This window comes from Agelaius phoeniceus, chromosome W (assembly GCF_051311805.1).
Source record: "Agelaius phoeniceus isolate bAgePho1 chromosome W, bAgePho1.hap1, whole genome shotgun sequence".
NCBI classification, from domain to species: domain Eukaryota; kingdom Metazoa; phylum Chordata; class Aves; order Passeriformes; family Icteridae; genus Agelaius; species Agelaius phoeniceus.
Genome location: NC_135301.1, coordinates 1,921,095 through 2,042,990, shown reverse-complemented (window position 1 = coordinate 2,042,990; position 121,896 = coordinate 1,921,095). Strand labels below are relative to the sequence as shown.

General features: G+C 44.1%; 1 protein-coding gene and 3 long non-coding RNA genes across 4 annotated transcripts; 2 read left to right on the top strand and 2 right to left on the bottom strand.

Moving 5' to 3' along the window:
* Nucleotides 1-5,133: 5,133 nt before the first annotated feature.
* On the top strand, nucleotides 5,134-8,678 carry LOC129120163 (uncharacterized). Its single transcript, XR_008534201.2, has 2 exons — nucleotides 5,134-6,256; nucleotides 8,132-8,678. It is a non-coding gene; the product is annotated as an uncharacterized LOC129120163 (long non-coding RNA).
* A 7,183-nt stretch (nucleotides 8,679-15,861) lies between these two features.
* On the top strand, nucleotides 15,862-20,464 carry LOC143696604 (uncharacterized). The gene is made up of 4 exons (XR_013186003.1): nucleotides 15,862-16,555; nucleotides 17,059-17,123; nucleotides 17,744-17,807; nucleotides 19,307-20,464. It is a non-coding gene; the product is annotated as an uncharacterized LOC143696604 (long non-coding RNA).
* Nucleotides 20,465-33,151: 12,687 nt separating this feature from the next.
* On the bottom strand, nucleotides 33,152-41,908 carry LOC143696581 (uncharacterized). The gene is made up of 2 exons (XR_013185981.1): nucleotides 41,620-41,908; nucleotides 33,152-38,393 (listed from the first exon to the last, which is right to left on the bottom strand). It is a non-coding gene; the product is annotated as an uncharacterized LOC143696581 (long non-coding RNA).
* A 1,251-nt stretch (nucleotides 41,909-43,159) lies between these two features.
* Nucleotides 43,160-50,879, bottom strand: LOC129121251 (SWI/SNF-related matrix-associated actin-dependent regulator of chromatin subfamily A member 5-like). Its single transcript, XM_077193144.1, has 11 exons — nucleotides 50,870-50,879; nucleotides 50,271-50,590; nucleotides 50,030-50,182; nucleotides 48,645-48,781; nucleotides 48,042-48,186; nucleotides 47,537-47,656; nucleotides 47,193-47,303; nucleotides 46,541-46,654; nucleotides 45,800-45,922; nucleotides 44,430-44,562; nucleotides 43,160-43,470 (listed from the first exon to the last, which is right to left on the bottom strand). Exons 1-11 carry the CDS (start codon nucleotides 50,877-50,879, stop codon nucleotides 43,295-43,297), a joined length of 1,542 nt encoding a protein of 513 aa, XP_077049259.1. The 3' UTR covers nucleotides 43,160-43,294.
* Between the last annotated feature and the right edge of the window lie 71,017 nt (nucleotides 50,880-121,896).

Genomic DNA, 121,896 nt, shown 5'->3' with positions numbered 1-121,896 from the left:
ACTCTGAAGTTTGAAGCACGTTGAAGTTGGAGGCGTTGGGTTCTTAACCACTCTTGTGTACAGCAGGCTTGGAGAGTCTTTGCCTCTTATTACAATTTTTAAACTTGTGGGGAATCCTAACCTGGGAAATAGGAAATACAAACTGGTGGCTGCATTGTTGCCCTTGCAGCAGGCACATGACACCAAAGTAGAAGTGTTTTGCTCTGACTTGTGTGGAAGTAGTGGCTGCAAATGCCATAAGGAAGTGGTGAATAGCAGGACATGGGATGGATGCTGTTAGCCCACAGTCTGAAAGGACTTGGGAATATCAGTTATAGCCACATCAGAAGTCCAGTAATGTAATTAAAAATCAGTTCCTGCACCATCTGTGCTCCTCTGTTCTGTATCAGCCTGGTGACCAGGCTGATGAATCTGTTGGGGACAAAAATCCACTTAAATTGAAAGCAAAGGAGTTGCTCCATTGTAAATTATGAAGATAGACCTGTGAAGCTATCAAATAAATCTTTCTTTGGCTTCCAGTAATAATTTAAAATGGGCAACAAACACGTGCTGCATAATCTCCTTTTAATGTATTTACTTTGGAACATATGCATATCGGTGTATTACATAACTGCAATATATTCACACATGCAATTTCACCCTCAAATGGCCGCAGGAAATGTGACAGCTTTTGTTTATTAATGCTTCAAGGTGTTTCTCTGTATTTGTACACAGCTGTCATGGCATTAGAAAGAGAATGTTCTAGAAACAGGAGTAAAAACCCGGAGAGCTGCTCTTTGAGGCAGACACAGACAACAGTTGATCTGAATTGTTTGCAAAGCATCCTGATGGAGAGGCAGATATCAGGAATGCAAACTGCAGAGGGTGTGGGGCTGCTCAGTCCCGCAGGCTGGGTTCAGGAAGGGCAGAGTTAGAGAGAGGAAAGCCAAGAGCTTTAATCAGCTAAGCAGGAGCCACCCAGACAGTGAGAGTCCACGCTGCTGATCTGGGTCAGGGGAAGGCAGCAATCAGGCCCCTCTGCCAATGGAAATGCAAGTTAGAGCTTCAGCAGCCCAAGGATATGCAAATAAATGGCTTCTATGGATTGGAGAGTATTAAGCATAAAGTCTTGGTTTCATGCAGTTGTTTGCAGGCAACATGGGACTCCAGAGCTTGGTGCTGGAATTGCAACTTTAATTTCCTTATTTGCTGTTATTTAGTCTGCTCTGAAGTAGTAATGAGAAGAAAAAAATGAAAGAAAATCTTATTTGACAGGGGCTGTGGTAAGGCTTTCTTCACAGACTTGAAATGGTTTTAATTCATTAAAATCTCCATGTGAGGGAAAGATTGTATCTGTTCCTCTCTTTTTATACCAGATTTTCAAAGAAGGATCTAAAATTGCATTTGAGGGTTGTGGTGGGGTTTTTTTCTTTCTTTCATGTACAATCTAAGAACTCCAATTTTACAGGCCTTTTTAACATTTGATCCATAGAAATCAGTCCTTTGTGTTTTGGGAACTCCTTAATCTGGGGAAATTTGTAATCTTCTCAGGGCACTGAAGGTCAATGAAATGCTGCAGGTTTCCTTCTTCATTTAATATGGTTTATGTATTAGGGTTTGAATTTTAGCCAGAGATATTTTTCTTGGCAGCCTGGCAGCTCCACTGTGGAACTGTGTGCAGGTCAATTCCCTTGAGAAGGATGGGTAAATCGGCTCCTGGGAGATGGGCACTGCCTGGCCCCGATGCTGCAGCGTGCTTGGGGTCAGGCTGGCTGGCTGACTGTCTAATAATAGTGTGTAATAACATAATACTCTTTTTAATTGCTGATAAATAAGATTTTTCAAGTTAACTCTGTTTCATCAGTGACCTGCCTGACTTTAGCCTGAGCTTTCCAGTTCCTGCTTTTCTTATTTTCTCTCCTGTCCTTCTGAGAGGAAGTGATGGTGGCTGGAAGTGTGCGGCCAGGGGGGCCGGGGTACCACAGCACCCCTGCACACTCAGCCTTGGAGATCTGGTCAGGAATCTGCTGCTGGGTCTCAGCCTTCCAGTGCAGAGCCTGGCCATGCTGCCATCACTGTGCTACACCAGGGAGTTCTCATCTGTTGGGTCCAACTCAAAAGCAGCCTTCATTTTCAAGAGGAATTCTTTGTGGGTGATGCTGTGAGGAATGTGGTGTTTACACTCACCCCATACTGGCAGTAGAGTAGAACAACTCCTGACTGATTTGGCAAGGAAGACCTCGTTTTTTCTTCACTAAACCTAAAATTCTTCACTAAAGCAAAATTCACAGGCTGGTGATAGCTGTCTCTACAGTGGAAAATATTTATTGACTTTATTGACAATTTAATAGACTTTGTCAAGCTTTGTTGTTTAGTTTCTATTGATCCTGAGACACATGGGGCTGCTTTTGCTTCCTAAGGGATTAAACTGGCAAGCACTTAGAATCAGATTTGGGGAAGGTGGGTGCAGAAAACTTTCTAATTCACTTCTGAAAAGCAGAGTAATAATTAATATTTCAGATAGAAATGATAGCATTTAACAAAATATGTGAAGTTTTTATTATGTGGGGTTTTTTTAAAAATCCTGGATAAATGAAATGAGGCTTTTGGAGATAGCATGAGCTGGATTTTCTATTGAGTTTGATAACCTCTGATCTGCTCTCCTTTCTCTTTCTGGTGCAACTTGTAGCAAACTTATTAGGTCAAAGTATAATTTTGTAAGAATTATTTTTCAATTTGAGCCTTTCCCACTTGATGTTGGGGAGGGAGGGAAATGGAGAAAAAATAGCTCCTTTCACAAATAGAATTGGAATTTCATACTGCTGATCTGAGCCTTTCTAAGATTTCACTGAACACTGGGTCTGGTTGAAACTGAGGGGACTACTCATGACTGAGGTATGAAAATTACATTTCATTCCCTGGATTAGGAGTTTTCTCTTGCCCACAAGAAAGTTAAGGGGAAAGAAAGAGAAATGGGTTTAAAATTTCCTGTGCTGTTTTCAGTTTGCTCACCTTTCTGGAGATACCTTAGCAACTGTAGGACATCTGAAAAACTTTGAACTGTGTCTTTATGTTTGAGGCTCTGTTGGACATGGCTTTTGTTACGATGTTCTTGTGTCAGTACTTTGAACTTAGCCAAGCAATGTTGGTATCAGCAGTGACTCTGATTAAACCTATGCCTTTCTAATTAATAATGCATTCTTCATGAAACAAAGAATATATTTCCCCGTGTTTTTATAACCTGATGAGTCTAAGACTGAATGAAGTCAATGCCAAGCAGCTCTAAAGCAAAACACTGGGTTTTAATGTGTTTCAATGTAGGTTATGAACAAGGAAATAGACATTTATTCTTAAATTTCAGCTACCTTTAATTACTTACTCTATGCATATTCCAATTCAGATTGATGAATGTTGAACCAAAAGCAGACCTAAAAGAATTAATTTAAATTCTCCTAATTCAGAGGCAAACTGTTTCTATAGCTTTGTTTTGAGGGGTTTTTTGGTAAGGAAATGGCAAGTATTTATTTATCCAGCTCCCTCCACGTTTCCCACCATCATTATTCCCAGGGATCCCTGCAGGGATAAGTGGTCTCTGACCCTCACCAGGGTGAGCTGCAGGAGCCTTGCAGCCGTGCCTGTGATTTCTCACAGTGGCAGAACAACTGCAACAGCACAGAGACATTTTGCTAAAAGCTCCTACTGTTCCCAACAGGTTATTATACAGGCAGAATAAAATGCTTTCTTAAGGACCAACCACATTTTTTGTCTGCCTGAAAGGTCACATTTCTTTCGTTTTTTTTCTCTTGTTTAGGTGAGAGATAAACAAATGAAGATGAAACTCAGAAGAAATGTTGAAAATAGCAGCTGGCAGTACTTCTGTGTGAGTATCTCCATTTACACCTCACCTTGCTCTTAGAGACCTTTGAACTCTATTTAAAATGAATTTTGATAGGTGGTGGCTGCTGACTATCTGCATTTCTTCTTCCATTTGTTTTCTGTGCTTGTTTGGCACCACTGCTGAATGTCACCAATAAGGGAATTGATGAGGAAGAGATGAGGAACCAAAACCCATTCTTTTTTAATCCCTCTCTGTTATGCTGCCCATCCCAGGTTTTGTTGTTGTTTTTGGTTTTGGTTGTTTTTTCAACTTCATTCTGCACCCCGTTCTTACTTTTCTTCCTATGTCCTCTCTGCTGCCCCTCCCTCTTTCTGCCTCTCTCCTGTGACTGCGGGGCTGGGGAGGAACTTCTGGGGGCTGCCCCCCATTCTTGCAGCAGAGTCCCTTTTGGGAGAAATGTACTTGTGGAAAGGGCTTGAATAAAGCACCACTCTGCTGTCCAGGGCAGTTTGATTCCTTCTGTGCCTTCTTTGGGGGTGAGGAAGTAAGGCTGAGCGAGAGGGGCTGGAGACTTGGGGCCTCTAATTTCATCTGGGGCACTGCAATGTCCCTAGGAGGGAGAGCCAGGCTGTAGCCATGACATTTTCTGACAAATCCTCTCCTTAGCATTTTTTCTCCTGAGAGGCCTCAGGAACAAAATGTAAACAATGATTATCTGCTGCTGTGGAGTGCTGCAACAGGTGCATCTGTGATTGGTCTCATGTGGTTGTTTCTTATTAATGGCCAATCACATCCAGCTGGCTCGGACTCTCTGTCCAAGACACAAGCCTTTGTGAAATCATTCTTTCTTTTTCTATTGTTAGCCAGCCTTCTGATGAAATCCTTTCTTCTATTCTTTTAATAGAATATAGATCATAAAATAATAAATCGAGCCTTCTGAAACATGGAGTCAACTCCTCGTCTCTTCCCTCATCCTCAGACTCCTGTGAACACGGTCACACCAGGCTGATGGAGGAGCAGGTGAGTGGGGAATGAGGGGGGGTCATGCTGGGTTACCCTGCCCCAGAGGGACCAAAAGCTGCCAGAAAATTCACACGGAGGGGTGGGTGTAGAACACCAAAACCTGTCAAGTTTTTCGTTTTTATAGGTATGGGCAAAGAATTGGAATTGATCTCTAAAACCATTTGGAAAGAATAATTTGGAAATAATCTATCCATTCTATTGTGTACAGGAATGCAGGAAACTCTGACTAGAGATGCGTAGTCGTTTTGAAACCAGGTTATAACGTTTTTACCTAGGAATGAACCAATCAAGTGCCCTTAAACCGCAGGAACAGCTGCTGGGGCTGAAGGGAATCAATCCAAAATCAATCCCCGGCAGCTTCGGTCTCCGTTCCCTGCCTGCCCCAAGGCGCGTCCAGCCCGGCCCGGGCAGCGGGGCGGTGCTGCCACCTTGTGGGCACAGAGCGGTGCTGTGCACAGAGGGGAGCGGTGAAGCACAGTGAGGAGTGCAGAGGAGCGCGACCGGGCTTGAGCGGCCGCCGTGCGGGGCGGTGGCTGGGAAGAACGACAGCGGCGGGGCCGGTTTCGGCGGGCGGCGGAGGCGCGGAGGGGACAGAGCTCCCGTTTCAAGACGGCGAAGCGCCCGCGTACCAGGATCCTGCGTGAGCCGGGTCGGGCTCCAGCCGCACTCAAGATGGCGGCCGCGGCAGGACTCCGGCAGAGGCGTCGCCGCCGCTCCCTACCGCGGTTCGCGGGGCTCCGGTGCCGCTGACCCCGCCAACCGTTTTCTCCCGCCGGGAAAAGCAGCAGAAAATGGCGCTGAGAGCGCGGGATCGGCGTCGGGACCGGGTTGAGGCAGCCAACAAGAGAAACGCCTGTGTGAGGAGCGGGGGATGCTTAAGGGTACCACAACAAAGATGGCGGCTAAGCCGGGAGTGGCTTCTGCCAGTACCAAAGATTGCGGAGAGGAAATCCAGGAGAAACGGCTGCTGGCATCCTGGGCTTGCCAGGCAGGTTTTGTACTTGATTGCAAGGCAGTTTTCCTGCCTCTGCAAGGGGTGAAAACTGGAAAGGGGGGACAAAAAAGGGTCACTTTTACGCCACACCCAAGATGGCGGCTGAGGGCGGCACTCACTTGCCCTTCCAATGATGGCGGCAGTGTGCTCATGCGCCTTGGGTAAGGGGAAGAGAGGGCGGTACAGGAAATACCCCGCTCCGTCTGATGGGAAGAGTGCTTTCTCCTGGGTCTGGGCGGCATTGAGGTCGCAACGAGTTCCAAATTATCCTTGTGCCTCTCCTGTTGTGACTAAATCGGTGTTCCCTGAGTGTCTGCAGCTCCCTGCGTGTGGAGGGAAGAAGCCTGTGCTGGAGAATGGGAGGAAGGTCCCTGCTGGTTGCTGTGTCCTCGGTGGGCACAGAACTCTGGCCAGATGGCTTGGTGAGTATTGAAAATGTGAAAAATGCGTATTTTGTGAGTGGCTTTTCGCAAATATTAAAATGAATATGATATGCGTTGTGTTAGCAAGTAATGCTGTATTAATTCTCTTCAATAGCGTGTTAAATATAGTTTTAGGTTATAACAAAATGTTAAAATAGAAACTCTGTTATGTAGGAGACTTTTTTTAAAGAAAGGACTCGCAGCGAGATAGCAGCTACAGGACACCTAAATCTTTCAGAGAAAAAGAATTTATTGCTCTCTTATTAGAAGAAACTAACTTCTTCCTGCCTCGAAGGCGCCGTTAGGATTCAGAGGAAGAAGTTGATGATGTTGACAGAATCCTGTGTCTGAATGGAATTTATTCCTCATGTATGAGATGTATGAATATGCAACGGGCTGTTGTTTTTAAGGGTTAATCCTTTGTTAACGGGGGTCCTTTTTCGGGCTTATGCTGCCCAGAAAAAGGTACCCGGACTGTCTGTAACTCTTTGTCTCTATTGTCTCATATTGTCCTAATTTAATTTGTCCAAATTATTAGTACTCTGATTGTATTACTGTTTTTATAAGCATGTAATTACTGGTAGACTTTTAAAATTTTAAAAACAAGTGATTGGCGTTTTTCATAGGATCACTCCTGCTTCCTTTTCACTGAATTGTTGTAATGAGTCGTCAGCTTTTAGCCAGCCTCAGTTCCGTTTCTTTTTCATGAATCTTTTTGGTTGTTTCCATCCTGAACTTGCCAAACCCTTAATTTGCTAAATTAACCCTGAGAAGGTTCCACAAGCCAATGCTGAGGGGATTGGGGATTGGATAGTTAGGATCCTATGGCCTTTCAAGGGTTGGGTTCACCCGCTGATTTTGGTGCCAAGGGAAACTCCAAGTTAACACAGATCAAAATAGGAAACAGTTCCCTCATCAAAGTCAGCTTTCCAAACCTCTGTTCAGGATCCAAAAGAAATGGGAATGCCCTTGGCAAAAAAGGGCATTTTGAGACAAAGCAAGCTTAAAATGCCTGTAAGCAGGAAATCCAGGAGGAATGGCTGCTGGCATTCTGGGCTTGCCAGGCAGGTTTTGTCCTTGATTGGAAGGCAGTTTTCCTGCCTCTGCATGGGGTGGCACCTGCATCCCACTGGAAAGGGGAGAGAAATAATTCCCCTCCTTCCCTGGCCCAGCCCTGGAGTGGGAGCAACTTGCCCTTATCCTGGAGTTCTGCTCCTGCCCAGCATCCCTCTAGTACCCTCATGTGCTTCCCAAGCTCTCAGCACTGATGGATCTAAACAAGGAGAACAATCCCTGTTCCTTCTCTTCTCCATCCTTGATGTTCCTGGGCCCTGCATCTCCCTGGTTATTCCCTGTCTGACTCCTCATCTCCATCCCACCTTCTCCCTGGTCACATCTGAGCCTGAGATGTGTTTAGCAGCAAATCCATTCCTTTAAAGGAAGCCCAGTGCAAAGAGCATCCAGCTGCAGGTAAGTCTTCCTGCATTTCATTTTTCTCTGTCTGCAGGCTCTGTCTTCCTGCATTTCATTTTTCTCTGGCCAGTTTTGGAGGGTTTCCCTCTGTGCTTTCCTATGACCCAGATGTGTCCCTTCCTTTGTCCAGATCCAGTGCCAAAAGATTGAACAACTGCTGAGTGGGGTCTGGGGTGAGAATGGTTCTGCTAAAATGAGGGAAAGAATGCTAGAAGAAAAATGAGCTTCCTTTGAATGTCTGGAATAAAAGCACTGGGAAAGGGCACTTTTTAGTTCAATTTGGTGCCACCTCCCCTTTTTTTATGGCTCATACTCCATGGTGAGCAATCTAAGCCAAAAGATGAAATGCAGGAGGCTTTGATTCTGCAGTGAGCTTAACTTCCCTTTTCTCCTCTCTTTCAGGACAAGGAGAACCACTGAAGTTGTCCTGGCCTTGCCAAGGTGTTTGAGCTGCCAAACCCAAACTGGTCCTGATGATGGAGGACTTAAGAAATTACTCAATCCAGCTAAATGCTTTAAAAAGGGAGATGGTTTGGTTATAGAAATATTTCTGCCTGAGACTGGGAAGAGATTGGGAAAAGTTAAACCCCCCAATTCTGCATAACAGCACAAGGATTTTTTAATTCTTTGCCTTTTTTTCCCTTCCTTTGAATGGGTTTGTTTGTTTCCCCTTGGAGACTGCACACATAATAGGCAGATTTTTCAATTAAGCCATTTTTTCCCACTTTTAGTCTTCAATGGAGCCCAGGTGCCAATTGTTTGCTGCTTGGTTTCTGCCTTCCCTTTCCTGCCTACAGCTTAAGCCCTTTCTCTCCTTCCTGCTTTTTGGCCATCACTGGTCATGCAGATGATGCTGATGCAGATGGCTGATAAATAATTATCAAACAGCTTGGCAATGGTCTGTATCAGCTATCAGTGACATTAAAAAATGCAGTATATGGACCATCAAGCAATGAATTTAGCAACAGTTGGATAGTAACTAATCATCTTTCCTTTGAAGCCCTCTTCATAGCATATTTCCTTATAAAGGGAAAGCATTTGGTTTTTATTTTATAAAATACTACAAATCACCAGCAGCCAGCTTAAGCGAGCATGGCAGACTGACAAAGACATGGTAATGTTTTTTCTTTTAAATCCCTCACAAGCCCATCCCCTACTGGGGAGGCAGCTCAGCGAGTTTCAGCCCACAGCTGCCATCCTGTGCTCATGGAGAGCAACCTCTCCAGCTGTCCCAGCCTCAGGAAAGCACAGAAGAGGGCTTTACACAGATCAGGGATTAAGCTAGACCCAGGTTGGGCTCAGCTCAGTCACCATGGCGCTGTCAGAGGCCTTAAACCCTTTTTCTATCGGATTGATTGATGGTGGTTGTGGTGCAGCCACTGTGTTGCTGTCAATGTGCTCCCCTGCAGCCTAGCCTGACACGGTGAGCAGGGGCTTGGGGTTCTGTCTCATGTGTGAAACATCAAACCAGAAGATAAAACAACAGCTAAAAGCCCTGCCCTGATATGTGCCTCACTCTGCACCACTGCTATGAGAGGAGGGTGAAAGACCCAGTCAGTTTTAGCTCTGTAAAGCAGCTGCAGAGCAGTGATGAGTGCCTGAATCACATCCCCTGCAGCCATCAGGGGAGTGAGGGCAGGGAAAAGGGCAGAGAAAGGGAAATAAAAAACCAACAGAGCCACCAAGACTGGAGGATGTGAGGATGAATCCAAAACTATGCTCTCCAAGAACTGAAAGAACACATTTCTTAAAACAAGACATCCAAACTGGAATGAGGGACTTGCACTCTTTCCAGATCTTCCCAGCACCATAACCCATTAAAAAAAAAAAAAAAAAAAAAAAAAAAAAAAAAAGCCATCTGTGGAAATGGGATGCTCCTTTAAGCCTGGCAGAGACTTTCTCCAGCACCGCAAACCACCCTTCCTGTTGCTCTTCCTTTACCACTCAGGGCTGAGCCATGGAGACATGCTTCTTTAGTGTGTGTGTGTGTGTATTTCAGGTTTTTTTTAAACCAAGAAAAAAAATCAATATCATATTTTAAAAAGAACCCCCAAAACTTTGGGGAAACTGGGCATAAATGTCAAACAAAACACAAAGAAAGACTGAGCTACTAATGGATCTTAGAGCAGCAGTGGTGAGGTGGGAGGGAAGAAATATAGCAGACAAATTTAACACCATTTAGGAGGGTTTATGCACAGTGTTTTCATTGCAAGCAGCATTTAGAAGTGATTTATCATATCCCAGCACCCTCCTTCCCTGTCAAAGTGATAGGCAGAACCAGCAGAGCAGCTCTGAACACACTGTTCACTACAAGGCACCACCAACAAATCCAGAACAGCTCCACCCTTGGCCAACCCTGTCCCCTTGGGCCTTCTGAGAAGCTGGGATTTAGGAAAAGGCCTTGCAGGGGAACAGTGTTTCAAATGTCAAAGGCTTTAAAAATCTACAAGGCTATGAAAGAACATTTCAGGGTTTTTTTCAGCTAATTGTTTAGGAATTTACTTGGAATAAGCTTCTTCCCCAAGAGGGATTTCAATTCTACACATGCACAAAGAGGAGAAAACATGAATGCAGCGTTGAGACAGCTGCGTGCTGAGAGCAGTGGTTTTAAGGTAAGGCCCTTGTATATCCGGGAGGGTGAAACCTCTGTGTTCAACCCTCTGGGATCATCACCTGGGCTTCCTGTGCTTCTCAAGCTCTCAAAGTAAAATTGACCTAGCAAACTCATCTTTGTCTCAATCCTAATCCCTGCATCATCCTTCAGGTGTGTTTCCTCACAATGAAATTGGAGTAGAAAATGCTTTAGGAGATGCTTTGCAGCCCCTTCTTCCCCAAAGGCCCAATCTGCTTTAATTTTTAGGAATGCTCTTCAAGCACAAGGTTTAGATGCGGCCAGTGAGACTCACATTTCAGAAGGACCATCAATGGTCTGATAAAGACACAGCACTTTGAAGCAGGCTGCTGGGACTGAGGAGGATATTTAAAAGCTGTTGACATGCAGTTCTAGCAGAAGTGCAAAATGAAATGTAATGTAGTAGAAGTGGAAAATGAAATGCTGTTAGACAAGGCTGCTGCCCAAATTGGCTCTGCCTGGATCCACCTGGCCTGCAGCACAGCCTTCTCCCTTTCTCCTCACTGCCTTCTGCTCAGCACCGACCCAAACCTGGGCTATTTCAATTCCTGTCAGACACAGAGCAGCTGATGGGCAGCAAATGCAGCCTTCCCAAAGTGGCTGCCCATGGCCCGGCCTGCAGGGCAGAGCTCAGGGAGGAGGTGGCAGCTTCCTCGGTGGCTTTTCATGTCCTTTCTCTGCCATGCAGACACTGGCATGCATGGCACGGCTCTGTTTTGGCAGCCGGTCCCTTGGCAGGGCTGGGTGAGCACAGGGTGAGTACAGGGTGAGCTCTCTGCTCCTTGCTGTGACACCTGGGCTGGCAGGGATGACACAGTGACCTCGGCCGGCCCATGCTGCCTGTGCCATCACCTGGCGCTGACGTGTTTGATGACAATCCTTTTGCTGGGATTTTTCTCCTGAGAAGCCTCAGAACAGCAATGGAACCAATAACGATCTGCTGGCTGTGGAGTGTGGGCTGGAGATGGTTTAGCAACAGGGGCATCTTGGATTGGTCTCCTGTGCAGTGTTTCTACTTCTGGACCAATCATGGTCCAGCGGTGTCGGGGCTGTGAGCAGTCCTGGGTTTTTATTATTCATTCCTTTCCAGCTTTCTGATGTCTCCTTGCTCTTTTAGTATAGTTCTACTATCTCATTTTCTTTTAATATAATAGAGATCATAAAATAATATTTCAGCCTTCTGAAAGGTGGAGTCAAGATTCCTGTCTCTTCCCTCGTCCTGGGGACCCTCAAACACCGCCGCAATCAGCGGCCGAGCGGGTTTGTGCGAGCCTCTCAGTAACCCTCGGCCGGTCCCGAGTCGGCAGACACCGGGGGGCAGCCCTGACACGGCCGAGAGCGGGGAGACACTGTCTGTGCCCCGAGGGTGCTGAGGGCACCTGGGCTGGGGGGAGACACTGTGTGTGCCCCGAGGGAACTGAGGGCACCTGGGCTGGGCCCCTGTGTAGCACAAGAGACACCAGAGACAGCGGTAGAAGAGAAAGGGCCGACTCTTAGCAGGGGTTAATCCAAGGTTTTATTAGGAGTCCCAAAGGAGCTCCTGCACCTCAGGGGCCTCCTGCCAAGAGCCCCAGGGAGATGTGCCAAGGTTACATTTAAAGGGAGGTGGAAACCCAAAGTAGATAACATCTTACCAACCATTAAGTGACCCTAAGGGATGGATGCTGGGGCATAGACATACAGGACAGCGTATGGGGCAAGGCTCGGGGGGCTGACCCCTGGCCTCTGGCTGATCACTGGACGACTTGGACCGAAACTTCTGCATGGAGGGGATGGGAGGCTGAGTGATTGACAGAGAGCCAGGGTCGGGGTTTGGGGATGATCTCATCCCGGGAGAGGGATAACACAGGGAGAAGGAGGGGGGTACAGTTTGGGATAAACCATTTGGGAAAAATATGGGGATACAAAACAAAATGACTTCAAAGTATTATAAAGTATAAAAATGCACTACAGCAGGTTTGGGCAGCACCAAATGAAATGTAATAAAATGCTTTAAAAATAGAAAAATTAAAAATAAAAATTAAATAAAAGTAAAAAAACAAAATTAATTTAAAATAAATGGAAAACAAAATAAAAACTGTGAAGTGCTGTAAGAGTTCCATAAAAGGTAGTGCCGTAATGCAAGACCCTCAAACACCACCACAATCACCAGCTTGAGTTGGTCTGGGCAGCACTACATAAAAAAAAAAATAAAAACTTTAAAAATAGAAAAAAATATAAATTTAATCAAAAATAAAATAAAAAAATAAAATAAATTCCTTATAAATATAAAAATTAAAAATAAAAATTAAATAAAAAATATAACTAGAAAAATAAAATAAGTGTTTTAAAAATTGAAAAATAAAATTAAAAAATAAAATTAAAGCCCTAAAAATAGAAAAACTTTTAAAGAATTAAATTAAAAAAAAAAGCTTTAGAAATAGAAAAAATTAAAATTAAATAAAAAATAAAATTAAAAAAAAAAAGCTTTAGAAATAGAAAAATGAAAAATAATAAGTAAATAAAAAATAGAATTAGAAAAATAAAAGCTTGAAAAATTAAAAATAAACATTAAGTAAAAAAAAAAAATTTAAAAAAAATAAAAATAGATTAAAAACAAAATAAAAACCGTAAAGTGCTGTAAAGTACCATAAAAGTTCCATAAAGGGTAATGCCATAAAGCGCGACTGTCGCAAAAGGTGCCGTAAAGCGCGACTGTCGCAAAAGGTGCCGTAAAGAGCGACTGTCGTAAAACAGCCGTAAAGCGCGACTGTCGCAAAAGGTGCCGTAAAGCGCGACTGTCGCAAAAGATGCCGTAAAGCGCGGCTGTCGCAAAAGATGCCGTAAAGCGCGACTGTCGTAAAACTGCCGCAAAGCGCGCCGTCGCAAAAGATGCCGTAAAGCGCGACTGTCGTAAATCTGCCGCAAAGCGCGGCTGTCGCAAAAGGTGCCGTAAAGCGCGACTGTCGCAAAAGGTGCCGTAAAGCGCGGCTGTCGCAAAAGGTGCCGTAAAGCGCGACTGTCGCAAAACTGCCGTAAAGCGCGACTGTCGTAAAACTGCCGCAAATCGCGACTGTCGCAAAAGGTGCCGTAAAACGCGACTGTCGCAAAAGATGCCGTAAAGCGCGGCCGTCGCAAAAGGTGCCGTAAAGCGCGACTGTCGTAAAGCTGCCGCAAAGCGCGACTGTCGCAAAAGGTGCAGTAAAGCGCGACTGTCGCAAAAGGTGCCGTAAAGCGCGACTGTCGTGAAACTGCCGTAAAGCGCGACTGTCGCAAAAGGTGCCGCAAAGCGCGACTGTCGCAAAAGGTGCCGTAAAACGCGGCTGTCGCAAAAGGTGCCGTAAAGCGCGACTGTCGCAAAAGGTGCCGTAAAGCGCGACTGCCGTAAAATTGTGCCGTACAGGCTGGCGGCGCCCTAGCCGACACGGGGTGCCGTACAAGATGGCAACGGCCGCCCGAGTGGGCGTGTCCTGGTCGGGGCGCCGTGTCGACGGGCTGACGTCATTAGGCGGCACTCTGCCTGCAGTGCGCCCATGCAGACGGCAGGGGGCGCTGTGCCTGTAGTGCGCCAAAGCAAACGGCAGGGGGCGCTGTGCCTGCAGTGCGACAAAGCAGACGGCAGGGGGCGCTCTGCCTGCAGTGCGCCCATGCAGACGGCAGGGGGCGCTGTGCCTGCAGTGCGACAAAGCAGACGGCAGGGGGCGATGTATAAATAGAGTATAAAGTATAATCTATATAGAAGAAGAAATAAAAGCTCTATGTTACCTGCAGCTGTAGAAAATTTCAGGCTCCCATGGAGGAAATAGTTTTCCTAAAATCATTGCCGTTTTGGGGTTTTTTGCACTCCCCAGTCGCCTGAACGTTTCTACTGCTGCTTTTTTTTATTCTAAAGCTAGAATGGAAAGCCAAGATTAGAAATACAGCGAAAGAAAGAGAGAAAGAATTAAAGAAAGAGAGAGAGACAGAGAGACAGAGACAGAAAGAAAGAGAGAGACAGAAAGAGAGCGAAAGAAAGAGAGAGAGAGAGAGAGAAAGAAAGAGAGAAATAGAGACAGAAAGAAAGAAAGAAAGAGAGACAGAAAGAAAAGGAAAAAGGAAAGGAAGAAAGAAAGAAAGAGAGAGAGAAAGAAATAAAGAGAGACAGAAAGAGAGCAAGAGAAAGAAATAGAGAAAGAAATAGAGAGAGAAAGAAAGAAAGAGAGAGAGAGACAGGAAGAGAAAGAGAGAGAGAAAGAAATAGAGAAAGAAATAGAGAAAGAAAGAAAGAAAGAGAGAGACAGGAAGAGAAAGAGAGAGAGAAAGAAATAGAGAAAGAAATAGAGAAAGAAAGAAAGAAAGAAAGAAAGAAAGAAAGAAAGAAAGAAAGAAAGAAAGAAAGAAAGAAAGAAAGAAAGAAAGCGAGAGAAAGAAAGAAAGAAAGAAAGAGAGAGAGAGAGAAAGAAATAGAGAAAGACAGAAAGAAAGAAAGAGAGAGACAGGAAGAGAGCGAGAGAAAGAAAGAAAGAAAGAGACAGAGAGAGAGACAGAAAGAGAGACAGAGAGAAAGAAAGAAAGAGAGAGAGAGACAGAGAGAGAGACAGAGAGAGAGACAGAGAGAGAGACAGAGAGAGAGACGGAGAGAAAGAAAGAAAGAGAGAGAGAGACAGAAAGAGAGACAGACAGAGACAGAAAGAGAGACAGAGAGAAAGAAAGAAAGAGAGAGAGAAAGAGAGAAAGAGAGAAAGAGAGAAAGAAAGAAAGAAAGAAAGAAAGAAAGAAAGAAAGAAAGAAAGAAAGAAAGAAAGAGAGACAGAGTGAAAGAGAGACAGAAAGAGAGACAGATAGAAAGAAAGAAAGAGAGACAGAGAGAGAGAGACAGAGAGAAAGAAAGAAAGAGAGAGAGAAAGAAAGAAAGAGAGACAGACGGAAAGAGAGACAGAAAGAGAGACAGAGAGACAAAGAGAGACAGAAAGAGAGACAGAGAGAAAGAAAGAGAGAGAGAAAGAAAGACAGAGAGAAAGAAAGAGAGAGAGAAAGAAAGAGAGACAAAGAGAGAGACAGAGAGAGAGACAGAGAGAGAGACAGAGAGAAAGAAAGAGAGACAGAGAGAAAGAGAGACAGAGAGAAAGAAAGAAAGAGAGAGAGAAAGAAATAGAGAAAGACAGACAGAAAGAAAGAAAGAGAGAGACAGGAAGAGAGCGAGAGAAAGAAAGAAATAGAGAAAGACAGAAAGAAAGAGCGAAAGAAAGAAAAGGAAACAGGAAAGGAAGAAAAAAAAAAGGAGGAAGAGAAAGGAAGAAAAAAAATGAAAAAGGAAAAGGGTGAGAGTGAAAAAGAAAGAGCCAAAGTGGAAAAGGGGGTGAAAAACAGAGTGAAAAAAAGAGTTGGAGTGGAAAAGAAAGGACATTCGGGAGGGGCGGTGCTGCCTAAGGTGCTTCCGCGCCCAGGAGCGAAGGAGCCGTTTGATCCCCTGGCGGGAGCGCAGCTCCCAGTGGCGGAGAACGGAGCGGTGGCTGTCAGTCCGAGACTACAACTCCCGGCAGGCCCTGCGGCCGTAAAGCGCGGCGTCTGACGCAACGGCCGACGCGCCGTAGGAGTGGCTGGCGGCCCGAGGCGGCCGCGTGCCGGGGGAGCGGGCTGGGCGCGGGGAGCTCCCGGCGCCTGTGCCGCGCGGGACGGAGCCGCGGCAGCGACGCTGGAGGGGCGAAGCCTCCGTCCGGCCGCCCGCACGGAGCCGAGCGGCGCGGAAGGGGCGTCCGCCCGGTGCCTCGGCCTCGCTCAGCGGTCCCGGTGGCGGGGGCTGAGCTCGGGCGGGGCGCGCTGCCGCCCGCCGATGGCGGAGCGCCAGGCGGTGCTTTGCTGCCGCGGGCCGGGAGCTGCAGGAGCCGCCCCGGGCGAGCGGCGCCGGGCGCTGCCGCGGTCACTGTGCGGCGGCTGCCCTCGGGCTGGCGGAGGCGCGGGAGCCGCCGAGCTGCAGCCGTCTCCCTCGGGCCGCTGCCGCTGCTGCGGGCGGGGGCGGACGAGCGGCTGCGGAGGCGGCTCCGCGGCGGGCTCAGCCTTGCGAGCAGAGAGCGCTCGACATCGCTGGCATGACACGGCTGCTGAGTGCCTCAGTGCTCGTGGCTCTTTCTTCCACGCAAACGGATGGAGCGGCATCGCTGAGCAGTAAAACACAGCGATGGCCCGGAGAATGGCGAGCGCAAGGAGCGCCGGGCAGGATCCTTCTGATGGCACAGGTGCGATCGGCAAACTCAGCCCCTTGTGGCCCTGCCCTCCCGACCCCCAGGGGAAATGCTCTCCAGCCTCGAGCTGCTGAGAGACAAAACGTGTGATTTGACACTAGGGTCCGGAAAAGGTTTCCGTTTAGATTAGCAAATGCCTCCATTGTTCTCGGTTACATCCTAGGATCGGTTTTAGGCAGTGACTTTCTACCGCTTGTCGGATTTTCTTGTGCAATGGTAAGAAAATAGGCAGGTCTGATACTGGTTTCGCTTTTTTTCTACTTCATGTTCCATGAGCTGCTTTTATCCAAGCAATTGGTTTAAAGTTCTACTGTAGGCGTTTCTGGTTCACTTTTTTTTTTTTTTTTTTTTTTTTCCCTCTAAATCGGCAGTAAATATAGCTGAGTAAAATTACCTTGGTTTTCTTCCTTCTTAAATGTTTTTATTGATAATCCTATTTGAATATGCAGAACACGTGGGTATGTCCTGTAATATATCCTAGCTTTTCTTGTTTACAGGGTACTCAGAAAATATTTTTCCCTTCGAGTCCCACTGAAACATTCTCCGTGCAATCTCCGTTAAGGTCTGTGTTTGCAAATAAGCCACCATCAGCTGAGATATTTGCCTGTGTACCTTTTCCTGTCATTCAGAGCTTGCGTTCTGTGGTTTTTATGATAAACCTATCAAACTTGCGAAACCGTTTTGCAAGTCTTAACCGTTGAAGGCAGCAAGAAGTGGTTTTAAAGCCTGTTCTTGAGCAGACAAAGGGAAAAAGTGTGAATTTGCTGCTGAACTTGTCCTTTTTCATTTGACTTGCCTTGAATTATTTAGGAAGAGAGAGAACTAGAAAAAAGAGAGAAATAGAATTGGTTCTTGAGCCCTCCTAAAATGCTCCCCGTGATTCCGTGTGGAGCCCAAGTGAAGGGTGATGGAACAGAGCCCCTGTGCTTTAGAAGGAAATCAATTTCAACCTGATCTCCACCCTGAGTCTCCCTAATTTCTGTTTTTAAAATGCAAACTCAGTTTAGGAAGTGTTGGGAGTTAGTATTTTGGGGAAGAAATGGCAGTTGCACAAACCGTTCCATTTCCCAGAGGCTCTGGGAAGGATTCATTTTGTAAGCGCTGTAACTGCCATCGGTTGGGGGTTCGGGGTTGGAATGTGCACTTGCCCTCCTATAAAGCACTCGTTCATTTGCATTTCAGTGCCAGGAGTCTGGAGAAACTGGAGAAGAGCCCAAGAGACATTTTTCATCCTGAGATACAAAAGGTAGGAAGTGACTTTTTTTGGTTTGGTTCTTTTTCTTTATGATTTCCTGGAAATAGAAGTAATTAAGTATAGATACCAATGGTTTGTTTCTTCCAGTAGCTAATAATAATAATAATAATAATAATCTAATACTACTTAAACTGTCTCTTTATCCATTGAACTGGCCATTTCAAATCCAAACTTCTAAACACCAATAAAACCATCATCCTTGTAGAATCTTTAATAGGAGGGGGCTAAAGATGCTGTTTTTGTTGACAGGATTTATTGGTTCTTGAAGGGCAAGAGGTGAGTACAAGCCTGACTACTTCTTGCTCACAGACCCGTCCGGTGAATACGGCTTTGTATTTTGATGGGCTTTTGATGACTTCTAAATCAATTGCTCGTTACAGTAAAAAGAAGTCCTGTTTTTTTGAACCTGACAGCAAAAATAACTTGAAGCACCAACTAAATAATAATAGATCACCAATTTAAGTTAATGATTTTATGCTATACTATCAAAGTTTAAAGGTAAATCATTATGTATTAGGAGATGGTATAAAATGTATGTTCTAATGTGTAGGATGTATGCAAAGATTAGAGGAAACAAATTTTTATGTCTTCTGTTTGACTGTTTACCAAATAATATTTGGTTTTATTTTCCAGGGATCGGTGAATTTTAAATTTGGAGTCCTCTATGCTAAGGATGGTCAGCTTACAGGTGATGAAATGTTCAGTCACGGTGAGTTTTCCACCTTCTCCTTAATTGTTTTGCTCATCTGAAAAAAAAAAAAAAAAGGCAAGTTAAAAAAGGTATGTTTATTATTTGTTACCCCGTTCTGTCCGTTTCCTCAGTATTTGCTGGAGCTCTGCTTACCCAAGCTTTGGGTAAAACAAGCTTTGGGTTCCTTCTGTCCCACTGGGTGTTGCCCAGTTTGGTTGCATCTGGTGAAATTCACCCTGAGCCCTTACAGAACCAGCTCAAACCAGGTGAGAGCCATTCGCAGCTCTCTCAGGACACCCGGAGGAGGATGGGTGACATTTCTGAGCATCTGGCAAGTGCACTTCTATCAAAACTCGGCCTGTGACATTGCTGGGGAAAACCCTTCTGTATCCTGAAGGGTTCCTCAAAGTCTGTTGAGGATCCGGTTAGCAGTTGCTCACCTGGATGGTTCCAGCTCCTCAAGCTAACACTTGTACTCTTGCCATGTAGTTTAGATCTATTGTAGTTTTGTTATTTTGCAAGATTTTACGTCTTTGGACAATAACGTGCATTTCACTCTTTGGAACCTCTTGGATCATTCTTTGGTGCAGCACCACCTAATGGGACACTTGGCTGCTGTGCTGAAGGGCTTGGTTACTGGAATTGTAAATCCCGGAGAGTTTGTAAGTCTTCTGTCCCCAGGGAGGTGTCACGCTTTGTTCACCGTTGCTCTGTTTGTCGGGTGCTGCTTCTCGTCGGAGGTATTAACTTCAAACTGCCCTGTTCTTTTTTTAACTTTTTTTCCTGGTTCTCTCCGTAGGGCAGGGAAGGACTCTCGTATCCCGGTCGTCAGACTCAGCGCTGCCCGAGAAGATACAGAGACTGTAAAAATCATAAGGAGCAACTAGGACTGCAAAGGAAACAAACTGGAGAGAACAAAAGGTGATATTGTTCTCCTTCCCCTGGATTAGAAACATCCACTGTGCTTTGATGCCGGTGGCTGCCAGGGGCTCGTTAGGTCTCTTTAGGCAGGTGTAGGTGTTCACTTGTAGGTTTTCTCTCTGGACAAGTCAATTCAGACTTTGCTAAGCTTATATTTGAAAATTACTCTCTAGTTCAGTCCAGCATGACATTTTTGAATGTTGTAAAAAAAAAACATGTTACTTTGAATTTGCTAATGATGCGAAGCTTTAGGGAAAAATAAGATTTTGGTGTCAGGAGATAGGGGAAGAATTTAGTGGGGACGTTAGACTGGCGTAAAGCCTGCTTTAAGCTGGACTGGCACACTGGCAGATCCCCTATCCAACAGGAGTGCTTAGATTAGCCCGGGTGCTGCCCATTGTTTCTGTAGGAATAAATGTTTCCTGGCCTTCAGAAGTAAGCTGCTTTGAAAACCTGGAAGCTGCAGTACGGTGACAATCCACGTGCTTGGGATTCAAAGGAGATTTCAGAAGGGTGATGGGCTTTTGTCTTTTCCTACAAGTCCATGTAATCCTACGGAGGAGTTTTTAATTGCATGCTGCCGAGTCATCCATCAGAGCCCTGTTGTACCGATCATCGTGCAAATACAAAACAAAAAATCAGAGCCTGTCCCAGCCCTTAGAGCCCAGCCCATTATTTCCTCAGGCTGCCTCTGTGTGCCATTGATACTCACCACGGGAGCGAGCTGAGGGTGGCTGCAGCTGTTGGGAGCAAACTCCTTCTCGGCACACAGCAATAGAACTGGGACGACGCCTGGGCCAGCGCCTCTCTGCTCTCGTCTCCCCAATCTCCAGCAGAGCAGCTCCGGCCCATCCGGGTGTGCGTGACCCAGTTCCCGATGGTCTGAACGCGCTGGGCAGCGCTCGGCTGCTGTGGGGGTTCAGGGAAGGCAGAGTGTGCATCATCATCCTCCTGAACCTAAGACAAACCCAAGGGAGAAGCCATAGGGTGGCAATCAGTCGCATCCATGCTAAATAAAACTCGCAGGTGTTTGTAAGGATTGTTTCTGCTTGTTCTTTGTTGTGCTTCTGTGCTTAGAAAGCGTCCCTTGAAAATGAGTTCAGTTCATCACTGGAAACTTTGTTTGCAGACCCTCACTGAGCAGAATTTGTTGCAGACTCGGTGCACGCTGTGCTGCCCTCCTGGGAGTGTGAGGAGCTCCAGCGTGCTACTTTGTGCTTTAGGACACTCTGAGGGATTTATTCCTTTTGGGATCCACGATGAGAATTCCCAAGAGAGGTAATAATAAGGTATGAGATTGGAAAAAAGCCTGTGTCCTTGGAATGTTGTTGTTGTTGTCAAAAGTTAATTTTTCCTTCTTCCTTAGCCAGTAGTCAGCTTTTTGCTTTATTTTTGTGGTATCAGTATTTGATTGTTTAAAAAATTGCTTCAGAAGAACTGCAGTGGCTGGCCACCAGGACCTTGTTCCGATTTGCCTATTTGCTTGTAGCTAAAACGTTTCCATATTGTTTATCATTCTATTGAAGAAACTGCTGCCCAGTCAACTAAGAACTGAACATCTCTCTGTCTGGGACATGGGGAGAGGATTTAGGTCATGTCTTTGTTTCCAGAAAAAAGTTCCAGTGTAGTTTCTAACTAGAGGAAAAGGGGGGGGGTGCAGACTCGGGGCTCTGATGCCACTGGGGGCACCCCGAGGTGCCCAGGAGAGGGAGCCCCACTGCGGTGCAGGAGCAGGTATGTTATCACGTACTAGAGAGCAAATTATAAATAGAAATATGAAAATTATAAATATAAAAATATTTTTAAGTCGTTAAAAAAGCGGGTTTTTTTACTTGTCAATAGGCAAGGTTTTGATGATAAAAATTATAAATACAAAGAATATGAAGGTAGAAATCTAAGTCTAGAAATATAAATACATACAGAAAGTTTAAAACTAGAAGAAAAAATCAGTTGCAGCAGTAGATGCAATACATAATATTAAATAGATGTCTAGAATTTTATAGATATTATAGATAATTATTAATAGATTGCATCAAAAGAAACTATAAATATAAATGTGAATATAATTATACAAAGTATGAAAATATTTCGATATCGTTTAAAAGAAGGTGTTTTCTTGTATTTATTTGGTTAGAGATGGGGTTTTTGTTTGGATTAATAGAAGTATTCTAGAAATATAAATCTAACTGTAGAGAGATCCAATCGATAGAGGAGGATATTTCTAAAACCACAACCGAACGCCGCCGCCTTCGGGGGAATCGCACGAGCTCGGCCGAAGCAAGGCGAGAGCGGCCGACCCTGACGGCCTCGAGCGAACCGAGGCGAGGCTTCCGAGGCTGCCTGAAGCGAAGCGAGCCGAGCTCAGGCGAAGCGAGCCTGCTGCTCTCGTGCGCGCTGCTTAGCGCCAGTGCGCTCCCAGCCTAATGAGCTCCTGCCCGAGCCCGCGCTCCCGGTCGTGTCCGCGCCGTGGCCGGGCCGCCCGCGGGACGCGGCAGCGGGAGAGCCCCGAGCCGGGCGAGCTGAACGGGAGGCGGCGGCGCTTGCCCGCCCGCCGTCGGGGAGCCGAGGCGAGGCGAGCGGAGCCGAGGCGCGCCGAAGGCACAGAGCGGCTGGGAGTTGGGCCGAAGCGAGGCGAGCTCGGCCGAAGAGGCGAATGCAGGCGCCAAGAGCCGAGTTGAGGCGCCAAGAGCCGACTGGAGCCGAGCGTCTCCGGAGCGAGCCGAGCTCCGCCGAGCGCCGCAGCATCCCGGGCAGGGCGAGGCGCCGGGCCGGGCTCGGGGTGCAGCCGGGGCTCTGGGAGGCTTCCCCGCCTGTCCCTCTCTCTAGCCCTCCTTCCTTCTCCCCGTCTTCGCCTTCTCTCGCTCCCTTTCCCCCATTCCCTCTCCCCCCGCAAAGCCGGCTCCTTCCTGTCCTGTCCCTAGCCCGCTACTCCCTTCTGTTCCCCCTGTCTCCTTCCTGTGCCCAGCCTCCGTGTACCCTCGTCCCGGGCTTTCCCTTCCCGTGCCGCTTTCCTGCACAGCCCGAGCTCCCTCGCCGCCCTTTGTCGTGCCCTGCTCTCGCTCCTCTCTTCCCGTGCCCCCTTTCCTTCTTTGCCCCGCAGCCGCGGGGCTCGGGCTGCCGGAGAATAAAGCCCCGAGGGCCGGAGCCCGGCGCCCCTGGGCCCTTGCGGGAGTCCCCGCGCGGGGCCGGAGGCTCTCGGCGGATCCCCCCGTGCCGCTCAAGCAGCGCGGCCGACAGCGCCGGAGCTGCGGCTTTGCCGGCATCGCGCTGAGAGCGGCCCCCGCTCCGTGCCGGGCCGTCCCCGCCGTCTGTGCCGCTCCCTCTCTCGCTGCCCCTGGCCCGTGACAGCGAGGCTGGGCAGGAACCTCAAGCCTTCTGGGGGCTGCCCCCCCTTTCTTGTTGCAGCAGAATCCCTTGCTGGGGCCATGCACGTGTGGGAAGGGCTTGGGGGAAGCGCTGCGCTGCTGTCCAGGGCAGTCGGACTCGTTCTGAGCCTTCTTTGGGGGTCAGGGAAAGGGGGGGTGAAGGCTCGGGGCTCTGATGCCGTTGGGGGCACCCCAAGGTGCCCAGGAGAGGGAGCCCCACGGCGGTGCAGGAGCAGGTGGGGGGCGGGCGAGGGGCGGGGGTCACGCTGGGTGCCGTCCCCCAGAGGGACCCAAAGCTGCCACCAAATGCACAGGGAAATTGCATTCCAATGTCTTGGAACAGAGGCTCATCGGAAGTTCTCTCAGCTATCCAAGGCACGGAGCCCTGGAGCCAAGGCAGCCTGAGCTGCTGCGTGCTTGCTGTGAGCCTTGAGGTGAGCGCGCATCATTCCGGCCTGGGATCGATTGAAATGCGCTAAGGAAACCAGCTCTGGGGAGGGAGGGAGGCAGGGAGGGAAATGCTCTCTTAACATGTGCCAATGCTTCTGTCAAACTCATCAGGGCAGGACAGCGTTCAGACTGAAAGTGTAAGAAGATGTGGAGTGAGACAGAGAATCTGACAGGAGCATCGGACTCACAAGTGCACGAATTTTGCAGAGCGCCACTTGGATTTAAACTCAGAAGTTGTAAGGAATTTGGGAGGGAGAAGGGACATTTCAGAAGGAGAAGAAGGAGAAGATGTTACAGTCCTGGCAAAACCTTTTGTTCTGGCTAATAAAAGAAGTTAGTTTAAAAAATAAAAAATAAAATTTAAAAAGTGTTTTTTTTTCCTTCACTGTTGTATTCGTTGGTGGTTCGTTATATGGTGTGTTGTTTTATTTCTTGGTCTTATTAACTCTGTGTAAATAGTTTTTTGAGTGAAGCTAACTTTCTGGACGGGTTGGTTTGTATTTGAGGTAGGATTAATTTCAAGAGGTTTCTTTCCTAGACTTCTGATAGGTATTCCTGGGATTTTGGTTTTGTTGTTTACTGCATGTATCAACAGAGAGATTTGGTAGGGCCAGCTGGGCTGCTGGAGTTTTGGGTGTTAATTTATTAGATGGCTTTTGTTCAATGCAGTTTTGAATTGTTGAATTGTTGAAAGGGTTTTTAATGTAGTGGTTTTAAGGCGGTTTTTAAGAATTGTTTGTATCGTTTCACGTTGTTTGTAGTTGGTGTATGATCAGGGATATGGTGGAACTTCTTGAACGTTCTGGTATTAGTGTTCCTAAGTTCCGATTTCTTTCTGGTTTGATTTTTTTTTTTTTAGTTTTATTTTTTGAGACAGGGGCATTTATATGGTGGGGTTTTATAGGCAATATGTTTTTAAATTTGGGTAGTGATATTTTTTAGTATTTTAATAGTATAGATTTTTTATTTTCATGCTTTTTTTAAATTTTAAAATAATTTTTAAAGATTATTGGTTATTATTTGTGGGTTAGCATAAATGTAGAGCTTTGGGGGCTTTTTTAAGTAATGTTTAGGGTCAGTTGTAGGGTTTTGAGTTTAGTGAGTTGGTTTGATTTTTTTAATTGGTGTTTGTTTTTACTAGCAGTTCTGTCATTTTCCATGTGTATCTGAGTTTTTTGGGGTTTTGAGCCATTGGTTTAGGAGGAAGTTTATGATGAGAATGTACAGAGCTTTTGGGCTAGTTATAGTGGGATTTAAAGTTTCTTTACAGTTAGGTTGGTTTGAGTTTTCCTTAGGGTTAAATGTCGTGGGGTCTTTGTTCTGTTAGTCCTAGAAATAGGTTTTGTTTGGATATGCTGCGATGGGATGAGCGTGGGCTGCGTACCGGTGCTGACGAAGGTGCGGTATTTTTGTGGTTCTGATGCGTTGGGTTAATGAATTGATATGGTCTAATATATAGATTAACGTAGAAATAAATACAAATATAAAAATAAATATAAAATGATAGTGGTAAACATAAATATAGAAAACAGATAAATATAAAAAACTATAATATATAGTATATTATTGTAACACACCATAATATATATAAATGATGGTCTATTTTATATATATATATATCTAAAGATATATAAATATAGATTGTAAATATAAAAATATTTAAATATAGTTAAAATAAATTGGGTTTTTTTGATTTGATTTGGTTATAGGCTGGGGTTTTTTATAAATAATATAAATAACATAAAAATAGAAATACAAATATACAAATATATATTATATATACTGATATCTATAAATATTTATTATAAATAAATATAAGAAATATACAATATAAAAATTATATATCTATTTTCATATTATTTATATTATTTATAGAAAACCCCCTCCTCTGTGCAGTCTGTCACAGTTGCCCACAGTCTGTCGTGCTGCTTACAGAAGTGCCAAAAGCCAAAACCTTGAGGAACAGACCTTAATGTGACTCTATAAATGGCTTTAATAATCCCCTCCTTTCTTGTTTTCTTTTTGAGGCAATCCTGATTGCCTTTGGTTTTCTCCAGCCAGAGTTAATCCAAAATCTGTCTCTTTGGGCCCCTTTCTGGCCTTGCCTAGAGCACAGCACACTTTGTTCCCCCTTGAATGTTTCTCCTGGCTGGTGAGGCCATGAAAGGAGTGGGAGATGATGTGAGAGGAGCTCAGTGCGGGGCAATTGCAGAGTTCCTCGCTCTCCCCTGTGCAATAAGGAGGGGAGCAGTGCCCAGCAGGCAGACGATGGAACGAGTGGAGATGCCTTGTGAGGAAGGCAGAAGGAATTAATGTCTGCAGGAGCCCAGGGAGCGCTGGGGCTGTAACTGGGAGATGCACAGCAGACATTCTCCCCACACAGGGCAGGGCCGGTTTCTCCTGTTTCTGGGCAATGCCGGGGTGGCTGTCACTGCTGCTGCCACTGGAACTCTCAGCCCAGGGCTCAGGCCATCAGCGCCAGCAATCATCTCTGCCAGCTCATGGGCATTGCTGAATGTCTCCTGTGCTGCTCAGTGACGCTCAGCAGCCTCAGTTCTGCTCAAAATCATTTCAGTGGGAGCTATGAGGCACAAAAATGCTGAGACCGATTTCACAGAGCCACCTGTCCCTCGTGAGTGCAGGGTGCAATCCCAGCAGAGCAGGGGCAGCTCTCCCTGGCTGTGCTTTCTCTCAGCACCTGAATGACCCTCAGTGGTTGGCAGGAAAGGGGCTCCAGTAAAGTGCCTCCTTTCTCCTCTTCCTGGAGTCCCAGCTGCAGAAAGAACTGAGCAGTGGGGTGCAATCCTTGTTTGAAATGGCTGAGAATGAACCTCGATCCCAGCCTCAGAACTGAGCCCCGATCGTTGCGTTTGCCTTCTCCTGGGTGCGCTGCAGTCGCTGCCGTGCCCCAGGGCAGGGATTTGTGTGCCAGCCTTAGCAGGCTGAAGTGTTGGAGATCTCTGGGTGGGCAGGAAATGGAATGGGCTGCCTTGGCCGCACCTGCTCCTGCCAGCTGGATCCAATATCCATGGGGGACTTTGCAGGCACCGCGTGCGTCAGTCCCGCTCCTTAGGACAGGCTCCCAGCTCTGCCCTGGCACTGATCCGGGAGCTCTGGGACACCAAGGGTTTGGAGCGGCCCCTGAGCCTCGGCAATGCCTGCAGGGCTGGAGGCTTCCCTGGGCCAGGGCAGGGAATCCCTGCTCGTTCCCAGGCGGGAATGCCCGGGCTGGAGCAGCTGGGAGGCGTGGCCCATGGAAAGCGACGCGAGCTAAAGGCCGAGAGCTCCGGGGAAAGCAGCGGCTGCCAAGGGAGCTGAGCCAGAGGCAGCCCGGGCAGGGCAGAGGATGGGAATCCTGAAAGGTGAACGCGCCCAGACCGGCAGAGGGCAGAAAGCAAAAGTCCAAGCCAGCAAAAGACAACGTAAACCGTGGAGATAAAAAGACTCTTGAATTTGCCTTTTCATAATGAAATAAATCCAGCTGGAACAACAGAAATAAAAGCAGTGGGAAGGATCATAGCAACAGGTGGGGTTTTGCTCAGCTCTGCTTTGCTTTGATTCCACTACAAAAGATCAAGGCTTCTCAGGAAGATGGAAATGAACACATAGGTTGATCCAAGAGCATTGAAAAGTGGGAATGAGGCACTTTTAGCCCCAGGAATGGCTCTTCCCTTGTGCGCTAAGAGAGCTTCAGCAGCAATTCCCGCTTTGGTGACATTTTCCAACAACGTGGATTTTCTACAGGGGCAGACTTGGAAAAGAGCAGCTCCACGTTGAGATCATGTTGAGAGCTGCTCATGAGTGTCACAGCTGCAGCTCCCCAGAAGCTGAACTGTTCACTGCAGAAAGAAGGAGAGGCAATTTGTTTTGCCATTCTCAGTGTGCTAACAATGTGTGCCATGCAAAGGTCACGAGCAGAGATGGCAGCAGGCTTTGCTCTGAGAAGCAGAACAGGTTGGATTTAGGGCATCCTAAGGAGATTGGAGTGAGACAAAAGCTCAGCTGCTAGGAGCAGAGGAGCACGTGGATCCATCCAGGGATTTCTGTCATGGAAAGCTAAATAGGCAAAGATCTGGCATCAGCTTTAATTGATGGCTGTCATCTTTCCGCTTTTGAGACCTAGTCAGTGGCACGGTATTGGCCAGAGTTTTAAACAGAAAATGGCATCAGGTGTTATGAATCTTAGCTAGGTGTGATTGCGTAAAGAAGGAAAGGAGAACAGCGCTGTTTCTCTTTGTTTTGGAGCCTGCAGCCATGGTGGCTGCTTTGCACAGTGCACGTTGGTAGCGGTCGGTGTGCGAGAGTCTGTCAAATGAATATGAAAGCTTCTGGCCATGCCTTGATCCCGCGCAAGGAGCACAGAGCGAGTTCTCCCCTCAGGAGCAGCCCTGTCGGCCGGCAGTGCCGGCTCCTCCCGGGCACTGCCATGCGCCTCCTCCTCCTGGCGGAGCCCGAGCAGAGAGCCCGCGTCCCCGAGTCCCCGGGCGGGATGCGAGTCCCGGGCTCGGGCCCGTCCCTCTGCTCCCGCTCAGTGCAAGGGGCTCGGTGCCGGCTGCTGCCGAGCCCCGGCCGCTGGGGCTCCGCTTCCTCTGCCAAAGCTGCCGCTGTCCCTGAGCGAGGCGGGGCAGCTGCCATGGCCCGGGAGCGCGGCCATCCTTGGCGAGCTGCTCCTTCCCGGCGGCGGCAGCTGGGAGCTGCCTCAGCCTGAGCTCAGGAGCCGGGCAGGAGCGCCCGGATCGTCACCCGCTGCTGCCCGCTCCGGCCCGGGCACCGGGCACCCCTTCGCTTCCCCCGGGCCGAGCGGATCCGGGGCTGTTCCCCGCGCCGCGGCAGCGCCTGGGGAGCCACGAGCGGCATCGCTCCGTGAGCCGGAGGCGGCGCAACAAACCCGGCTGGGGATAATGGGATATCGCAGTGCTGGGATAACGCGGTATTGCAGACAGGCTGCATTTGATGGCATCCTTTCAGGGCAGGCTTCCTACCTTCTAATGCCACGGGTGGGTTTTTTGCTAGCCTGCAGCAGTTCTCCCAGGAGAATCAAATGTGTGAGAGGTCCATTCCCTGTGAGCATCTGTGGGGATGGCCGCAGTCAATTCCACCACCCTGTGAACTGAGACTAATAAATTGGGCATTTTTCTGGTCTCAGAATCGGGAGTCCTGTGGGTTGTTTGCTTGTTGTTTTTTTTTTTGGTTGTTTTTGGGTTTTTTTGTTTTTGTTTTTGTTTTTTTTTTGTTTGTTTTTGGTTTTTTTTTTTTTTTTTTTTTTTTTTTTTTTTTTGTGGTGGTGAAGGTGAGGAGGGCTCAGGGACAAAGTGCTCCGCTGCTGGCACTTGGACCCAGTCGCAGCTGGCCAGGCCGAGGGCTGTGAAGCCGGGACTTGAGCCCTGTGTTTCGGGGGTGCAGAACGAGGCTCGCCCAGGCCTGGAGCACAGAGGCCGAGTCCTGCATTTTGGGGCCCGGGGCCAGAGCCCAAATGCTGCGTGCGAGTGCTCGGAAGGCGGAGCCCCGGCCCGGCGCTGTCCGGGCCCGGCCCCGGCCTGACGGGGGCGGCTTCGGGGCTGAGAGAAGCGCTCAGGCGCTCCCTCGTGGCGCTCGGCAGCGGAGGCCGAGCTCCGGCCGAGGCTCTTCCCGGAGCCGGGACACTCGTGGGGCCTCTCCCCGGTGCCGATGGGCGGGGGGTGAGGAGCCGGGAGCGCGGCGTTGCGGAGCCCGTGGGGCCGGCGTTCGGGGGCTCGGGCCCAGCCCCCGCCGCGGTCTCGGGTGCCGGAGGCCCCGGGGCCGTTGCCGGGCGGGCGGGGAGGTGCCGGGGGCAGGAGGCGGGGCGGGAGCCGCGGTGTCCCCGGGCCTGGGCGGGTCCCGGCCGGGGCTCGGCGAGCCCGGGCCCGACGGAGCGGGACGGGAAGGCGCGGCCGACGGTTGCCGCTCCCTGCCCGCCACTCCCGCCCGCGGCGCCGGGACACGGAAGGTGACACCGGGACGGGGCTCTGCGGGCTCAGGAGAGCCAGGCCCCTCCCGCCCCATAGCGATGCCAGTCCCGATGGCGACGGGGGAGAGGCGGCACCGCCCGGGGCCCCCCGGCAGAGCCAGGCAGCGCTCGGCCCCCGCAGCCCGGGCCGCGGTCACGGCCCCGCCGCAGCGGCCCAGGCTCCGAGCGGTCCCCGGCGGGAGCAGCCGTCGGGCGGGGCTCGCACAGCGCCGAGCGAGGCTCCCGAGCGATAGCCCCGGGACCGGGGGGGACAGGGGGGCGGGGCCGGCACAGGTGCGAGGGGCGGGGCCACGGAGCGCGGGCACGGGGCGATGCGACGGTGCCACCGCCACCGAGGCCGGGGGTGGCGGGCAGAGCGCCGCTGGGGTGTGCCGGGCGGTGCCGCCTCTCCCCCGTCGGGCCGATGGAAGCGTCACCGGGCCCGGGACCGGTTTGGGGCCCGGGATGGCCGCGGACACGGGGCGCTGCCGGGTGCGGGATCGCGGCCGTTCCCCGGTGCGGAGCCGCCGTGTGGGGCCGGCACCACGCAGGGCGCCCTCTGGCGGACACGGAGCGCGGTGCGAGCGCGGCGCCCCCGCCTGGCGGGGGAACGCGGTGCGGGGGGCGGAGCCTGAAAACAGGTGGCGGGGACAGGGGCGGAACCGGGCGGCACAAGGGACGGGGCCTGAGAGAACGGGGGCGGGGCCAGGCGGCACAAAGGGCGGGACCAGGGGCGGGGCCGGCTCAGGTGTGCACGGCGGGCGCGGCTCAGGTGTGCGGGGCCCCAGAGCGGCTGCGCGGGGCGGGGCCGAGGTGTTTTAGACCCCGGAAATCGCCTCGGCCGCCATTTGCTCACTCAGAGCACGGTGCGGACGGGAGCTCCGTGTGCGGGCTCCGCAGGTAAGGCGCGGAGGCTTCGGCCTCCCTTTCTGTCCCTCTCTCTAGCCCTCCTTCCTTCCCCGCGTATTCCCTTTCTTTCTCCCACTTCCCTCTCGCCCTAAAACGCTCCTTTCCTCTCCTCCCAAACCCGACTCCCCCCACTCGTTCCTGTCGTGTCCCTTCCCCACTACTCCCTTCTATTCCTCCTCTTTCCACCGTCCCTCTTGTCCCCCCTCGGCCTTTCCCTTCCTGTCCCGCTTCCGTCGTCACTCCGACCCCTCTCCCTCCCCGTCCTCACCACCCCCATCTCTCCTGTCTCCCCGTCCTCCCGTTTCCTTCTTTTCTCTCAGCCGCGGGGCTCGGGGTGCCGGGCAAGAATAAAGCCCTGAGGGCCGGAGCCCGGCGCCCCCGGCCTCGCTGGGGTCCCCACACGGGGCCGGAGCCGCTCTGCGGGTCCCCCCATTGCAGTCCAACACACCGCCCGACACCGCCGGGGCTCCGGCTTTCCCAACATCACACTGGGGGGGTCCTGGGGTGGGGGGCCCGAGTTACAGGGGCCCCCTCATTAGGAGGGGGTCCCGGGGGGAGGGGGGTTTAGGAGGGGCCCCCTCGTTAGGAGGGGGTCCCAGGGGGGAGGGGGGGGTCAGGAGGGGCCCCCTCATTAGGAGGGGGTCCCAGGGGGGAGGGGGGTTAGGAGGGGCCCCCTCCGGAGGAGGGGGTCCCTGGGGGGGGGTGGGGGAGGGCCCCCTCCGGAGGAGGGGGTCCAGGGGAGGGGGCGGGGCCTGGGGGGGCGTAATCCCCCTCCAGGCTCCGCCCCCTTCCCCGGACCCCCTCCTCCGGACGGGGTCCCGCCCCGGCCCCCTCCAGGGACCCCCTCCTCCGGACCGGGGCCCGGGGGGAGGGTGGGGCGGGCGGGGACAGCACGGCAGGGGACGGTCGTGTGTCTGGCAATTTTTTTTTTTTACGTGTGTTGACGCTGCAGAGTGACGTGCCCCCCTCTACGTCCCCCCCACCCCACCCGCCCTCCCCCCCTCCCGGGCCCCGGTCCGGAGGAGGGGGTCCCTGGAGGGGGCCGGGGTGGGACCCCGTCCGGAGGAGGGGGTCCGGGGAAGGGGGCGGAGCCTGGAGGGGGATTACGCCCCCCCAGGCCCCGCCCCCTCCCCTGGACCCCCTCCTCCGGAGGGGGCCCTCCCCCACCCCCCCCCAGGGACCCCCTCCTCCGGAGGGGGCCCCTCCTAACCCCCCTCCCCCCTGGGACCCCCTCCTAATGAGGGGGCCCCTCCTGACCCCCCCCTCCCCCCTGGGACCCCCTCCTAACGAGGGGGCCCCTCCTAAACCCCCCTCCCCCCTGGGACCCCCTCCTAATGAGGGGGCCCCTGTAACTCGGGCCCCCCACCCCAGGACCCCCCCAGTGTGATGTTGGGAAAGCCGGAGCCCCGGCGGTGTCGGGCGGTGTGTTCGACTGCAATGGGGGGACCCGCAGAGCGGCTCCGGCCCCGTGTGGGGACCCCAGCGAGGCCGGGGGCGCCGGGCTCCGGCCCTCAGGGCTTTATTCTTGCCCGGCACCCCGAGCCCCGCGGCTGCGAGAAAAGGAGGACAGTGGGGAATGGAAAACAAGAACAGGGGAACGGAGAAGAAGGTGGGGAGAGATCGGGGTGTGCAGGACAGCAGAGGACGGGGCTGGGGGGAAGGCAGGCTGGAGAAAGGAGCGGGATTGAGGGCGGGTGGGGAGCGACTGGTGGGGGGGAAGGGGGAGCTGGGAGCGGGGTCAGGGGGGAGTCCGGCTGGGGAGGGAAGGCAGAGGATGGGAAAGTAGGGTAGGGTAGGTGGGGTAGAGAACGAGAGAGGGGCGGCCGTAGGGGGGGAGGGAGGGGAGGGCTAGGGGGGAGAGGGAGGGGGGGGGTTTGGGGGGGGGGAGGGTGTAGGGGGTGGGGGAGGGGTGGAAGGAAGGGTAGAGAGGAGAAATACACAGAAATACAACACAACAGAAACGCAGGAGAAAAGAAACGCAGAGAAAAAGAAATATAGGGCCCCGGCCGGCAGCAACCTCCCTCACCCAACGCCGAGGAGCAAATGGCTCCGCCGGGCCCTCCCCGCGCCTTAAATCCCCCAAGGCCCCGCCCCGCGCAGCCGCACTGGGGTCCCGCACACCTGTGCAGGCCCCGCCCCTCGCACCTGTGTCGGCCCCGCCCCCAGGGCCCCGCCTCCCCCCCGCCCCCCGCCCGCCCATAAATCCCGGCGGATCGGCGCCTGTCCCGTTTTTTGCGTGGGATGCTCATCCCGGGAGGCGGCGGGAGCGTCGGTCGGAGCGCTATGCGGAGATCCGGATCGGGGGCTGCTGCTGGTGCTGCGCGGGGTCCACGGTGCTCGGCTGGGAGCGGGACGGGGATGGGGATTTAGGCCTGGGAATTCGTATCCTGGTCCTGCCGCTATTTCTTGTGGAAGCTGGGCCGAGCTGCTTCTTTCTCGGCGGGCAGGGTATGGGCGCTAAGGCCAGAGAATCGAGATAGCATTGGGGCTGGGATCGGGACCACTATCGCTGCGGTTGGGAAAAGCCGCTCCGGGACAGGCGCTGCCGCTCCGGTTGCGGCCAGCGCGGGGCTGGGTCTCGCCGGGGCTCCAGGCACGCTCCGGCTGCGGCGGCAGGGAGCCGGTGCCGTGCCGCTGCCATGGCCGCCAGGAGGACGACGCTTCCCCGGAGCAGCCTCTGGATCGCGGCTGGCAGCGGGAAGGACACCGAGACCGCCCGTACCGGCCCCGGGACCCCATGGGCATCGCCGCTCGCTCAGCGCCGCCGCCCGCCCCGCGGGGCGCCCCCTGGCGGACACGGCGCCGCCCCGCAGCCTCCGCGGCCCGGTAACGCCACGAGCGCCGCGCTCCCCTACGAGCCCCAGCGCCCGCAGCCCCTGCTCCGTGCCCGCAGCCCCTGCTGGGGGCTGCAGCTTCCCAGCCACGAGCAGCCGCTCTGGGACGGCAGCTGGGGCCGAGGCGTTGCTGCTCCCGCTGCCATTGTGCCTGGGGTGGGACTGGAGCCCCAGGGAAACGCTAGGAAAAACCCCATGGGTTAAAAAACCAGTGCAAACGATTTGTTCTTTATTTCCAGAGCCGTGAGAATCATCAAGTCCAATGTGAGAAGTGACTGGCCCAGCTGTGCATCAAACCCAGAATTTTGGCCTTCTCAGCACCCTGCTCCAAACACCTGAGCCAATCCCAGGGCTGTTCCAAAGGCCCTGTGTGGGATGGCAATGACTGCTGCCACTAAGAGAACTCCTCTGCAAATGCAGCTCCTTCCCTTCTGCTACTGCTGCTTTGCACAGCAGCCCCTGCAATGGCTGTGGGGCAGAACTGGCTGGCACTCAACATGGCAGCACCAAACTCTTCCCCATAGCCCTGATTGTTCTGCCCTTGCCAGGATTTCCCCAGCAGCTGTAAATGTGCTCCCACAATGTCCCTTTGTTTCCCCAGGAAGAAGCCAACAAGACAAGCCCTGAGGGTTACCTTGCTCCGTGGCCAAAGCTCTTCTGGAGAGTGCCGGGGGGCGTTGCCTGCAGGTGAGTGTTGCCAGCTCCAAACCATGCTGGCTGCTGAGGCCAGGGCTGTTTTTCTGGCCCAGGGGCCTCGGTGTCTCCTGCTGGCTGCCAGCCATGCTCCTTGGTGTTCCCTGGCTGTGTCCCAGCTGGCTGGGAGCGCAGGGCAGGAGGAGGCCAGGAGCTCCTGAAAGGCAGCAGCACCTCGTGTCTTTGGCATCTGCAGGGGAGGAGCTGTGCCTGCACTGTGGCTCCTGGGCCAGGGGCTGCTCTGAGCAGGCCCCTGGAAATGCTTCAGCCCGGACAGAGACCACCAGCAGCCCAGCAGGACCCCAAGGAGCAGCTGGCATTGCTGGGAATGGAGGCACGGGCCCTTTGCAGAGGGGCTCAGCAGCAACTCCTGGCTCAGAGCTCCCACACAGCTGCCAGCTGTGGCCCAGCCACCCCAAATCCCTTCCCTCCTCCCCAGCCTGAGGCCATCGGCCATCAGCAGCATCAAAGCCAAGGCCATCTTCCCCCACAGATGTTCAATCCCAGGCAGCAGCCCTCAGAGGTACCTGAAAATCAGTGGGATGGAGTTCGGAGTTTTTCAGGGATCCAGCTGGAAGTGCAGAAGTGATGGAAAGCTTTCCCAGGTAGGTGCCACAGGAGGTGTGCTGAAGACAAAGCTGTGCATCCCTTTCCTGAGAGAAAAGAATTTGTAGAGGCCCCTGCTGAGGCTCTGAAAGGAGCTGAGCTTCTGCAGGGAGAGATGTCCCCCCCTGGGCACAGGGGCTGCCTCAGCTCAGGCTGGGAGCACATCTGGCCACTGCCTTCTCCTGCTCTAAACCATCCACTGGATCTTCTCCATCCTGGAGCTCAGGGGGGTGAAATGGGCTCCATTCCAGGCAGCTCTGGCCAGTGAGCCCAGGGACACCACTGGGCTGAGGGTTCTCAACAGCCACTTCTATGGAATAGAACCCTGGCCTTGGCCCTGTGCTGCTGAGCTTCCTTGGAAGCTCTGCTGGCTCCTGACACAGCTGCTGTCCAAGGCAGCAGCTCTGCATGGGAATGCCCACACTCCATGGGGCACTGGGAGGTTACTGCAGCGGGAATGGAGCAGGGAATTTGGGGCTATGGGTAGAATTCATCAGAACTGGCACAGCTGACAGGGAACCCCAAATCTGGGCACCATACAGAGAACAATCTTTGTCCTGCCCTGTCAGCTCCAACCCCTGGGCTGAGAAGTTTTGGGAATTAAATGGATGGAATGATACAAACCACAGCAAGTGGCATCACCCAGAGGGACAATCCGGGTCCCAGACAATTGCTCCACAATCCACTATGGGGGAAAACACCCTGTGCCTGCCAGGAGCTCTGACTCTGCTTCTCTACCAGCTCCTGAGCAGTGTCAGGGCCACCAGGAGGGCCTTAAAATCCAAACAAACCCCCTATCCCACACAGTGAATAATCCAAATAAAGAAATGCATTCTTGTCATCAAAGCTCCAAACTGTGTCAAGAGCTCTGCCAACAAGTTAATGGGATTCCCAAGAATCTCATTAATGCTCTTGGTTTCAGTTTTATGTATTTTTAATCCCTCAGTGGGCAGCCTGTACATCTTATCCTGGGATTTAGAGGCTGAGCAGGGCTGGCTTTGGGTTGACCCCCACCTCTGGCCCCAGCCTGTGCAAACACACCTTGTGCCAGGCTGGGTGAACTCATCACCTCAGCGTTTCCCTCCTAAATATCCCCTCCTTATCTCTCTGGAGATTCACTGACATTTTGCCCAAACCATGCACTCCTCACCTCCATGTGGCCTCCAAGTGTCCATTCTGTTCCTCACAGGTGCCCTGGTGCCACCGTGTTGGTCCCTTGGCCTTTCTCCAGCCCGAGGCTGCTCCTCTGCTCGCTCTCTGCAGTCTCATCCCACAGGGATCCTCTTCTCCCTTCCCTGCTGGCTGCTGCCAAGGAAGGAGGCCACAGGGAGTCTCCAGTGCTGCCCCCTCAGCCCTGGAGAGTCCTGGCTGTGGGCCCGAGGGGCCTGGGATTTCCCAGGGAAATTGTCTGCTCGTCTCCCTTCAATGACCTCAGCAATTCCCTCCAAAATGCCACCTCACTGCCCCTGACATCCCCTCACATTCCATTGCCCTACACAAACAGTTCTTGGATCCCCTCTAGATCACACCAGGTTTTCAGCCACATGAATGGCATCACCTGTGCCCACTGCTCGTTATTCACCCAACCAAAATCAAGAGCAAATGTTGGTTGGGCTTTAATAACAACTTGAAAGAACTTTACAGCACAATAAATCACCTTTTTCTTCTGTGGGTTTTTTTTCCCTTCAGCTGCTGGGCTTCCCTGTGAGGATGTGTGCTGAGCTCTGGGTGGAGGGGACTGTCAGGCTGAAGGGCTGTGGGTTTGTGTTCTTCTCCCTGGGCATCAGCCACTGCCCCAATCCCTTTGCCCAGGCTGTTCCCTGTGCCTGTGCTCAGGCTGGGGCAGCACAGGCAGACGCAGCTCTCAGCACTCCCTGCTCCAAACACAGCTCTGGCCTCCACTGCAATCTGGCTCTGCTGGGAGGTTTGCTCCTAGAGAAATCCAAGAATTGCTCATGGCAATGTGGAGAATCAATCTCCACAAAGGGAGGTAAGGAATAAAATCCTGCTCTGGGAGCCCTTGGGATCTGCAGGGCTGCTGAGGGAAGGGGACATTCCCTGCCTGCAGTGCACACAGCCCCACCTGCAGCAGCCAGCCCAGCCTGCCAGCTGGGCTCTGCCAGCCCCTCTCTGAGCACCCTCCCTGTGCTGCTCCCTCTCGGTGCCTTTGGCAATCCCAGCCTGAGCCTGAGCAGCCCAAAGCTCTGGCTGGCAGCCCAGGGACAAAGGGACGCTCCCAGGGATGGGGCACATTCCCAGCAAACGCTCCCAGCAGGGCCCAGAGGCACCCCTGGAGCTCCTGGCTGGGGCTGGCAGGAGGGCACAGCCCCCAGCTGGGCTGGCAGTGACAGCAGTGACAGCAGCCAAGTGCCACACTCTGGTGGCACAGCACAGACACCCAGGCCAGCACTGCCCGTGGGAGGGGCACAATGAATTCTGCTCCCTGTGCTGCCCCATGCCAGCAGGAAAGCTCCAGGGGCATGGCAACTCCTGCCCCTTCCCCCCAGCCCAGATGAGCACTCCTCAGCTCCCAACACCCAGTTCTCACCTCCAGCCTGCTCCCGGGGCTGCTGCCACCTTCCTGACAAGGTGCCAAAGGCCCCTGGGCACAGGGCTCCCTCTGTGTCTCAGGGCTTGGGCACGGCAGGGACCAGGCTGCTCCAGCAAGGACAGCCTGGAAGCAGAGCAGATGTCCCAGGGCTGGCAACGGGCTGGGGACAGCAGTTCTGAAACCCAGAGTGCTGAAAACAGCCCCCAAAGTGTTCTATGGTCACACCTTGAACATGGCTCCAAAGGGCAGCAGCTCTGGTGCCAGAGCAGCACCTGCACCATTCCCTGTGCCAGCCCTGGCTCACTGAAAAACAAAACAAATCAACCACACCCAGGCCTTGTTTGCACAATTCCTGATCCAAACCCTCACCTTTCCTGCCCAGCACTGAGGCAAATCTGACACAGCATTGAGAAGTGGCCTTTGCTGAGAGCAGCCATCATCCCAGTCCTCCAGCCTTGGCAAGATTGTGCAGTGAATGGACCTCAGCTCTACTCCTAAACCTCAATTTCTGTCAGTTTTTGTTAGAAAGATACTGGACAGGAAATCATGCAGCAGAATTTGCAAATTGCACAAGGAATAACAAGGCCCAGAGCAAAGCCAACCACCCCCATCACTGCTGCAGCCCAATTCTGGGAGAAATGCTGATCTCATTTCTAAATACTGCCCTTCCCTCCCACTCAGTCCTTCCCTGCACATCCCTGCAGAGCATGGACTCCATCTTTTGCTGCCAACAGCACCTCTCCAGCCCAGAGCCCACTGCTCACAGACACAAACTGAGCAAGCCTAAGGCAATGTTCCCAGCAGCAGATGCAATTCCTGAACTCCCTTTTCCCTGGATTCTGAGCCCTTGCAGGAAACTCAGCTCAGCCCAGAGTCTGTTCTGCTTTCCCAGAGGGAAATACAGCCTGATGGGCCCCAGCTCTGGCACCACATTGCCCTTGTTCCTGCTGCCCTGGAAAGGCACAGGCAAAGCCAGTCCCTCAGAGCCCATCCCTGGACCCCAGGAGAGCTGGAGCTGCTCCCAGATGCCAGGGCCCTGCAGGGCTGTGCTGACACGAGCACAGGCTGACCCCTGTGCCCAGCACCACCCCTCACTCTGCTCCCACGGCTCCCAAATGCTGCCAGCCCTGCCCCTGCCCCTGTGCCAGGGCCGTGCCTGCCCCCAGCCCCAGCAGAGGCTGTCACCCAGCCCTGCAGCGGCTGCCAGCCCTGGCAGAGCTGGGCATGCACTGAGAGCTCCCCAAGGAAGGCCCAGAGCAGCCCTGGGCTGCACAGACAATGCCCAAGCTGCCCTCAGGGCACAGCCAGCACCACAGCTCCAGCAGCCCCAGGCAACTCTGGCACTGCCTCTGCACCTCTGCCCTTCTCCAGCAGGCACAGCTGGGGCTGGGCTGGCAGCAATGGCATTGCCATGGCAGCTCATGCCAGCAGAGAGGAAAAGGGGAGCCCTGTGTCCCTCTGACTCACCCCACAGCGTGGGCAGGACCAGAGCCCTCCAGCGCAGAGCCCTGCTGCTGAAGCCTCTTGCCTTTGGCTGCTCCAACACCAAAGCTTCGGGCAAACATGGGAGGAGTTGGATGATTTTTCCTGCCCTGAAAGAGAGGAGAAAAGAAAATTAAGTCCACTGTGGAAGTCCAAGGATCCCAGCTCTCCTAGCTCTGCTCTGCTGGCTCACTATGGGGTTTTACCCAGGAGAGGTGACACCAATTCAAACACAAACGTGTCCTTTGCCAGCACTTTTATTCCTGACTATTTCAGACAATGAAAGGATGCTCATTTTTCATCTTGCATTCTCTGCCTCATTTGAACAGAACCATTTTTATCCCAGAGCCCACGTGGCAGCCATTCCATCCTTTCCCATTGGACTTGGCACAAAGGAAGGGACACCCGGGATGCTGCACCACAAGAAATCCCAAAGAGAATCCCCTCCAAAACCTCCCAGGGAAAGGGTTTTTGCTTTTGGGACACAAGAAAGGCCTTGGGCCATTTGCACCCACATGGAAAGCCCACACTGAGCACTTGCTTTTAAAGATGTTGCACTTGAAGTTACAGACATGGAATTGCTTTGGGATTTGGCATTTCCTGCACCCACACAAACACATTCAAGGAATTAAGCACAGAGTCCTGAAGTTTGGTTATTCCAGTGCTGTTTTGGTAGTGCCACTTGACACACCAAAATCCACAGCAACACTTCAAAAAATGCAAAGCAACTTTCACCCCCACAGCCCCCTTCCTTTCCATTTTGCAGTTTTGGGCTCCTCTTAAGAACAGCTTAAAGAAAAGAAGAGAAAAGGCCAGGACCTGCTCCCAGCCAGTGCCCCAGCCACCTGTTTGCCAGAGATTCTCCTTACAGCTGATGGCTTTTCTAAGAAAGCTCCAGCTCAGCCTTATCACAATCCCCTGGCAGCCCTCACCACGAGCCCCAAAGGCCAGGGCACATCTGTGTGCTGCCTCAGGAAGCTCAGGGGCTCTCTGGGCGACAAAACCTGGTTTGGGCCCAGAGCTGACTCTGCTCCCTGCTGGCTGAACTGTGCAGCTGTGGGATGCAGCTGGGTGCTGCAGGGCAGAGTGTGTCACCCTCTGTGCCAGCCAGGCTCCAAAGGCAGCCCTTGGTGCCCCAGCAGCGCTGCTGGAAGCGCTGGCAGCGCTTGGCACAGATGGGATGGAGCCTTCCCACAGCTCTGTGCCCTGGCACCGAGGCTGGCACAGCAGAGAGGCCGATGGCAGCAGAACAAACCCAGCTGGCTTTCCATGGGCACTGATGGCACTGAGAGCCCCAGGCCAGAGCTGCTCCCTGCCCAGCCCAGGAGCTCCCAGTGCTGCTGCAGGGCACGGGCTCTGAGGGAACCCTGCAGCTGGGACAGGAACGCAGCAGCGACAATTCCCAGGCACAAAGAGATCCCCACCTGCTCCAGCAACTGAACCTCTGGGGCTCAGCCCCACGGGCTGTCCCTGCTCCAGGCAGGAGGAGCCACACAGCCCCCGAGGCTGGGCTCACCCCCTGCCCTGCCAGCAGGAAACAAGGGCTTCATGAAGCTCTGGGGACACCTTCTGTCCCCAGAGGGCTCTGACACAACATCCAGCAGTGTGGATCTTTAATAAAGACACCTCGGACCTATCCTTGCCACACACTCGCCTTTGTTATTGCCTCACAGTCTCTGCTTTAAAATGTTTTGCTATTACAAGTGTTTAAACAAGACTGACCGTGAGCCCTGCACCCTTGCCGTGCTCCAAGCCCGAAGGCAGAGCTGGATATCCTCACACTCATCCAGCCTGAGGGAGCTGCTGCAGCATTTAAAACATTTACAAACCACCCCTGCCCTGAGGCTGTGCAGCCCTGGGAGGTGCCTGGGTGCCAGCCCAGCATTAGAGATGGGACATCAGGAGAGCGAGCAGACAACGCCCACTGCAGCCTCTGCACTCTCAGCGCTGCAGCTGCACGATCCTCACTGCTCAGCGACTCTCAGCTCTGATTCCAGGACTCCCGCCAGGAAACTGAGGGCCCTTTCCAGATGCAAATCCCCACAGAGCCACTGCTCTCCTCTCCACCCACCCTCCTGCTCCACCTTTTACCCCTTTGGTAGCCACCACCCCACCCAGGACACAGAGGAGGCTCTCGGGTGCCAACTGAGACCCAAATCGATCCAGGTGCCTCAGGAAATAAATACAAACCAACTCCTCCCTTCTAGGCTAACAAAACGTCCTGGTGCCCAGTTCCTGTTTCCTAAGGCAAAACCCACGGATCAGGGGAAAATGGCAAGTCCCAAACCCAACCAAACCCGGTTTGGCATCGGTTTCCATCAGGACCGTTCAGGTTTCCCAGTGCCCCTCAGCTGCAGCCACAGGAGCAGCTTCTCTCTGGGACCCAGGGGGGTGGGCACAGGGACACCCATCCCGCTGCTTCCCGGCAAACAGAGCTCAGCCCAGCCCAGAATGGAACAGAACAAATGCAGTTCTTGCCCTTGCCATTTATGTCTGAGCTCTGGCACGCTGTTATTGAGCACAAAACTCCCAAGAGGGGACAGTCTGTAACTACTGCTCTGGATCAAGGATCATCTGTCAGTTCGTGTATGCACTGCACAGCTTTCATAAACAGCACTGTAACAGACACTAGTTTAGACTATAATACTATAATAGGCTATAATAGAGACTGTGAAATGTTCAAATGCTTTTACACGTAAGGAACTCAGAAAATGGTGTCAGATAATGAGGTGATTTCCCACAGCTGGGGACAATCTTATCTGAAACACAAGATAACAGAAACAGAAACCAGAGCACTGAAAAAAAAAAGGAAAAATTTACTGACCCTCGTTATCAAATAGCGAGGGACTGAAAATAAGACAGGATGGCACCACAGGAAGAAATAAAGTATATTGGTTTAATCCACAAGATGGCGCGAAGGTTCCAACCAAGCAAAAGAACATCTAAACTGAAAAGGACTCTTGGAATATGTATAAACTCTAATGAATATGCACACCCCACTGCAATGGAACAGAATCTAGAGAACACGGTTTAAGGGAACCGGGTGCTCCTGGCAAACAGCCAAGCACCCCAGCGCTGCCTTTTATCCCTTAACAAACGTGTAAAAATTCTAGAGAGTGAGCTCTGTTTCTCACCCAATAAAACGCTGTTCCCGCAGCTGGGACGAGCCCCACCTTCATTCCACGGCACACGATCCCAGAGAGCCGCAAGGCCCGGGACAGAGCCGTGCCACCCGCAGCGGGTCCCACGCAGCAGCGCCCAAAGCAGCCCCGGCCCCCTGTGGGTGCCCCCGGCCCCGGTGCCCCCGGCCCAGCTCCCTCCCCTCCGGCCGCTCACCTGAGGGCACCGCCCGCTGCCTCCCGGCGCTGCTGCCGAGCCGAGGGCATTGTCCCCGCTCCTGGCCCAAAGGCCGCGTTCTGCGCTGCAGGGCGCGCTCCGGGGGACGCGGGGGCGGGCAGGGACAGGGTGAGCCGGGCTGCGGCGGCTGTCCCAGCGCTCTGTCCCCTCCCGGGGCTCAGGCCGGGGAGCGGGGCCCTGCCAGCGGCCGCCATTGCAGCGCGGAGCAGAGTCAGGTAGGGCCGAAGAGCCGAGTGTGGCCGAGTGGAGCCGACAACAGCCGAGTGTGGCCGAGTGGAGCCGAGTGTGGCCGAGTGGAGCCGACAACAGCCGAGTGTGGCCGACAGCAGCCGACAACAGCCGAGTGCGGCCGAGTGAAGCCGACAACAGCCGAGTGCGGCCAAGTGGAGCCGACAACAGCCGAGTGTGGCCGACAGCAGCCGACAACAGCCGAGCCTACCCGAACGGCCGACTCTGGCCGCGATTTGCCGAATCCATCCGAGTTTAGCTGAGGTGAACTGAACGGAACGCGACGGAACCGCGTTCAGCCCAACCGAACTAGATAAGCCCGACCGAACTAGATAAGCCGAACCAACCTGAACATTACGGCGTCGCTCACTCACCCATCTCTCAGTGTGGGCAGGCACCCTCAGCTCTAAGGAGCCGTGCAGAGCGAGTGCTCCGTCCCTTGGGAAGCACGGAGTGATCAGCCCCAGGGACAGGAAAGTACAGACAAATGCCGTGGTCAGCCCTGAGGATTCAGGAGGATTCCGAGCCAGTGGCCTAGAACCTGCCACAATTCTATCTACAATTGCAATGTAATTACGGTGGGACAGTGCAAGGCTGGAGTTCAGAGAGCTCGGCCGTTCCACCGGGGCTGGGGACATGACTGAGGGGGTTTTGTGTCAGTCTGATGGGCCTGAGCAGCATCAAGAACCAAAAGGAAATTTTACAGAAATGTTTTGAGATGGACTGCCCCAAAAACTTGGGCTGCTTCTAGGGGGACAAAAGATTGAAAAAGCTTTCTGTTGAATTCCTGTCAGAAAGTCCAGACCCACTGGTTCAGCTATGGAAGGGATGGATATGATGCACCACAGAAAGAGACAAAAGCAGAAATGTTAAAAGGTCTATCTCCCATCCTTCCCCAAGACTGTTGGATCAGTCTTTTTTAAGTGCTCTCTAATCTGATGTTTCTAACTCCCTCTGTCTTCTGCCATCTCTACCTGTTTCTACTTTACTCCAATTCTCTCCACCTGTTTTCCTATGTTTCTCTCTCCCCTATTGCTCTACCCACCTACCTCTCTCCCTTCTCTTCCTCCATTTCTCTCTCTCCCTCTCTCTATCCCTCTCCATCCCTTTATCTCCCCCATTTCTCCCTCTCTCCATCCCCCTCTCTCCATTTCTCTCTCTCTCTCTTAATTTCAGTTCCACGTGTCCAGAAGGAACTGTGCTCCTCCCCAAGGCCTGTACTATGTGGAGTTACACAGCGCTCTGAACTGTGTGCTGTAATACAGAAAACTGTTACAAACACCAGGGTAGACCATAGCTAAGGGTGTCATCACAGCACTTCCATGGGATGGAAAAGCCATAGGAAGAAATTGCTGAGTGTTATGCAAAGAGACCAATGTCATGCCCAAGATGTCTTCATACATCAGCAGCACTGGTCAGACAGGGGTCATGCATCTCCCCTCACTGGCACCAGGAAAAAAAAAAAGAAACTGAGCAAACCCACCTTTGTATCGAGAGCCTTTTTTATGCTGATTCGTCTCTGAATTCTAGCTTCTCCTCTTTCAATCTGAGCCATGATCTTCTCTATGTCTTGGAGTTCATTGCATCTTTCCCAGAACACAGCTAAGAAAAGAACAACTTCTTAGTATCTTATCATGCATTGTAAAAGTCAGAGGTTTAACCTTAAAAAAAGGATGTTAGCTGTTCCTTCCTTTTACCAGAGCTTACTGCTGTGTAACAACAGACATGCCTTGAGCTGGTAAGAAACCTTCCCTTCCAGCTACCATGTGCTGCAGTAGTACAAATGCTGTTTTGAAGAGGGTAGATATAGGAATCTTCAGTTTAAGTGAGGTACAATACAGGCCAGTAAGACTTTTGTGTGTCAGTCTCCTCAAAGGAAACAAAGCTTCTTCAAATGAAAACAGATGTAACAGAATACAGTTTTATCAATAGAAGCAAGAGGGCAACTGAGTGCCTGAAGACAAGCAAGTGCCTGAAAGACCATTAGGTGTTTAAATAAGGGGTTTTTGTACAAGATTTTTGCACATTTTCAACTTGCTCTATACCTTTAGAAATGTAGTGCCAGGACTTTGCAGCTACACTACAGTGGAAAAAAATCTCTTCTAATGCGAGGTTAAGACTCAGGTTACCAGTGGTGGCTGTAGGTTCAATCGTGATGTATTTACTGAGTTCTGCTCTCGAGGAGGAGGTAAAGGTTAACTTCTCATTAATGAATACAAGGAAAAGGGAAATCTCTTCAGCTAAGCAGTGTTTCTCAGCATTTCCCTTTGCAAAAATTAACAAGAACTGAAGACAGTGCTACCCAGTTAGATTCAGGATACAGTGAAGTGGCTCAGCAGGAGTTTAGGTGTGCATTTTAGTACAGCCTTAGTTGTGCAGGCAGTAATGATGGTAAAAGACAGAGCAGCAGATCCAAAATACATCAATATAATTCTACCCCAAAAATCTTAGGACAGCAGTGTAAGAAATTCTCAGCAGTAGGATGTTACCATGTTCTTAGGCAGTTCAAATGAGCCAAGCAGAGTTAGATACTCTCAGAGCTGAGTACAGAATTAAGTTACCTGAATACTCAATGACTTCCTCTGGGGTTTTTCCTTCGACTTCTCGTGCTATATTTTCAATGTCATCACGGCCCCACTTCTCATTGGCTTTGAGGAACTGGTTGAAATCTCTCTTATTCCAGTTAGTGAAGCCCTATACAGCAATCAAGAGGAAACATTGCACAGAGGTTCAGGATTTGTCCATCTCCGAATTTGATTCAACTGGTTTCTTGAAATTGCCTGTAACACTTCCATCATTCCACAGTGTTAAACCTTTTCTTTCTCTGCAGTTTAATTTAGTAGAACTCTTTTTATACTGCAGTCACTGTAGTCTCTCTATTTAAATACTGCAAAATGACTAGCACTAGTTCTTTATTTACCTAGTAATTTCTGGTAAGTTTTCAGCTGAAAAATTAATCCCTCCTCCTAAGAGTCTCTCTGTGGGATTACTTTCTAAGAAAAAAAAATTGCTCAAGTGAAAGTAGTGTAATGGCTTTTGTTTTGTCAAAAAGGCCCCCCAAGTGCCTCACAGACACCCTCAGCCATTGCATCATTGCAGTGACCGCTGCATGGTCACTCTCCCTCAGAAGGACTAAAGCCACCTTGTGATGGTGATTTTCAGCAGAGACACAAGTAGCACTGCTGAAGTCATGAGCTAAAGTAGGTTCATTTCATATTACCAGTAGCTTTTACAAGTAGTGGGAAGTAGCAAGTTCTGCCAGCCATGTTGTGATTTAGCCACAGCTTACTGGACTGTACTGATTCCTGACCTCTGTGATTCTGGTGTCTCCACAGTGAGCTGTTCCAGCTCATTACTACGCAAGCAAGAAATCCTGTCCTGTAATTCCGATCCCCTGCCAAAATACAACGTGTAAATAAAATATCCAAATAAGGCATATCAAGCATTCACCTGGTTTTAAATTATTTAAATATACAGGCTTCCTAATTATATACTTATTCAGCTCACACCCTCTTTTAGTGAGGGGAACTATCCACTACCAGATGTGGTTTAGGAAAACTGACTGTTCAGACCCCAGGATTCACTTCCATAAGGGTGTGAAACTGAGGCAGAATATGTGCATTAAATAATGTGGAATGCAGCACACCCAGCTCTGCAGCCATTCTGCAAGGTTTCATGGAAAGACATCACAGTCTATAGTGAATGCCAGACTAGGATTCAGGAGAATCCTTGGTGCACATTCCTCAAAGATATCCTATGACATAGGCCTATGACAAACCTAATGCTGGAAACTCTTTTCAGTCTGAACCAAACTGTGCAGATGTGTTAACTACGGCACATGCCGATCAGTGACCAAGAAATGCTCCCATAATGCTGTGAAACACAAAACAAGCTTTGGCTGATTTCAGTCTCACTGAAGAACCAACAATACCTGGGTTAGAAGTTTCTCTTTTTCTTCCAGTTCTTCATCATTAAGAGGTTCAGCCTCATCAATCTTAAGCTGCTCTTCCTTTTGTGCTTGGGCTGCATTTGGGAGATCAGGATTACGAGGTACCTGAAAGGTTTTGCACTTTATAAAACTGAATTAATTTTTCACAGATAATTACTAATTGTCACCTTTTTGTTAATATAACCTAATAGCTTCGACAGCTGAACATGATTTTATTTCATTTAAATTACTGTGAAAGGCTGGAAAAGTACTTATTCTCCTACTGTTGCATTAAACTGTTCCATTGCAAGAATTTAGAGAATAACACAGAAGGGACTGGACCTTAAAGATCACCTCTTTTCCAAGCCCCTGCTATGGGCAGGGCCACCTTCTGCTTAGACAAGGATGCTCAAAGGCTCGTCCAACGTGGCCTTGAACACTTCCAAGCAAGTGGAATGTGGGTCATCCACAGCTTCTCTGGGCAAATTGTGCCAGTGCCTCACCACACTCACAGTGAAGAATTTCCTTCCAATATCCAACCCAAACCTGCCCTCTGTCAGTTTAAAGCTGCTCCCTTGTAAAAAGTCCCTTTTCAGCTTTCCTGCAAGCCCCCTCTAGGTACTGAAAGGCTGCAATTTGGTTGCTCCAGAGCCTTTGCTTCTCCAGACTGAACAATCCCAACTCTCAGCCTTTCCTCCTAAGAGAGGTGCTCCAGCCCTCTGGTCAAGGAAATTCTTCAGTTACCTTGTAACCAATTGTTTTCCTGTCGTAGAGAATCTCTTTTTCCAACAGTTCAAACAGGCGAGGAGGAAAGAACTGGAAGTCCTGTACATTTGGCTGTTTTGGAGGCCGTGGAGCCTGAAACACAAAGCTTGCATTTGCTCCCTTTCACATCCAGAATCTGCTTGCTTGTAAGAAGTAATTTAAGTTTATGAGCAAACAAAAAGCATTATTGTTACAAAAATGCACTGTCTTAACTTGGGGGGAAAAAAGTCACACCATGCAAGACACACCAACCACCACAAAGAATTCTAAAAGTAAAAGAGCAGTGAGAGAAGGGGAAGAGAGGTCTTTTGGGAGGAGGTGGCTGGTGAAAAAGTCACACGTGTTTAAAGCATTAATCTTCCACAGGAAAATTTACAGCTGCTTAAATAAGAACTAGAAAAAACTTGATCTTAGCCTCCCTAACGTCTTACAAGTTTCATACTGTTCTTATTTTTTCTCACAGAAGTTTGTCTCAAGTCTTTTGGAAATTTTTTCTAAATTTAGATAGTCCCTCCACTTTATAAAAGTGAACAGAGCAGTTTTTATGACTCAAGACCTATTTGTTGCTTAGAGCTTCAGCCATTTACCATACATATTGAAAAAATTTATTTCTTTTGATTAGTCAACTCACCTTGGGTGCTTTTGGTTCACTGACTCGAAGAGCCTCTCTGAAGTAAGCATCCACAGCATAATTGGCTTTTCTTTCTCTTTTAGGGGGTTCAATCCACTCTGTAAATGCCAACTATAAAAACAAAACCCATCACCCCCAAAACCAAAAATTAAGTCTTGCAAGATCATGAGACCAGCTACAAGTTTTATGTAAAATTAGATCTACATCTACTTCATTATAAGTGTTATAAGTGTTATTTAAACTATTTTCATAGATGACACTGTATTTTACCCAATACCTCTTAAATAAGTATGACTAAAACATGCAATTCAGGGCATTCCTCCAAAAGAAACTTAAAACATTACCTTCTGTTTTTCTCTGTAGTCTTCCCCTTCAAAATTATACACGCTAGATTCAGTATCCATAGTAAAATTCCTAAGGGAGCTTTCACCCATCTTTGAAAGTTTTTCATTCATTTCCGCAGTCTTGGACAGGGGATACAGAAAAGAATAGTAGCCATTTGGATGGTACTTCATTATTTAACATCTCATTCCCAGATAGAACGGGAGCCATTTTGGAAGGCACGTCATTATTAAACACCTCATTCCAGAAAGGAGCCACTCTGAAAGGTACTTCATTTTAAAACATCCCATTGCCAGAAAGAAGAGGAGCCATTCTAGAAGGTACTTGACTATAAAACATCTTATTGACAACATCAGAAAAAACAGACACGATTGAGTAACACAAAAACCCTCTACAGCAAAAACCCCTTTTCTCTCCAGCTTGGAACCAAGTTATCATCCAGAGACTCACTATCTTGCCATCACATTCAAATCTACAGGTGAGCTTCCCCTTTTCAAACCTTCTCACCTTCTTTGCCCCTCTTTCCAAAATGTGATCAATATCTTCATCTGTAATCTCACTATCCTTTGAAGCAAACACGTGTGTTGCTCCATGTCTGATCATTTGCAGCATTTCATCCTTTCCAAGTTTATTCAGGTTTTGATCCACCAATCTTCCTAAAGATAAAAATGCTTGAGGATAGCAACTCACTAAAGAGTTTATGTTATGGAAGGAGCAATACAGGATTTTCTCCCCCTTATATTTCCACATACAAACTACATATTACTGATTCCAAGCAAGTCAACTAAGGTTACCTTACTTTTCTCTGTCTATTAGAAAAAGGAAAGGCATTCATTTAAATTTAAAGTGAAAGAAGAAACTGAGTGCTTTAAAAAGTCAAATCTGACTATACCCCACTAGGCAGGTAAGCAAAAAGTTAGTGAGGAAATGCCTACTCCTACAGTAAAACAAATTTCCAAGTGGATGAGGCCTTTGCACATGAACTCCCTTCAGAGTTCAGATGAGGCAAAAGCAACACTCCCACTGGTTCTTACTGGCTGATTCCACCATGATTTACAATGGGAGAAGAAGGGAATTTCATCCTAGATCCGAAGTGCCTTCATATAATACTTGCCTTGCTGGATGACTATGGAATCCAGGCGCAGTTTCATTTCTGCACGCTCCACTATCCTTTCCTCCACGGTATTGTCTGTAATAAACCTGAACACACGGACAGTCTTGGTCTGCCCAATTCTGTGCGCTCGATCCTGCCCAAAACAGTAACAAAAAAGTCAGCACTTGCCTTCCAGCATGACTACATAATGAGGTTTAAGATTTTCATTATTTACAGCACACAAATTTACAAAACAGAACAGCACAGGTTACTAAAATGTTTACAGCTATCCATGGCTACCCAAGATATTACATTTTTATCTACATTGCAGGTTTGGGGTTTTTTTTTTTCAATAACACTGACAGTGAGTGTGTCTCTATGTGTCATAGCTAAAAAACAGCAGGATTTGGGGTTTTTCATTAAATCACACACAGAGGAGAAGATTTGGATGCTTCTGACCTTAAGCAACCTTCTGTAGAATCAAAGCATGAAGAAATCATCTCTCTGCTGACCAAAAGCTGCCTTTCTCAAAATCCTTCAGTAGTGCCATGAATAGTTCAAGAAAAATACAATAACCCTGCCTCTCCTGACTAGTGAAACATGAACCACTGTGAGAATCAGTATTCTCAACACACACCTGTAGTGGTAGCTGGTACTGCCTCATTTGAGCTATTAGACACCAGTTCCTTCATTCTTTTGAAGTGATTTTTGCTAGAGTACTTGAGACCCACAGGTTAACTGAAATAATTTAAGACATTTCCAAGACTTCTCTCTGAAAGGCCTCATTTGTCAAAAAAAAAAAAAACCAAAAAAAACCCCAACCAAAAATCCAAAAATCCACTGGCAGTTTTTAGATAGCTTTGCTTTCTTAGGTGGTCACTAATGTCCTTGACATGTATCCAGGATGGAGATGCATCCACATCTACTTAAAAAAACCCCTAAGGATAGTTACTAAAATGAGATCCTTTCATTACCATCACCATAAAAGCAGTTTTTGAAAACTTTAATTCAACTTTTCTTTATCTCATTTTCAAGATCGCAGGAAAAACAGTGAAAACACATTCACCTCCACTCCCCACAACAGCTTTATAGTTTTGGGATTAACAACCTAGATTTAATTCATTTTTACTTACTCAAGTAGGCTATTTGCATTAAACAATACTATGAGGTGTAGCACACACCCAGCATTTCCCACTACATAAAACACTGTATAACCCAAATGTGACTGAGGACTAATGGTTCCACACAGTGGAAGCTGCACTTGAACTGAAAATTAGTCTTACAAATCCTGCTCCTGTGCTAAAATGGGAAAATACCAATTTATTTTGGAAGTACACATTTCTAGCAAAGTACTGTGAGAAAAAGAAAAACAAAACCCCATAATTTCCATCTGGAATCTTACCATAGCCTGGAGATCTACTTGTGGATTCCAGTCTGAATCAAAGAGAATTACAACATCAGCAGTAGCCAGATTGATTCCAAGACCTCCTGCTCGTGTACTCAACATGAACACAAATTTTGAGCTGTCAGGATCATTGAATGCATTAATGGAAGCCTAAATCAATGAAAAGAATGTATCAGTTAAACAAAATGTTTTACAAGTAGTATTTTTACATAAATACAATCCCTGAAGTTGTAAATACCTGTCGCTCATTGTGAGGAGTTTGTCCATCCAGTCTGCAATATTCGTAATTTCTCCACATACAGTAATCTTCCAAAATATCTAGAACTCTTGTCATCTGCCTGAAGATTAGAACCCTTGAGCCTGTTTGGGTAAAAAGGTTTCTTATGCTTTCACCAAAATGTAAGATTAAACAAACTCTCCAAGTCTGCACTACCAGAAAAGGAAGGAGGGCAATTCCATGTACTAAGAAGAAAAGTCGTTTGAATTTCAGACCCAAACTACAATGCAGGGCTGCAGCTGCTGCTGCCACAGCACATCCATGCCATAGGACACGTTTGTCTTACCCTGATATGTCACTGTCTAATTAATGGCTGGCTTCTCCTTTTCATTTTGTGTTGTACTCCTCAAGAAAAAGTTCCCAGACATGGCAGAGTAAGATGGTAGCACAAATATAAAAACATTATCAAGTATAAATAATAAAATTTTGAAGTATTTGATTGTTTTGGATTTAAGATCTCTAGAAATAAAGTGAATTCTTCTTAAGTACTTGTCAGTTTACTGCCAAGAACAACTTAAATAAAAAAAAAAAAGAAAAGGTTCAGTACTTTATGCATATACACTCAGCCATTTCCAGTCTACTGGAGAAATTTAAGTAAAACACAGGATATAACAAAGTTTCTACTTCCTTTTGTCCTTTGGACTCAAGGGTTAATACTGAACTCTCTTGTTTAAGATGCTAATTTGATTTGAGACCAGTCCAGTATTAATTACAACACCTCATCAATAAACCTGATATCAGGAAGAAACCAAGATCAAAAAAGCACAGTAACCACTGAATTGCTTGGTTTTCAGTCTTGAGTTATACAGTCACAGCTGCTTGGATGATACCTAGATACAAAGTACAGTTTACTTCTATACTACAGAAGGTTGAGGTTTGGACGTGGTTTTGTTTTCCTGCAAAGTGTCCCCACTCACAAACCTACATCCAACTTCTTTAGCAAAGTTACTACTGTAAGCATACTCAAAAAATAGTGAGCTAAAAATTTATTCCAGTGTCAAAAACTCTGTTGCAAGTGACTTTTACAGTAATCCATTTCAAAGCTCAAATAACTTTAAAACAACTCAAGAGTTCCCCCATGTCTGAGTGTTTATAGAATACACAGAAAAACCTCAGGTACTGTTCAAAATCACATCCAGCAAGAAAGACCAACATTTCACACAGGATTTGACTTGAGCTATGTAGGAGGACTCTGAATCTGAAATGGTCCTTCATGGCAAATCAAAGGCGTGGCTAAAATACTACATAATTATATTTCAGATAGCTAAGAAAACTATGAAAGAAAATCTAAAGCCCCAATCAAATGATGTTTTTATGGTGTGAACTTAGCTGCGATGAAAAAGTGGGAAAAAAAAAGAAATCAAAACACTTCAACACAAAAAGCCATAATGGACTATTGATCCAAGCTGGTATCATACTAGAAACCAACAGTAATCCTGGCTAAAGTCCGCTGGGTTTTGCTTAGAATACACAAAAATATTACTGAACCAAAAAACTCTCAAAACCCCAGAAAGGAGATGTATACCTTGTTCTTTCAACTTAGGCAGCAATTTGTCTAGAAGTACCATTTTGCCACTGTTAGTGACCAAATGCATGTCTGTTGTGTAAGGTGGGCCAGGCTCTGCTCCATCAAAGAGGTACGGGTGATTGCAGCATTTCCGCAGCTGCATCAGGATGTTCAGCAGTCTCATCTTGTCCAGCTTCCCAGCTGAGTTCAGGATATCTATATCCTTCATCAGGATTCGGGTATACCTACAGCACGGAAAGAAAAAAACCCTTCTGTTCACTCTAAAATGAAGCTGGGGGATGACTTACAAGCTGCATCTTTTGCTGGTGCAGAGGGAGGAGGAGGAAAGGTTTGAATACATGTAAGCCAGGAAAAGCCTGTGGGAGACAGAACCTGCCCTCAGCATCATGGCAGCCATGGGACATGGTTTGGGTGTCATTCTTTTGCCTCTGGGCAAGTCAGAAATGTAGCACAGACTCACAGAATCGATTGGGTTGCAAGAGAACTCTGAGATCATCAGTTCCAACCTTAGGCTAAACACCACCATCCACTGGGTGCCACATCCAGCTGTTTCCTCAATACCTCCAGAGACGGTGAATCCACCACCTGTCTGAGCAGTCTATTCCAATGCTTGACAACCCTTTCCATTAAGAGATTCCTCCTGATGCTTGACCTGAACCTCCCTTGGTGTAGTTTGAGGCCATTTCTTCTTGTTCTGTTGCCTGGGAGAAGAGGCTGATGACCCCCTCGGCTGCACCCTCCCATCCAGGAGTCGTGCAGAGCAAAAAGGTTCCTCCTGAACCTCCTCTCCTTTAAGCAAGAAGTTAAGCAAGTTTTCATAAGTCTTTAGGCTACAAATACTGTCTAAAGCTCACCCTTCTCTTCATTTAATCAGGTAAATCTCCCTGACATGCATGGTTCTGTCATAGCAGTGTCAGAAAGAAACAGGAATAAACTGGGAGTATACCAGAGAGAATAAATTGAGTTCTACACAACCTCCAAGTCACAGACAGCACATTCCTTCTGAGCCTGAACCACAGCCCAGTCAAGCACATGCATTAATTACCATTCTCGCTGCATTTTGCTGAGGCCCACATAAATTTTAACTTCCTTCTTTGGAGGCAAGCTTTTCTCCACATCAGCCTTGATGCGACGGAGAAGGAATGGTCGTAGCACCTGAAAGAGGTTCACCATTAAATGCATTTTGGAAACTGAAACACTGATCAGGTCAATGGATGAATCAAAGAGCAGATATTCTCTATCACAGATACATGATCTAGTGTTAGACAATCTGAAAAAAAAAAAAGCAACCTCTATGGAGAAATTATTTGCTATACATAGGATATACATGTGCTTTATTTGAAAGACTCAAAGATTAGGTCAAAATGATCTTTGACATGGTTCTGTGTCCTTGGACTTAATTTTGCTTGACTGAAAAGTTGTGGAATAATCTCTCTCATCCTAATAGTCTATCATAAGAAGTATTAGAAGAACTGTTTGGGATTTAACTTAGGTAAATGTAACCCTTGTATAAAAGGCAAAAGGACTCACCATAGGAAGGCGCTCCACCAGTTTTTGATCCCCTAGACAGTTGTTGGTATCAAATCACGAATCAAAATCCTGTATCAACAAAATCATTGGTTTATAAGAGGCTTCCTTTCAAGGTACAATAGCATCACAATGGTGAACAAATACAACTCTCATATGGCCAGGAAGTAAAAGAACAAATGACCTTATTTGGCCTATTTTATGAAAAGCTTTATAACAAACATTTCCAACTCAATCTATCACTTATCAGTAACTGACACCACTAACTATACATATCCAGGTCTACTTTCAAATTGGGAAAACCAGCAAAATTAATTTGATTCAGAAACAAAAGACTTACTTCAGCTGAGTTAAAGACATCTGGCAAAAGGAAGTTGAGAAGTGCCCAGAGTTCATGTAATTTTGTATGTAAAATGTTGTATGTAAAATCATGTAAATAAAATTGTTCTGAAGTGGAGTTGCAGTTAATAGCAGTCGGTTGGTAGTCTTGAATTCCCTTACAATTTCTGATAACTGAAGGACAGTGAGACATGTCCAAATATCAAACATATATATTTAAACATTACTAGTCCCTACACCATCAACTAAATAACCCACACAGATCTCTTGCTTAGTGTAAAATAAATTACCTTTGATTTTTCATTTTTAATCCTGTGGGCCTCATCTATAACAAGGTATCTCCAGTTGAACTTTTTGAATACTGACTTCTCTTTGATAAGCATTTCATATGATGTTACACAGACATCCCATTCTCCAGGCAGCAACACATCTCTCACAAAGGCAGCCTAGGTAACAAGGTGACAGCTGGTAACTGAGGCTTTGTCAAATTTAAAGGGAGTTAAGTTCCACTTTTTCCACAGGGAAAAGTCTAAGTACATGATATGATGTCCTCTGCCCTATGCAGGTCCATGATGCTCAATAAATAAGGGGAATTTCCTCAGTCAGAGACATAAAATCAGAGTGTTGCACCTATGCAAGGAGCAAATGATGTTTTGAAAAATGGGGCTCTTACACTGTATTATGTATAACACTTCTCCCCATCGCCGTTCATCCATCCAGATAAAATGGAACCTCTTTCCTCTTCAAATGTCAAATATGTAATAGATATTTGGAAATGGAAAGGATACCTTAGGGTACATGCTAATGTACTTCCTTCAATTAGGTTTTATGATTATGACCTTTATTCCAACAATAATTTAATGTTTTAATTAAATTTGCAACCATTTTCATTGCTGCAAGATGTCCTTCATCTCCCTCTACTGTAATTCAATGGAGTGGTTTTCAATCACAATCAGCAATATCTAACAAGAAATTTTAATACCTCTTTTCAGGAATCTAAAATGGATCTTTCATGTTTTAAAACAAACTTCATACCAGTGCTATGGCAAGGAATAATTCCCACCTCTACTGTAAGCAAATAATACACATTTTCCATTTTGGCAACCAGATGTGGAATATTAAATGTTAGTTACAAAAAGAAAATGAAAAGACTTAAACTCCTTTAAGTAAGAATGAGCAAAGTTGAAAAAATTAAAAATTAAACTAATAATCGCACCTTGGTAAAGAATATCCATTGGTAATTACAATGTCTCTTGACTTATGACATGTTTCTGACTAAACATCAAAATCTGAATGCAGGTTACTGGGTTCAGTCTTCATATATCTTTAACATCTCTGATTTTCAAGAATTCATTTGCTCAGAAAATATCCATTACATTTGAAATAATAATCATATTTGAACACCTTTTGACAATATTGTGATCTGCCCAGCCACAGACATTCAAAGGAGTGACTTACACAATGCAAAAGATTTCTGGAAATAGGTTACAGCAGAATATTACTTGTGCACTTACCAAAAATGTTGAAAATAGCATTTATTCTTTTGAAAACATCAGTCTAGCATTTCTTCTTTGCAGCAATTTCTTCCCAAATCCACTCTTCTTGTTTCTGTACAGATGATTTCTTTTCAACCAGGGTTATGTTGCCTACAATAACAGCAACAAGGATGTTCAGGAAAGGGGAAAAAAACACCAGAAAAAAAAATGTACAGAATATTTAATTTGCAAGAAGAAAATAAACTACTGCTTTGCATTCTTTATGTAACAGCAGCAACTCTGCACACATTTGCACAGAAGGGGGAAGCACAGCAGCAGAAACAGGAAAACAGTTAATATTAACTCATCACCTTAGAAAAATAAAAAAATAGACAGTATTTTCCTCTTTCTTGCACATAGATTTAAAATTTCCTGGAAGGACATCCTAGACTTGCACCTCTTCTTTGGGTATTTTACTACAAGTCTACAGCTTGGACTGCTCATCTTGCCCAATGACATGAGATACATGTGCTGCTTTTGACAGAACAGCGGGACATTTTTCTGAACAAACTCAACCACTGCTCCACTGCTTTGCCTGGCCATGTGCATATTTGGATTATTTTTGTGCCAACAATGCAAAATATTTTTTCCTTAATGACAGGTTTTATTTTTTATTTCTGCTGCCTCTAGTTATGAAATTCTCCAGAGAACCATTTACATGAGACAAAACTGATTCTCAGAAAATATATCAGAAATACCAAAGTAAGGAGAATGCATAATCTAGTGGATGAAAAAGATAAAATACCTTATCTACTTTGTGTCATATTCTGGCAATCAAATTATTGCACTTGCAGTATCCATCTCTGTCAATAGGATGGGTCACTGGCTTCTGCATTAAAAGCTCAGTTTAGCAAAATCATCACTATTTCTCAAAAAAAAAAGTTATGATCTCATTGAAGTCATGTAGGACAAATGAAATCACTGTTTTTTCAGGGAATTATTTGTCTCTCCCTCTTGGCGTGGTGTTGCCCCTTTTGAAGAAATGTATCTTAAATACAGTTTATTTTCTTTCTCTTTAAACTTGCTGTTAAGGCATATGCTTGCATCCCAGACACTCTTCATTAAACATTCCTGTGCTGATGCACAAGCATCATTACTCCCAGAAGAGTGGAGAAGTTTGAACTACCTCAAACATCACAGCAATTAAGGAGATCCACAGCTAGAGGAGATCCAGAAAAGCTTTTCATTTTGAACATCAAGTCTCATTATTCATATGCAACCAGCAAACCAGGTCATTGTTGCATTTATCCAACCAAGTTCTTGTCAAAGGGTGGGAAGGAAACTTGGAAAGGCTGAACTTGGGGCTCAGGAATCTGCTCCCAGCCTGCCTTCTGCTCCAAGTCAAGCTTGAACACCAGACAGCCACCGGTTACCCTTCAAAAGGAAGGTCAAGCTAATTAGTTGAGAGGATCTATAGAAGCATTTTATAACAACCAAATTAATACTAAATGAGTTCACAATGATTCATATTATTCCTGAACAATTAAAAATGACAGGGCCATTATTTTAAGTCTTGGTCCAGTTTACAGCTACCTATCCCACACCAGGAGATGTGCTGCTGAGCTAAAAATACATTTCATCATTGGGAGCAATGAATCTTGGGAGGAGTGGTATTTAAACCATCAGATATTTATGTGCAGCAAAAAGTGAAGCTCAATAAGTTTTCTGCCCTTTGTAGTTTTCTGCCCTTTCTAACAGATAAACTTGAAAATCCTAATCCCAGTCTCTTCTGTATAAGTCTCTTACAACTGAAATTTATTTATTGATTTTTGTTGTTTCTCACCAAACTGGGAATTGTAAAAATTTCATGGTTTGCATTTAAAGTCTGAATACATTGGACTTCATCTCCTAGCCACTGAATCTGGTTTGATAACCAGAGATAATTAGTAGCTTACATATTTAAAACAGAATTAGTGAAATCAGCAATGTAAAAAACATTCACTAGAAATTGATCTATTTTTCAGACAATTTTTTTGTTTTATTTTGGGTCTGCTTGTTCATTTGTTTGTTTGTTCCATAAGGGATAATAGATTTTGTAAGAAATTGAGACCCATATCATATATTTCTCTTCAATGCAACATAACTCAGTAATTCTAAGTTATATTCTATCCATTGCTGGTTCCGACTTTGACAATTTTTTGCAGCTCTGAATAATAATTTTAAATACAATTCTGGTGTCTCTTTCTAAAGAACACCTTTATTCTTTCAGGCAGGTGGAAGGTTAGTGCAGCCTGCCTGAACAGCAGATGGCCAGCAGCAAAGCTTTTCCCTGCTGACATGATTATAAAGGGAGCACACTGCTTTGAAACTGAGTTTGCTACTGCTCATAATCATAATCTACTGATTGATTTATAAAGCTCCACCTGAACATTTGCAGAATTTTACATCAAAGACATTTTTTCTTTCATATAAAAATACAGGAATTATTCTGAAAAAAGCATGATCCTGCAACATAGACCTTCCAAAGCATCCAAAGTCAAATCTCAAATGTTCCTGGTTTCCATCAGTAAAAATTTTTATTTTTCAGTAATATCTATCACGAAGCTGCCATTAGTTTTACCAGTCCTGATACTGATTTTCACGGCATTTTAAATAAAACTGAAACATTGTCCTCTAATTTTGCTTCTCTCAAGTAGTAGGATTAAAAACCATATGATTGTACATGTGAAAAAATTATGTTCAACTCTCAGTCACCCATTGTCCTTTCTCAGGTTGCTGTTATGTGACGTGGTATTTTGCTACCATGGAATATCTCAAACTGGAAGGGACACAGAAGGATCAAGTCCAGTTCTGTGCTCCTCACAGGACCACCTAAAGTTAAGCAGCATGACTGGAGCATTGTCTGGATGCCCCTTGAATTCTGACAGGCTTGATGCCTATTATATTATAGAATATATATTTTAATGTAATTTGCATCAATGTATACTACAGGCCGATCTCTAAGTCTGACCTAATTGTCAAATATGGTATTAATAATCTTCTGACTTATTATAAGAAACATTTTGCAGATGTTTCCCACAAAAATTTAAAGGCAATGTTAGAGATTCCAATAAAGCTTATTCAAAGCAGCTATGTCTCATATTTAATTTCATATTCTTCTAAAGCACCAAGTGCCCTGGCCTATTCTGTTTTCTTAGGAATCTGTGGAACACTATATTATTTATAAAATGTAATTAATTTTCGTTCAATCTATCCATTCATGGTGGCTTAAAAGAAAAAGCTATAATCCACCTTACTGCTTTTGTTGCATGCTCACTATTTACATTTTTGTGTAAAATCTCATTATTCAGACTGCTGATTGAATAACTTTGAAGTGCTTTGTGTCTCATTAGCAATGCTGCTCATTATGCAGAGTATGATGACTAATGGAAAGCCTTTGCCTCACGGCTCCAGGTGATGGAGATTTTTTTTATCATAAGCTACTGTTCAGACATGAAATGATTATAGAAGTAACAATAAATAATTAAAAACTTAATTACAATTTCCTTTCAAGGATTGTCACCACTTTGCTGGTGTTTAGGTTTTGTTGTGATGCTGAATGCGGGTGTTCCCTTCTAAATGCACATAGTCTGGTATGACAAATATCAACTCCAAAAATGATACATTTCTATCAGTGACACAAAGTAAACAAGGGGGAGAAACCTCTGACAAAGGTTTTGAAAATGCTACAGTCCCTAATCCTTTAGATCAACACAGGCCAATTGCCTCAAAGTGGGAATCCTAATACTAATAATGCTTCCTTTAAACCAAATAATGCTCCAGATAGCCTCAAGATATGGAAAACTTGCATTCCTTACATTAAAAAACATAATATTATATTTTTTCTTTTTCTGCATGGAAAAATACATCCCAACAAGGTGATCTATGCAATAGTACCAATAAAGGGAAAACCTCAGCCCAAGCAGAAATAGATACAGTTACACACGGTCTTCATCAGAAGTCATGTGTACGATTTCTTCACACCAGATAAATAAGGAATCCAGTAGGGACATAATAAATGCTCTGGAAAAAAACATCTGATTTGCTTTCCCCGAAAGGTCAACCATGACTTTGTTATCCATCAAGTTTGTAATAGATTATGAAAACAAGAATTTCCAGTTGGGTTTCACGGCATTTAGTGCATTTTCCAGGGTTTCAGCTCTGTGATAGAGAGCATTCAATTTTGCTAAAGTATCTCTAATTTCCATCATTAGGAACAGCTCTTTTTTAAGAAAAGAGGTGAATCCAATTTTGTTTTGCTTTGTTTGTTACATATTGTAGGTTTTGATTAATAGCTACTTTACACACAAAACATTCAGTGCCGTCCCTCTACAAAAATTGCATCATTAAATGTTTTTAAAAATCATGGTCCCTGGAAGAATTTGTCTACTTGTATTTTATGAACTATTTCCTAAGTTAAAATGAAAACCAGAGTTAAGCTGTCAAAGAAAAATGAAAGACATCCTGAAAAGACACAGAACTAAAAGGAGCCTATTTTTAGTTTAAAGGAAGTACAAATGTACCACACTTGAATCATTATCCTCATCAGGATGACAGGTGATGCCAGGGTAATAAATAAAGTCTCTGATTAGAAATGAAATTGCTACGACAGAATCCAACGGCCACAAAGCCTTCAGATTCCCCTCTCTGTCGTCTGCATACATTCTTCCTCTTCCTCCACAATAAACTGTCTATTGATTCTAATTCAGGGGTACACTGCAGGGAAGAATCAGCAAAGATCAACATGAGAAAACAAAGCAAACAAAAATAAGACATACAGCTGTCAGTATAAAATTTTCTAGCCACAAAGCGAGCCTAAGGAGGAGACACCAACTGTACCAGTGAGAACACAGGAAAGCCTTTTGGCAACAGTTAGTTCTGGTTTACCAAAACACCAAAGTGAGAAGATTGCCACTCTGTGCTACAGATCTCCACTCTAAATCAGGAAATGCAATAATAACTTCAAACACACACTGCAGATTCCCTTCTCAGGAAAGGAGAGCAGCCCTGCTGCTATGCTGGTACTACAGCCACAAAAGGACCTACCCATGTAGGTCCCATTTTCAGGAAGCAAAATGCAATTGCAGGGATATTCCAATAGCAGCAAGCCCAAGCAAATGTGTCTCAAATTATTCTTCCTTGGCTGTGTTGTTTATGACTAAACTGCATCACAAGTAGCAGTAAGTGCACTTTGAACAATCATGTGACATTTAATTAATTAACCCTAACCATTGTTTACATGTAAATCAGGTACTCATTAGAGAATTAGAAAATCATTTCTTTTGAAGTGGGATTATTTTTATCCATTTGACTGATAAACTTAACTCTTCATTATATTACTCTTTGCCATCGAAATTAGTATCAGTAGGATTTGATATGACCACATACACAGATGGCTGCAGAAGCTGAGAACAGAGACCACCTTCTTATTTAAACTGAAGTAAGTGAAAATACTTCTTCCGTTTCTCAGATTTTGCCTTCAGGAAACACAAATCTGCAAGTTCCAATGGGTTAGATGAGATTGAAAGTATATTGAGCATCTTTGACCTAAGGTGTGGGCTTTTCCACCTATACTGCAGGGTGGCTTTTCTTATTAATTGCATTTACAGCCCTTTGTAAATGTGTTTGAGGATTGCTCATTTCCACAGTCTAGGGCTGGAGAAATGAAATCACAATAAACTGATCTTTTGTGCCCCACCAATCAATAATGACAAACCACAGAAGTCCTTGTACTACTGGAATGCACCAAGGACAGTCCTGAGCACTCAGCCAGGCTGCAGCATGGTTTAAATGGCTGCCCTGGTAAGATCTTTGTGCATTCCTTTATTTTCCTAATAGAGACTCCTATAATATCTGAAGCTAATTTGTCATAAAATACTTGTCTTCTGTCTCAGTGTGTCTTACAGTACCCTCTTCTCTCCTAAGTATTTACACAAGTAATGACTTGAGGGGCAGAAGGAGGCAGAGATTTTCCAATGCCTTTCTTCTTCTCCGCCTGGGTTACAGTTTCAGCCAGCAAAGCAAGGCTTGGAACAAAGAAAATTCATATGAATTCAGTTCCATTGTACTCCACGTATCAAAGCTCAGGTCCCAAAAAAATTCAACCTAATTTTTAAATATTCTCTTCAAAGCTCACAAAGCTCAGGGTGCAACTTTCTTCATTCCTCAGTTCTCAGAGTAATAAAATTCAGTGGTATTTATTGGCTCGCCTGGAGCTGCTCAACTTTTTCTGCTTTGGTTGCTGTGGGACTTGATATTTAAAAAGTTTTCATTGACTTGAGTGCAGAGTTGTTACCTTTACTGGCAATAGCAATCTACAGCCAAATTTATATAGCTATGATGGTAATTTCAATAGCTAGCCTGTTTTCTCAGTTTCATAATATTACTCTGTTATTAAACTTTTCTAGCAGAAACTCTTAAATAAGTATCTCCAGCATTTCTACACACCTTAGAAAAATGGCTCTCATAACTGGATACTCAATACTGTCACCTATCAGAAGGTGGTCTTATTATTTCTGTTTGGTTCTGTTCCATTTTGCTCTTTCTTTGTACATTTACGTATTCTACAGCTACACAAAATATTATTATTACCACCCCTCCCAATGTTGTGAATCTAGGCATTCAGTCCAATACCACATCAGGTTGCTCCTTTCATGACCTGCCCATTAGAATGTAATTTGCTGTGCAATGCTGGTAAGAACGTTAAGAGTTAATAATTTGTCCAGCCCTCTTTAACAGCCTAGAAATATGGACGGTACAGATATGACTTCTATGTGTGACTTATATGTATGGTCACAAGGGTTTTCAGGATGAAGAAGAGATGAGAATGTTGACTCCATGATCAGAAGGCTTGATTTATTATTTTATGATATACGTTACATTAAGGCTATACTAAAAAGAAATAGAAAGGAAAAGGTTTCTTCAGAAGCTAGCTAAGCTAAGAATAGAAAAGAAGGACTAACAAAGATCTGTGTCTCAGACAGAGAGCAAGAGCCAGCTCTGCCATGAGTGGTCAGTAAATCCAAACATCCACAGGAGACCAATCACGGGTCTACCTGTTGCATTGCACAGCAGCAGATAACCATTGGTTACTTTTGGTTGCTGAAACTGCAGCTTCTCACAAGGAAAAATCCTAAGAAAGGATTTTTCATGAAAGATGTCTGCGACATATACGCACTTGTTGACTGCTGAAAAAAAATGAATTATTGTCCTTAATACAATTATTAAGGACAATACAATTGGAATTAAGGGAGGAATCTGACTTGGACCTGAGGCCACTGCCCTTTGTGTTCAATGATTTGGTTTGATTTTACACTGGATGTCTAAGAGTCAGGAGCCCAATGGTGGCAGCTGAGCCAATGGCTTTTTTTTCAGCTGAGTGGGTTAACAGCATGTGTATTTTTTTTTTTATTTCAAAAAACGAGGCTAAAGCATTTCTATTTTGTAGCCAACCTGCAGAAGAAGACCTTGTCCAGGAGCAGCAGAGATTCCCAGGCAGCAAACTGAGAGCCAGTGCCTTGCCACAAAGGTGTACTTGGCACAGATGTGTCATTCTGTGCACTGCTGGCTGCGTTAATTTGCTGTGACTTTACAGCCCCGTATTACAAAGACATTTTACTTTTCACACAACATCCACTTTAAATTAGTGGAGAGCAGGTCTCTGAAACTTGGAACATTTCCCAGACAAAACACAATGCACAAAGCTGTAACTTGTTCAAGAAATGATAGCAGAAGTTAGAATATGTTCCTGATGAAGCTGTAAACTTCAGCTGGTAGACTTCTCAAAATAAGGCTCAATGCTCCTGCTTAGTGATGAGTGGGGTGAAAAGCACTTCCATCTGTTGTATTGTGCAGAAATAACATCACCTTCAGAGAGAAAGCTCTTAACCTGTTTGCTTTTGCTGGAATGAAAAAACCAATTCAGCAATTGATATTTTGGAAACAAGTCCCCAGTAATCATAATATTTTTTTGGATGCCAGATGGCCTGGCCTGCTCTCCTAGTCTGTGCATCAGAATAACTAAATGCTTGTATTTCTTGATGTGTCCTTTTAGGGGTGAAAATGAATATATAAACTCATGAAAATTAGAAGCTCTGAGATGAAACCTCCGTCCTGCTGAACTCATGGACAATTCTGCCATTGATTCAGCACTGTTACATTTTCATCACTGCTACATCCCAGAGTTGAAAATATGTCTGGTTTATTTTGACAATGGCATTTCCAGACAGATAGATTGTTTCCTCATATTATTGCTTCAACAGACAATCCTTAGGAACTGAGAGTGCTCTAAAAATCATTTTATGACAGTTGGCAAAGGCATGTCCAAAGTGGCAACATCAATCTTTTTTGGACTATTATTTTGAGTGACATATTTTATAATGCTTTCTTTGTTAAACTGTAAACATACAAACTGCATTGCTCATATTTACAGGTCAGTACCTATGCAATATACAATTGATAACCTGTAAAAAAACAGGTGCTTTAAAAGCTTCCTGAAACAAAAGTTGGATTTCAAATGTTTCTCTTCACAATTTCTTGCAAATGAGCATCATAATCAACTCATCTGAAAAAAATGTAGTGTTTTGGAGGTGTTTACAAATGTACCCAGATTTCACCTAAATTTTAAGTTCCCTAAAGACTGGGGCAATGAAAATAAATTTGAGAGTTTCATAGGCACTCAGCAGAGTAAGATAGAAATGTCTTTGAAAACTCCTTGCTGTCTGTTCACTGTAGAGTACTCTGGAAATTCCTGGGCTTGAAGAAAGTTAGCTACTACATTAGTTAAAAAGGTTCTTTCTTCAGTACCTTGAGTAAACCAGTACATCTTTCCTCTTCTTTGAATTCATGTAGCGACAGTAACCGCTAAATGGCTACCAATTTCTAGTGGTAAATTGCTGTTGGGTTTAATTTCAGCCAAGCCCACCTTTCCTCAGTGTAATTTCATTGGCCTGAATGGACGCACCTTTCCCTCACCTTGTATATGACACAAAGACTGTGTGGAAGTATTTCTAGATCAGAATGGTCTTACCCATGGTTCCTGCCTGACAGGACATGTTTGGACTCACAGCGTGTGACGCGTGCCAAAACACAAAGACCTCCACCAGACCAGTGCTCCCAGTACAGCGCTAACCATTATCCAGGGTGTGCCTGTGAAAAGCAAATGCTCTTTCCAAACAACAAGCATTTTAATGCTGATTCCAAAGGGACTGGAAACTGGACTAAGGAATTATACAATGAACTGCTGTCATTTTTGCCTATTCTTTCAGCTAATAAGACAGTGCTAGAGAAGGATTGTGCACATTTTCTTGTCGTGCTGCACTGTTACCATCTGGGTTGTGGTGCTGATGTAGCATTGAAGATGAGCTGAAGAGTGACTGTTGGATATTTATAAAGAATTCTGTGGCTAACTTTGCTCTAAATTGGGCATGTAATGAATGCATTACTGCAAAGCAGGGAAATAACACCTATTAGAGGCTAGACATGAATCATCACAATGGAAAATCATTTTTTAAGCTGCAGTATTTTCTCTGTTATTGCTTTGCTTTAAACTTTAGTGAAAAGCAATTACTTTATTCTTTCTCTTTACTTTTATTGCTGGTGATTCTTATGCTAATTTTTCCTTCTATGTTTGATTTGATTTTGAACAGGCTTTTAGAATTCAAGATTAAATTGAATTGGTGATACTGCCCTACCATCTTCACCTCCTACCTTTCTTATCCTCGACCCTCACTCTGGGTTATCAAGAATTCTTAAGAAATCAGACTGAGCAAACCAAAGCTATAACATTTCAAAATGTTTCTTGTTCTAAATAAATTAGACAAATCAGCACCCTCTAGTCATGAAAATAATAAAAGTTTGGGGGGGTTATATTTAGCTTATTCATTATTTAATAGTTAAAAGAAGCAAAAGTTCCCTGCATTTGAAGTGTTACCTATTTGAATTTTTCCCCTCAAAGAATCACACATCTCCTGCAATTAAGTGAAATATATATTCACTTGTGGTACCTTGTTTGTTCTATGCCAGTGACTTAGGTCTGTATAAAACACGTAAATTTTTCCCTTCCAGTGAATTTAGTCAACAGAATGTGCTGGTTTTCAGAGGCGTCAATAATTGCTTCAAGTAAACAAAAGAACCTGAAAATTAACAACTTACCTTTGTATCCACAAACCTAGAGGTAATTTTTTGATCATCCTTTTTTTCTTAGGCTACAGTATTTTAGAAAAAAAAGAATGTTTATTTATTATCAAAAGTCACTATCAAGACACAGAACTAGTGAAGATTCACTTTGTTGAACACTTAGAGCAGAAATTAAGGAAGGAGCTGTCCAAGGTCCCCTGTGATCAAAAGAGAGAAACTCTAAGTGCAAATCTAGAAAATCATCTGTATTTGTGATCTTTGTATTAGTTATAGTTAGGGGAGATTAAACTTCAGCTTCTTTTTAACCAAATGAATTCATCAGTAGCATTCCTGGAAGAAACCTGCGTAGTGTGCCTACAATGACTGCAAGAGTGCTTTCAATTTCCTTACCTCAGGAAGATCAAATGATGCAGAACCAGAAATGGAAATTATTCTTTCCCTAATGCTGGATCAAACATAAAGGCAATATTTTTTAGAAACCATAAAATGTTACAAGCAAGTAATGAAATTCCTTCCTGCAGGCTTGGGGGCAATCTTTGATGTAAGCAAACCTGAAAATGTATGAAAAAAAAAACTTTGAAAAAGGCTCCCTGTTTTTCTCCCCTTTCCTGAACTCTGCCCTAAGACACCATGTTCTATTTACAGCTGTAATGTCAGCAAACACTGGGCTTCCATTCAATTTATTTTGGAAAGTTTAGAACAAAAGACATATTCAGACTCCTTGCATAGGCCTCAGGCAATCGTGTCTATTTCATTATTTCAGAGCAGACATTGCAGGTTAGCTGGAAAATTGCAGTAAAAATGATTGTCCCAGTCACAAAGGCGGCAGTACCATATCTTTTCTTTCTTTCCAAACAAACCCAGGTGATTTAAAAACATTAAAAAATCCTTTAAAATTATTTATCTAACAAAGTCCAGGGACATAGGTAAGGCTTTCATTTTTTATGCCTTTGAAAGCTCAGAAAACACAGCAATACCCACATAACAGCCGTGGTGAAAAAGAGAAATATGCACTTAACATTTCAAGAACTTCTGTCGAGTAAAAATCAGACAGTATTTTTTCATTTCTATTAACAGAAATTTCTTTAAATCCTCACTGCTAGTTTTAAGATCAAAGAAAAGACATTCTGACTGCCGATGAGCCAGGAGATGAATGATTTAAAATAACTTGCTATTCTTACTGCTGATTCAATGAATTTGAGCATGGTACATGGAATAACTAATTCCCAGCTTGTCTGGCCTAACAAATGAGTCACAGTTTTAGAAAACAGCAGAGTCATTTAAAGCTGTGATTCTGACTTAATGTTTCTTAAACTGATTAAACCCTGAGCATTGAGCAGTGGTGCTCAATGCATTGTCACATGTATTGATTCCACACAGACCTACTGAAATCCTATGTTTAAAGTTACACTAAAGCAGGCATTGCAGCAGGTAAGGAGTTCATGTGCAAAACATTAAGAGCCCTAAAATTCCTTTCTGTCAACAACATATAGGCTGTCCTTTTGAAACCTTCCAGTTGTAAATAGCAGGTCTGACAGGAAGGGGAATGCAGCCCAGGCATCTCGCACTGTCTCTTCTGTGGGCTTGAAGTCTTTGAAGGCTGGAGGCTGTACAGGGAACTGGCAGAGATTACAGCACAATTTTTCAAAGGCATGAAGAGTTCTCAGGGACCCAGCTCCTCTTCCAAATCCATGAGTGCTGGACACCTAATTAGCAAGGGTACTTTGAAAATCTCCCCCTCCTTCTCTTTTATGCAAGTTCTTTGCTATAGAAACTGTACTGAAATAGAAATCTAATTGGGAAACACTGTGACCAGGAAAGAGAGGTGAGGACGTGGATTAACTGCACATATCAGTACAAAAACTTTTTCCTCAGGGATGTTTATTGCACTTTCTGGTTGAAATCACAATCAACATCTTGACCAGTGTGCAAATCCTTTTATTTTTCTCCTTCAATTTCAACATTTGGTGTGTTATTTTTCAGCAATATTACTTTGCTTTCTGTTATGTTGATATTAGTGTTGTTTTCACTAATAATAATAATTTGAAATAACACAAAGGCCCAGATCTATGATTAGAGGGCAGGACACGTTCAGCTTGTCTGTGCTAGGCCTGATGAAATCCTTCTTGGATGGGCACAAGTCCTGCCTGATTTGACATTACAAGGTAGCAGCTACAAGCAGGTGGATGATCACTGCATTCCCACCACCCTCCCTTCTCTCCCAGGTTTGTACCAAGGTCAAGGAATGATTGGCCAACCACAAAATTGCATCTCCATTACCTTTCAAAATGTAAACTCAAGTGCCAGCTAAAAGCAGTGTGAACTGGGAGCTGGAAGCTGGCAATAAGGAGAATGGAGAACCCCAAGATGGTTTGGCAAGACCTGGTGTGTGTGTCTGTCTGCATTATTGTATTACCTGCAGTGATAAACCAATCCTCTGCAGAGTTTTACATACTGCTGGCCTTGGAACAGTCATTTTTTCATTTCCATTATTATTTTCCTAACCCTTCTCCTGTGCTACTTCCTACATGACATTGCAGGTGATTACTCCAAAGCAATGCATGTTGTGTGCCACCTAAGTCAGCTTGGACCACTACAATAAATCATTTGAGTCTAACTTCTCCAAGTTTTGCTCATTTTCAGGTCAGGTACTCCCTTACTGAGGCTCTGATTTCTGAAGTGACCTACATCCTTGGTGACAGTACGTCTTTGTATAACCACTTACAAGTGCTGAAAATATTTTATTTCTATTATTTCGTGCTCTCCTGATAAATGAGGATCAGCAGGTCACCTGACAGTAATGAGGCTTGCCAAAATATTACATCCTTTTAGTGTCATATGCTTTGAGAAAGGACTCAATTTTCTCCCTTGGGGAGTGGAAATTGAATAGAAGTGAAAACAGATCAGGCACATGGACTACAGAATGGTTATTAAGAGTTTAGAAATGTTTATGCACAAATAGAATATTTCAGAAAAGAACCAGGAATGGTCATTCTCATGGAAATGATTAGAGAACTAAGGCTGTTTTGATGAGAAGGACAGAGGCCACAGCGGCACGTATGACTCCACAGCAGAAGAAGCTGTTACAGCCGCACCAGACGTGCTGGTAGCTGAGAGCAGAGATGGGCCTTCACATCTCCTTGGCAATAGCTATTTCTCTTGCCAGAAATCATTTTGATCCTTCATCCAAGAGAAACTTTACTTCTTTCCCTTCAACGTAATTCTGCTTTTTGTCATTCTGCCAGCTGATTCAAAGTCTCTGGCTTAGTGCCTCGATATGACACATTTTCAACTTGCCAAAAAGAAAACTCCTCTATAGATCCATTTTGGCAAATAGTTAGCGTCGTGAAGCAGGAAAACCAAGGTTTCACTTGACATATGTAACTGATTTTAATCAATGTATTAGACTCTAATATTGATAAATTGGCCAGGAATGGCTCCAACAGTGACTACTGCCACACTGCCTGGGTAACAATTAGCTTAATGACACGAATTACTGTGATTCAGCATGCCAATTTCCCCTTTGTCTTTGCAAAAAGAAAACGAAGTAGGCAATACCTAAACCTTTGTTAAATAACTTTAAAACTTCTGAAATGCTTTAAAACACTTTTTGTTTACATTCCATACAATTCTTCCTCTCATCACTTAAATATTGTACAACAATTAATTAGGACATCTTTCATAAGGGGAGTCATCCTGAAATTATTCCTTTCATTCAGCTAAGTTTTCCTTGTTTTACATCATTGTTTTCTCACAGAAACATTTGAAGATAGAGAAATGTCAGTAGCATAATCCAGCATGGATTTATTAATTTCTTTCACTTGGAATCTATTTTCACACCATGAGTTATGGTTCTGATGGCAATCTTGCATCTTTCAATGCATGCAACTAATTGTACCCTATGAAACAGGTAAGTATGTCAAAGTCATCTGACCGTTTCGATTATTTTTTAAAAGAATAATGGAAATTAAAAGGGTACTGGCTTGCCAAAAAAGCTTTTATCTTTAACAGAAGGATTGAATATGTGAAATTTGGAGGGAAATGCTTGCAGATCCCAGCGTTCCCAACACAAGCATAATTCTGATATGTGTAACTCTAACACTTAGGAAGGTCCCTACTACTGAGTGTGATTATCTCACCTATGCATTATCAGCACAAAGCCTTCAGGGCAGGCTTCAACCGCTCCTTTGCCTTAGACAGGCCAGCAGAATTTTGATCAGTGAATTCCATTAGGAATTACTTGTCATGGTGATATGCAGCTAGATTTCATTTACCATCCTTTTATTACAGCCTCCTGCAGCTCAGTTCCTTTTGTTATAGTTCTGTATGCTGCTACATTTTGCCTTGTAAGCTGGTGGGTAGCCGAGTGTACTCCCCACAATCCATTAATGTAGTCAAACTTCTGTTTCTCCCACTCCACATTAGTGAGGGAAAAAATGTCTGGCATGTGCACTCTCCGCAATACAATAGATGTTAATGGCTCTAATTTAAGAATACTTCTTGCCAGGAGGAAGAAAAAGGAAAAAAATTGAACTGCTTTGTATAAGTTCGGTTTCTTACAAAAATTCTGTTCAAGAACTGAACCATTAAAACAGCAGACACATGGAAAGTAGATCCAAAGGAACAGGGGGTCAGATCTGAATCCATTTTTACTTACACCAAGTGTTTATGCAGCCAAGGCACTTAAGCAGCTGCTGTTAGAGACTAACACAGGCCAAGTTCTCTGTTTCTCACATAAGATGTTTAGCTTTAGACAGAGGGAAGAGGTGGTGTCTGTCACTTCTTTATGCTGAGAAGGTTTGAGGATCTGCACTATGCTGCTATACAGGCCAATTTTTCAGAACATGTCAGATGGCAGAACTCCATCTCCTAATATTAGTGACCAATTCTGAACTGTAAAAATGCTCAGACCATCAAGAACTAAGACCTTTCAGTTGAGGCAAGCAAAAAGAATTCAAATACTTTCCTTTTCTACACTTGCAATTGGATTTTGGTGTTCCAACTACAAGAAAACGCTGTTCTCTGATGTGCTGCGCACAGAGACTACAATTTATAACTTCAATGCCTATAAATAGTTTGTCTTGTCATCCTTCCAGTTTCCCCTCTCCCTCCACTCTCATTGAAAACGGTACTTACAGGAGCTAAGCCAGGAGTCCTTCCAGGAGCCTTTTCAATCCATTAATTTACCTTTCTGATGTGAGGCTGTGGTCTTGGTCCAACATGGCACGTCAGGGTGGTACTTGAGGAAATAGAAGAGAAATACACTGAAAAGAATGATTCTCTGCAAATGGCAATCCTCAGAGGGAAGACAGTGTTTCATCTGTGAAATAATAAGCCCATTAACACATGTAGAACACGTGGAAATGTGTAGGAGTAATTTAAACAAACAAGGGAATGGTAGAGCAAACACACAGCCCCCTAAGGTGAAGGCTTTAGCTGAGATAAACCACTTAGAGTGTACTCTGCACTCCTTGCAACAAAACAAAGATAAACTCAGGCACCCTGCACTTTCCAGATCTTAATACTAAACTCAAAACCACTGAAATTCATCAGTCACTCACTTGAACCAGTTTTGAATGAGTCCCTTAAGGAGAAAAAGTGTATCCATGAGGATATTCCCCACCTTCAAGCAGTTTGAACATTTGCCTTGACAGAGAGCGTAACCCATCCAATCACCCACGCAACGCTGTACATGAATAATTATCAGTTTATGCTGATAATTAGAGTCCCAGAGAGTCCCTGCTCTGGCCTCTGGTAATGACACTGTCAGCAAGCAGAGCTCATCTGTCACTCCCCAGCCCTGTCTGCAGGTTGGGGAATAAGAGTTTTGCTTACCTCTCCTGGAGTTACTGGACAAGTACAGAGCACATCTGCAGCATTCTTTAAATTAAAACTGTTGGCTCCCAAACTCCACTTCTTAGGTAGTGAGAAAAGTTGAAGAGTTGAACAGGATGTATCTTTGGCACCCTGAATATTTCTCCTTCAAGTGTTTCTGTCATTCTCAATCATTAACACAGACCTACTTGAATACAGAGCTGTTTAAATACTTTTAAATGTTAGTTGCTGTCGTTTCTCTGTTAGCTTTTGGCAATGTAGGAAAGAACAAGAGAACAAAGGTCTGGAGAACTTTGATCCCCTCGAATACTACAGGCTTGAAACACCGCATGAACCTCCTGATACACTCACTTCAGCTAAGATTGTCTCCTCTGTTTACTTGCCAGAATATTGTGTTCAGCTTTACATTTTCTATTTCACACTGTCATAACAGAGAGTGATATTTTTATTTGTGCTTGGCCTGTAAAAGCATATAGAGATCATACTGTTTGATATTATTTTCTCCTCATATTTCACTGAAATCTCAGCTGGCAGCTTCCTGGCACTGAGTACATTACCTATGAAGCTCAGTGTACCTTCTAACAATCTCTTATTCCAAAGCTTACACTTCCAGTCATAACTCAAACTTGCTTTTTTCCCTGCGGTGCTCTCCCTCAGCAGATTATGGAAGCTGAGTTCTATTAGAGGATTAAAGCATTGATAATATTTATTTACATCTGCATTGATATAATTTCTGGGCAGCTTTACGGAGAATACAGAAAAGTACCTTTTGATTGAAAGGAACACTCAGGAATTGAACTTTGAAGGGCTGTGGAGTTATTTGGTGCCGTTATCCCTAATCTGATGTGTGATGCAGGAAGGTTTCTACTTTCATATTTCTACAAGTAAAATCACTTAAAAGTACTAGCATTTTTGGGTTTTTAGGACCTAAGTTCATCCTGATCAGCATTTGCCAGTAACAAGAACCCATCTGAGAAAATATCAAGGTCAATCACAACACACAAAGGAGGGATTTCCCACAGACAAGAATTTAAAATCACACTTCTCCTGAGAATCCCAGAAATCGTGGGTCTCCTAGAAAATATTACTTACTACTTTCCCTTGATTTTACTTTTGCTTACCACACATTCCCTGGTAAATCACTCACTGACATGTCAGATTTGATACATCAAGTCTGTCAGCACTGTTCACATGACACAGAAATCTGTAACAAGTATTCACTTGGTAACCTCAGGAATAAAGGGAAAACTTGCAGTTTAACCATCTCAGCAATACCCCATGAGCTTTTTCTGTCTTTGGTGTACTCAGTGAGCCTCAGACCACCATTGAAACAACCCTGGGTATTTCTGGGAGGCCATAGCACCTTCTTATTTCTGCTAAGGATCTAATCATGTGTATAGAAAAGGTTATTAAAAATCCCTACTGTGGTAAATGAGAATCACTTTATTAGCTTGGTAAGGCTCCATAGCCTCAATTTGGTTTTCTTAACATTCCATACTACAACACTGAATTTTATTTTTTTCCCCTAGTTCGTTTCCAACTTAGGCTATTTAAAAACTGGCATTAAAAAAATTAATAAATTTCCAGAAATTGCTCTCAGGGCTCAAAAAAGAAGCACAGACAGCATTTTCTCCCCATCACAAGCCATATTTGTCTTCCTGTCCAGGATGCTATCCAGAATAAAGGAGGGTGGTCAGAAGGGGAAGAAGGACAGCAACTCCATACTAAAGGAAAATTACAATGCAAAGTGAGGGAAAGGCAACAGATGGAGACAACTGCTGTTATAGATCTACACTGCTTCCTCTACTCTAAAAGAATATTTATTGACCATCTGCTGGCTAAAAAGGTGAGCATTTCCTTCAGAACCTAAAATGACGAGGAAAAAAAATTAAATGGGTTTTTCCCAGTGCTCCAAAACCAACATGAAGCACACATTGAAGTTTATTTCTTTTGTTCCTTCCTTTTTTTCCTACTCTTTCAGTGAGGAGCAAAAATGGACCTACCTGGCTTTGCCCATTAGAGTTATCACACACCCATCATTTTAGGGCAAATAATGCATTTCAGCCGGTATAGGAGCAAAGGAATAAATGAAAGAATCAATCTTTCTCAAAGCAACACCAACCAAGATAGTGTTGACTTAACCCTTGTTTTCAGGATGAAATTCAGCCTGAAGAAACTCGGTTTATAAAGACAAACTACTAATGAAACACAAACCCATTACTTGAATCTTGACTCCAGGAGGATGAAGCCCGGCTGAATTTGTTCCTCCTTGGATACCAGCCCAGCCTCCGGTTTTGTACTTCCAGAGCTGGGGAGGAGAAGCAAAGGTATGGAAGAAAATTGCTACCCAGTTTAATTGGATTTCATCAACTACAACTGCTTACCACCTATGCATGTTACCATTCTCCAATGTCTCACTGGCTGCTCTGGGGAGGATAAAGTATCACAGGCATTGGGAAAATGGTTTCCCTGCTCAAAACCTGGAAACATCCAACAAAAGGTATCATTCAAGTTCTCGGAATACTTTTGCCCACCTAAGTAACTTATGATCTGGAGGGAGTTCTACTCAGACTGAGCTACTGATACTCTGATACTGAGCTACAGAATATCAGAACTGCTCAATGGAACTGGAAGGAAGATCAAGAGCTTCAGAGACCTGAATCCTTGAAAGTCCTTTTTCTACTGAGAATACCATCTCAAGACTGAAAAACTGTCCAGAAGGAAATGAAGACCTAAAACCATCTGCCAATAATATTCTGATTTTTCAAGCCTCTGTGACATTTCTGCATGACTACATTTTAGGAATCTTTCTTCAAAGTCACTTTTTGGCTACAACATCTTGTAGTGGCCTCAGTTTCACACAATATTAATTATTTAAATAGAATCTCAACAAAGTGATTTACCTGCCATTAAAAGTCAAGTCCATGCAAAATGAGTTTCTCAACTGCTCATCCTGGCCTTCCAGGTGTAAAACACAAGACAAATAGAGAATATAGAACCAATTCCAGCATAACCTGAAAAACAGATTTCTTAAAACATTTTTTTATGTATAAAATGCATGCACTTCTGTAAAGTGACACAATAACATCTACAGAAAAAAATAGACACCTGCTTATGTTAATTAGATGAGAGTGACATAAAACCCAACAGGTTTGGGTTTTTCCTTTCAAATTCACCCATAGGTCTTCCACAGCTTGTAAGAAATGATTCGGGGAAATAGCAGATGTTTCAAATGGTTAGTCTGTTATTACAGTTCAAAGAGCAATAATCTTTATTAGATGATTTTCAAGACACCAGTAGAGCTGCATTAGGAATATTTCAAAATGCAATATTGGTATACTGTCAGTGATTTTAATTTTATAGAGACCATTTTCTGTATTTGCATCATCTGCATCATTTGCAATGCTAACACTGCTTGTTCACAAATTAATGCAAAATTGCCTATTTGCTTCCAGCTAACTACCCAGGTAACGCGATGAACGTGGACCATCACTGGATGTGAAAGATATTTAAAAATATTTTGATAATTTCTACTCATCCACAAAAACAGATTAACAACTCTAGAATATAATTCATTCTATCAACTTCAGAAATAATGGAAATATGTATAGCCTTACAAAATCATTCTCTGTAAATGGAATTAAAAGAATTTAATGGAATTAAAAGGATTGGAAAATTTCTCCAAACCTTTAGTAGCTTCTTCTGCAATTTTGAGAATACCTTAATACACAAGTGAGTTTTGATTTTTGCAATTCTATCAGAATAAGCAAGATAAAATTAAAACAGAATAAGCAAGATGAGATTAGAAAGATTTTTAGACTGACTATTACTTAGACTTTTTTCTATTATTGCAAAATAATGAAAAGAATAATGCACGTGCTTAGATTGATGACACAACACATTCTCTGGACAATAAACCTCAGTAAGGAATCAAAGAAAAGTTATCAAGACGAAAATTCAGATCTAAAACCTTAACACACTGGAAAGCAGAAACAGATTCCATTAAGTGGCAAATACTGTTTTGCAACTCCCTGATTTCATATTCTGATTTCAAGAAATGAAATGATCCCATTCCAAACCCAGACACTTGTGCTGGAATAAGTACTGATTCCTCAGAAAACCATAACTGTTCATGAGCACTGAACACTGGCAAGAGATTTTTTTTTAATGAGTAACATTGAAAATAAACTCAGGTGAGTGTGTGCATACTTAGATAAGGAAATATTTAAATGTTCTTTTCTTAAAGCCAAGTGGTTGCAATATATCAGCATTGTGAATTAATTTATTGATTCCTATCTCAGATGTGACATCTTGAGAAAGACTTAAGAGATAAATAAATTTTGATATCAAACTTAGTTTTCCATGACCTTAATTAAGGTGAGGGTTAACTTCAATAATTCACTAAAGAATTGATTCAGGGATCATTATAACATAGCTTGAGAATATCTGTCTACCTGAAAGTTACCATGTTAGTACACTATCTAACTTTTTAAACACTAATCTATGCCTTATTGTCTTTTGAGTTTTAGAAGAAAAGGTGAATTCATTAATGTGTGACAGACAGCTGAACCTTCTCACAACTGATGGTCCTCTTGGCAAGGGCTAATATCAGGGGAAGAGAACTGGAACATGCAGACCATGACACACAGCAGGAAACAGCACAAAGCAAGGCTCAATCACTCCAGCAATAGTTCCAGCACACTTTTTATAGTTTAGGTACCACAGAGGACAATTTCTTGTCTGTCAAGTCCTTATTGGAGAGAACAGAAAGGAAGAACAGGCTGCTCACTTATCCAAGTGATGGATCATCCAGTGCTGTCTACAATAACTGCTACACCTTTCCTTCTATCTATCTTGCGGTGCTGTAAATGGCCCTGCTAAATCCTGTGATCCACGGTTAGGGCCTACATAGGGCAAAAAGGAAGAAGGATGATGGTTTCCCTGATGGAAGCTCATCATCTACCTCCAAGCAAACTGTGATGTGAGTAGTGAAGAAATTTCTTCTTGCTCCCATGCCTTTCATAAGCAAGTAGCTTTTACTCTTGAAAATGAGAGCATGCTCCTTATTTCAGTTTACATAACCTCAAGTGTTGATTATCAGTTCTAAAATTGCCCTTTTTAAATATTACACATAACTATTTCATACTATAAACTTCTGCAGCTCTGATTTCAACAGACAGATGTTGAGTTACGCAGCATCCTATTTATTTTTAGATGTTGTAGCTTTATTTTTGAAAATTTCAGTCTTGCATTTAAGGATCAAATACGTCTATCTGTGTCTATGTCAGTATTAGTGGCATAAGAACAGCAGGTCAGCTCTTAGCTAACACAGGGATAATTTCTATAGTCCTGCCACTGCAGAAGTCTGGAAAACACAAGTGTACTGCTGCTCTGAATTGTCTCTGATTGTGTTCCCAAATCACACAACCTTACCTGAGCACCATCAGACTGCTCTACAGCTCCTTTAAGCCCTGTCTGTATACAAATATTTTCAACTGGCTGCTACCATACAGGGCAGAGCACTGGGTTCCACCGTGTGAGCTAAGTTGATAGGGCTGTTTGCACGCCAACGTGCATGGGCAGGGATGGCAGGAGCCTCCTCTCTCAAAGTCAGCAAATCCAGACTAATTTACAGCAGACAGGAGCTGCTTCTTAACATACTTAGCTGCTTATTTACCTAATTTATTTGTCAAAGACTCAATAACTCTATCTGCTGAAAATCAAAGTGCACATCTAAGCATAACAGAACAACTCATTGTTTTTACAGTTGAGATGCCAGATTCAGCAAGATCCAGAATAGGATGTTTGTTAATTAAATACCTGGGCATATGGCTAATTTATGCCTCTCAAGCAACTCCTGTAGCCCAGCTACTGTGACTGTCATGAAATATATAATTGTGCAATTTATCTGGCTAGATTAAAATCATGAGGTCATAGCACATCAAAGACAGCTTTATACTTACACTGTGGGTCTGCACAGCAGAGACAGACAATAGAATTTCACTAACTCTTATTCAATTAAATAAAGGAGAAAGAAAAACAAGTGGAGCTGCTGTAAGGCTATCAATCCCACTTGACTTAGAGAACTGTCAAGTTGAGTCAGATTCAGTGCTAAGCACATCAGAACTTGCTGAGAATCAATTTGGCTCACTGGCATCCCAACGGGCAGAACAATCTGTGTGAACTCTCCTGTTGAGGAGACACTGCCCAACCCCCTGTAAAATACTCTTTTTCATAGTGTAAGACACCTAAGCAATTTCTATAATTAGAAGTATTTTAATAATCTGTTCCTCAGCTAGAAGGACCTACAGTCAAAATGTCAACTTCAATCTTATTCCAGTAGCAGGCATCTTCTTAAAAAAGATTCTACCTACACTTCTACAGCAATCAATTTGTTTCTGAAGGGAAAGAAAGAGGTAGGGAGATTATTTTAATCACAAAAAGACTAAATGAGATTTTGTTACAGGTCTTGAGCTTACCTCTGAAATCTAATTCAGCAGACAGATACATGCCCGTAATGACCATGAGCAATCACAACCTAGAGAGGACGAACATTTACAGTGAATGAAGAAAGCCAAGTAAACCTTAGCTCAGTCTCACAGGGTCACCGGTGAAATGGGACTGTCTCACCCCAGTAACTTCCAGAATATTTACTCTGGGTGTTCCCCCAGTGCAGCTGTGTTTGTGCCATTATTGCTATCCCAGCATCCCCTTGCAAAGGCTCCTTTCAGCTGCTCTCCACAGTTTATCAGAGTTACTAAGGAGTGTCCATGATCTGTCCTACAGGGAATGGCTCATCAGGCACAGGCAGCCCAGGAGAAAAACACAGCCAGGTGAGGTGTCCTCTGTAGGCTCAGGCAGAGCTGGAGCACGGCTAAGAGCAAATGACAGCAACAGGCTGCTGGCTATTTGCAGGTGCCACTCTGTAACACCTTTGCCCTTTCTCTCGCTGGAGACAAAGGGTTCACTGCAGAGGGTGAAAATAAATGAAAATTTGCATGTTCTGATACAGAAATCTCCAGATTCTCTCAGCAGTGCTTGTATATTTTACATTATGATGACAGAAAATTTCTATCTCAGACTTCAGAGGCCATGGCAGCCCTAGGCAGAGGCAATTCATTCCATCAGTGACACTAATAACATCTGCCCGTGTCAGGAAGAGCTGTAAAAGACCTTGCTGAAACTCTGAGGGGCATTAACACTTGGTAATGGCAGAAATTTGAGCTCTGTGACAAGGGGACAGTATAATATATTCTATCCAGCCAATCCATCTGAATGCTGGTGTTTCTCAAAGCACAGTTCCCTTCCTCCAAAAAGGAAGTGAAAAGTTCATAGACCTTCGAGATGGTGGCTTCAAATAAAAGAGTGTGGATTAGACTGCGGTCATTTTGGGATAAACTGCCCAGAATTATACATTCTGGGGACAACCCACCTGCTCAGTGGCACTGGTGCTCTTGTCAGCTTCTCTGCTAATAGCAGCGGTAGCTCTGACAAGAATGGCAACGAAACAGCAGGGGCTGCTTCATTATGTGTTTTTGTGTTTTGGTGGTTTGGAAACAGAACTCTACCTGCTCTCAGTCAATAGGGAAAATTGAAATGGCAACTTTGAGCAGATCTAGACCAAAATTGAAAGGAGTAGAAATCTAAGTTTGCTGTGAAACAGTAATCCTGTTCCTTCCATTGCCTTTATTTTTCAGATCAATAAGATCGGTGGAAACAGCAAGAAAAAATTTCCATATCATCCTGTCATAGGGCTGGGTAGAGTTGCAAGTTGCCATGTCATGTTCTTGTCCCCATGCTGAACAGAACAGAGTTTACCAGTGTCAACAGGAAATCACATTGAAAAGCAAAAGCAAAGAACACACTAAGCTATACCTACTCCTGAAATTTGAGGTCTTTGCATAAATGTTTCTGTAATATGTCATATTTACAGGGCAAACAAATTGTTTGCTTGTTTTGAATCATATTATGCTTAGCTTTTGCTATTAATTAGTACAAGTAGTTGATAAATATAAAGATAACATTCACAAAGCCTCTAAGGGAAAGATTGCAGGAGAGACTCCTGCAATTATTACACACTGCTATTACAGATTACGTCCCACACACGCCTGTACAGTAGATTGGGAAACTTAATTTGCCATTCCTCTGGATCAATGGAACCCTGCTCTCTGAATGAGTATTGGCATAAGGAGAATATTACCAGTAAGTGCTACCATGCAGACACTATTTCGCCTGAGAGCCTTTGCAACTTACCCAACGTACACAGATTTTCCACCAGATCACCACAAGGTGTATGGCTTACTTCAGAAATGTCTCCTCAAAGAGACATTTCAAATTCTGCTCCCAGAATGCTGAAATGCTGAATAGCTTCAATTTAAATAATATTACCATAGCATTCTCATCCTCTATTTCCAGGTGATGGAATGGTTGAAAATTCCTAGAGCACTGACACTTCTCCCAGGCTGGGGAGACAAGGCTTTGCCACTGGGGCAGCACAAAACCTGCACTAACACCTGGAGCAGCGGGGAAAAGCTCCTCAGTCAGAGCCCATCTAATCCCGCATGGACATGTAGCCTCACTTCCAGCCAGGGCTTCAGCACAGCAAAGCACTTGAGGAAACATTAAAAAAAAAACTGCTTTGAAAACCATCATGTCAAAGGTTAAAAGAGTCTAAAATGTAGGATTTATAAACAAGTTAATTTTGTTAGGGTTCTTTTACTTATTGGAGAATAATAGTGCTCCCAGAGACAGATGGGAGCATCCCAAAGGCAGATGAATGCCTTGCAAAGGAATTCTCATGTCCTATTTGTAGCAGGTAGATTTTAATCATAAAAATAGCAATTTTTTCATGTTGCCTCAAGCCTAAATAGCCAATACCATCTCAAGGAGGTATTTAGAGATGGATAAACTATAGAACCACTGGCATTTGTAAGCTGCACAAATCTCAATCTCTAGAAATTTGTTAAGAGGCCGGTAGTGATGCAAGCACTTCAGATTGGTGTGATCAAGAAAAAAACTTAAAATCATGGTTTAGCATTACGTGCAGGTTTGGATTTTTTAAAAATATATTGTTATTTTGTTAACTTGGTTCTTTTATGGAATTATCATGCCACATAAGAAAAAACATTTATGTGGCTGTCCTTAGCTAGGAGTTACTCTCCTACTGAATTACTCAAAAGCCACCTAGATGTGGCACTTGGGGACATGGTTTAGTGGTGGGCTTGGCAGTGCAGGGTCAGCACACTTGATAACTTTAAACTGATAATCTTAAAGCTCTTTTCAAAAGTAAATGATTCCATGGGCTGGAACGTGGCTGAAATATTAACTTACTCAGCACTGGAAATGCCCCCCTAAAGATTGCGTTCATTGTGCTCCTGTACCACAGTAATGTCACTGTGAATATATAACCTACATACAATGTATGTTTGCACAACATATTTCAGAGATCAGTAGGGGATTCGACATGAAATAGAAATACATAAGCCCTAAAATTTCAAAAAGAAAAGTTATTCATTAGCTACTTGAAGGAAAAAAAAGAAAATACATTGCTGGAGCAAATTTATCATATGTGCATTTTAGGTAGGTCTTAGATCTTTTTTTAGGTCCTTTGTCTTTATTCCAGGGAAAAGAAATTCAATATACAATTGCAGTTTTATTACCTTTGTACTATTCCCATCAAATAAATCTAGCTGTGTGAAGGTCTTGCTCTGTTTTTTAGAAGATGGTTCTTGAAATGAAACTTCCTTTTCATTTCAGTGTAACATATCCTGTTTTAATAAAGAGTTTTGCTTCCTATTGAGAGCATTTTGACAAAATAATAAGGTTGCTTTTGTTTACCATTTAATTTACCAGTGGATCGATAGAGTTAGACATAACTACTTCTGGTATTAAAACTCACAAATTTCAGGGGAGCTGGAGGCTAAATTGTAAACAAAATATTTCATTGGCATTGATCTGAAAAGCAGACTGACAGCATTGCTAAAATTCATCAGCTTACAATTATAAATCTCCCCAAACTGACAAGAGATGGATTTCATTATTTTGCTTTGAAAGGGTCATTCCTTTAAAGCTGCAAGAGTTTATCAATTTATAAAAGATTCAATGAACCGCATTTTCCTTTAGTTCCTGTCACAACTCTTCCTTGTGATTACCCAGGCTAGGTCAGCTCATGAGAATGACTGATCATTTTGCTCTCTATTTTAGGCAACCTCAAATTTACAGGATTTATGACCCATACTAGATCATTTGTGATATCAAGATTACAGGTAACCTGAACTTACTTCATGTACTGTGATACCCTGCCAGAAGTACAGCCACTCATTATGCCACAAGTGTATGAAAAAGTGCCTGAATTTCATCCTCCTTTTGGGCCCCATCCACCAAAGTTACAGTGACAGCTTATTTCTTTAAATAAGCAAGAGTTTTCATGTAGGCTGTAGGTGACAGAAGTACTGCCTTCTTTAGCTAATTCCCCTCCCACACCTCTTTTCTCTCCAAGAAAAATCTGAGTAGGCCAGGTCTTTACACAACCTTAATTGTTCTATTTCCATCACTGACTGTGCACATTGTAATTGCCAGAGAAAATCGAAGATTAGCAAACTCCAAAACAAGCACCAGGCCTTATAAACCTCTGAATGGAAACTCTGGTAAAAGAGAATCCTTCTCTGAAAAGCACCTTTCAGATGTTCATTGCTGGGATTCCCACATTACCAAACAACACATCTGGGATTCTATTTTGACTGCTGGTATCCCTGTCCCTGGATCACGCTGACCCCAGCCCCAGGAGATCAGTCCCTCTGCTCTGCTGATGGCCAAGCTCCCAGCAATGACAGAATTCTCTGCCTGGTGCAAAGAACCCAGGAAGCACAAACTTCCCTCTGGAACCAACCTTCCTCCTGCAGCTCTGACAGCCAGAACAAAGGCAAGGATCTGTGCCAAGCAGGAGACAGTAAGCATGGTGGGATAAGAGCTAAACCCCAGTTCCCTGTGCAGGTGTGGGCAGCCTTCAGACAGCTGTTCATTCCATTGATGAATTCCTGCAGCGCTTTCCTGGGAGCTCACAGGGCTAGGGAATGTGTGGGGGATTTTTGGTGGTGGTGTGCAGGTAAGCATGAGTAGGAACCAAGTCTGAATACCAGTAAGTAAGAGAAAGCTAATGAAGTAAAACACAAATATTGCTTTTAAAATCATTTTCACCTGTTCCTGCACAAGACAAGTTGGCATGCCTCCAACTCCTGCAGTCTCACTACATCTTAAAAAACCAAGCAGAAAAAATTTTTTTAAGTGCTAACACTTTCACAAAAATTGTAAGGTTGTAAAGGTAACCTGTTTCTTAACCTTGTACCAATCTGCATTACCTACCAAAATGAGAGCTGTGCTCTTTTCACTCAGACTGTATGCACAGTGTGAATTAATTTCTTTTTTTGGCCAGGTTACTATATCATTTAGAATAAGGTACTGCACAATTTTCCCGGGTGTTTGTTACAGCAATAAATAAAGAAGCATAGCTATGGTATATATATATATACCATATATACAGCAATAAACAGGAATATGGAACAGAAATTATTATTATTGAAGTTATTATTATTGCAAAAAGGAACAAGAGCAACGGTAGGTTGAAAGTGAATACCTCTAAACTTGGTTTAAAGTACTAATGGTCTTTTAAACATATTTTTGTGAATTGAGATTGTTAGTGACTCTTTTTCCTGATCTGGACAAGGTCTGTCAATGAAATATTTTTTAGAAAGATCAGGACAACTTATAGCCATTTCTACCATGAACATCATCTTGCAAATGAAAATTTCAAATTATTTCTCTCACCCACTTCCTAAAAGGAAAGCACTTTTGCTACGCAGACAGTTACCAACATGTGCAGTTCATAACTTGCTAGAGCACTTCAAAGGAACCTTAGTGACTGATTCTGGTTATTTTCTTCTCTACAAGGAGGAACAAAAAATCCTGATAGCTTCAAATCAAAGATGTTCGCTTTTCTCAAAATGTTCACCACTGACATTCTAGTCTCCAAACTTGCATTAAAGCAAAACCCTTCCTCTAAAAACTCCACTTCTACTGTTCAAACTGTCCTTTACTTATACTGAAATAAAAGATGTTGTGCTACAAAATATAGTTTCAGTTACCATTTTGCTTTATTTTTATGCACTAGATGGTTTACAGGAATTCAGTCTACTAAAAGTCAGCTCAGTTAAAATGATAACTTTACCAGCACTTGAATCTGCCTCTTATTTTAAGCTTTATAGCTCCCCTTTTTTCAATCAAATGCCTTCCAGCCATTCTAAACCTTTTTGGGTCAAAGTTTCCTGTACTCTAAAAAGCTACAGATGAAGCTGGTGCTTTATAGCATTATGTTATCAACTCATCAATTTTTTATAATTACTTCCAGTAGTCTGCTCCCATCACTCCACGTCGAACTATTTGCCTGGGGCCACCACTCAGAACACTGTTATTTTAAAGCATATGTGGGCAAGACTTTGCTCTTTCTTAGCCAAATTTTTTTTCACTTGCATTTCAATTTTTTTGCTTAGTCATCCATAAACAGGACACTATTAATAGTACTTCTGAATAACAAGTAAAAATGTACAGTATTGCAATATTGCTAACGTTTCAGCTTCACATTTACAAACATGGCTCAGTGCAATAGGTGCAAGTCAGAAACAAGTAGATTCCCAAAAACAATCCATACTTTTTACTGCAAACTACCCCATACAGGTCTTGTTAAAAGGATCAAGCTTCAGTGGGAAGGCAGAAATCATGAAAAACAGAGCAGTGAAGGCATACGTACTTCAAGCAGTGAAAGTGAAGGAGACTCATGCTTAGCATCAGGAAATAGCAAATAAAAATCAGCATTGATCCAGAAGTCATTACTCACCAGCTCAGCCCTTGCTCACAGAGAAACAGGACAGCAGGTGTTCTTTGTTGACTCCTAAACAGCTAAGTTGTAATTTTTATTCCTAATGCACAGGTTACTAGAGACCTGAACAAAAATATTGCTACTCTGCACAGCCCATTACAGAAGCAAACTTTGACTTCTGCTCTCCAGCCTGACAGTTAGTCATCCCTGCTTTTGAAAATGTGTGTGAACTGGCATCCACCTTCCTACACACACTGTACTGGGATGTATAACGCCATACGCTAAAATCCAAGCGTTTTTGCACTTCTACACCCGCTTCCTGGCACAGGAATTGCAGATATCACCTACATTTTATTCAACAGTTAAATTAGCCAATATAAACCATATTTGATAACCTACGGCTCCTGAACTTCCTAAAAGAGACTGTTGCTCTTGCTCATGTCAAGGCATCCCCAGCCACAGCAATCAGTGAGCCAGCACAAAGGACACGTGGCTGTGCAGCCACCCCTCGTGGTGCCAGCAGCACTAAGGGAATGCTGCCACCATCTCATGGCCCTGTGCCACTGGGAGATTTCCCAATATCACTGAAGTTGTGATGGCCCCAAGAACTGAAATTATTTGCTTTCATTCATTAATTCTGATGCTGGCTGAGAATACCTTGGTGCATTTTTGTGCAAAATTACAGTAATCCCATGCTTGAGTTCCATCAATCCGGAAACCATATACATCTTCATTTACGTAAAATCACACTTTAATAACAACTATTAAAGGCACAAATGTGAGATTGGTTAAGGATGGCATTTTGCAGAGTCACCTTCCTTAAGATGCTTTGTTGTCATTATATTACAAAAGTTCCGTATTGCTAAAGTTTTGTACCTCCTTGATGTTTCTCGTAGGCAGCTCCTCTAAGCACTGACTCTTCCTTCTTCTCACAGCAGCCAACTGACTACAGTTCCCCTCAACCAACCAATCCACTCTTTTATAACACTCTTCTTATTATTGGCTACAGCTCTGGCCTGGTAAAGTCAGGCCTGTTGCCAATCTCTAATAATTGGCTCAGCTGCAACTCCTTAAGGGCTAAGATTACTTTCTATACTACCTTTATTTTCTTATATTCTATCTCCCTACAATGTATTTTCTGGTTAAATTATTTCATTTATATCAAGCCCTCCGAGCTTACTGTGACCCCACTTCCAGCCAGTCAGCAAAAGCAATAAACAAAGAAGTTTTGCACAGCACATCTCCCTTTTCACTTAACTAACAGAGCCCTCATCCATAGATTGTTAGCCCTTACCTGGGCTACTTCTCCCATGAAAGTTAATGAAAACCTTGAGAGGTGTGAACTGCAGTTGCTAAGGCACCATGCCTGTCTGGACATCCTGGAGTCACTCCTGCACTGAGACTGAGGCCCCTTCTCACCTGTGCCCTCCACACTCACAGCCAGACCAGGTCTCTTCACCGGCTCCATCCCGGGATCCCCACAGGAGAGCCTCAGACATCACGACCCTTAAAATACTTTATTCATGGTGCAATAAGAAAAAGAGCAGCTCCAGTCTGGTGCCTGCAATGAGGAGCCCCAAACAAAGGAACCCCTGGGTTTTTATACCCCCACAGTGCGAGTGCTTGACAGTCTGGAGTCCTCATCTCCTGCAGTGTCTGCGCTGGTCACCTGCATTACCTGACACAAGGACGTCACCACTGCGTGTCACATTCTCCAAGCAGCTCTAAAAAAGTAGTTTGCTAAACAGATCTGGGATTTCTGTGCCTGTGTCTCATTTTCCCTTGTGGTGAGTTGTTTCTTACACACATTGCTAGTGACTCTCATAATGCTGCTGCTTAGGCCCCAGACCAGCTATGGAGGATGAGCACTGTCCGCCTCCACTGGGGTTTTTATTGTGTAGAGAAGGCTCCAAAAAAAGAAAAAATGGGCCCCATTATACTTACCAAGGAAGAAAGGAAAATATATCTTTTCCAAAAGATATGGTTCAATAAAAATCAGACAAAGAACTTCTGTGCAAAAAGGAAATAGCAAAGACAACACCACCATGACACGTGGACTGTGTGTCAGAGCACACATTCAAGAATGTGTTCACCTACCTTATGCTGTGTCTCCACTAATAACTACGTGCATGAATAAGACACATACAAAATGTGCCAAAACAGTGGTAAAAGAGGCAGCACCTCAAATTAATCTTCTAAAATTTTACCCTCTGAAATGCAGTCATTTGGTGAAATTCACTTATTAATTCTAATGTTTAAATATGGAGTTAGAGTAAGGATGCTCTTGTGTAATACTGTAAATTAGGAACCTTTATAAATAGCTTCTCTTTCAGTACTCTGTGGCTTCCAGTGAGGTGCCAAGGATCAGCAAATAAGTAAATTAGCTGCAGATCATAAAAAAAGAAATAATTAGCTTTGTAATAGAAAAAAATGTCTGTAGTTAGTGTAGGATGCTAAAGCCAATTTTAGCTTCATTAATCAAAGTAGTTATTCAGCACCCATTAATTCAGTACCCAGAATTTACAAGTGCCAACTAATCAATAAAAACAAATGAATATTGATACGGCAGGACTTGTGCAATGTTGTATTCGTAGTGCCCCTGAGGCAAGCTAGATCCTACATGGACAGATCCATACACTGGTGCAAAGGCTAAGGCCCTGCATGCAGAAAGCCTCGGTGGTGGGGGATCAGGGAAGGAAGGTGAATATTGATCCCCGTGCTCCTGATGGGGTTGCACAGCTCTGCTGGGACTGAGCCCAGACGTGGATTACCTTTCCAGCAGAGCCCGGGGCTGTTCCACAGCGCTCGGCCAACGTCCGTGTGTCAGGGAAGGGCTTCCTCCTGCCAAGGGTTCCAGCACTCCCCTCTCGTGCACTGAAAGAGAAAGAGAAAACCTCCCCTTGTTATCAGCAACAACACAGCTCTGTAAGCTTGGAGTACTGCCCGACTCACTGCTCTGCTCTCAAAATGATAGGAGAATTAGAATAAAAGCAGTTTTTTACTAAATTTAAAAAACAAAAGGAACCCCCAAAATCTAATCAAAACTAATCAATGAAAACCCCAGGCCAAATAATGTCATACAGAAATTTTATGACAGCTATCAAATGAAAAAATCACAGTCAGCACCTTGATCAAATGTTAGATTTCCTCTGATACATATAAAACAATGTAAGGACATAATCAGATATTCCAAAAAACCTGTATTACTGCAAAACTGCATGAAACACTCAGGGTCTCAGAATTTAAAGCAGGAGTGTTTGTACTGAGAGACTTGGGCTGGTTTTATTTAAGGATATATGAGAAATAATTAATGGTTTTTGTCCCAAAATACACGACCAGATAATGGAATGTCAAAATAAGCATTATTTGATGAAAACCACATAATTTAAAAAACCTGCTTCACTTTGTTATTACTTTTTCCCCCACATATTTAGTTGGATTAAATTTGGCTTGAAACGGCCAAATCTGATCATTTACATGTAATACATGTATTGTACTGTTGTTCATGAAAAGAGAAGGAAAACAATACAGAAAAAAAAAAATCTGTTTTCTATAAGATGGATACCCTTCATGACTTGTTTTTCAAAATGTTTGTTTCAATGAATTTACCCTCAAGAAAACATTCTCTCTAGAGTTTAAATCAGATTATTTAAACAAAATTATTTTCAAGATTGCCTAGTAAAAAACATTTCAGCCCTGCCTACTCTACTGTTTGTCTTCACCTGGGCTTTTATTTTCTGTTCTCCTTGTTTTGGCTCAGAACCTGGATTTCCAGGCTGATTTGTCAGCAGTGAGGGTGACTCAGTGAGGTGACATTGTTCAGTTTCCTGGGCTGCCTTCCAGTCCAGACTATGAAGAGATTTTAAACTGTCTCACTCCCCTTAACTGCTGATTTAAAGGGATACACAAAGTGGAACTTCTGATAAAAAATACATTCCTGCAAAGTCTTTTATTTCTCAGATTTTATAGTACCTAAAACAGAACTACCTAAGCACAGTCATTTGGCCTTGGTCAAAATGATTGAGCTTATACAAAAGCATTGATATCAGTGAAACAAACAGAAATAAGCAAATAAAAGATTTCCTGATGCTTCAAGCTATTTTTCCTTGGGATCCTATACCCTCTCTCTCTTGCTGTTAAAATTGGCCCTTCCCTCAAATCACAATTTTTTTTCATTCTCAAAGCAATTGACCTGCCTGAAGATTTCACTGCACACCCGATGTACACACCCAACAGCTTTGATTTTCTGCACCACTGTGCTGGTTTTTAACTGGGATACAGTTTGCATGACCTCTTGTTCATTCAGGATTTTACAGTCTAAGTTAGTTTTGGCACAAGCTATTCTTCAATGGCTATTGTCAGGTCATTAACTGTGATAAGGATAAAGATATTTATGTACATATGAACTTCTCAGGCAGCCTGGTCAGCAAATCTTACTTATTAGTACTAGCTATGTATGGATTTGCCAGCACCACAGAGTTTAATCAGGATTTTTAGGTAGCTGTGATTGGAGACCAGTTCCCATGACTGGGTTCATTGGGGTTTTTTAAACAACAAGAATTGACACCTCTGACCTCAACCTCCTTAATTTGATGAGCATTGTAATCTGTCTTTAAAAAGACCACTTTTGTTTAAATAAAGGCTTTCAATTTGTGCCTGGAAATAATGCAACCAAAGGAAAAAGAACACAATCTTGACTTGAAATTCCAGTGTTTCGAGATGATATAAGAGCTGATTCTGTTGCTAAACGCTGGTATTGAAATTAAGACTGATGAGTAAGTATTAGAAGAAAATAACTTTGAGTTACATGCAATAGCATTTAATTGCATCATTTAAATTCTTCAGCATTTCAATTTTATAGTCATTCAGGGTTTTCCATAATTAATTTGCAGATTTCCAGAATGCATTAGGATGAAACTTTTAAATGGCTGGATGGTTATTAATGGATGACATAAATATATTATTCATTGTTTTTGGTTGTCATGGTAAACAGCACCGAGTACTTCTGACTGAATATTAAATTAAACATCATCCCGTGAATTCAAAAGCAAAATGCATCCCAAGTAATAATTGGTTGAAATACAGAATACTCAAGGTGTCATCTTTTATGCAAAGCCCTTTCTTTAGGATTTTTCCTCCTGAGAAGCTGAGAGGCCTCAGGAGCAAAATGTAAACAATGATTCTCTGCTGCTGTGGAATGCAACAGGTAAATCTGTGGGTGGTCTCATGTGGTTGTTTCTAATTAATGGCCAATCACAGTCAGCTGGCTCAGACTCTCTGTCCAAGACAGAAGCCTTTGTTATCATTCCTTTCTATTCTTAGCCAGCCTTCTGATGAAACCTTATCTTCTATTCTTTAAGTACAGTTTTAATGTAATATATATCATAAAACAATAAATCAAGCCTTCTGAAACATGGAGTCAGATCCTCGTCTTTTCCCTCATCCAAGAACCCCTGTGAACACAGTCACAATTTCATAATAAATACTCTGTAACAAAATGTTAAAAATGGCTAATATCACACTTTCCTTTTCCCTAGAAAATGGCAGGATCACCCAGGCAAAACTGAATTTCAAGCAGCCAACCTTTTCAAAGATGTCAACACCAGCAGATCTACTCCAGTCCAGAAATACATTCTCAAAGCTCTGATTACCTAAGCAATACTAAAACCTGCAGCCCAACTGAATGCTGCATTGGAGAATAATGGCATTTATACCAAAAAGCACCAGAGAACATGCGTGAGAAGATTGCCTCAGAGAAGCTCCACTGACTCAGGAACAAGCCATTTTTAAACCTCTTACATCACACAGTCTCTAATGAACAGACAATCACCCTCTCACCGCCAGTTTTATGCCCTCACTTTTCTCCTTTAGAGGATGGCCAAATATTTCCCCAAGCTGCCACTTCTGGCCCATCAATCGATCCAGCAGTTTGGCATTGACACAACCAAGTTCAGCAGTGCTTCGAAGTTTCCTGTGTGATGATGGCCTGGGTGCTGTGGCTGCAGGGAAAGCCTTTCCCTCACGTGTGGCTGCACTGCTCGAGCAGCCTTCAGGGACACCCACAGCTAAAGCCAGAGAGCTGTTCCTTACATTCCTCATTTCTCTTCTTCTCCTCCTTTTGGCACCACCCCCTGCACTTCCCATGTCCACACTCCTGACCTACTCCACCTACAAGTGACTGTTGTGGTTTCTGTGCACAGGAAATGGATTCAGCAGACCTAGAGTGCAATGCCACTGCCAATCTGCACAGGTAACACTGGAGGGATGAAATGGTTACACGTTAAGCTTTCACACAAAATTGTCTCACCAAGACTCTCCAAAAAGGCTTTCCTGAACTAGGGGATTCCAACATGGAATTCATGGACAGGGTTTCAAAAGGACATTACATATCTGTTAGTACATAATAAGGTTTTTGACAGAACCAATAAACCGAGGTAGACCTACTTTGCAACACATGAATTTTAACCCAAGTTTTTGTTTTTTGTGAATGAAAAGCAGAGTATTAAACCCAGTTATCAGTATAAAATTGATCTAAAGGTTTTTCAGAACCTGAGAGAGTATTACAAATCTCATAAGATCTTTCCTCTACAGTTAGATGAAACTCATACTCTAGACCAGACAATTTCTTCTCTGGAAACTTTTCAAATCTAGCAAGAACCTTTGAAAACACACTGGAATTATGTAGAATGTTAGGTCAGCAACATGCAAGCAAAGAAAAACAAACAAACAAACAACCCAAACAACCCAAACCTTCTTTCCACACACACTCATAGACCACAGTAAACTTCTTTAAGAGTGAGGAATTACCACAGACTTTTAAAAATAAGCTTTTTGCTTTAAACTAGCAGCCTTCCCCTCTGTTCTGTGCTCATTAGGAATGCAAAGAAAACACATCTCACAGTTCCATCAGCACAGAGCTAAACTGAACTGGTTAAACGGCTGGGCAGAAGCTTCCCATGTTCCTACACTGGTATTTCCAGCTGTGTTTCCCATGTTTGGGACACATACAAGGAAAACGATGCCTTGAACGACAGGGAAGCTTTAGAGTTACTAAAAGCTTCCTTGTATCTGCTGTTAGACACAACGATCTATCAGTGTAGCACTGCAGCTCATTCTCCTGAACCTGGACCAGGAGCTCAGGGCAAAAGTGAAGAGACAGCACAAAAAAGAAAAGCACACATTTATTTGGAATTAGAGCAACGCCTTGGGGTAAAATAACCTACTCCATCTATCATTAATACCTCAGCTGCTAGAAACAAGTGCCAGTTTTATATACCAAGATAGTACTTTCATTAATATCTGGGAAATCTAAGAGGTGCTGGGGAATGCTTAGGTCAGGAAATGACATCTGGCTGGGAATCATCATGAATAAAACTACCCCTTTAAAAAGTAAAGTTAGCTGGGTCTGAATGGAGAAAAATCACAAATGCAGAATATAATGGGTAAAACACTAACAGAGATGTTTGAGAAGCAATCAAAAGCAAGAGCACATTTTTAAATATGTGAAAAGCAGCCAGACTGAAGTAAAAAGGATTTGCTTGCAACACCATCAGAGAAAAATGGGACATGCAAACCAATTCCTTGTCTTTTACTAAAGATGAGAGCCTGTGAGACTGCAACAAAGCAACTCTGCCATGAAACTGCCACAGACTGCTGCAGGTTCAGACTGAAAATGGGGACAATTGGGGTTTAAGTAAGATGATTCGTAAACCATGTAGAAGAAATTTCCTAGAATCCTCCAGACTTCTAACTATAGAGCAGTCATTAAACGTGCAGGAGATGGATAATAGACAGCACGTGTCAAAATGTATTGGTTAAATTACTTAGGAAAGCAAACATTGCATAAGATAGCATTTGGTGTTGGAGATGCTACATTAGATTTAAAGCGGATTGTCAGTTTCTGCTTTTCCCCATTTCTTCAAGTTTTTAAAATAAAATTCATGCTTTATAAATATAACTTGCTTTACGAAACACCCCACAGAATAAACACCTGCACACATTCTATAAATCAACCCATTTCTTTCTTAAGTTCCACACCAATGCTGCCATGGTATTTCTCTGTTCCATTTCAACAGTTTTCTACAACAAAGAAACCCATTCACACTTGTTCTAGCAGACTTTGCACAAGCAATGCAAATCATTGTTATCACTCTCTTTATATTTTCTCAGAGCTTACTTAGACTGAGAATCTAGTGATGCCAACTTGGTTTTAAACCACTTTTTTGTGCTGATTGGCCTTCTACCATTTGAGGAACAGTTCTTATATTTGAGAAATATTGGAAAAGATTCTCCTGAAATATTCTAAGAACACCTGAAAGGCCGTTCTGTTCGTTGTGTTTAACAAGGCTTTCTGAGGGTGTTTTATTTTGGTTTGGGGTCTGAGGGAGGCACCCCACGGAAGGGTTGGTTCACCCTCACCTCCGTCAGGACGGACCCGGCTCCCCCCGCAGGGCTCTGAGGAGGCTTTGGGGGCCAAACTCAAAAACAAACCAAAACAAAAATCCAAACACACAGAAAAAAAAAAACGCACAAAAAGATAGCAAAAAAAATTAACTTGCCATGCGCAGACACCCGGAAGTCTCCGCCGGTCCGTGTCCATCTGTTCGCCGACCCGGAGGCGAGGCTGAGGGCGGAAACGCTGCCCCCTCACGGCTTCCCGCCCGTTTTCAGGCCTCTGAGGGCGGGAAGAGCCCTCCCCTCACGGGTGCCCGCCCTCAGAAATCCTCAGCAGGGTGGGGAGCTGTGCGGCGCAGCTGTTCCTCGTTCTTTTGAGGACTTCTGCGGGGGTGGGCGGCAGCTGTGAGCGGGCGGCGTTCCGTCCCTTTTAGAGGCTTTTTAGCTCCTTTGCTCAGTGCTGCTCGACTGTGAGGGTGTGGCTGGGGCCCCGTTCCTCACGCCTGCCGGAAGGTGCTGGCGGGCTCCGGCAGCTTGGTGGGTCTTTGTTCGCTGGGAACGCGTGCGGCTGGCAGGTGCTTCTTCCGTCCTGTTTCTCAGGAAAGTTATGTTTCGTGTTTTAAGAGGAGAACGTCTCTGAGGGGGTGTTTACGGCCCGCCCGTGCTGCTTCCCCTTGCGGCTCCTTTGCTTTTGGCTGTGGCGCGGGGTGAGGTGTGAGGTAATACTTTCCTTTCTGCTTGTGGTTTTATATATATGCCTATTATTTTTCAAGTACTTGTATATATATCTGTATATGCTGTACATGTGTACATACATTTATGCTTGTCAGTCTCCGAGGCTGGCAAAAATACTCTGCTGAGCACTTTCAGGGAGGTGAGGGTTAACCCTGCTTGTGAACCTGATGTGTGAGGGATAATTGTTTCACTTATCTCATATACTTAATAACAAGCAGGAAAAATGTGTTTGTGCTGTGTAAGATGATCTAGATACATTTTTATGGTTTGAGTAATCTGCTGATCTAATTACAAGGTAGTTAAATCAAATTAGAGAACTGCACATTAAAAATCTCCTCCAGTAATGTAGCCCTTTGCCCATGAGGGTGAATGTATCTTCATTAAAAAATATTATGTTTCTTTTACATTTTACAGTGTAAACCAAGAAGCGTTATTTTGGTTATTTTGGCCACTCTGCAAAAGTAAACATAACTAAAATAATGTGTTTTACCGTGTTCAGTCTGGATTTAATATCTCCCTTGCTCCTTAAGTAAAAGTGAGGTAAAATGGCAAGAGCTTCTGTCTCTAGGATAGATCTATTATTAACTCTGCTCCTGATGTCCTTGATAGTGTTGCGAGCCTGAAGTTGTCATTACTGGGTAGCAAGGGTATAAATGCTCTATGATATGCAGATACTCATTTCTTCCATCCACCAGCTCAAATCAAGGTTAACAACAGAGCCTCCTAGAGAATATGTTGCAGTGTATTATTTTGGGGCAGAAAGGGCTCTGAATGGGTAACAGCTTTAGACTTTGCTCCTTCTGAAAAATACAGCATTAGCTGCTGTATTGTTTATTTGGTGGTGGACTAAATACTCTTTAAGGGCTCCTTCCAAACCAAACTACTCCATGATTTCCATCAGTGCTATGCTTGCATTGGTGTAATCTTAACAGTGTATTTCTTTTTTTTTAGGGCTGAACCAGTGCTCACCAGGATAAAAGAAAACAGGAAAAGAGTAATTTCTCCATCATTCGATAACATTAAGTATGATAATTTTGAAATAGAGGAGTATCCCCTCTCAGCACAAGGCTTTGACTGGGAGCTGTGGTGCAGGTATCTGAACTCTCCTAAGTCCTGGTGGAAACTGGAGAACACAACTGCTCCAATAAGGTAATAAATAACTAAATTACAGTGTCTAAAAGCTCTCCTGGGTGTGACAGGGGGCAAGTGGGCTCAGCTGTGTGATAGGTTTTACTGACTGTAAACTTCAAATACTTAAATGTCCTTGATGCCTACACAGTCATCAAGAAAACTCCTGTTTTCAGTAGATGTTTTTAAAGGAAACTTTTGTTTTCAGTAGATCTTTTTAAACAGGTTTCCTGCCCAAGTGGAATGGTAGGCAGGGCTGCTCTGCAGCACTCTGTTCTCCAAATGTCTTGCCTGCTAATTTAGTGCTTACGGGCCAGAAATGGAATTTTCTTTGCAGTTACGTTGCATAAGCAGAGCTGACCTGACAGCTGTGTTCTTTATAGTGTTGTCACATAGGTGCACAGCTGTGCTGTGTCCCAGGAGTTAATGTCTGGTCAGTGACACTGTGAGCAAAGGCTGCATTGGGTCCTTGCTTTGGGACAGTCTGGGTCTGCACTTTGTTCCCATGTCCAGAGTGTTGTCAGACTGGTACAGAACAATCCCTTTGTCTCAGGGAGGGGAGTAGTACCCTCTGAACCCACTGAGCAGCTCTGCTGAGAGTACAGGCCTTGCTTGTAGACACACATTCATTCCAAGGAGGGCACTGGTACCTGTGCTCCAGCTCCCTGCAGAAAGGAAGTGTGAATGCTGTTCTTACCTCCTGAAAGCAGAACCTCAAACAGCACTGGCAGCTGTTTTTCATCCAGCAGCTATCTTGGCAGGCAGGCACTTTTCTCAGGTTCTGTCAGTTTAACACCCTCTGAACTGCACTGACCTATGAACAGAACCTAGAATTGGAAAGCAGGAGATAAAAATTAACAGGTTTGCCAAAGACAAACGTGAAAAGGGGTTAATTTCCACAGCATTAGAAATAGTTATTGCTGTTAATGAACTCTGTTGACACTATAAAAATGTTCCTGTGAAGACAGGTTGAGAGAGTTTGGGTTGTCCAGCCTGGAGAAGAAAAGGCTCCAGGGAGGTTTACAGCACCTTCCAGTACCTAAATGGTGATTCCAAGAAAACTGGTAAGGGACAGAAGTAGGTAGTGATAGGGCAAGAGGGAACAGCTCTAAACTGACAGAAGGCAGGGTTATGTTAGATATTGAGATGAAATTCTCTCTGTGAGTGTGGTGAGGCACTGGAACAGGTTGCCAGGGAGGTTATGGATGTCCATTCATGGAGGTGTTCAAAGCCAGGCTGAATGGGGCTCTGAGCAACCTCATCTGTTTGAAGATGTACCTGCTCATGGCTGGGGTTTGGAATGAGATGATCTTTCAAGTCCTTTCCAGCCCAAGCCATTCTATGATCCTGTGATTAATTATACAGAGTAACCATTATGATTTTTAAAATTAAAAGTAGTGAAACACAAAGTAATGACTTTTCCATTTTACCCCCAAACTCTGTTCCACATGAGGACTGGGCAGTGCATGTACTTTATGAATTTCAGGTTTGTTCCCTAGCTCTTTCCCTGGCACATTTTTTAATTCAGTGCAATATGCTGCATGTGTGTGTTGGATAATTAAAACAAGCACACCAACAAACAAAGCCATGTGTCTTGATGGATGGTTTCTATCTGCCTCCATTATTCTTTTAGAATTATAGCAAAGGGAAGCAGGTGCACTGAGAAACACTTAAAAACAACAACAAAGGCAAAAGTACCTATCATAAATGAAGCATAAGTTTTGTATTGATGTTAACTGCTATTTTCTTCATTAATAAATACATCAAAGATGGTCTTTCATTGTTATAAAACGGGTACTATAGCACTTGGAGGCATATATAGATTTCTGTAGAACTGTAGAATTTGTGATTAAGACAGCCTATGATCTGTTTGAAAGCAGATGTGTCCACTAGCTGTAGCTTGAGTGTTCTCCATAAAAGCAGGGTGATTTCTTCTGTACTGCTAATTAATATCTTGTCATTACCAGAGTGCCAGCATAATAATCTGAAAAGACATATTTATTTCTTGCAATTGTGGATTATAAGGTAGGAGAAAAATGAAAAGGCTAAATGACTCTGTATCCTTCTCTACTCATAAGGTGAAATTGTACCCTCTGTGGCTGAACTCTTACCTGACTAAAATTTGCTCTGTGTAGCAAAAATTGGTTGGTTCCCACCATGACATAAGTAGAGTTTACTGATCCAGTAAAGCTATGTGATTTGTTTAGGTTTGGCTCAGGGTAATGGACTAATGTTATGCTGGTAAAGGCAGGCTTTGCTTGATTCTGTATTAAAAAAATGTATCTGGATGGTCCTATTCAAGAAATAATCTCTTTCTTTAGGTAAGCTTACAGACACAAGTTTTTAGCTCTAGCTGAACCTGGCTTCTGGCTAAACACACAGAACTGCACATCATTTGCAATTGTCACAGGCAAGAGCCTTGAGGACTTAGCAAGGACAGAGGCTACACTGGCTGGTGCCCCAGAAACAAAACTGGGGCACCTGGATCTCACACTACTAGCACTGAAATCCTTACTGCTCTGGTGAATATTTATGTCCAATAATTTGACTCTAATTTCCTTCAATGGTGCTCATTTCACTTTAGAATTAGGAATGTCAGAAGGCAAGGCTCAATAAAGCTCTTTGAGAAATACTTTCTTAAGAATCTGTTTTGCTGCATCATTTTACCTAGCAATGATAAATACAGTCTGTGCCTGAAAAATAAAATTCTTCATAATTTATCTGCTAATTTTGGTTGCTGATGATTTATTCTTCCAGAAGTCCTGCACTGCTTGGATGCTTCATAGTAGACAGAGAATACTTCCAAGAGATTGGATTGCTGGATGAAGGCATGGAAGTATATGGAGGAGAGAATGTGGAGCTTGGAATCAGGGTAAGGAAGGAAAACAATTAGCCCATACTGGTGGCTTACATTTAAAATATAGCTTACTTCTTATTGCAGAGGGGGAAAGCAGTCCAAACCATGGATGATGGCATGGAAAGGAGATCCACAGCTCTGCAGACATGTACATTTATTTGAGGAGAGAGGAGGGAAAAAAGAGCAATAGCTCTTTTTACAGAACTTAATCTGGGACAAGGGTAGATGTGTAGAATTTGGGATTGTTCTTTCAACAGAGTTTTGCAGAGTTGATAGCTAAATTTCCCTGCTTACCTGTGGTCCCAGACTCAGTAAGAACAGTTTCTCACAGGTGTGATGAGAAAAACCTTTCTAGATTACTTGGTTTATTTAAATTAGGAAAATCACTGTGGAGCAAAGTAGAATATAGGGGCATTTATGCTGCCTTCCAGACAGAAGGGAATTAAGGTATTCATAATGTGAATATATTGTGAGTGCATATATTTTCTTTTTCCATTGTACACTCTTCACCTGTTTACTATAATGCAGTATTGTGTGTGATTTGTGTACTTCTTTCTGTATCTCTTCACAGTTTAACACCTTTCTGTTCTCTTTGAGAATCTCTCAGGTTTTTGATAAGAGTGGAATTCCTAGGTAGATAATGGTAGTGAAAAATGGGGTGGTGTGTTATAAAAATAAATTGTGAGCCCTGCTAGGAAAGGTAAGGGAGAGGTAACATTGTGTTTTGAGCCTTTTAGCTGCCAGAATATCAGCATACCGTTGTACAATAGCAAAAAAAGGGGAACTTACTGTAAGAATAGATAATTATCTCCTGAGACAGCAAGATAGAACACAAAATACTCATTTTTATTTCTGGCTTCTTGAAATTCTTTTTCTTCCGCCTGTTAGAGATAAAGAGGTTTTTCAGCCAGAGTGAAGCACAGACCCTCTTTCAGCTTTCTCTCTCCCTCTTTCACTTGTTTAAGGAAAGGGAGAGAGAAATGCAAGGCTGCTTCTTTTAATAACATTGTTCTTCTCACTGTAAGGGCCAGAGAGCTGCCTTCTGCTCCCAAAAACTTATTTTGCAGCTCAGTGTTGCAATGAGTTGAAAATTACCATCACTTTGATTTTTCTGTTCTTTTTCCAACTGACAAAACATTATTGTTTCCTCATGAGTGCAAGGAGTTGTCTCTGGGTTTGCATCATGAGATGTCTCCTGTCTGGGCTGCAGCACTTAGCCTTGGAGGAGTTGATGTTGGTATGTTGGTAGACAAGGCCAGAGAGACACAATCTCTGCATAATTGAAATTTTGGAGTATGCTGGATCACTGAAATAAGGCCTGACACTGCTCTGATTTCCTTATGGCTTTTTCTCTGTCTCCAGGGAAGCAGTGCCTGACCTACATAAAATACTCTCATCTGTAACAGAGTGTAGTGTGCAAGGTAACATAATACATGCTTCCTTATCTGAATTTATGCTGGCTTGGATCTGCCTGTATGAAAACAAATTCCAGAGCTGTAATAAATTACAGATTGTTTAACAGTTTATTAATGCTCTTCTGACAATCCTCAGTGTGTCTGAGATCATACAAGGGTGAGACTCAGTGAGGGGAGACCTCAGTGTGGTCTTCAATATCCTCACCAGGGGAGGTGGAGGTGCAGGCACTGATCTCTTCACTCGCGTGGCCAGGGGCAGGACCCAAGGGAATGGCCTCCAGCTGTGTCACAGAAGGTTTAGGTTGGATATCAGGAAAAGGTTTTTCACTCACAGGGGTGGTTGGGCACTGGAACATCTCTACATTACTTGTGGTGCTTTCAGCTGTGGGGCTGCTGATGAGTGCCTTAATCAAAATAGTCATTGTTCTACAAAAACGACATTGTAATTACAGTATTAGTGCAATAAATAATGTTTCCCTTTTAAAATGCTGCTCTCCAATCTGTGACTATGTAGGCTCACTGCACCTCCTCTTTCATTGTCGTTTTCCTTTTTTTAAAGAAGTGTCTAGATTTTTTTAGTATTCTGCTGTGTGAAAAGCATTCTCATTCAGGATAATGGACAAGCAGACACTGTCTGTCCAAAATGGCCTGCTAGGGAAATTTTATGCAAATGCTTGTAAGAGCAAACATCTAGAGGAAGAACTGGAGAGTTTATTTTTGACTGCAGAAATAGCACATGTTAGAATCATTTGAGCTACCTGTTTATCTGAAACACAGTGGGTAGAACATGGTCCCATGTCCATCTATCACTGATTTTGTTCCAGAGGATGTAAAACTTCTGTGAGGAATTAGACCCTGACAAATGGAGACTTTTCCCACTATCCTCACCCAGGAGTTATGTTTGTCACCTCATCATCTGCACAAATATCTAGTTATTTATGTTATAGGAGTGCAAGAAAATCACCAACTATTGGAAACTGTATTTGAAGGATCCATTGCTGGCAAACCATTACAAGCCACAGAGAGCAGGACTTTGGAGGATTGTTCTCTTGATTCTGAATTTGCTTCAGAGCTGCTACTCAGCTCTGTTGGTCTCTGATTTGGAATACTGTTTTAACTTCTAAGATTTTTACCCTTGTCTATGGATTTGCAACAGCATTTGTAAAATACTAAACATGTATTATTAAATAAATATTAATAGAAATCTTTTGCCTTGAGCTAGAAGCTGGCAGATGAGTTCAAAACATGAATGGATTTGATTCTTAGAAGAAACTCTTTACTTTTCAACCAAATGTTTTCTTGTAAATCTGTTTATTTGCCTCATAAGACAAAAAAGGCAGGCTGGTTGATGCAGGACTTAATAGAATCCTCTTTGAGCAGTTCAATCATTTTAACTGGGGTTTAGAAAGATTCATTTACTGTCAAGAAGCATCATATTTATAAAATCAAGTTAGAATGAGTGGTGCTTCTTTTTTGTTCAATCATTCCCAATTGAATGGACTTAAGTGTGCTTTTAAATTACCAGGTTGCATTTGGAGGGCAGATTGGAATCACATTTTCATCCATGTGCCCAAGCAGGAACTGTGTTGGTAACTGCCTTAAAAGAATGTGAGTGTAAGGCTGGTGTTTCTCAGTGTCATTTGGGCTCAGCTTCTGGCTTGGGCCTGCACAAGCAGTTCTTGTGGCCGTGGAAGACCCTACAAATCCTCTGCCATCAGTTGCATTCATTCAGCCAGGTTCTGCTTTGCATGGTTCATGTCTGGTTTGCAGTAGGCTTCTTAAAGGCCTCTTCCAATTCCTACTGAAGTCAGAAGAAGATTTTCTATCAAAAGCAACCCTGTAGCAATTCTTTTGTCTTTTAAAGCAGCCTACATACTTGATAAAGCTCTGGAATATCTGTTACAAGAAGTTATTTGTGCCACTTTTAGGGATGCCCTAACAAATACTCCGTGATTTGCCTCAGGTCCCAGACTAAGTCATCATCAGAGTCCTGGGAATGCCAGCCCAGGCTTTGACTTAGAGTAATTCTGTGTGTCACAAAGACTTTGTGCTTGCAGATGAATTCGTGTTCACTAGGATATAATGGCCCTCTTAAGTGGGTAAGAGGAAAATTTATTAGAAGCTAAAAGCTCTTTAAGGGATTGGGTCTTGTTCCAACTAAATGCTATATCAGGACTTTACATCAGGTGACCCAGGAGGAAAATTGCATTTATAGTTAGACTGAGTGTGGCACACTACTTTTGTGTAGTATATTTCTGTAGTGAAATTAATTGCTTCATTTCTTGCTAGTCGGGTGGTTTGTCTGCAGACCTTTTGTGAATCTCGTGCTGTTTCTGATGGTGGAGAACTGGAGGAATGCAGTTAATGAATAGAGATGGAGAAATTAGTTACTTGAGCAAAAAATAGTCCTAGGGTTCTTTGGGGTATTTTCCATACATGAGGGTCCCTCTGTGGCAAAGCAAGCAGATGTGAAGTCTGTCATGGCTCTCTCTGATCTATTGTTTTGGAATTCCAGAAGTTAATATTTGTTTGTTAGTTTCGGGCTGGGTCTTTGGGTCTTACCTATCTTGTCTTTTCTTTAACCTCCTCCCCACAACATGCTTCTGGGATCGTGATTTTTCATTGCTTTTTTCATTGCTTCTTAGTTAAGTGAGTCTCTCCCATTTGGTGCCTAGAAACTGATGGCTGCTTACATGTTCCAGCCATTTCCAGTCCACAGTGTGTGTGTATCCTGATTGTTTCTCACCTGAGATCTTTCTTACAATATTGCCCTTGGGATAGTGTTCTTTTTGTTAATCACAGGCAAGTGAAGGTACTTACACTTGGCCCCAAATCTCCATATTTATGGGGAAACATTTCACCCTTTTTCCTCTTTACCTGGAAGTTTCCAGCAATTTTACCTGTCAGTGTTCCTAACACAGGCCATAAATGACACGAAACTGTGACTATATTGCATGTAAATAGATGTCTGACTTTATTAAGGAAAGCCTTTGCACAGCTGTCCTGGCCATGGCTGGGGTGGAGATAATTTTGTTCCTAGAAGCTGGTACAGTGCTGTGTTTTGGGTTTAGGATGAGGATAATGTTAAACTGCACCAACAGTGTTCAAGCTCAAGTGAAGTTTCACAGCACATAGGCTACACTGGGTTACATTTTCTCCTTCTCCTTGCCATGCTCTTGTTCTAGCTCCTGCAGCAGCTCACCAGTGCTTTGGCCCTGCCAGCACAGTGGTCTGCCCCACACTGCTGCCTCTGAACACCTCTGCTTCAGTAAACTTTTATTTTCTTTCAGATACAGGGTTAATTGTAATGCTAATCAGCTCGTGATTTGCCCTGCTGCCTCACAAACTGTTTTGTTAGGCAGATTGACGGGCTGGCGTGCCAGTGTGATAAATATGGCCAGGAGACTCCTTTAAAAAGGCCTTTATTACCCGAGGGGTTGCGCACAGCGCCGCTGCTCCCACAGCACGGTGCTGAGGAGGAGGAGGAGGAGGAGTGCAGCAGGAGGGTGCGTGCAGCTTTGTCTCTCGGCAGAGCTGGGGCTTCCACCCTCAAGAGAATCCTTAGGAAGATGATGTTGGCTTGTAGTCCAGGGGTATCACCCAAGCTGAGCACTATTAAAGTTATGGTGGCAGGACGGAATCCGGCTCTGGTCAAGGGTGGGTGATTTAGTGTGGTTCTGGGGGGTTAAAGTCAGAGTTCATGTGCTGGTTTGTTGTTTTGAGAGGGTTCATATAGTTCCCACAGCCTCTCATTTGAATTCAGTCCGGGTGCAAGGCCTGGGAGCAGGGGAGCAGGGGAAGTGGTTCCTGACAGGAATGGATACAAATCTAAGGTGAGATGGAAAGGGGCACAAATGCAGAGTATGACAGAGAGAGATACAAATACAGGGTAAAATGGTAACATAGAACAACAGCAACTCAAGGCAAGTCCTAGAACTCTGACATTCGATGTTTAACAACAGACCAACACTTCAAATTAAGACCCTATCCATTTCATTAACATCAACTAGCAATTACTTCTCTAAAAAAGAGCTCTCATCTCCAGGGTTTCATTTCTCACACCAAGAGGTAGAAATGTCAGGAAAGGAACCAAGAAGATTGAAGGGATTTTTCACCCAACTGCTGTGTTGTGGGACTGTTTGCATGGAGAGGGAGTAGTGGGCTGTGCCATGTGTGCCTGGTGTCCCTTTCTGTCCTTGCTGCTGGGCCTACCTCCGTTGCACTCCACTGAGCAATGGAGATCTTCCCCAAATATGCCTCAGGAAAATTAATCAAGATGTTCCCCATTTTTGCACTTGCAGCTATCATCACTTCTTGTAGTCTTAAAGCCATGTTTTTAGCTTGTTTTCAGTAAGAAGGCCAATATCCTTTGCCACTAGGGAATGATTTGCTCTACAGAAAACATCCTCAGTACGTGATCACAAGTGCTGCCAACAGTACAAGGTTGGTGATGTGTAAAGGCAAAGGGCTGAGAAGTCCAAAAATAGAAATATCCTTAGTTGTTACTCTGAGATAACTTTTAAATACTGCTTTTTCATATAATGATTCTCTTTAAATTTTCGTTAAAGCTTTAAATAGAGAGAAGTTTATTTTGCTTTTATCCATTTTGTGAATTAAGAGGAGACTATTTCTAGATTGAAGCCTGAAAGAAAAAGATGGTAAAGATTGACCAAATGTTGCTTCTTACAAGATGTAGCCAATGCTTTTCATAGCTCACACTTTCACCAAGACAAAAAGAATTCCTTAGCAGTGCAAGTGTGGCATAAGCACTTGCCTAGCACCCTGTGTAACCAGCAGTGGCTTATCTGTGTGCACAGGATTATTCCTGAGGTTAATTTTGTTTTGCAAAGTACCTCACTGGGTCAACAATTTGAATCCCAAGATGACACAGACTAAAATTCTCTCTTTACAGGATTGTAATTCCAACAGGTTAAAAAAAGAAAGGCTCTATTGAGAACAAAACAAGTAATTGCCATGCCTCCAAATTCTGCCAGTCATGACACTACTGAGTTTTTTGGCTTGCTCTGGTTTCAGTCACTCCTACATTGGAATAATTGTTTTTCCCTCTGTTCTTATGAATGCCTCAGCAGGTAATCTGCAGCTACAGCATGTGTAATTATACATTACCAGTGAATCAGTTTTGTGGTTTTGCTGTTTCTGGGGAGAGAACATGTTATTAGCTGCTCCCACAGGAAAGAAAAGTATTACAGCAGCAGCTAACATGGGACATCACTATACCCTACAAGGAAGGATGAGGAGGCACTTGGAGATTTCTCACAAGTGTTTTTTCACCAACTGTGCATGTGTAGTTGCACATTACCAACTGGGAAGTAATACAGATATATTTATGTTTTATGAGAGGAAAGTGTTATTTATAGCGGTATGGGAAATAGTAAAACAGTTTAACTCAATATACACTTACACATCAATGGACTCAGGTGAGATGCAAGTTAATTAGTGCATTATTAGCCTCATGTTTAATGCTCTCCTGCACTTTCAAGTCATAGTGTAATTGCCATTGTACCTTCTTATATTCCAAGTCTTCACGGCCTAAGCTGGGAAGATTCCATATTTGTGGCTTTCCTCTAGAATTTAATTTCCTTGAGATATTTTAATATTGCAAGACTGATTTAGTAATCTAACAAAGATTAGAGGAAGACCAGTGAGGGAGAGCAAGGGGTTGTTGTGGTAGTGCAGAAGTGAGTAGATGACTGAGATGGGTTCACCAGGATGGATGCAGCATGTTCAGGTCACAGGTGTGAAGGCCAGACACCTTTATGTGTGTGACAGCACCTTATGTTGTAAGGCAAGGCAGTGAGGCAAAAGACCAGCCTGGCTGAACAGGGAATTCTTCAGGAGCTCTTGCCTCAGTCTTTAATAGTACTGATAGAATTTGGGCTACTGTGCTGTGGAAAGGGACCTGGGGCTCCTGCCAATGGCAAACTGAATGTGGGTCAGCAGTGCCCTGCAGCCAGGAGGGCCAGGCCTGTCCTGAGGCACAGCCAGGAGGGCCAGGCCTGTCCTGAGGGCATCAGGCCCAGCCAGGAGGGCCAGGCCTGTCCTGAGGCCCAGCCAGGAGGGCCAGGCCTGTCCTGAGGCACAGCCAGGAGGGCCTGCCCTGTCTGGGGACATCAGGTGTGAGGGTTTCCAGGATGAGGTGAGACATTCATCTGACTCTATATATTTTAGAAGGTTGATTTATTATATTATGATGTTATGTTATATGATATGAAAATGATATATTAAAACTATACTAAAGAAAGAGAAAGACATCAGAAGGCTAGCAAAGAATGAATAATAAAAACCCATGACTGACTAGAGTCTTGACACAGCTGGCTGTGATTGGTCATTAATTAAAAACAATTCACATGGCAGCAATCAAAGATGCACTTGTTGGTAAGCAACCTCCAGACCCCATTCCAAGCAATCAGATAATTATTGTTTGCATTTCTTTTCTGAGGCTTCTCAGCTTCTCAGGAGAAAATCCTGGTGAAGGGATTTTTCATAAAATATAACCGTGACAACAGAGGTGGCTGGCACTGGAACAGGCTCCCCAGGGAAGTGGCCACCACAGCGAGTCTGACAGAGTTGAGGAAGTGTTTGGGCCATGCTCTCAGACACGTGGTGTGACTCTTGTGGTGTCCTGTGCAGGGCCAGTGATTGAACTTTGATGATCCTTGTGGGTCCCTCCCACCCCAGCATGTTGTATTCTATGATCAGGCTTTAGGCACAGGGCAAGATGAACAAGACTGATCAGGCTAAGTGTAGCTGTGGTAAGGAGAGAAAGGTAAAGCCATAAAAGATGGCCAGCACAGTACATTGCTCCATGAATACTAAACCAGTGGCAATCCTGTTTTTCAGTCTCCTTTTGTGCTTTTTAAGACAAAAAGTGATTTCTTTTACTTCCTGTTGCTAACATCAACTTGGCAACGCAGTGATTGATGTGTGGGTTCTTGACTGTGCCTGGCAATGAGATGGACACACTTGGCAGAGAACTGGATGGGGCCCTAAGTGACCCTTGCCATGTGTTACCTCCAAGTAACACAGGTGGAGAGTGGTTCCTGCAGTTCCAAGGAGCAGCACACCATGCATAGTTTAACAGTACACTCTAACAGTTTCACAGCTCATGAAGATACATGCAAAATTAATCCCTGCAGAACAAAACAATTGAAAAAGTACATAATGAAGCAATTAGCTAAAAGAGGAAGACAAGTAATGACCATTTAATTTGTGAAGAATCCTTACATGGATTAGGTTTTCAATAAGAGTGTTCTATGAAGGCACAATTAATGTAAAATGAGGCCTGTGAGGCAATTAATGATGACTTCAAAAGTTAGATTTAAGGGATAATTTACATATTAAAACTGAAGAGCAGCTCTAGTTATGTTAAAGTCTTTTATTTTTCTTTTAAAAAGCCTTTTAGATTGTGAGGGGGTGTTTTTGTAGGTTACTTAGAGTTTCACATTAATCTGTCAGCTTGGTTATGAAAAAAGGCTGTTCTTCCATACAAATAAATAAGTTTACCTGAAAGTAAGTATGACAGGATTGTGTGATGATCAGACATTATTAATAAAGGTTAACTGAATTCAGCGGAGATATTACCTAAATAAATATTAACATATTCCATCCAGTGGGTATAGTTTCTAGCTCTGCAGAGGCAGATACCCAGTAACAAATGTGCACGACAATCCAAAAACTTCCAGGGTGTGATGGAAAAGCCACTGATAGCAACTAGAAATATGAGCCTTGATTTCAGTGATCTTTGTGTCTGACACTCTCTCTGTCCTTTCTGCAGTCACCTGTCCAGATACCAAAATAAAAATGCAGATTCAAAATGATTATGGTATTAAATGCACATAGCTTATTCCTACTTGTCTGTAGAACATCAGGCTCATTACTTTTATCAGTAAACAATTAATGGTAATGACAAAGGATGACAAGATTTTACAATAAATTGTTCCCAAAAATATATTTCAAAGATACTGGTAACTAATTAGTTTGTATCCACAGTAGTAATTAATTTACACTGACTGTTTTTTTAACTCTGGGGCATCTTTAATGAGTACTTCTAATTTTGTAATCTGATAAAAGCAGCTCAGCCACGAGGGTTTGCAGGCACACTGCCTTCTCTGTGCAGACCTCAGGCCACAGAATGCACTTCTCAGAGTTACAGCCAAGCCTGCTCATCTGTTTCCAGCAACTGATATGTGTAATTAAGAAAACAATGCAACCCCCCTTTATGTTCTTACATCATGTTTTCTGTAGTGACAACATGCTGAAATGGAATATCCCTTCCTGTTAGTTAAAAATTTAAATAACCAACAATTTCCCTTTATGTTTTCTAGTCGTAATTTCAGGTAAGAGGTAAACGAGCTGCAAGAATCATCTGTAGGGTGTCCTAACAATCCCTTTGTAAGATCATCTTGACCTTTTAGCCTTGCTCGGTCACTACCTCAGTTTCTCCAAAAAAAAAAAAGTCTAACTAGATCATATACATGTCTAAAATAGTTGCTCTGGGCCTGTCTAGAAAGTGCATTCTTCATGTTTAACAGTTTTCTAAGGCATCAGTTTTGTTTGCAGGAATGTTAATAACCTGAGTTGTGGATGCAGAGTGATCTTGTTATAGTTCTTAGAGTTTACTTCAGTCATAACCATCCATTCTGGAAATGTGCTCTGCCAGTTCCTTTATTACCCTGCTCTCCTCCTGTGGGGCATGACTAAACTATTGAGCTTTTCTCTGTTCAACCTCTTAAAACTTCCACTCACCTCACTTCAGCCAGCTCAAGCTTGTTACTGTTTCTGTGGGGTGAAAACAATGAAACTTCATTAAGGGGGCAAAACCTGGGCTTAGTCTAAACCATTAATGGTAACGTAATTAACTTGAGTGCAGCTCTGGCAGGTTACATCTGCCCTGGCAGTGCTACAGGAGGGTAAACTGGGCACACAGTCTTGCCCAGAACACCACCATTTGTTGTGGTTGTATTCAATCCCTGAATTGACTACTTACAGCATTCCATTTTTTTTAAATTTTATTTTATTTATTACATGAAGCTCCGAAATCTTTCATCAGACCTGGCTTGTTCTGCTTTTCTGCGTTCTCTCTTATTTTACCAGAGTGTTCACAAAGGAGAACACTCACACATAAAACAGTTCACAACACCAACAATGAACAAATACCAGGAAAATCTGGGCACCAAAAAGATTCCCAAATACACCCAGCAGAATTTCCAGTTTCCCTTTTGTTACAGACAAATAGAATAGTTACAGTAAATGGCAGGGGCATTAATTTGGTGCTTCTGTCCACTCTTGTCTGTTGTGACTCTGCCACCACTGAGTTACCACAGACTTAAAACCTGGAGCACGATGTTTCCCTTTAATCTTTCTCATGGTCCTTCCAAGAAAAAGGTCTGATTGTAGCAAAATAAATTCTATTTGTGATTAGCAATCAGGCAGTCCTGGTATAATCCTGTGTTACCTTCCTGGGCTTACACGTAACCTGCCAATCTGAAAGGGGACATATCCCCTCCATCCTTCCCCTTCTTTCCTTTCTTCCAGAGAAACCTTCCACATATCTTTGTAGTCAAACAGAGTAGAAAGAATTTGTATAACATAATGAACTCATGTCTTTGGTCCCAGGTGTAATCCCTGAGGCCTTTGAGGGCCCTTCTTTGCTAGAAATACAGAGCAGCCAGTGTCTGTCCCTTGTCCTTGTCTCTTGTATCTGTGTGTATGGACTTAGAAAATGTAAAATGAGAACAAATGCCTTGAAATGTGGCCATTCTGTTCTCTCTCATGCCTGTATCTGTCACCAGTTGCTAACAACTTTTTCTTTCTATATAGTATCTGCTTCAAGTGTGGATTTTAGCATTTGTTTGCAGAAAACCTTAATGTATCTTTGTATCTGTCCTATAAAAGACGGAGATGCTCTGAACTCCTGTGCTGCTGTTCTCTTTTATTCCCTCTCCAGTGAGGTGTTATCCTCAGATGAAACAGTCTAATCAGAGCTGATGGCCATATTCAAGCCAGTCCCAGGGGCTCTATCTTCCTCTTTGAAGACCCTCAGAAACAGAAGGAAAAAGTCCCATGATGAGACAATAATCAGTTGTATTTGCATATTTCCTCTTAAATACTTAACCAATATTTAAGCAGTTAATTGTTAATTTAGACCAACTTTTAAAATGTTGTCTTGCTTCCTGCATGAAAGGAGATCCTTTCAAAGCCACCATGGGGTCAGCCTATTCAGCATATTTATCTTTGCCATTAGCTTTTGGGTGAAAGTGCTGCTTCTGTGTAGAGGCCACAAATGCTGTTTGTGCTTCCTGTTGCAGAATGTTTATTACACGAGCAGTCAGCAGCTCCACGTGGGTGTTCTGAGCCCCACCATCGACGACGATGACAACAGATGCCTGGTGGATGTCAGCAGCAGGCCCAGGCTCATGGAATGCAATTATGCCAAAGCCAAGAGAATGAAGCTTTACTGGCAATTTACTCAGGTAATTTTTGCCCAGCAGCCATTTCAGAAAGTTTTAAAGCTCTGTTTCTGTGTTGAAGTGTGAGTAATCTGTTTATTAGCAGAACAGAACCAGATTTATCCTCGCTTGCTTTGCACAGAGCCAGGAAGCTCTGTGCAGGTTTAGTTTTGATCCCAATGTCAGCTACCTCAGTAGGGTACAAAACTTGTATTATATTTTCTGAGTTCACCATGAATAACTCCTAAGGCACAGCACTGTTATGGGGAGTGGGAAAAAAAGGTTATTTCAGTGGAGTCAAATGCAAAGTAACCTATTTAGGAAAGAGGAACAGAAATCTGTTTGGTTTTCTTTTAGAAGTAGCTGTCACAAATGGTGGTAGTGGCTCATTGGTGCTAACAGCCTCATAATGAGCTAGTTCTGCAGTTTCTTTTGTAAAAAGGCTCAGGCTTTTACACATGAGTGTGAGAGAGGCAGAAAGAGGCTCGAGGAAAGGCTGGGAGGTGCTTTCACAGGGATGAGAATGCTGATAGGACACTAAGGCCAGGCCTGGTGTCTGCATTCCTAACTGATTTAGAAACATGAGGGAGAGTAAAGAATCCACACAAGTTCTGGGGCTGGAAAAGGTGCTCCAACACTTAGGGAGATCACTCTGGTTTAGCTAAGAGGAAACAGCAGGGTGACTCAAGGCATCTCAGTGCTTCCACAGTGGAACACTTCCAACCACTGGAACCTGTTTTGGCTTCAGGCTAACCTATACCCTGAGGACAAAACAGGTTCCAATGGTTGGAAGCCAAAGACAGTCAAATTCTGTTTTTCAAAGAAAGATGAGTTTTTCCCAAGGTAAGTTTAACACAGTGGAACTTTGCCATGTCAGGTGCTGGCAAGCAGATTTGTGGTGGTTAGTGGTGAAAAAGCCATTTTCAATAACTAGACACTATGATCAGAGTCCCAAGGAGCTCAGCCTAAATTCCATGTTAGAATATGCAGATCAATTGAAATACTGGTGCAAATTCATTTCCTAATTTTCTTCACTTTGCACTCAATTTATTTCTTAGGCCCTAGAGACTGGTTTAATCATAAGCATATAATGATAATGCAAGTAGTTCAGTTTCTGGGTTTAAATGCATGAAGCCTCCTTCTTATGAAGCATTCAGATTAGAGAACTTAGATTAATTAAATACAACACCCACACAAACGAAATAAAATCATCATTCAGTATTTTTGTTTTCCAAGGGAGTTATTTCTCACAAATAATCTCATCTAAACCCCATAAACCTTTGGAAGTCTGTTAACATGTCTGGGAAAGAGATAAAAATCTTGGGTTTCCTAGTTGTGCTGAAAGGAGTTTCTCATCTGGCTGAAGAAGAGTACCTAGGTATAACCTATGCTAAGGCTGGTAAATAGCAATGTGAAGTTGTGTTCCTCACATCACTTGTGCTATATTAGGACAATATTTTCATCCATGGAGAGAAAAAGAGAAAGAACAAGGCAGTGAGGTGCTCCTAGGCATGAGCTGCAGTTGCAGGATGTGAATGTGTATAGGTTTGGACCCCTCACTGTCAGCAGGACATGGAGATGCTGGGAGGTGCCCAGAGCAGGGCAGCAGAGCTGGTGACAGGTCTGGAGCACGAGGCTGAGGGAGATGGGGATGTGGTGTTTGTGAGGGTCCCCAGGACGAGGTGAGAGATGAAAATCTGACTCCATGTTCCCAGAGGGCTGATTTATTATGATAGGCTATGCTGTTATTCTATTCTATTCTATTCTAGAATGCTATACTAAAACTATACTAAAGAAAGAGAAAGGATACATCAGAAGGCTTAACAAGAATGAATAATAATAAAAACTTGAGACTCCTCAGAGCCTCAACACAGCTGGACCATGATTGGCCATTAAATTAAAACAATTCACATGGAACCAATCAAACATTCACCTGTTGGTAAACAATGCCCAAGCCACATTCCAAATCAGCAAACACAGGAGCAGCCATCAGATAATTATTGTTTTCCTTCCTCCCTGAGGCTTCTCAGCTTCCCAGGAGAAAATCCTGGGCAAAGAGGATTTTTCAAAAAATGCCATGGTGGCAGGGGGTGTATAGTCAGAAGAAAAGGAGGCTCCTGGGGCCCTCATTGCTCTTTGTGAGGGGAGGCTGTAGCCAGGTGGGTGTTGGTATCTTTTCTCAGAGCTAGGAGGAGAGGAAATGGCCTCGAGCTGTGCCAGAGGAGGTTTAGATTGGATATCAGGGAAGGGTTGTCAGGCAGGGGAATAGGCTGCCCAGGGAAGTGGTGCAGTCCCCATTCCTGGATATTGAAAAGACACCTAAAAGTGGCACTTAGGGACATGGTTTGGTTTGGTTATGAAATTGATAGTGTTGAATTAATAGTTGAACTCAATGATATAAAAGGACACTTCTGTAATTCTGTGTACCACAGTGATATTACTTTTATTAAAACCAAATAGGAAGGCAAAACCTAGGAATATACAATTTGCTGCATCACAGATCACAAAATTAATGAAGTGGATTATTTACCTAATCCAGAAGACTGTCCCAGGCAATGGGCAGTGCTTGCAGTTTCACAGAAATGAGCTGTTGTGAGCCAGCAATTCACTGTAAGTCCAGGAGGAGGATTTCCTTCTTGACCCCTGATTTGCTCTCTTGGAGAAGATTGAGGCTTGATTTGTCTGAATGATCATCTCAGCATGCCTAAAAAGAGCTATCAGCACTCTTAAAATTAACTCAGCCACCATCAGAAACATCTAGTCAGTCACTGAACACTGATGTCTGAGACAGGGAATTCAACAGGTTTCCTGTACTCTGATAAATCACCAATAGCTGTAGCAAATTTTTAACCTAACACTTATTTTTTCCTTAGAAGCTTTGTTCACCAGTTCCTCACTGCTATTCACAGGTATGCATCCTTTGGAATGCTAAAGGCAGGTCCCACTGATGTCCATTCCCCTACTAAGCAAAGTTCTGGTTTTATTTCATGTTACTGTATTTTGTAATTCCCCACCATCTGAACAGTCCATCGCACTTCAAAACAGCTTTGTTGCCTTCCTCTGTCTTACACTTTGAACATCTTGAAGCAGGCCTAGATCACAGCAGATAAATCAAGCCTGAGTTGTTTGCAGAAATAATTTATGTAATCTCAGAATGAAAAAGGTAACTTTTCTGAGAGTTTCACAAAATGCAGTGCTAAAACAAATAAAGCAAATGTCTCCAGCACTCCTGGTTTTTTCTTGGTTGTATCAAGGTATTGTTTCACTACAAAAGCAGCTGTTGCATGGCACAATAAATGAAAAGATAGGAAAGAATTCTGGGTTTAGTTAGAGAAGAATTACCCTGCAGAAAACATTGGGCAAAGCATTAACTTTGGATATTTTCCATAGGTTGAGTCTCACATATGACTCCAGAAGTGTTTAAAATGCAGGATTTGCCTATATCCAACTCTTCTACTAGAGGGAGTATAAAATGTAGCAGTTGTTGCTGTGAACTGACATAGTTTAGAAACACATCTTAAGTTCTAATTTAGTGCTTGAGTATCAGAGCTGGAGCACAGAGTAGCCAGTGAGCCCTGAATGTGGTGGGTTCTGCATATGGAGGTTTCTGAGTGCTGCCCAGTAGCATAAGCAGGCAGATTAGGGCAAGGGAGGACACAAAAGACAAGTGTGAACATCATCCCCTTTAGTGATGAGGAAAATAAAATCAGAAATACCCATCTGTGAATCATCCCCCATCAGCATGCATCTCTGCAGCTTACTCCTTCAAGTTCCCAAACAGGCAGTTCTTGCTGAGTGCTGGTAGGGGTTGCTCAGGACAGCTGTGGTCAGAAAAGCCCAGCACAGCATCCTCAGCTGCAGGGCATGGAGCCAGTCCTTCCTTTTCACAAACGGCTTGCTAGGCAACCCTGGCTCTCAGAGCATCAACACAACCCAGCATCATCTGGGTTTGCTGCCACATAAAAACCAACAATGCATGCAGCTCTAAGTTCTGCATTTCCCATCATTATCAGGGCCATGTAGGGATAAAGGATTCCCTTTTTAATCTGCTTTCCACTCTGCCACAGCCACCCCCCAGCCCTGAGACAGTGTTCAGTAATTAATTACAAAAATCTCATCATACACCTAGAATAGCTGTTTCTGCGTGTTTTTCTAGCATGTCAGGAAGATTTCCTGGCCACTGCTGATTGAGTAATAATTCATGTTTACTTTCTGTAAAATATCTTAGTCTGGCTCATGTATTCTTCTCCAAAACTTCTGGTTTTGTAGTCTTATCCCAATTTTCTGTAGTGAAACACATTTCCAGCTGTGATATCCTGAAGAGCTTCTTGGTATTTCAGTAAAGGCTTGAATTTAATTATTTTCAGGTTATTATTTTTCTTAATCTTGCTATTACCAGGACTGCAACCTGTTATAAATCTGTGATAATTTTTTTTATATGTGGAGAAATGTTAGTGATAGGTAGAGATCCACGTGTTCCATTTCTGATTTTTATGCTGCATCTCTCTAATTTCTTTTCTATTCCAATTACATTCTCTGAATGAAGCTGCATTTCCTTGTACCAGGTTTAATTGCTTTTATTTTAAAACCTTAATTAACAGTATAGTGTATTTCTACATCCTGGAGAGAGTAAGCAAATCAGACCATCCAGTCTAGAGTAAAGAAAACAGAAAATGATTGCACAGATGTCTAGTTATTAAATCCTGCTCTGGACATGCAGATGAGGCTGCTTCATTTGATTTGTCACAGCTGCAGTATTAAAAATTTAGTGCAGCATTAGGAAAATGTAGCATTTATGATCATGTAAAACCTGAACACTCAGATGTCTTGGGAAAGGAATGAGACAAAATTGTGATGCAGACATTGAAGCTGTGTAACTGATGAATGGTGTGCCTGATCCCTCTGTCAGAGGATGTTTCACAGTGTTTACACACTGAGTACCAGCAAGTGGATGCCAGTGCTTGGGTGGCTACCTGACAACAGAACTGGAGTGCAGGAGGAGGGAAAGAGTTTACATTTCCCTTAAGAAATGGTTTGGCTGATCCCTACTATAGCACTACTTAAGTTTACATTGTACATCGTAATTAGTTTTGTTTAGTACTGGAAAAATGAATTCAGATTTTAAGTGAGTCTTGTAAAAATTCTCATGTGCTTAGCTACCCTTTAAACAAAGATCCAAATAGCTGAACAGATAACAATATATTTTTAATATATAAACCTGCTGTATATGATACTTCATATACATAAAAGCAGTTAAATGCACCTCATTTTCACAGTACTCATCTAAAATATATTAGGAAGCATGTGTTTGAGTAAGGGCAGCTATCAATATACTTGAGTGAGAAATATTTGAATTAAAATAGTTCAAGTTAATTGATGAAACATTTGAACAGGAAAGGATATGTTAAAGAGCCTGCTTTACTTCCAGCACACCTGTTAGACAAAGAGTTGGAAAATTTGTCATACTTCTTTGCATTCAAGAAGAAGTTAATTCATTTCCTCTATGTTATATATATATCTGTGTCCTTTATACAGCTAAAAAGCAGAAAATTTAAACTGAATAACATCATCCAATATTTCTAAGAAATGGGCAATACTGAAAATGCATAAATTACTGGATGGGATAAATTATTCCCTTCTTCCTGTGAACATTTTTTTATTGCTTCCACATCCATACAGAGGTGAATCACACGGAGGAAAAAAATAGATATATTTTTTGTATAATTTTTGAGTAATTTTCTTTAGGTTTAAATTTGGTGTACTAAGAGTCACTGAAAATGTAGCCCAGTATTCCTGGGAAATGCACAAGGAGATCAAGTGTTCTGTTTGAAGTGGAGATTGTCTCATACACCTCACCATAATTCTTTGATTCAAATGTATCAAAGCAACAGCAAAGATTAGAGTTTCTGCCTCAAAGGCAGAGTGAACATGTAAATATTTGAGGTCACTGGTTGAGGTCCACATAGAAAATTAATAGACTGGAGAATGCAGTGATCTATACAGTGTATGTGATAGGAGGCTGGATATACTTATTAACCTTTAAGGACCTTTTTCTGAAAAATCCAGGTTTAGGCGAGCATGTTTTTTCTCTTTCAGGCAGAATAACAGGAGCTTTAATATGATGAGCAAAAAGCAGGTGTAAACTCTGAAAGGAAAAGTGTTCCCTTTAGAGTAAGTCCTTAAAAACAGCCATCAGTCTGATTTGCAGTAATGCTGACAACCTCCAGCCCTCATCCTTCTTCTCTGCAAGTGACCGGGCCTTACAGAGTGATCAGGTTTGGTACCTGTGCATCTGCCACCCCCAGTAAACCAAAACAGATCCCATAGAACAGTTCAGCAAAAACTAGCCTGTCTAAACTGTCTGATTGCTTTGCACAACTTTGTACTGCAAGGGTTTGCAGGCACAGCAGATGGTGTCCTTAAATGCCATGGCACTGGATAAATTCTGCTTTAGTGAAGGACTGGGAAGGAACCCCCTTCCATCCAGTAGAAATGCAGAAAGTGCAGTAACTCTGAAGGAAGTCAGAAGCGTTGCTTTCCACTCTGTGTACAGGATGTTGACTTGGGACAGTGTTAGCATTAACAGTACACTTACAAATCACCCAGTCAGCCTTCTGTGTGTCTGAGTACCAGCAGGAGCTGAGAACATTTGTGTTTCTCACAGGAATTGCTTCAATTTGCTTTGCAAAAACCATGCAGTTCCCAGTCAAACCTGTTAGTGCTGACACGTTCAGTCCATTTTTTACAGAAGAGTTGACCTGGATGCTTATTTATCCTCTTGAGACTCCTTCTGCCATTGAGCTGTCTCTCATCATCAGTGCTCTTAATCCTAATTCTGTTCAATTGCCCACAATGCCTCTTGAAACTTCTTTCAGTCTACAGAATTATGTTTAATGTTTCATGCTTAAAGACATTACTCTAGGCTATCAAGTTTTGCCTTTAAATTGGAAAGTAGAGATCTTGCCTAGAATGGGGGAAGGAACCCAGATGGGCATCTCTCCTTTCAGTGAGCATGAAGTGTAGTAACACAATAAACCCTTTTGCCAAGCATGCAGTAAATCCAATTATGAGAGTTTTATACAAGTTTGGATAACTGCTTACTATAAAAAAAGGCAAAAAATAATTCACTTAAAGGGCACCTTTGCTTGCATTTGGCTTTAGGGTTCCAAATGCTAATGATGGCAACAGACTGCAGAAACCATTCAGGAATGCTGGAATTTGGAGGCCAGGCCAGTTAGAGGAGCACAAGACAGTGTTAGCTTTTGATGCCTCAGTCCTGCCTGCTCATTTTTTTCCTGGAGTTACTCAGTTTGTGTGCTTTAATCCTTACACAGCTCACTAGTTCAGGCTTTGCAGCCTGTATTAGGTGCACTGTCAGCAGTCCAGAGCTGACAGGACAGTACCACTGTCCCAGGCTTGGATTGGGCATATGAAGGGGTGAAAACAGACACAGTAAGTAGAAAAATAACAGGAAATTTTAAGTAATGTGTGTGAATTGAGTATAGAAACCTTCCTCCCTGTACTTCAGAGCAGTTCTAAAGCCAAAGCAGAGGCAGAGCTGAACCAGGCACTGCTCTTGTTCCTCCCTGTCTGTGTGGATCTGAGAGCCAGCCGTGCTCATCCTGCCTTTCTTCCTTGCTGCACCCCAGGCCATTGCTGTAGGACACATTCAAGGCCCTGTGCAGAGGAGAACAAGTGGCTCTGTGGGGGTTTAAATGATCTGCCCAGTGCCCTGAAGAGCTGCTGTGCAGGTGAGCTGGGAGTGCTCATCCAGCTGTGCTGCAGCCCCGTCCTCACACGTTCACCACAGCTGGATTTCACCAGAGCCCCCGGGGCAGAGTGCAGCCACTGGCTTTCAAAACACTTGCAGAATGTTTGGGCCTAACTCTTTGGGGAGGATTTAATTTTCTTAATGACTCTGAGTAAAGTGTGCACTGCACCCACTCTGAAGGCTGAAGGCTGAGGCTCTGCACAGGCCTCTCATCTCTTGGAAACAGAACAGCTTAGCTCCTCACAGGGCTTGAGCCTTCACATTTCCCTTTTGTGGTTAAAAAAAGCACATCTTGCTAGAAGCATCTGTGCTCCCTACAATACTCAATTCACACACATGAACCACGACTTAATTTTGGTGTCTCTTTGTATTCCATACAGCAGCTCCAATGTACTCAGCTGGCTGGTTTTCAGTAGCCAATGCAGAGCACTTTCCCCACATCAAAAAGAGCTTCCTTGGCTTTTTATCTCCCAACTCCCTTGTTTCTGTTAAATAAAAGCCAGATTTTACATGAGGGCACTTCAGAGAGAGTGAAGGAGTGTGAGGGGGCTTTAAATATGGTTTTTTGGTTGCTTGTTTGTTTTGTTTTTCCTTAGGAATGGTTTACACTTAGTTTGTGTAGCTGCCTGTATTAGTGTTTCTCATGAACACATTTACTATAACACCTAGGTCTGCGCTACAAAATTTAGAAAAAAGGAAAAACGTTGTCTCCACAGTGAACATCCTCCTTCCTCCGCCCCCAAATCCACATGGCATTTCAGCCCATTCAAGTGAAAGAAACCCTTAACCACTGACACAAATGGGAATTAAGCAGAAAACTTCCAACTCCTCATGGCAGTCTTTAAGTTTTAACCCTGTGCCTTCCTCTACCTAACAGAGCTCCAAGTGCTGTACTTCACAAAAACATGGAGAGAGGGAATTCTGTTCCTGTTCTTACGCCAGTAAATTAGAAATGACAGGAGAAGCCTAAGAGTGCCATGCACAGAGTCATATCCCAAGTCCAGAAATCAGGCAAATAATGGACCCCAACTAAGGCAGTTTTCTAACAAGACAAAGTGGGACAACTTTCCTCAGCTTCCAGTGCAGGTTCCGAGCTGAGAATGTCTCAAGCACCAGAAGTCGGATGAGAGACAACCAATAAATGGAAGATGCAAAACTGCTTTACATAGCTAACAGCGACACAAGCACCTCCAGCATCAGCTGAGAACACAGGGAAGTTCATCTTGATTTTGGCTTTAGGCAGAAACACTTGTAAGGTGTAATTCCCAATTGCCAGTTTAAGCCAAGAGAGCTGAGCCTGGGTGCCATGCAACCCTGAGTCTCCCCAGTGGAAAACCACACTCTACAGCTTTCATCAAGGATAGAAATGTTATTCTGGAAGAAAACAGGATAACTGCTCCTTTCACAATGAGAAAATATCCATTACCTCAGAGTTTCACATGTGAATAATCTGGTTCAGAGCTCATTAACTTGGAGAAAAAAAAATCAACCTCGCTGCAGTGATCTCCAGAAGGCCAAAGTAACAAAGGGAATGGGGGAATGAGATTGGTGGAGGGGCAGGGATAAAGTGTGAGTGTCTAGGATAAGACAAGAAATGGCATATAATACAGAACTGAAAAAATTTTCATCTTAGTTTCTTCAAATTTCTTGTATGTCATGCAGTGTTATTACTTTTGGATAGTTTGGAGTTTATTTTCCCCCCAGGCAGCCAAATGTAACTACTGTTATTAATACAAATGTCAATAACAGTTACACAGCAGTGGGAAAATACAGTTCATTCAGCATTTCATTATGGAGGTGTATTAAATGCCTCTGCAAGCCTGTCTGTCTGGTAAAGTAATCAGTGGGAGTTTTATCAAGGCTGCACATAGGCCTACCAGGAGGATTTATGGGAGCCACACGTTTCAAATTTTTGTGGATTATTCTAGAAATGTCCCTCTTGTCCAAAGCTATATTTAAAATGTGGAGCTTTCAAACCTAATTCTGTATTTCATTAACCAGGCCCAAAATGGTATTTTAGAAGTCCCATCTCAGAGAAAGTTCTCACTAAGCATTACTGGTGGGATAGGAGGGGACCCTGAGCCACCTGTGTGCGTGAAGCAGAACCTGCCCTGAGTGGCACAAGCTGCCCCTGGCTGGGGAACAGCACACAGCCTTTCTGTGGGGTTTGTGCCAATGTCCTTCCACTTTGTAATGACTTTATAATACAAGGGACAACACAGACTTGAACAGAGCTATGAGGTGGTGGGCTTTTGCATGGAATTGGGTATTCAGTTTGGGTTTTTTACAGAAACTCTTTTTTCCCATCGTACCTATAAGCGATTTGAATGCTTCTGCTCCTTCCATACTTCAGGTGTACCAATCTGCACCAAATCCTTTCTTTGATTTACAGATTCAGCCAGTGATTCTCTACACAAGCCCAAGGTCCTTTTTAGAGAAAGCCACTTTCAGACCTGTGTGCAATTTACTCTCTCTCCATGTATCTTGGCAGAAACCTCCCAGACCCTGATGTGTACACGTTATCTGTTGCCTTCCTTAGACAGGAGAGAGGAGGAGAGAACCAACTGAAAATAGATTTCAAGAGGGGGAAATGTAATTTATGTCACCTGCATGACAATTTAATTGTAATTGAGGTCTATAGGTTTTTGTGCGATAGCAGAGATTTAAAGCTTGATGCAACTCAACAATGAAGGCAAGGCTTTAATAAGGCAGCATTAAGCTGGGAATTGAACAGAATCAATACTGAGAATTAGCAAGAAAAGATTATAAAAGACATTTCAGTATTCAAGGAAAAAACAGTTTTTGCATTTGATCATTTATGCAGCATACCATGGCTGTGTTTTGCCTTATTTTGGTGTTCAGAAGTGCAGCAGAACCACAAAATCAGGGAACTCAAGCAAACAGGAAAGCTTTTGGCTTTTTTATGGTTAAAATGCATGGGTAGAAACACAGCTCCATTCCAGAAATCCCATTTGCTGAAATGGAAACCAGGCAATTGAGACTATTGCAAACTGCATCAGAGATTAAACCAGCCTGCAACAAAGGAACCTTCATTCCAAATCCAGCAAATCCTCACCTTGTCTCTAACTGTAAAGGTTTTCACAGTAGATGGACACTGGAATGTTCTATAACTTCTGTTACCCCGCAGGAGCAATGCAACAAGGTCAGTGTTTAACACAAACTCCTCTTTTTCTTTTTCTTCTTCTTTTTGCCCCAATCTCTACAGGGAGGTCCTATCCAGAACCGAAAATCCAAGCGCTGCCTGGAATTGCAGGAGAACAATGAAAATGAATTTGGATTTCAAGTGGTCCTTCAGAAGTGCACTGGACAACGCTGGTCCATAACAAATGTCCTGAGAAGCTTGTCATTATAGCAGACTAAATTTTGTACCCATTTCTTTTGCTACTGTGTAGCAAGTACTGCATTGTCGCCTGCTGTACTGTATCCCTCCCGCTCCCCGTCCCCCCAGCTCCTTCTCTCCCCTTTTTGTCTCTGATTTGATTTTGTGAGTGTGTGGAAATAGGGTTTGTGGGCTGGAAATAAGAAGTTTTTATTTCACCATGATGTTTTCACGACATTTATAGAGATGCTGAATGACAGGTGACGGGTAGGCTATCCTAAAATATTTTACAACTGTAACTATTAAGCAAATGGAGAATATTTATATCTCAAACTTTTATTGAATAAAAAAGCCCAAACACTATTACTGGGTAGGTGTCTCCATGGAAATCAATTTGGAAGCTAAGTGCTGGTTTCATTGCTTCATTAACCCAAGCCTGATCCTGGCATGTTGCTGCAGAGCATCAGAATTCTGCAGACTTTGGATAAAGAGTTCTACCTGCACACCAGCAGCTACAGCAAGGGAGGATTTTCTCCAGTCTCCCTCCAGAGCTCTGTCTAGGCCACGGTAGGTACCGGTGTGCAAATACAGGGGAAAGGTCTGGGGTGTGGAGGTGTTATGTCCCCAAGTATTTTTCCTCTCCAGTACCACTTAATAAAACCCCAGAGAAAGCTCCAGGGCTCAAGTGAGGCAGGGAAGAGAATTTATTAAAAAGAAGGGAAAAAATATCCCAAGAGAAAAGCAGCAGCTACTGGAAGAAAAGTAAAATATAAACCCTGACATTTCACAGTGGGCTGGCCTCCATTTCAGTGGCTGAACCTTCCTTCCAATTCTTCATTGTTCTTACAAGTCTTTTTTTTTTAATGCAGTTGTTCCCTGGGTGCTGCAGACTTGGGTAAAAGTGGCTCCATCCAAGAGAAAAAGGGATGAATTCACTCTGCTTTTCTTCCTGCCTTGAAGGAGGTGTGAATGCAATTCCACATCTCTTCATCTCTGCTCAGACTGGCGAGGAGAGGAAATTTGATGAGGTAAACCAGAGCACTGGGATTACTAGAGTTCATTTCCAGCAGCTTTTATTTGTATGTAAATTCCCCCGTATTTTGATCAGTTTTTCTTGACAATAACAGTACACCTACCACATCTACCAGCTGATAAGGAGATACTGACAATTAAAGGAAATAGAACATTGCAAGAAACCCCAAGCCGCCTTCCTACAGTACTTGCTTAAATATTTATGGACAGCAAATATCTTGTCAGGTATCATCCCTCGTGCCAGGATATCACCTAGGGTGCTTTCCCAAGGTCTCCCACTGTGTGTTCTCTCACCACATTTGCACCTGGGGCAAGCCACCAGCACCAAGGAGGAAAAAGTTGTGCTGGTGATGTGAGGAGAGCCTGCAGAGTATCTCCACATCCTCAGGGAAAAGCTGTTAGGGCTTGGTTGCTATCAGAGACCCTGGGTAATACTTTTGAAGATGGGCTGTTCAGAAGGGATCCAGCTTCCAGGAATTTATTCATTGATCTGTTTATATACTTATTTTTACAAAGCTACCGGTTTCAGGAGCACAGATGACTGACACCATACCCAGTCATTCCCAGCTGGAACTCTGACAGGAGAATTCCTGATTATCCTTGCCTGCCTGATCTTTCCAGGCTGGCCAACATCTGCTGGGAGTGACTGTGCAGGGCATGGTTTAGGATTGTCCTCTTTTGCTGGGGAAGGTTCT

What these genes read in the sequence shown, in the direction of transcription:
- LOC129121251 (XM_077193144.1), bottom strand. An exon ending in CTCCTCACAATGAGCGACAG is followed by an intron (nt 50,183 to 50,270) that starts GTATTTACAACT and finishes TCATTGATTTAG; the next exon opens with GCTTCCATTAATGCATTCAA. An exon ending in ATAGTCATCCAGCAAGGCAA is followed by an intron (nt 48,187 to 48,644) that starts GTATTATATGAA and finishes ATCTTTAGGAAG; the next exon opens with ATTGGTGGATCAAAACCTGA.